Consider the following 142,147-nt stretch of genomic DNA (forward strand, 5'->3'; position numbering starts at 1 on the left):
TTTGCATGTCCCAAATTAGACCTTGCACTGGAAGAAAGGGACAATATAACTAGTCTACAGGGAAAGAACGCTTCCAGTAAGTGTCGTTTAGCCTATTTCTAGCAATGAAGTGTGTCTTGGGAAATTTCCATTGCATTATAATGGGCTTAATCAGAATTGTTATAATCAAATAACTACGTTTTGCAGAGGAGTGGGAAAGGAGAATGCTACCATTGCAAGGCTAACTGTGTTGCCTGTCATTTGCTCATTTTATCGAATGGTACCTGCTCAGATGCTAGGCTTCAGTTTTCCTCAGGTACAATTGCAGTGGTTTCCCAGGCTCAGAATCAATTGGGGATGCTCAGTTCTAAGCATTAGTCCCGAATGGCCAACAATTCCAGGTAGACCTGGGGCACACAGGTGTTATATAGACTCATTAGAAAAGAAATATTAAATACAGAAATACATTCTGGTTAAATTATTAGGTTGTGGAAGCCTGTTATGTACAGTCTAAATATTTTTGCTGTCCCTAAATGCTAGATTGACTTCCACTAGTTTGGACCTTTAAGACTTCAGTGGGATTAAATTTAAACTTCATGCAGCAATTTCAAGTCTTGCAGTACTCATGGGAGTCTCATAACTGCTCAAAATTGCTAGATTAGATTCTGGTGAGATCCTGTCTGGCATCCTCACTCTTGGTTTCTCTCTTGCTTCAGAGATATTTGGGGAATGTTGGAGATCAGAGGGAAGATGTAATGGGAGCTGCAGGAGGATGCCATAAAAGGGTTTAGTATTTTTGAAAAGAAACCTTCATGCAACTATTATATAGTACTATTTTGTCCTTCAATGTTATGTGAGGTTTGACAGGAGAACTAAGGCTTCTTTTGACTCTTAGTCAAGTCTTCACTTTGAAAATTATTTTAGAGCCACAGATCCTATCTATATTACTGGCATGTCTTACCTGGAAAAATGTAGTGAAATATTAACTCTGCTTTCACAAAACATTTTTTTGGTAACATCTAAGAAATTATTCAGAAATTATTCAGAATAATTTTCTGCTTCAAAGTGACTAAAGAATTGCACTCTGTGGGACATGAAAAGACCCCAAGGGCAAGAACCAAGGGCCAACTTTAGAAAATATAAAAATAATAATGTATCAAAACAATCAGCTCTAAAAACCTCCCTAAAAATTATATTTTGATATTTCTTGTAACTTGGCACAGAAAAGTTCCAAAACTTAAGATAATTTTAGAGCAAAATTGGGCTAAAAAAAGACAGTTAGGAACACAATATACCCCAGGGACTAAGGAAGTTCCAGTTTACTTTCTATACAGTATTTCCATACTTGCACTCATACCAATGCCTTCAGAACTTCAGTAAACCATTAGCAGTAAACCATTAGCAGTAAACCATTTAAATACAGAAATTGCTTAAAAAAGGCTGTAACACAACATGAAAGCAAATTCATTCTTCTCTACAGTCAGGAGATTAGAAGATAGCTAGCCAAGGAAACATAGATATATATCACATTTGGCTTCTAGGCTGAGAACTAATACTTTTTTTGCCAAATTTTAAACAATTTTATTCTAGTTACTAAAACAATACACCAGTAAGCCACCAAAATGATATTTTTGGAATGAAATGAACATTCAGTAGAAATTTGATACTTCCAAAGTACTGTTTGTAATCACTTGAGAGAGGAAATTTTGCCTTTTTTTTTTTTTTTAAATCTTCCTGTGAAGTGAAAGGAATGTGCAAACCAGTATGGGCTAGTAAAGCATATGACACGAAGCTTGGCTGTACTGAAGTCATAATTGGATGAGACTATGATCCACCCACAGAAATAATACAAATCCTTTAACAAGAGACTTAAGAACTGTTAACTAAATCCAACATAGCAACAAGCTTCCCCTGAAAACATACCTTGTCTCAGGAAGTGAAATCTATTCACTGCCTAAATGTCAATTAATTTTGTCACGCTTTTCAGAACCACAGCAGTTCAAGCTTGATTCACGTTATGATGACTGCTAATTGCTTTTACAGGTCTGATTTGGTGGAACTGTGGAAAATGTCTGCCAAGCTGTATTACATGGGTGAAAAGCATTAAATAGACAGCTAACATGTCTCATATCTTCCTCTACTCTTCTCTCTTTTTCTTCCCTATATTTTGTAACCTCCCATAGAGGTTTATATGTGTGCATCTGTGTGTGTCTTTGTGCCCGTGTCAGTAAAAGCCCAAACATTAGATCACAAGTTCTTGTTTATATAAGCTTCAATTTACCCTTCAGGCAGAAATTTAGAGATTTCCAAACACACAGATGCTTGCCACTATCCAAATTCAATTTGAAATGCTCTGCACAACATCTCCTTTAACTTAACTAACCTTGTATTGTTCAAATACTTCATAATGGGTTTTGATTGCCAAACATCATTACTAACTTTGCCATTGTTAACAAAGTTAATTGAAACACAAATAAATAGAATTCCATAAAATGTCAAATCATCTGAAAAAAATTGTATTCATTTTATTAAACACACAAATCCGATTTTACAAGTAATTTGTGTCCTAAGTTATTATGGAAAAAAAAACTATCAAAAAAACCTCAAAAGAAAATGTTTCTACCTAGTATGATCTAGACCCTAGAAAAGACCCTAGAGGACTTGAAGGAATGGGCCATTATCTGTCAAGAGTCTCAGGAATATAACTCATACATATAAAGCAAAACCTAAGAAAGGGAGGCTGAAACACCAGGAAACAAAACAAGATTTGTAGAGAATAGCTGAAGAATGCTCCCCTTAGGGGAAGATTTGGAAGTCTCTGGAAGACAGAGGGAGAAGGGCCAAACCTAGCATGCTCTGGTAAAGTTTTCAGACCACAACATACTGCAGTTTCTTTTGATGAGCATGCTGTGGAGGAAGCAGTTCTGCACTCTAGAAATTATAGAAATAGGAGAGATTCAGGAAGAGAGAATCAGTGTCACTAACCTCCAAAAAAGCTCATGCTGCAAGTAACACACAGAAGTCTTCAAGTTCTCACTCTTTATGGATTAATTTCAAGAGAATACACAAAATAATACACAAAGAAAATGTATCTTAGTTACAGATATCATTAATCTCCTCTTTGCCCATGTTGCCGGGAAGCAATGCTACTTTACACTGCACAGTTTTTTTTCCCAGACAAAACATGAATTAGAAAGTGGATGCATATAACTCCTAAATATAATGAAAATCCAGGTCTGTAGCAATGTCACTGTCTGCTAGATTCATCCTATGTTGAATCAGCAAGTGGTACCCTCTGCTTGAGGGTCCTTCTTCAGGAGGTTCTCCAGCTCCTGCTTCTCCCTAGTTGTCCTGTGTCTCCCAGAAAAGCAGTGAGGGATCCAAGTCTGCCATTTCCATCCTATGAAACAGACATAGATGAACTCTTAATGACAATTAACTGACCCAGTTTTACTGTTTGTACTTTTTCTCTAACGAGTGGGTTACTGCAGAGTAAATCTGAGGCAGAAGTGAGAGTGGCCTGTGACTCTGCAGTGTCTCCTCCCAGAGATATGATGCTGATTACATCTCAATGAAAGGGCAGACAGGATGCACTGGGCACAGGGCAAGGTACAGCAGGTAATAGTGTGTGCACGGGATGATGTCTCAAACGGCTGAAATGCTGAAAGTTTACTTCCAAATTTAGCCAATAGTTACTTGCTCATCTACCTATATGCATTTGATGTGCATTGAAAACATGTTGCTCTTGCCCACAGGATATCCAAATACTGTCCTTTTCTGGCACAGAATGAACTTATTGCTGAAACTGTTGGATAGTTTGAAAAATGTAAGCACAGCATGTTCTCCAAGATTCATAGCAGCATATGTCTGTGTATCTTGTTCAGAGTTATGCCTGAAAAATGTTAATGTTCATGTATAAGTAACGGCATGTAAAAGGGTTTTTGTTTTAGGCATGTTTTACCCCTGGATTTATATGGGCATGAGGTAACACCTCCTTTTTTTTTTCCTTCAAAGAGCTAATCCACATGCATAATTGAAACATGTCCTTATTTTGCTCACTATAAATATGTACCATATGTATCTCCTATAAATGTTATATTTTGTAGCATGGTGGGATTTGCTAGTACCTGTGAGTTATGTCAACCTTCATCCAAAGGGAAATAAAAAATTAAGAACATTGCATTGTGTGATATTATGTGTCCTAGACATAGTCACAGGCAAGTCTATAAGCACAGTAAACAGCTACATTATCACCCTATTGATTTACTTTGTGTAATATGATGGTTTGATTGCTGTAAACAGGAATCATGCCACTAAAACAACAAACAAAATTGATTGTGCTGAAGTGCATACACATTGTAATTTCCACTGACTTTTAGGCTTGCTCTGCTATGCACTCACTGATCACGAGGTTATGATTAGCTGTTCTTCATAATCTAAGAAAAGAGTAAAGGTGTGAAAATGCTGGGAATCCACTGCATTGCACCCTTAAGAATTACCTTTATGTATTGGGCTATTCACAGTTTGAAGGCTGTGTGTTTCAAAGAACTAATCACATGACAGAGCCTTGGCTTTAGCTGAATAAACACTCTGGATCTTCCTTCAGAACCTTTCTGATACAGTACAAGTTAACACTTTTAAAAACAGAGGTGAACCACAGAAGAAGGTGCTACTACTTTGGGTGCGTTCTTATATCTTTGAAAAATTGCAATTACAGGATGCCATATATGTACCCCCTACTCACTGGGTCCAAGAGACCAAATAAAAAGCCTTTCACCCATGTTCACTAGCAGAAAACCCTGTGTGTAGCCCTAGAGATATAAAACAAACTAGAAAAAAAAAAACCAAAAAAACACAGCTTCAAAGCATTCTGAGATGTTTATCCTCTCATTTGTACATCTGCTTAAAGTCTCTGTTTTCACTTAATATATTAAAAAATACAACAAAAAATAGAAATGCAGCTTGTGAACCAATTACTAACGAGTAAAAGTGTAACAGATGCAAACAAAGAACGGCAGTATTTTTCACCATATGTTTCAAATCAATCTTACTCCTTCATCAGTTGAAAACAAAGCATAATGTTGTGGTTCTAACAGTAACTAACCTTGATCTATCAAACCATAGAAAAACTAGCAGTACTTTGACAAACCACTTGTTCTGTTTATTGCAAATAGTTAATAGGATTAACTAAGATTCACTATTCATTTAGAATTATGTTATCGAATTATTCCCATTTCAACTCCTTTTCTAATTGCCCTCTTTTCGTTCAGATTCCTTTATTGCTCATTTACTAGTTTCTGCTCTATTCAGTTGGCATTTTGTTTAACAACCTCAAGTCTGGAATTTCAGGTACAGAGGTCTGGAGGCAAATGGGGTGGTGATGGAGAGGAGGACCTGGGGAAAGGGCTCTGCAGGACTGCAGCTGCTTCCCCCTCACACACCACAGACGGTACAGAGCACTGGGGAGCACCAATGCTGTGGCTACAGTCCCTGACATCCTCCTGAGAAATCCACCCACACATAGAGGCACCTGCACAACATGGTGTTTTTACTGTCTTTAAAACAAGCCATTCGTCTTGAGGTTAATGGCAAAAAAGCTCCACACATTCCAGTTGCAGCGGGACTACCCATGGACTTTGACATGTGTTGTAAAACTAGAGGCTCTTTCCTGACTTCTCTTCTCTCCTTTCCCCCCCCCACCCCCCGCCTTTTTTTTTTTCATTTAGGCTTTTATTTGATTTTTGTACTATAGAGCCCGAAATGCACTCCACATCTTTGAATCTGTCAGCACGCAAGGGGCCTGAGAAGACAGTCAGGCACTGAAAAGAACCCCACAGTTTCAAGCTTCAGGTGGGAGGCATGACTGAATAATCTCTAGAGATCCCTTCCCACTGCTGTTTCTGTCATTCTCACTTGCAACTTCCCTGTAAATGCATGGAGATATGTTAGTAAGGACTGCAGATGCATTTTTGTCACCTGTCTCCAATGTGTGCTGCAGTGGCCAATATTGTGCAAAGGTGCTTTCAGCGTGGATGTCAGGTTCTCTTTTACCACCTGTAAGCAATCAGCCACAGTGCCAGGATATTACATGCTGTGCTCACAAACAACTTGCAGGCTTGTTAAGTGCAGCTCCCTGCACTCCCTGTGCTTTAAGCAGTGCTAGCAGGGGGATCTCCACAATGTTACAGCACTTACAGGCACAATGGCACCAGATCAGACTCTCTGCTCTCTCCCAGCCTGCTGAACTGAGCTCTAGTGAGGCTGGTGCTTGGGAGGGTAAATTTAATCCCTCTTGCTTTGAGGATGCATGAACTGTAGAATATGCTGTAGGTCTGCCAGATTCCCAGCTCTCTGAACCACCTTTTCTTGTGTTTGCCAAACTTTCAAGATCACTGGCTTATATTCATGAACTCAGTGAACTTTGCACCTGAAAGCAAGGTGAGAAAGCAGTGGTTTTTAATGTAAATGCTGTATTCAGATCCAAACAGGGCTTTGGGCCAGGTTCAAAAGAGGACTTAAGCACTTTATTTGGGATCTAGAAGTCCAAAATATTATCCTGAAAATGCCTGCCTATCCCTGAAGACGCCTGGGTTTAATAGGCAGTTGGCCTTTTTCAGCTTAAATTTTCCTCCAGAGTTGTTTAATTTGTGTACCTAAATTTATCCACCTTGGCATAGTCAACCAAATTTAGTTCCCTGTTGTTTATGAGATGATTTGGAGTTATATGTCCTCCCTTTGAGAGACATGCCCTGCCACCAGACTAAACCAATTTGGGTAAATGTACAGTCCACTCACAAGGCTTCAAAGTTCATGGAGTGAAACACAGTTCAGTAGTTTAAGTGGGTAAGTAGCTTAGCTTGGTAGGAGTTCTGGTTTTTGCTCCCATGACAGTATCTGTATTTTAGGTGATATAGTTAAAATACAGGAATGACCATGGAAACTGGCTCCCAAACTGTGGCTCTCAGCTCTAAGCCACCACTAGACCAGGGATCCATGCTCTGCCTCCATCACTCAGTCTTTCAAATTTTGTGTGTAACAGCCCCATTTTCCCAAAGGGGTGAAAAGAATCCTCTTCTACTTCCCAAAAAAGTCTAGGAGGAATAGGCACCTCCTGGTGACCTCCATCTTCTGAAAAGCAGGAAAAGGGGGATTAATACATTCTGAGATGAGGAAAGAGTTGAGCCTGTTTCCTCTTGAATGTTCTCACTACTTTTGAAGGGGATGGAACAAGTGCTAACAATACTTTTAAAGAAACAAGTGAGCTCTGCCAGCTCTTTAGAAATGTATACCTACCAGAAAGAGTCCTGGCTGTACATACCATGGGTGCAATTTTCTGCAGCCTGTAGCAAAGGCTAAGGTCTAAGACACATGATGGCCTTAGAATGTTTTTTTTTTCTAGCTCCTGGCAGCTGTGTGCTCACTGACATAGGGTAGCTCCTGGCTTAGCTTGCTCTTAGGTTTTAGATTTGAGCATTCTATTGTACATAACTATTCACTTCCCATTTATAGACAAGTAATTTTGGGGTCTAATTTTCATGTGGAGGTACCAGATTTCTGAACAGGTTTGAAAACTAGACTAGGTATGTAAAATGAATTAAATCTATAGGATGGGAGTAGTGAAATTTCATGTGTTTTCAGCCTTTCCTGTCCCTCCCCTGCCACGAGGCAATGAGAGAGATACATAGGCAAGGCCATGGCTCCAGAACAAGTCCCTTGATCTCTGTCCCATTACTTTAGCCTTCATTTTCATGTTCATGCCCATGTAGGGCAGCTGGGATCACATCACCTGAGGAAAACCCCCTTTCTCTTCTCCTCATTTACCCTTCCCACTGATTAAAATACAGTGGTGCTGCAGTGATGTCACCCAGACGAGGTCTGACCCAGCCTCACTGGGTGCATGCATGGGCTGGTGCAGAGCCAGAGCCTTTGTTACATTAAAGATTCACAGACAGATGGATTTGCTGTGCCTGCCCTTGCAGGCAGCAGCAGCACCCATGCCTTGATTCTTGAGGCCAAGACTCACTAGAAAAGTCATTTGCTCCTGTTCAGCTGAGTAGTGAAGGGGCAGAATCACAGATAGAGGGCACAACGTCCTGAACTGAAATGAAACTGGTCAATACATGTGTGGAGAGACTGAAAAAAACCCCTTTCTTTTCTGTTTGGTGTCAAGACAGTATTAGCTAAGCAAAGGTCCAGCAAGAGTGCCATAACTATCTAATTACTGATTATGAAATGGGGTAACAGAGCTTTTCTGACTCTATCTATTGGTATACTCCCTGAACTGAGGGCCAACATAATGTTTTACATAAAACAAATCCAGTAGCAGTAGTGTCTATGTCTGAGTTTCTTTTCTTATGAAAACATAAAGGAGAGGACATTACAATAATCCCACTGGTGACTGTAAATTACTGCTTGCTTAAGTTGAAAATGGGCACATGTTTATAATTTTTGCTCCTGCTAAATGCATGGACATTTTCTCCAAGAAGAGAATGCTGGAGCTTAACCCCATATGCTTACAGCCATGCTGCTCTTATCCAGTAGACTTATTACTTCAAATTTTCTTCTGATTCAGCAAGATGTAACCAGGTCTCCAATACTTTGTTTCCTTCATGGCTTTGGTTTTCCTGAAATAAAAATCCCAAATGTAATAATATGACTGGAGTTATTATCTCTTACACTAATTTTGACAGACAGTGTTATGGATAGCTGTCATGGTTTAACCCCATGACAGCTAAGCCCCACTCAGCCACTCACTCACTCCCCCCACGGTGGACCAAAACTAGGCTTTGATACAAGGAATTCATTCACTGCTTCCCATGGGCAGCCAGGTGTTCAGTCACCCACAGGAAAGCAGAGCTCCACCATGTGTAACAGTGGCTTGGGAAGACAAATGCCATTATCCACAAACATTCTCCCCATTCCTCTTTCTTCCCCCAGCTTTACATGCTGGGCTTGATGCCATGTGGGATGGAATATCACTGTGGTCAGCTGAGGCCAGCTGTCCTGGCTGTGTCCCCTCACAACTCCTTGTGCCCTCACAGCTTCCTTGCTGTTGGGGTTCAGTGAGGAGCACAAGAGATGCCTTGATGCTGTGTGAGTGTTGCTCAGTGATAGCTAAAACATCCCCATGTTATCAGTATTGTTTCCAGCAAAAATTCAAAACCCATCCCCATATCATTTGCTATGAAGAAAACTTACTCTACCCCAGCTAAAACCAGTGCAACAGTTCACAGGGTAGTGTCACTACCTTTGAATGTCTGGTCTGCCTTGATTCTCCCACTGATTACTAATTACAGGCTGTGACACTGTTTTTATGAAACAGAGATCTCCACAGTCAAAAGAAAGACAGTGCCAGGTCGAAAAGGTTCACTTTTTTCCCACATGAAATGATCTTACACACACAGAGGTTGTCCATCCTCAAAGCACTTCACTCGATTTTCTCTCTGATTTGATATTCCCATGTTTAGCAAAATTCCTGTGGTACAAAAAAGAGCATATGTACTACAGTGTATTCAGACAAAAAGCATCCCAAGTGACCTGCACCCCACCTCTGAGTGGCCAAATCCCGCAGAGAACGCTGGGAGCTGACCCTGGCTAGATGCCAGACATCCACAAAAGCATGTTTATCAGTCCTCTCCACAGCTAGGCAGGGGAGAAAGAAGGATTCATGGGTTGAAAGAAGGCCCAGGAGAAATCACTACCCAAGTACCAACTTGAATTGGTATATATTAATAGAATTAATTATCAACAAATTCAGACCAGGATAATGACAAATAAAATAACACCATAAAAACCCCTTCCCCACCATCCTCCACCTTCCCAGCTCTACCTCATCCCCCACAGCAGTGCAGGGAGACAGGGAATGGGGATTACAGTCAGTTCATCACACGTTGCTCCTACCACTGCTCAGGGAGAGTAGTTGCTCTCCCTGCTCCAGCACAGGCTCTCTCACACAGGAGAAAATTCTCTATGAACTTCTGCAATGTGAGTCTATCCCATGGACAACAGTTCTGCACAAACTGCTGCAAGGTAGAACACTTTTCCATGGGGTGCACTCCTTCAGGCACAGTACGGTCCAGCGTGGGTCCCTCCAGGAAACCTGCTCCAGGCATGGGCTCCTGTTTGCACAGGTCTGCAGGTCCCTGCCTGGAGCCTGCTCCAGGTCAGACCTCCCATGGGTTTACAATCTTCTTTCAGGTAACCCCCTACTCCAGTGTGGGCTCCTCCCTGGGCTGCAGGTGGATCTCTGCATCCCTGTGGTCCTCCATGGGCCGCAGGGGCATAGCTGCCTCACCATGGACTCACCACAGGTTGTAGGAGAACCTGAGCTCCAGCCCCTGAAGCACCTCCTGCCCCTCACTCTCCATCGACCTTCATGTCTGCAGAGCTGTTCCTGTCTCATATTCCCACCCCACTCTTCTGTGGTCACAACTGTGCAATAATTTTCTTCTTGAATATATTATCACAGAGGGGTTACCACTAATTCTGACTGGCCCTGCCTGGACCAGCAGCACATCCATCTTGGAGCCATCTGGAATTGGCTCTGTTCGACATGGGGGAGCTTCTGGCAGCCTCTCAAAGAAACCATCCCTGTAGCCCCATGGCTACCAAAGCTTGGTCATAGAAACTGCAAATATACAAAGATCAGGGTGATGGCTCCAGGCAAAAATTTTATATAGATGAAGTAGTCATTTTCAAAAATGGGTTTGGAGTAAAATTAGTATAATCTATCACCTTGCTATAGCATAGTAAAAGCCAGGCTATTGCTTTAATGGAAAAAGGAATAATTTTTGAACATAAATGGCAGTGAAGGTACAAAATCATACAGTGTCCCAGAGTAATAGATAGGCAATTTCTCACTTAATTTAGAAGATATGCATTTGTATTGCTCTTTCTTTGTAGCCATACAGGGTATATTGTACTCATTAAATATGCTGTTCTCCTGACACCATACTGCCAGGAAGCTGTAGCTGTTGAGTACTGGTAAAGCCCACAAAAAGTGATCATAACACATCTTCCATGAAGCAACATAGCCACATATTAAAGCAACATGATACAGATGGTTTAAAGCAGAAATGGCTGTAGCCAATGCATGGTTTCACTTCTAGAACTTCACTTCTAGTGGTGGGAATTGATATTTACAGTGCCATTTTCAAATATTACCTACAAACAGCATGGCTCACAATGTCTGAAATCTTGCTTGTTGAATCTCATTTTCTTCTATAAAGAGGTAACCCACCCAGTTGATCAAGAGAAGCCAGTTGGTGTGATCTTTTTGGATTTCAGTAAAGCTTCTATTGCTCTCTCTCACTGTATTCTTCTGGACAAAATCAGCTCACAGCTGGACAAAAACAACAAGGGATGCGTGAGACCAGGCTCATGGGCAGGTTTCTGTGAAGGGGGTGACATCAGACTGGTGACCTGTCACTAGCGGGGTTCCATAGAGCTCCATCCTTGGTCCGGTGCCCTTCAACACCTTCATTAACCACTTCAGTGCAAACTCTAAGGAATGCTAAGTTCATTTGCCAACGACACTGAACTGGAAAGAGCTGTTGACTCCCCTGAAGACAGGAAGGCTCTGCAGAAAAACCTTAATAAATTAGAGGGCCGCAATCAACAACAGTATAAAGTTTAACATGGGACAGTCCTGGATCCTGCACCTGGCATGGGGCAGCCCTGGGTGTACAGACAGGCTGGGGAATGAGAGGCTGGGCAGCAGTGCCATGGAAAGGGCCCTGGGGCTCTGGTCCATGGCCAGCTGAACATGAGCCAGCAGTGCCCTGGCAGCCAGGAGGGCCAAGCGTGTCCTGGGGGCATCAGGGACAGCATCAGCAGCCAGGCAAGGGAGGGGATTGTCCTGCTCTGCTCTGCCCTGGGGCAGCCTTACCTCCAGTGCTGGGGGCACTCCTGGGTGCCACAGTATAAAAAAGGCCTTTAACTCTAAGAGTCTGTCCAAAGGAAGGCCATGAGTGTGGTGGAATTTTTGAAGGAAAGGCCTTATAAGGAGTAGCTGAGGTCACTTGGTCTGTCCAGCCTGGAGAAGAGGAGCCTGAGGGGAGACCTCCTTCTGGTTTTCAACATCCTCATGAGGGGAAGACCAGCAACAGGACCCAAGAGAATGACCTAAACCTGTGTCAGGGAGGGCGTAGATCAGATATCAGAGGTTTTCACCCAGAGGTTGGTTGGGCAAAGTGGTCACAGCAGCAAACCTGACAGAGCTTGGTCTGAGCTTGGACAATATTCCCAGACACATGGTGTGATTATTAGGGATGTCCTGTGCAGGGCCAGGACTTGGACTTGATGATCCTGACTGGTTCCTCCCACCTCAGCATATTTTATAATTCTATGATAGTAATCTCAAAATTACAAGGAAAAGTAAAGTACAAGCACAAGCCCAGATTTTCCCACTGCAGATGAGAAGACATGAATTTCCTGAAAACATAAAAATATTTTTCTTACTGGGTTTCCTTCTAGGTAAGGGTCTGTAGCTTTTGTATGCTTTGGACAAGAATCATGCTCCTTGGAGATACTTGTGCCCCAACTCAGCAAACAGTAGATGCACACTGGAATTACTATTCTCATTAGTAAACTCATTAATTTGAAAAACTGTGGAGGTTTAGGCATTAAAAAAAATTGCCCTAAGTTAATTTTCTCCATTTCAGCAGTCTAGGAAAAGTCTACCACTGCAAAGGTACGAAACAGTTATATGGTGCTTCTCTATTATGAAAATTGATTTGTTAACTGTTAACACTACCACAATACAAAAATTTTAGTGAAGAAAAGGCAGATTATAGTTTTCACACATTTTGGGAGGCCTGGCAGATAGGAGGAAAATGTGAAGCCATAAGTAAGCTACCTCACACTAGGAACAGAAGCAAAACTGTCTTCAGCAGGATTTTACCCCATGTTTTTTCCACTTCTTGCCAGACGAGCAAGTCACTGCAGGCATGGCATAGACATAGGACTGCTTGTGATAACTACCCTGGTGTCTTTTTTTCATGGAATTGACTCCTTCGTGGCAGCAGGAGTAGGATAGTTAGTACTTGCTACAGAATATGATATGCAAGGAACAAATACAGAGCAACCAAGTTAATGCATGGCCATGTGGTAAAAAATTAATACAGCAAAGTTCTAGCATAGCTGAACTCAGTGAACTTGGATCCTTCCTAATGAAGACAAAATAACTGCCTAAGTGTGCAGCAGGTCTATCCATTTTCCAGGATGACTTTCCTGCCACAAATCACTCCTGCGACTAAAGGACACGCCCACTAAGAAATCAGACACCACCTTTTACAAACAGTGTCTCATTATGTCAATGCCTGCCATATGGCTTATCTTCCTTTTAACTGTTGAAACTGTAAACTTAAACTGTCCTTAGCCAGTGAAGTCTTCTTATTTTAGGAGATGTAGGAGAGCTCCTTTACAGCTGCTGAGGGTGAGGAGAAGGTGGCAGCTCCACCTCTTCTGCTATTGAGGTGTTCACTGAAATCCCACAAGCCTTACCTGATTTAGAGAAACTTGGATATTTCCCAGTGGCAGGAATAAGTACTTGCAGGTAACACTCAAACACTGTGACTACTGCTAATAATGTTTTTCCAAAATCTCTTCAGAAAATATCAGTCAATTTTCAAGTATACTTCCTGCTCCGTAGTTCAAATTGTGTTGTTACTTGGAAAAGCTATGCTTTAAATTAATGTATAAATTCTAAATTTAATCCAATGGTGTTCTCAGTGTAATGTATTAATTGAATGCCAAAGCAAGAAGGATATTAACAATATGACTCAGAAACTACTAAGCCCTCTACCCCAAAGGAATGCTGCTTCTATATTTCTGACCAGGGTATGACATTGCAATATTTTAAATAGTTTGGTTCTTTCATTTCCAGAACCCAAAACTCAGGTGTTGACACTTGTCTCCTGCAGACAGATGTTTTGAGGTTTTATAAATGTCCCATACTGAAAAAATATAAAGACTATAAAATGTTGGAAGATGAATTGTCAAACAGAGAAGATCAAATCAAACTGCTTGTTCTCTATTCGAGAATTAGGGATGCCAACAGCTACTGCAAACTAGAGTGCACCTGTAGCTCTTGTTGAAAATTAAGGGACTTCCAAAGTTAAGGCTGTTAACTCAGATTACAGTTTTCAAATTCATAGAGACTTGAAAATGCAGAGGTTATATTATCATTTTTTATATAGATACACATTGTTATGCATAAATATTTAGATATAATTGTGATCCATAATTTGTGCATTTTGCACCTCCCTGTCCATATTTCAAAAATTCTTTTTCATCCAGGAATGCTTTGCAGGTGGATGCAGCCTGCTTGAGAGCACACAGTAACATTAATGCAAGCTCACTGCATGGTGGTTAGCTTGAAGCTGGACTGCTGTCCAGCCCTGAAGCTCAGTGTCCTTCTGCCCTTCCATCCTGTCATTACTTTTACAGGTCCCCTCCCTGGGCCCTTTCTAGGATCCTTTCCTGGTTTCAGCTTGCGCTAATGAGCTTTTTTATACACAAGTTTACTTTACCGCAGATGTTATTTGTCCACAGCCAGAAACACGTCCCAAGAAGTATCCCAGCTCAATAAATAAGTTCAAAAAACATAGTGAAAATAAACAGTCCAATGAAATGTTGCTCATATCAAAACAGAGATTAGCAAGTATCAACCCCTATGAGCAACACAGATGATTTCTTTTCACGTCCCTCGTCTTAGTTTTAATAGTCCAATCTAGTACACTAGTATTGGAAATAGAAATTATATATATATATGTATTTATGATTTAATGAGACTTTGTATTTTTATCTGCCAGCACCTGCACTGCATTAAAAACAAGATATTGTGTGCTTCTCTGAACCGTACCAGACAGAACTGTTCATTCAGAGTGTAGCATACTTTGCACTGCAGGAGTGTGGTAACACATGCCTTTTACCACAGAAAGTCCTGGACATGTTTTTTATCATATAGCTGGAATTTATTCTTTCTGTGCAGGCCATTAATTTCGTTTATTCTGTCTTCATTTTAATTTCCATGTAAAGAAAAAAGCAATCCTGACATACTGTTTATATTTCATTGTAAGCATAATTTCTGAGTGAAATGTCACACTTAAAAGGAACAATGGTAGGAAGAAAAAGGAACAGTTTTGTCATAGGTGAAAACTTACTATGAAACGTTAATGAACACTACTTTCTTCATATCAATACCTGTTACTCTTAGTGAGATTTAGGATCGGGCATTTACCCCTTAGCATTGCAGGCTTTATATAAAGATTTGGCTTCTGCACTTGACACATTTGAGAGGAACAAATTTGAGATACAACCATAATGAATAACACATTATCATCCAAAAAGTGAGGCTAACGTGTACTGCCACCAAATGGTCAACTAAATGAAAAGCACATTGCATTTATACACCAGGCGAAATTACTTTATAAATATACTCCAGAAATTACTTATGTTGTCTATTGAAAAAACATGGTTTTATTTATAAAATAATAAAATTGATACAGTACTTAGTATTTCAAGAACAGAAAATAGAAAGATAGATGTTTCAGATCTAAAGGGAAATTATTATTGAATCAAATAAAAGTACCTTACTTTTTGAAATCCCTTTAGTCTTCTTCATTCTCTCAGTTCCAGCCTTCATTACACCATTTCCTCACTGAGATCTGACCATCACCCATCTGTACTGAGATTTGTCCCTTCACTGCTGCGCGAGGGAGGCTTTTTTCCCCTTCAGCACTTTTCTACAGCTTTTGTTCCACAAGCCTACCCAGCATTATCTTGTCAGGGATTTGCTGTCCCCTCATCGGGACAATAAAGAAAAAAAACCTAACCAAGACATATGCTCCCCCATCAGACTGCATGGTTTTGTCTACTAAATTCGTCTTATCGGCTTCACGTTCTGTTTCAGAACTTGCTCCTGACACCATCTGATGGGTGATGACAGAGCCACAGTGGGTCAGTGACCAGTGCTGTCCAGCACTGTAGAAGTCCCAGGGCATGTAAGTAAGACTGTTCTTTGGTGACCAGTACCAGCCTACAGCAACTAGTCACCCTGATGCCTATCTCACCTTGTTTACAATACTACATTTGTTTCCTAAATTAAATTTTATGTTTTCCAGAGAAAAGCCTGTTTCTTCTTATATGTTTCTATGGTGTTGAACACAGCAGGACCCTGATTGGGACATCTGGCTACTATTATAAAACAAAAAATGAATCATGCCAATAGTAGCTAGGATTTGAAGAAAAGGCAGCAAAACTTACGGTCAGATTTTGGTGTTTGCAGCACAGGAATGTAAAACAGGCATCTCCTTTCTCATGGTCTCATGCACAGACTGTCCTAATATTGGCACTTGGGCTAAAAAAAATTAAAATCAACAAAAAACCGAAGACTGACATATTTGGGGTGAGGACTACTCCAGTGCAGTACTCAGTGCATGGGAACTCAGGGGGACTTTCAGATATTGTCCTGGTATGCAAGTGCTACCCCAGCTTTAACTCCATGATGAGATGGAAAGGTCAATCCTCATCCAAGACACCATTTTGCAACAGATGTTGAGGTGGGTGCTGAGCAGTGTGGAAGAGCAGCATGACCCAGCTAGAAAAACAGCCAAAGCCTTTAGTCGGTGTAGTCCTTGGGGCAGCACTGCCTAAGAGGTTTTATTTATTTACCAGCACCCACATTTGTGTTCGAGATAGAGCTGAGGGAGAAAGCTGCCTCTGCCATGAACCTCTCCCTCTGGCATGAACCTCTCCCTCTCTGAGTTTGGATGGGATGAGACAAAAAAGGGGAAGTAGAAGCTGTGAATTAATAAAATATGAAGGACAAGATAAAGTGCTGAGACTGGCAGTAGTTAGAGAAGGCACATGAGCAGCTTGGTATAAAATATTTTTTTATTTCCCAGCCCAAGTCTTTACAGAAATAAAGTTGTTTCTCTGGTCCAAGTTTCTTGGAGCCTGAGGGACCCAATGGTGAGGACAAACCAAGGCATAGCGGAGGAAAAGGTGCAGATGAGATCTGAGACAGTGTGGAAAAGTGCATTTGTGAGATGAATGGGGCATTGAAGCTGTCACTGCAAGAATGATAGAGAGAGATAGAAATGCCAAAAGAGTAAATTTAAGTGCTCAACAGATTATTAAAATTGCAAGAATAGAAGAAAGTATCTATAAATCCCATTAGTCATTATGCACAAAATAATTTGTAAATATTAAGTTAATTTTTTAATGAAAAAGGTGCTGGAATATAAGCACCTGCAGCCAGGGGACATGCTCCAGTACACCAAAGCAAGCTCTGGTATGCTTTTCTAGACAGTACAATCACAAAACTAGTCTGGGTTAACACAATGCTAATGCTTGCATTTAGGCATCTCAGCACACCTTATATTTTGTAGACTTATAAAAGAAAGTTAATTCAATTCAATTAAAGATAGTTAGGAAAAATTATATCCTGGAAGGCAAGACATAACAAATACTGAGATCTTATCCTATGCTTGTCTGTGGCAACAGCTTGGGTTCAAAAAAGAAATCAAGTAAAGGGAAGACATTAAAAAACCATGGAAAAATCAGTCTCAGTTCGCATATCCTCTGGAAAATGTGTCACTGTGATGGTTCAGGATTAATTAGAGCTCTGACTCTGTTTTAAGGATAGAAAGCCAAGTATCAGCCACAATAAAACAATACACATTGTATATAATGTGATTACCTCAAATACTCACAACTACTGTAATGTTCTGAGAGGACTCTTCCAAACTTTTGGTAACTATCCTACTACACATATAATCCTTCTGCAACTATAGCTAGAAACAGAGGCTTGAGCACCAGGACCTCCTCCATACTGATTTATGGGACAAAGAAGTGTTGCCTAAAAAGCTCGGGAAATAAAGCCTCCCAGAGAGGACAATAGGTTTTCTTTACAAAACATATGTGCTGAATTTCCATGTTTTTACTCTTCTCTGTGGGTCTACTCAAGATGTATTGAAAGTTAATCACTTTATCATTTTTCAGATATGAATATCAACTATCATGGAAAATAATATCTTCTAGATTTCTTGGAATACCAATGTGCTTTTGCCCTAATTGAAAGGGAGGAGACAGGGGGTGGGGAAGAGGAGAATAAAAAAAGAAGCCTGAAAATGAAAGACTTGTGCCAGACATGCTGGATCCGTATTTGCAATACCCTTGCTTCAGGGTATTTGGATGTATCCTGAATTTTGATTCAGACCATTAGAGAGACAGAATCCAACTGTAAAAGTCTGAGATCTGAGCTTAGGGTGTATTTGGATGTAGAGTTTTGGCTGACCTATTTAAAGGATGATGTTGTGCAACACACAGATTACTCCATAATCTAGGCAAGTGCCAAGACATATTTAATAGTAAAAAAGTAGCCAAGACCTAAGAGTTTATTCCTTTTTATTTTTTAGAATGAAAAATGAAAAAAAGGAACTATATATCATATTGTAGAGTTTCATAGATATTTTCCTGTAGAAGAAGTCAACATTCCTCCTAGAAGAAAACAGCATTTAAATTAAAAAGGGGCAATTTAGCCTTATTTCTGTAAAATAAGACAGATTTGCTGGGATTATGAAACAAATGTGAAGCTTTTTTTCCAGTAAGCTGGAAGAGGTTAGTTAACCACCACCCAGTACCATCTGTTTGGGCAGCCTCACCTAAGAAAGGTACAAAACCAAGCCCCATTCCCAGAGCTCTACTTTATTTCAGTTCTTCTCCTGGACTCTGCAAAAAACCCAAGAGGGTTCAGGCACTATTACTGTCATTTCTATGTTCTTCTGAAACACTGGATCAAAATGTGAGTGTTCTAAGAAGCACTGTGTTGAGTTAGTGTGCTGAACAGCAGGGTAATTTAGCAAGGAAAAGGCATCATCTAAATAATGGACAAGGAGTCAGGATTATAATCTGTTTTCTGCTAATGATTTCTTTGTGGCCTGGAGGAATATTGTGTATTCCATCTGCCTTTGCTTCCACATGTGAGCAGCCCAGTAAAGGGATAATGATCTAAAAGCTTGCTTTAAGAATTAGTTAATAAGGGTGTTGACAATGTCAACTAGCAGTTTTGTGTAACAAGAACGTGATCTTGAGCCTGAATGAGTCTTTTCCTGATGAAAAGCTGGTGTACAAAACCCAGATTTAATCAAGAAAAAAAAAAAAGTCATTTTGTTCAACCTGGGTGTTGAAAACATAGAAAGTCTACCATTGAAAAAACTATCTCCAGGTTAGAAATGCAGCCAGAGTATTTACGGCTAAAAGGCAAGGCCTTGTTTGTAACTATTTGTAAATATTTACACCATACTCCAAATTTACTCAAATACAGATGCTGTATGGTCATAGAAAATAGGTCAAGTTTATAGATGTAGAAGCTAACATACAGATAACCACCACCACACACAGAGTATTACTGATAAAACACATTAAGTGGGCCGGCTGATGCTGAGATTCTTCTTGTTGGGTGATGACATATTCACTAAATTCCATCCATACTTCCGACAGCTTGATGGTAAAGGGCTCACTTTGGTTTCTCTTCTGAGAAAAACATCCCATCACTTCTGTTGGGGTATTCAACTCTCTGGTGAGCCTCAGAGCATACCTCAAAGCATCAAAAAATTAAAAAAACAAAAAAAAAGTGGGGGGGGGGGTAAAACAATCAACTGAACAACATCTATTAAAACCCACTAACTGTGGAAGTCAGAGTTGCACATATGGCAGAGACTTGGGAGGCTGGTCCTGGGGGAGGATATGTGCTACTCGCCCTGCTGCAGTGCCACAATGCCCGCCGTCTATTAAACTCTCGTCCTGTTGGAGTGGGAATTCTTATGTTCCTAAACCACTAATGGACAATTCATTGGAATATTGGAAATTTAATTAATGGAATAAAATATGTGATGTAAGTTAGGCAATTGTGTCTAGCACGTTCTCTGAAAGCTTTTTGCACTCAATTTCAAATTATTTCAAAGTCAGATACAAGGATATAATTTTTGATTTCCTCTGGCTTTCAGGATTTTAATGTCCAAGTACTTTACCATCTCTGGCATATTTACTCTCACAAGACTCCTATGATATATAGAGGGACTATTAAATCCATTTTAAGAATGAGAAATGAGAGCCAGAACAACTCTGGGATCAAATTGGTGACTCAGGCCTCAGTAGGGTGTGAATTGAAGCCTTCCTTATCATCAACTAAAGCCTTAATTACTGCATACTTCACCCTCCTTATCTTTGCTGTGAGGTTTTTCAAGCTGGGGAATTCTGTAGAGTTGGCAAACATTGGACGAAGATAATTTATTTCCCTTTTTTAAAATCTGGAATGATTTTCCTAGAATGGAGGATATTGGCATGAGAATGAAATCTGAGATAAGGGATATAGATTTACAATTATAACTTGAAGGTAAGTTTTGTGATACCAGTGAGATAGATATTCAAGTGAGGCCTGGAGGAGGGAGGGAATGGAAGAATTTCCTTGTAGAAGTGAGGAAAAAAAAAATACATAAAAGCAGTACCTTACAATTTCTAGAAGGGTACAAATCTTAAGAGCCCTACATGGCACTTACCTAGCAGTGTTGGTCCACTTGTCAGAGCTGCAGATAGGTTTAGTTTTCCAAGCTGACTTCTAACTCCACCCCTGCTGCCCCTTACTGCCTTCTCCTATGTGTGTCGAGCCCTGAAACATACATTTTATGCACTAGATGATGTTACAGATGTCTAAACCACTGTCCATCGTTATTACCTTTCATTTTTGCTGATATCCATAAATTCTTGATTCTTTAGTTACATTAGGTTGCTTTTTTTCATACTGAATCACAGTATAATACTTCCAATTCATATTCCTTACCTTTAAGTGTGGACTTTTTTATTACTTCTGGCCTTCTTCATGTTTATTTCAGTTTCCAAACCTCATTACTGTAGTTTTGATATCCTTTTCCATTGAATCAATAATTACATGCAATGAGACTAATCCTTATGATACTGTATGGATAATTCATCACCAGCTTAACCTACTGTCATGAACTGTTATTTTCATTTTAACCCTTCAGCTCATTCTGTTCCAGTGAATTTATAATAATTTTTAAGCTTTTGAGAAGCACCAAACAAATTCCTCTCTCATATTTGGCTAGATTTCCTATATATACAATGTGATAAATGTCACTGATGCTGATTTACAGGCTGCAATGAGTATCAAGAAAAAGAGGATGCTATATGATCCTTCTATCTCTCCCTATCTTGATATGATAATTTCCATTTTTCAGTAACTGTTTGTTGCAAAACCAATGATCAGGCTGCAAAATGCGCATGCAGCACATTAACTGAGCCCATTGATGGGGAGTGCTGTTAGCCTACAGCAAATAGACTTAATCTTCAAAGGAAAGTGTTTGTTCTTTTCCATGACTTTTTAAATAGTAAAGGCTAAAAACCCCACGCAACTGCCACACATTGAATAACTTATGACACTTTTATTGCATTTTTAAATGAAGAGTCATAAATCTGCATTGTAAGTGCTTATGGTTTACAGTTACATTTCCTCTGATATTCCCAGTATCAATATACTCATGTTGTATCATGAACCATTGAGAGCAAACACAGCACCAGTATTGCCACTGCCAGTATTGTATTGCAGTGAATGGCACTGGAACTCAGAGTCACACCCTCTGGTGTGACAGGATTCTAGCTGGACATACCTGTGAGAGAGTGAATGGTTAAACGGTAACATCTCAAAGTATTTCCCAATTTGTGGAGATGCCAGGTGCTTTGCTGAGGTGGAGGAGGTGAGCTTTTGGATGGGCAGTGGCTAAACCTCTGATCTGAAAAGACAGAGGGTGAAGGATACTGGAGTCAGGCAGGTGCCTGCTGCCATGCTCAGTTGTCCTGCCTTCAACAAACCACTGCCATGGGGCTCCCTCCCCACCCCAGGGAAGTACTGGGACATTGACTCTGGCCTGAGGGTGTTCATCTCTGTTAGCATGGTTATGCTCATGGTTATGTTCATCTCTGTTAGCAGCCCTAATGGGCCATAATTGACTCAACTGTGCCAGTGTGATGGGCAGCTCTGCTGTCTTAGAAGGTGTCAGGGACTCCCAAAGTGTCCCCACCTCTGGGGAGGTACCTGGGCATTCCCACCTGAACCAGAGTGGATATACACCCAGTAGGTTTTGTGTTTCATGGATTTTCCTGTGGTTTTCTGCCCACCACTTCTTCGGGACTTCACCCACGATCAGATTCAGTTTGTGACCACACTTTGACCAAGACTGTGAAGCACCCAAGTCTCATTGTGGAGCCTACAAGTGGTGAGATCTTCATTCTCTTGTCCTTTCTTTCTCTATCTGGGGAGATGTTGTACTTTCATATTGCGATGCTTTCAGATTGTTGTATTACCGATCGGAAAGATGGATGTCTAATGTCTTTACAAACAACTCAGCGGGTGAGGAGCTTTAGGAGAAGTGGGTATTAATGTCTTTGAAATGGGTCTTAATGTCTCTATCAACCTCAAGCCACACAAGGTTTTACAGAAACCAGGCAGTTTGACTACAGTTTGAACCACTGAACTTTAGGGCAATAGACAACCTGGTGTGCACTAAGTCTATTGCAGGACCCAGATAGCCTGGATTTCTGAATTTTGGAGGAAAATTATGTGTTCAAGGGGGAAATATGTGGTAGGTGGTTTGAGAAGGTTGTACCTTTTTGAACCTCAGCCAATGGGGAAAGGAAGAGGGCAATGGGTGGCCAGGAGTTTAGGATTAAAGGAGGCTGTGTCCTCCAAAACATTGAGAAACTGCATGAGTGTATGTCCCAGTGGATGCTCCTTTTATTCAAATAAAGTTGCAGGACTCCTCTGTCTCCTTCATGGACACTGGCTTTTCATAGCGTGATTTTGTGCACATAACTATATGCAATAATAAACAAAATGCCGACATACCTGTTTTTCTTTGCAACCAAATTTTTCCATAATAAACTCTACATGTGTATATTTACAAACAACAATTGTTCAGTGTTGCTCACTTTAATCTGCCCCAAGAGATCTATTAAAAAACCTGGGTTACCCTTATGGTCTGCAGCAGCTCACAACAATATCCAAAATGGGTCTCTGTTGAATTACATCTCATGGAAGAGATTAGAACTGTCCAGTATTTGGTCCAAAAATATGAACATTTTAGAGCCAACTTTTCATGACTAACTGCCATTTCCTTCTAGAGTAAATTTTGAAACAATTCTTAAATATATGTGGCTTTTTCTTCTTTTTCTGCTGCTTAAGGTGTTGTTTCTAAGAAAAGACAAAATAAAGTCACAAGAATGTGTGGCAAATAAAATATTTATGGATACCCCTATTCCTATTACTGATTCATGTATTTACAAGAAGTCCTTTAAACACGTTGACCAAATGCAAATGCTAGTAATTAGATCCAGCGTCCCTAAGCATTCCCATTATTGTTTCATATGAAGACATTTTTCTTAATTTCCCTTACTCAAAAAAGCTGTTATTCCTGGCATGGTATGGTTACCCTATTCTTCTGTAACAGTAACTGCATTTCAGTGGTGGGTGAAGAATGATTTTTATATGTACAGTCTAAGTAAAACTCTTTGCGATCTGTCATGATGAAAGGTGCTCTGTGTACAGCACTATTATTAACTTATTGTATTTCATCAGGTTATTCTATTTCACATCATGCCACTCTACTGAAAAAGCCTTGACAAAAATAAATGCTGTGCAATGTCATCAACTGAGAAAACAGACTCCTTCAAGAGGCAATGTAGCATGGAGATAGCAGGCACCCCCACCAGCTGAGACTGCCAGTGCTGGAACATGCAGGGATGCCTGTGGTTTCAGTGTGTTTTAGATGTAAGACGTGGTGTTTTTAATGTGAAATGAGATGTAAAATAGGAACAGAATTAGATTTTGAAGAATGATTACTACATCAGCTTTTGAAGTAATACCTTTTCAGAGCTACTGAAAACAAATATTTTATTAGTTAATGCAGTTGGATGTAATTTGACAAATTATGCAACGGTTTTTTAAGCATTTTAGCAGTCCTAATAAAAAACATCTGAGTTCTAAAATAGAAGACTTCCATTAAATTATTAATTACTTCAAGAGATAAAGTAAAACTTGCAATACTTCCATTTATTTCATTTATTTTACTGGAAAGTCAGTGCCTATTTCCTTGAATAATCCTCCTTTTTTTTTTTTCCTATGTAGCTCTTTGTAATAATACAAATTTTATCATGGACTTTTTATAAAATTTATAGATTACTATTGTAGCTAAAGAAGAAATATAACAAAGATTAAACTTAGGATCTGATAATTTTCAACTTGTGACTTTAACTCCTGAAATCCTAATCATATTCAACCAGCTCATGACTCCTATATGTATTCTAGAACAGCTCATTTTAATGAAAACTAGACTCAGAACAATATCTAATGGATTTTGAAGTAAAAAAAAAAAAATCACATAAACACTTTATTACTTGTTTTGCAAACCTTTATAAAAACAAACAAGTACTACTGTGATTAATTCATTGTATTCCCAAGGCCTCATAAATCTACAGGCATTCTGTGACAATATAATAACAAGTTTTGTTTTGAAGGTTGTAGCGAATACTCTAGTTAACAAACTTGCCTTTCCTTAAGGTTGAATAGCAGATTTGTTCCAGGCCTGGAGCAAGAGGCAGAGCATTGTGCTCTGCCACCAGCAAAGACCAGGGCTGTGCTCCAGTTTTGGGAGCTGCTCTCTGCTTTGGCCACCTCAGTGAGGTGAGGAGGCAGTGATTACACCAGGTCTCTGCCCTTTAAAGGCTGTGTTTCAAGGGAGACCAGCCAGCGCAGCATGCTTTGCACTTCTACACTTCCAAGATATCAGATAACCCTAAATTATTTTTTCTTATTTTTTTGAAAAGAAAAACTGTCAAAGACGGATCAGGTTCTCTAGTAAACAACACTGTTCTTAAAACAGGAGAGTTAAAAATGAACAAAGATTATTTTTCTCTTCACCTTTCTAATTCTGCCCTATGCCTGAAAGTCTTTCCTTAGCACAAATTAAAACAGCTTGAACATTGCTCAGAATTAGACTAGACTGAAATAGATCTTCATAGGCTGCATTCTGGTAAAAGAACTAACTGGTAAATGAACCATAGCCATGACTTCTGCAGCCAGGGACTCCATGGCCCTTCATCATCTGCACTGGAATAAGTGGTATCCAGGTTACAACTAACTTTGCAGTATGCTAAGGAATAGCCTGCACTACATTCACAGCCCTTCTTTGAATGAACAATGATGCAGTGTCAACACAGAAATAAAAACCTATGTCCAAGTAGGTAGTATAAGTTAAAGTAAAAACTAAGGTTTCCGATTTCAGAAAGACAGGCAGCTATACCAGAATATTTTTACCATACTTCTGGTAAAATCTCATAGGGTACTATTCTCAGCCCCCTGTGGCTGTAAGCACAATGGGTGGACTAAGCATTCGCCCTGCATATGCTGCTTGGCATTAAGTCAGACTTCTTAACAGTATCTCAGTGGCATTTTCCCCAGGCCAGTTTCCTTTGTTGGGGTTTCTTTTCTTTTTTTTTTTTCTTTTTAATAGGAAAAAATATATGTCAATGAAGAACCACATGAGAAACAGTCTTAAAATTCTGACATATCCTTCATCTCAATGGAAATGCCCCCAATGTTTCATCTTAATGAAATTATTGTAGGGTTGCATAAAAATGTAACTTCTTAATAGTAAATGCAAGCAAAACATAAAAAAATATATACTTGCTACCCTAGAGTGGAGTATATTAAACTCCATTGCATCACTTTGTTAGAAATGACGGATGAAAGAGAAGACTATCAGCCATGTAAAACATCAAGGATGAAGATGAGGAGGTTTCAGCAGTAGGGAGAAGGAAGTGCTGGCAGAGGTTGCTGAACATCTGCCTGCCCAAAGGCCTTGGAATTAAAGGCTTTGGAATTAAATAAAGGTGGATTTAAGGTGTCTGTCTATTCAAGTCCAGTGAAAGAAAAATCATGTATGATACAATTCAGCAGCCTTATCTCTAACCCAAAAACGTGTGTTAAGCAAACACGCCACAAGCTTTTGCAAATTGCCTTGACTGGGATTGTTTTGGCAAAAATTTGGGTTCCACAACCTTGCAGAACTGCCATAAAAGTTAACAAACATTTTATCTTCAAATCAAATGAATCTGCAAGTAACTGTTACTTAGTAAATATAACTGGTTGGCAAAGAGAATGTGTATTGCAATAAATACCAAATAAATTCCATACATTTCATATATATTCCAACTAAAGAGCCTTTCTCAGGCCTTGAATATACTCTTGGCTTAAGACTTTCATACTCCACCTACTTCCTACAACACTCTAATCTTCCATTAATGGTCAAAAGTTTATTTGTTGTTTATTACAATTACATGGTTTTTATGGGTCAAGCACGAGGCCTTAGGAAAAATGCTGGGATAGAAAGCAGTTTGAAGGCTGATGAAGAATTAATTTAGTTCTTCCAGGCTTTTAAGGATGTTTTCTTTCTGGAAAGACATTAGAGGTATTTAATTCATGTGACCTCTATGTCATTTAGGACAATGCTTTGATTTTTTTTTTTACTATGGTTTCTGTTTTATCTTTTATATTTTTTTTAATTTAGAGGTCTTTGTTACTTATCAGATGTGATGTTTAAACTCTGCTGTAATTACTGGCTTTTCTTCTTTCTCACATTTAGTTTATTAATGTTGTTACTTAGAGCAGATTGTTAAAATATTTTGAGAACCCTTCAGGGATTGATAAAGGGCAATTAATATCAACTGTTGATATTGTCTTTTCTTTTTCCCGTGCTCCCTAGATCTTATCTTCAATTTAGATTAAAGGGGTGAGAGAAGGAAAGGAATTCTAGTCATTTGGACCAGGATTTAGAATGCAAATGTCTTCAAAGTTGTGCTCAGCTGTTTTGGCTTAGCCTTCTGCAATGACAGGGACCATCTGAGGACTTTGGACTTGAATCCAGGTTTGGATTCCTTGGAAATGAACCTCATACACAGAGGCAAAGATAAACACACAAACATACACACAAATGTTCAGGCTGAACTGAGCCCACCTCTAATTGCATATTTATAAAATTATTCTGGTATCATAGCAAGGTTTGTGGTAGAATAATCATACATAAAGACAGATGGTCAGAGAAAAATTGGGAAACCCCTAAGACAAAAACTGAAACACTATGTGCTAGACACCCTTCCCTCTTCTGTTTGCCAGTCTGGCATATAAATCAGGATATTAATTCCTTGCATATTATGAAAGAAGTAAAATATTTTTTAGAAAACACTGAAATTTTAAATGCTAAAATACTCTATGTGTCTAATGAGATACAAAATGGCTCCAAATGTTGGCTCAGCATTGAAAAGGAGTGTACCAGATCAACTGCTTTTATTCATGCATACAAGCTTCAGTGAGAGAGAAGGGGTCCCAAACCACTGCAGGACATGCTTTGCAGCAGACAGAAGTCTTTTCCCAGAAAAAAAAATGTGGGTAACAACTGAGAAAACTGAGAGGAGGTAGAGAAAACTCTCAGATCCCAGAAGTGTGGGAGGTTAGCACCTGGTATTGACTAGTGGACAATTATTGGATATTTACAAAATGACAACCAGATATACAAACTGAAAATACTTAACCAATAGAGGAAAAAGAAATTCCTAAAGAATCTAAGCATATCAGCCATAATTCACCTTTCTGATTTTAGCCAGCTTTGCATTTCTCCCTTAAGTTCTCATATTTTACTTTTTCTGTACTTCCAACCTACTTTGTCACTTCATATTTGCAGGGCAGAATAAAATCCAAATCAGACTCTCAATCTCCTGGATGATTTTTGAGCCACAGGTGGATTCCATTCTGTAACAGGGTGGAAGGGCTGGAGTACAGGGTGATATGGAGATCACTTACTTGCAGCAAGGCAGACTTCACACAGCTCTGGACTTTGCCTGGAATAAGGGGCTCTACATCATTTCTCACAAAAACCCAGATGTATATTCTCGAAACTGAAGACTTTCTATCAGCCCTCATCTTCCTCTCTTCTTGCTGTCTTTCACCTCCTCAGTTCAGCATCTCTTTTTTTCTCTTCTCTGCCTGTTTGTTGTTCTGCCTCCAAAAACTGTTCCAAGCATGTGCTCTTCTGTGGTCTGTGGTTCCTGCCTGTGGGCAGGTTTGGACCTTGAGACATGCCAGGTAGCTTGCTATTGGTAACTTCTCCACAAAAGAAAAATTAATTAGTATGGAGGAGGAACCCACACATTGCTAGTGAGGACAATGTCATTGACATATGAAAACTGAAGGACAGCACAGAAAAAAGGTTAAACAGGCTGGGTCTGTGTGACTCCTAGGAAAATTACATTGTGGATTCAGACTATTTGGATTAGGGCTGGCCTTGTTAGCATTTGTGCTCTGTCTGATTTCATCTCACTTAACTCTGGGTAGCTAGCCAGGTACCTTAATCAGGAATGTATTTATTGTTAGCTCCCTCTTGAAAGAGAAGGGGATGCCTCTTATTCAGCTCAACCCTAACACTTGCTAAAAAAGCCTGTTTCTTAACAGACTACTAAGAGAGCCTAGTGCAAATACGATCTTAATTTCAGTCCCTCAAACCAAGAGAATTAGATGTTTGCATTCAGTTGTGCCCCACAAACTTTAACTCTGAATGCATCAAATTGAGGAAGAATGAAAATGTAGACCTGCAGACAAGAAAGTGGTGCAGCTGAATCCTGTGTGACACTTCTATTCAGCCAGTAGCATGGTGCATGTCATTGCATCATCTGGCACCCCACATTTGCTTTTTGGGACATACGGTAACCAGAGAAGCCACAGTGCTGTTCAGCACTAAAGGCATAAAAACGTGCCGGTCCTTGTTTCTTACATCCCCAGAGACTCAGCCAGCAAGAAACAAATGTTGAGAGGTCTGAGAGAAACCCACAAAAATGAGTCAAATAATGGAACCAGGTCTCCTACTCTCCAAGGAATACACACAAACAATGACATTTTCTGCAATTTAGCAGTTTACAACCTTATGGGTTGAGAAAAAATCTAGATGGGAAGAGTCCCACAGGTTGGGCTAGTTCTATCTGTGGATCAGCATTTTGTGGTCCAAACCACCACCTGGACAAAAATAAAAATCCAGACCATGCTTCAACTAAAGAAAAAACATGAACTTGTTTGGGTGTTTTTCTGTATCAGGGCTGATTGCAAATTTCTGATACCTCTGACCATGTGAAACTAGTCAGAACAGTGAGTACACAAAAGTATTTTGGCATCCAAGCTATTAAGAGAAAATGTCCAGCTTTTGTTCTCAAGAATATATAGATCAGAGCTAATCCCTTTCAAGAAACTTGTGTTACGCTGCCATAAAAGTAGTTTTTGTAAAAATAAACTAACTTTTATTATTTATAACTAAGATTATTCAGTACTTACCTAAGGTCAAAAGAAAATTGCCGCACTTTTGAAATCACAATTATTTCATAAAAATCCTCATTTTCTCCTTCTCAGTCAGTTATTTTATTTTACTAATTAATAAAGGCCCAAGTCTGAGAAGACAATAAACATCCCTGAGCACAGGTATCTGCTGTCAACTGAAGTGCAAGAGTTGAAGAAGTTAGCACTTTCTGTGTAAGTCCTTGAAATAACAGGCTAAGAGAAGAACTGACTTTAGAATGGAGCATGGGATATCACCCAATCCAAGAACCTGCTCAGAGCAGGACTACCTGCAACATCAGCTCAGGCTACTTAATGCCTTGCTCAGATGAGCTGAATGGAGGCCACACATCCCTTTTGGCAACCTGTTCTAGTGCCTGCCTGATCCCACTTGGAAAATATTTTCCTTAGCATCTTGAAGGTGTAATTCCCAGAGTCACAGCAGGTATCCAATTATCTTGAACTGATTAAAAGGTAGAATGTTTGCATTACAGAAAACATTTCCTGGAAGGGATAAAAAAAGTACTTTCTCTCTGGAAACTTTAAAAATTCATGTTACAGATATATTGTTCATCCATTTATCCCCTAAGAAAATTGTTCTTGGAAGAATAGCCCCTGCAGAAACTGTTATAGCTGGAAACCCTGGAGATGCCATAGAAAAATGAAAATAAATGGGGCAGATAATAGAGTTACTAAGACTTTTGTTTTCTTTTCATAAATCTCTCACAGAGGAACATATACTTTTCTGTCTTATACGCAGTGGAATTAGAAAAACATTGAAAGAGATGTCATTGACATCTACAAATACACTCCTGGCAGTTCATTCTATTTCAATGCTGACAAAATTTCAGTGTCTCAAAAGCATCCAGGAAAACACCCGATTACTTTAATGGGCCCTGGCTGCAGAGCACTGTAATGAGACCACTTCATTGTCAGGGTCAGTTTAAATCAATTATGCCCTTGATCCCTGTTTTGAGAGACTGTTTACCACAATTTCTTTCTCCATGACTAAATGTAACACTGATGTAATGGCCATACTGTTGATAAACGCCAAGAGCTAAAGGCCAGTCATATGAGAATTACCTAATCACAAATTTTCCTTCAGGAAAGGTACTGAACATAGAAAAGTTGCAAAGTTTATAGTATGTATAACTGCATATTATCAATATCTAACAGTTTCCTGTCACATACTCTGTAAATTTGACTGTCCCACCAGAAGTATTCTAGCTGCCTGGGATTGCATGTGAAATAAAACTGAGAAGCTCCATAGTTGTGCCCCACTCTGGGGATGTGTACTGAATTCCCAGCACATCATTGACCCATCCTCCCTTACACAAACTGCCTCAGCTGTAAAATCCCCCACCCCAGGAAGGTCACATCCATGAGACATGCACATGAGGGGCACTGAGGAGGTGTCATAATCCATCAAAGACCCACAAAGCTCTCCCCAGCCTCATTGCTTGCAGCAGAGCACTGCATGTGATACAAAGTGATCCAACAGATTCAGAGAGATCTGCAAGAGACCGTGTCAAACTTGTCCCCCTCCCCTGGGGAGGTACCTCGGCTTTCATACCCAGCCCAAGTGTATATCAATCCACTGAACTCAATGTTTCCTTTCACCACCAAGAAGCCCTCATGGAGACCATCAACAGGACACCATTGGGATCAACAGAGTGGTGATATTTTCTACTTAATCTGTTTCTAGCACTCTCTTTCTTGCCCTCACCTCTATTCTATTTCTTTGCCTTTCTTCATTTCTCTCTCTCTCTCTGTCTCCCTCTTGCTTACTGTTAAGTAAAACCCATACTATTCACTTTGGCATATGGTGTCATTTGCACCTTAATTCAGGCAGAGGCATTTCTGAAAATTGTAATAGCTGGAATTTTAATACTTATGAGGGGGCTAGAAACCCACAGTTCCAGCAAGTTTGGCTGTGAAAAAAGGTGCTGGGTGTGGCTGTTTGTGACACAGGACACAGGTGTGTTGTGTCAGGACCCTCGGTGACACGGAACACTGTGATGCCCAGAGGTTCTTGTGCCGTGGTAGAGCCCTGCCATGCCAGGGGGGTACTTAAGGGGCGCAGAGCCAATCCCGTGCTGACTGATCCCATGAGAACCTCCATCTCAGGAGAAAGCAGCTCCCAGGATCCCCCTGCATCAAAGGACATCTGAGATGGAAGAGACCAAGGTAAATCCAGGCTCCCAGCCCCCCAGTCCCCTGACCAGGCTGGGAGCAGAGGGCAGCTCAGTCCTGCCCCAATCAGAGACTGAGAAGGAGAGAGCCTTTGTCAACGTGGATGAAGAGCAGAAAGATGATGCAGGTCAAGAATGTTCCCCAAAGGGAAGTATTGGTGGCCGAGAGCTTTGCCTGTGGCAAGAAATGAGACTCCAAGACTTTTACCAACTTTTTCAAGAAGAAATGACATTGCCATGTGAGGTAGGTGTGAGAGTCCAGTGGGGAGGTGGAACACAGCAAGAGCTGTGGCACTGTGAAGAAAACATGACAGTGCAGTACCCATGGCATGACAATGATGACAGATGCCAAAAGGGCTCCCAGTGGGAAGAAGATCCAATATACCAAGAGCTGTCGCAGTGGGAAGGGGAGGGATACCAGGATCTATCTCTTTTGCAAGATGTGGAAGGCCATCCACACATGCAGCATTTGGAAGTGGAGAAGAGAGACTCAGAGTTATCCCAAGTAGGAGACAAGAGTGACAAGGAGTTATCCCAAGGAAAAGGCAACTGTGTCAAAGAGCTGCCCCGATGGGAAAAAAACAAGAGTGACCAAAGGCAATCCCAAAAGGAAGAAAGTGTGAGCAACCAGAGGCTGTCCCAATGGGGTGAAGGAGTCAGATACAAGACTTCGGACAAACCCTTGCACACAGAGAATGATGAGGATGCCCAAACTTCTGCCCAGCAGAGGCCAAGCTCTCCTGGCAGCATAGGCACCAAAGTATCAGGAGAGGCAGCCTGTGAGCTGCCCAACACCTCTCCTGGCTTGGGAAGTCCCATAGAGGCTGAGTCAGCAGTTGTTGCTGCCGTGGCTAGAGCTGCTGAGGAGAAGCCCCCTGAGACTCTGGCTCCCAAGGAGGAAAAAGCACCAGATTCTCCTGTACTCAGTGATGAGATGACATTGTCAGGGACAAAGAGACCAGAGATAGAGACAGACAGCCCAGAGAGCCCAGACAGCCCAGGGACAGAGAGCCCTGCCTCACACAGCACCTCAGGCTGCAGCCAGGCTCTGCTGGACTTATCAGGGCACATGAGCTCTGAGGTGATGTGCAAGGCTGAGCTTGAGCTCAAGGCATCTGGCCAGCAGCCAGAAGAACAGAGGGACCGGGACCAAAGCATGGCTGCAGAACCGGAAGCAGCAGCTCCAGCAGAAAGGAAAGAGAGACCAATCTCTGCCCTGCTCAGCCCCTCACCCAGCCCCTCACCCAGATTGCTGGGAGCCCAGACACTCAGTAAGCAGGAAGAGGAGAAAGACAGGGAGTCACACCAGTCAGGACAGGGATTGAATGGTGGAGAGGAGAGAGAGAAGGGCACCTTGGCTGGTGAGCTTGAGCCTGTCCAGTATGATGATGAACAAGACCCAGAGCTCTCTCATCAAGAAGTGAACAAATACCAAGAAGTGTCCCAAGGGGAAGCCTGCACAGACCAAGAGCTGTCCCCAGGAGAAGCTGGTAGCTACCAGGAATTGTCCCCAGAGGAAGCCTGCACAGACCAAGAGCTGTCCCCAGGAGAAGCTGGTAGCTACCAGGGATTGTCCCCAGGGGAAGCTTGCATAGAGCAAGAGCTGTCCCCAGGAGAAGCTGGTAGCTACCAGGGATTGTGCCCAGGTGAAGCTTGCACAAAGCAAGAGCTGTCCCCAGGAGAAGCTGGTAGCTACCAGGAATTGTGCCCAGGGGAAGACTTCACAGAACAAGAGTTGTACCCAGAAGAATCCAGGAGCTATCTAGAATTTTCTGACTGGGAAGACTGTACGGAGAAAAGGCTTCCCCAAGAAGTCAGTAGCTCCCAAAAGCTGTCTAACTGGGAAGAATACAGCGAGCAAGAGCCGTCCCCCCAAGTCAGTAGCTACCAAGAACTCTCTGATGGGGAAGAGTCCATTGGCCAAGAACTTTCTGATAGGGAAGAGTCCATTGGCCAAGAACTTTCTGAAGAGGAAGATTCCATTGGCCAAGAACTTTCTGAAGAGGAAGATTCCATTGGCCAGAAGGTGTCTAAAGGGAATATTTACAGACCTTCCATGCAGTCTAGCTGGGAAAATGACAGTGATAAAGAGCTCATACAGGACAGATGGGAACACATGGGTGTTCACCACACTGAGGTCAAGCCCTTGCTGCAGAACAAGGATGAGTGGGACAATCTGAGCGTCCTTGAGCTGTCTGAAGAAGAAGACAGAGACAAAAGACTGGCACACTTTGCAGAGGATGAGCTCCCAGCTCCTGTCCCTCAGGAGGCTTCGGTTGAGCCTCCCCATGTGAAAGCCCAAGTACCCAGAGGACCTGCAGTTTCTCCCACCTTCAAGAAGCAGGTGCCAGAAACAGGCCCTGCCCCGTGCAGCATCCCCAGCTGCTTAGGTCCCCAGCTGGGAGCCCAAGCCTCCAGGTGGCAGCCAGCTCCCCACAAGAAACCTCCCTCCTATATCAGACCGGCGCTGCGGGCGCTGTGCAGACAGTTGTGCTGCCCCTGCCTGGGGCCGGAGCCTGAGCATTAGGGCCCGCTGCTGATGCCAGCCTGGGCCCTGAAGGTGGTGGCTGGCATGCAACCTGCCCCACATCCTGAAGGAGCCACACGGGCTGCTGCTGCATCCCAAGATATAGAAGGGAGGCAGGGATGCCCTGGGAAGAGACAGCCCTTTAAGTTGGGGTGACACAAAGAAATGCTCTCCCATAGTTCCTTATTCCTTTATGTTAATAAGCCAAGTTACCTCATCTAGTTTCCCCCCCACATTTCTAGAATGTTCCTCGCTTCTGCTTTGCCTATTGGTCCTCATTCCTTACAGCTCCTCCCCAGAATCCCTGTTGGCTGTTACCTTCTAACCCCGCCTCTGTACTGCCCCTATTCCCTCAACCCATTGGCCCTCAGACCTGATGCTCCATCTCCCTTATCCCATATATGACCCTGGACCCTCCTTTGTTCTTGGTTCGTTGACCCTGGTTCCCTTTAGTGTGCTGCTAATAAAGGCCCTTGGAATACCGTACAAAAAATCCCTCCTGTGTGCTTTTCTCTCTGTCGACCTTCTAGTAACAACGAGTAACAATGAGTAACAACGAGTAACAACATGTGGTGCGAGCACCTGGTGCAGAGAGATATCCCTTCTCGACGAGGACGCTCTTGGGAAGGTGGTAGTTTTGGCAGCTCCTGCCTCACTGCCGCAAGTGGCAGCCAGCTCCCCACGAGAAGCATCCCTCCTATCTCAGACTGGCGCTGTGGGTGCTGTGCAGACAGTTCTGCTAACCCTGCCTGGCACCGCAGCACGAGGATTAGGGCCCAGCCCAGGCCCCACAGGTGGTGGCTGGCGTGCAGCCTGCCCACGTCCTGAGGGAGCCACATGGGCTGCCTGTGCCTGGACATGGCCCTGCAGCCTCAGCACTGCCCGGCTGCTTTGGAGCATCCCAGGTGAGTGTTTTCAAGACCAAATATTACTCATACTACCCAAACCAGCATTCCTGGGGGACATTTGGTGGCAGGTGGCTCAGTGGTGAATCACAGATAATCATCAAGACGGAAGAGATCTTGAAAGTCACTCAATCCCACCATCACCCTGGCACCACCATCATCACCCTGAAACCATGTCCCCAAGTGCCACCTCTGGACAACCCTTGAACGCTTCCAGAAATAGTGACGCTACCATCTCCCTGAGCAAATTCTTCCAATGCCTGACAACTCTGTCAGGGAGAAATTGTTTCTGATATTTAATCTGAACCTTCCCTGGTGGAAAGGCCATTCCCTCTCATCTTGAAAGGATTACCAGCTGATCCTTTGGGATTTTATCCATGAAGAATGGTCACAGACAGGAGGTATTGCTCCTAGGGTCTCACTGCACACTGCAAGATTGCAATACACACAGTTCCTTCAAAACAAATGAAAGGTGGGTTTAAGAAATCATTGTAGTAAGAAAGGAAAACCCCCACAAAAAAACCCCACACAAAAAAACCCACAGAGAAATAATAGCAATAGGAATAATGATAAAATGAAGAAGATGAAGAATTACTTGTAATAAATAATAATAATAATAATAATAATATAACAAGAAGAAGAATAGGGTGATGGAAAAGAAGAAATAGTAACAGTAGTAAATAATAAGCAAAAGAAGAAAAATAATAAGAATAATAAAATGAAGAAATAGTAGAAGTAAATAATAACAATAATAATTATCATTGATGATATTATATTTATGATAACAATTATATTTATTATAATAATAATATTAAGTTACAGTACAAATACACACATATTCTAGAATTACAGAATACTTTCGATTGGGAAGGACCTTAAAGATGCTTGAGTTCCATTCTTTCTCTTTCTGAGATCTCTTTCCTATTTCTTTCTATCTCTCTACTTCACATTTCTTGTTAAATAAAATCTGCATGTTGTTATCATCATATGGTCTCATTTGTATGCCTTGGTTTGGGCACAGGCATCTCTCCCTAATTGGATTGGAACATATTCTCTGCTCTGCCTGTCACTATAGCAGCAGTCCTCCAGCTCTCTGAGGACCTCCATCACTCTCCTCTGAACTCCTATTCTATTCTATTCTATTCTATTCTATTCTATTCTATTCTATTCTATTCTATTCTATTCTATTCTATTCTATTCTATTCTATTCTATTCTATTCTATTCTATTCTATTCTATTCTATTCTATTCTATTCTAATTCTACATCCTTCTTATGCTTGGGCCCCCTGACACAGATGTTGTGTTCTGGGTAGGGTCTCACAAAAATGGACTAGAGAACCACAATTACCTCCCTGGACCTGCTGCTCTTCACTCCTTTCCACGCAGCCCAGCTGGCTTTCTGGGCTGTGAGCACAGACTGCTGAGCTTCTCCTCCATCTGCAACCCTAAGTCGTCCTCCTCAGCCTCTGCCCTGCTCAGCTGCCTGTCCCCTCCAAACCCTGTGCTAAGGGTAAGATCCATACAATCTCTGTGTCATTGGCAAAACCATGAGGGGCACTGTGAAGAACTCTTGTGCCAAGGCAGAGCCCTGAGGGACACCTCTCATTCCTGGTCTCCACCTGGACATGGAGTCACTGACTAAAATTCCCTGGCTGCATCCATCTGCCCAACTTTTCATGCCCTGTATAGTCCACCCTCCAAAGCCAGGCCTCTGCACTGTGGGGCTGGGGGTGTCATGTGGCACTGTGTCCAAAGCCTCACAGGGGCTCTGGGCATACCAGCAATGTCAGAGACTGAAATGTTATGGGTAATGGCTTAAGCATTGCTATGAAGCAAGCCTTTTCCCATTATGGCAAAATTGTATAAAGAAGCTGTGACTAGCGAGGGCTACCCATCCTTGATGTTTGTACTGGACCTTTGGACTGTGATTTAAGCTGCTCAACAGAACTTGAGATACAATAGTGACACTACTGTTTAATTACCTCAGGTTGAGGGAGGTAAACAAGACTTGAGGGAGAGGAATGCATCCACAAGAAAGCCAAATCCTGCACCTGTCCTGAAAATTAGCTCTGGCTGGGTTTGGCCAGGAGGAGGCCAGAGTCCACAAGCTCATCTGCTGAGGCCAAGTTTGCACACACTCCCTACCTGTCAGAACCCAGGCCATCCCTCTGGCTGTCCTGAGCAGCCAAGACCCCTGCCAGGGGGCTCAGAGACCCTGGCACAGAGCCCAAGATGCTGGTGGGTTTGATTATGACCCATGGAGCAAATTACCATCCTTAGATGAAGATCTGCAGGCCACAACAGTTAAGTAGAATAATAGTGAATTTATCATTGGGAGAAAAAGTAGATTTTGGGGTTTTCTAGAATGGGGGTTCAGGGGGCAAGATGGAGGGATCTGGGCGCATCCAGCCTTTCTTCTTCTTCTTCTTGGCCTCCATCATCTGCTGTGATGTTGGCACTTTTAGATTGGTTTAGAGTAGAAGCTCACTGTCTAATATAGGTGATAGGTATTGGAAACATTGTATATATAATTTTTAGTATAAAGACATAACACCACCCCGGGGGCAGGCAGAATGCCTCGGACTGTCTTGCTAAGCAGACCTTGGCAGGACAGTAGAAAGAATTTTATAGATGAGATACAATAAACAATCTTGAGACCAAGAAATGAAGAGCCCTGACTCCTTCTTCAACCACTGGGCTGGGAAAAGAGACTTTCTAACATTTCTCAGGGTCACAGTGACTACCGAGAGACCCCCACACCTGCCAACTAAAAAGGAAGGATAAAAGTTTTGAGGGTGTGGCATAACCTCGGGTCTGAGGGAGTAACCAAGATGCACCAGTTCTTGGAAACATACATGACAAGCATACATCAGTGAATATACATTCATATTTCTCATCTAGACAGAAAGCGGTGTTATGTTTCTCCCCTAAATATAATATGTATGCACGCATATATAGTATCCCTTAGTATCACACCCTCCATGAATGTTAACAGGTTCTGTTCGGATCTTTGTGCTGTTGTGCTCACTTTCCATCTTGACATGTGTTTAAGATTATGGTGATCTAGGCTGCTCTAATCTGCATGACAGTGAAATAAAATAAACTGGTCTTAAAGAGGATACTGAGTTGCATCATTTTACTGGATGATATTTAAATTTTCCTCTTGGGGTAGCACCACTGTGAAAACCCTTATAGCTTGAGAAATATCACAGTTTTAAAGGCTGTTACTGTACTTTAGTTCCTAAAGAATTATATACGTGTACTTCATAATTTACAGTATTTTATCCCTATATATGCTTATAACTAAAGCAGTGACATTTTCCTCTGCATTTACTAAACTTTAGCAAAATCTCTGAAGCACCAGTAGTCTGATTTTAACAATAGCATGTCTTAGACAGTGGTCAAGCTAGAACTGAAGAACCTCCAAGATCAAAATGTAGAAACAGTCGTAATGTAAAGTAATGTAAAGTCTTTGAAAGAAAGATATTTTACTTTTCCTTTCCAGCACTTCTTGACAGTGTTGCTCTGTCTCATTCATGTGATGGAAATATATGGCTCATCTATATACAGTCCTTTCAAATATTGGCCTCTGAATGTGGGGACATTAATTTTCCTTCATAGCTGCCAAAACCAACGTGCTATAATTTGCCTTATCCACATGAAAGAGCTGAAAAAAAAGGAAAAAAAGAAAGAAAAGAAAGATAAGAGGGGGAAAAAGTTAAAAAGAAAAAAAAAAGGAAAAGAAAGAAAATAAAAATAAGGAAAAAAAGTTTTAAAAAAAGAAAGAAAAGAAAATGAAGGAAAAAAGTTAAAAAGAAAAAAAAAGAAAATACATCCTTTGTTGGAAGAGACAGAAGACAAATCTCAATCTGAAACATACAAATACAACACCAAGGTGAATATTTTTCACAGTTTTCATGTGTATCTGAAGTGGTGCTGTGCTCTGCATAAAGTATTACATTTTCTTTATCTGTGCTGTTATTTCTTTTAAAGGGAATTGTGACAGGCTGAAACAGGTACAGAAGGTATAAATAATATTGAGACTGATCAAAAATAACTTGAATTTAATTAATGCCCTGTTACTTTAGGTTTCTCAGTTTCTGACATGGCAAGAGAGTTTACAAGTCAGGATTATCACATATGAACAGAGTGAAAAATAGACAACACAGTAGAAGTGATTCACAAACCACTGCTGCCCATGTACACTATATGACTTGTCACATGTATGCTGGATTATAAACTCAAGTCTTTTAACTAACTACTCCTGCTCATCTTACTGCAAAGAAAAAGCATCACTAAACTGCGTAACAACTTTTTGAAAAAGAAAAACCAAACATCTCCATTCTATATGTATTTGAATGCAAAAGAAAGATCTACAGTAAAAAACATAGGCTTGAAAGATACAGGTTTCCACTAAACATTTTCATTTATGTGTGCATAACTGTGTGCATTATTCAGTGTTAGTAATAAAGAGGCTACAACTGCTCATCACCAGTTTTAAATTGGTCTAATACCAGTGCTGTGTGCAAATAAGATGGGAGCTAAGAATGTGCTGTCTAAAAAGAGACATTTTACTCTCAGTCCTGAGAAGCATTCTCAAGATGTAGCAACAGAAGCACTGAGGAAAAGAATAATTACTTTGGGGTCTCTGGAGGAGGCTGTGTAGTATTTGAGCTCCTATTAGGTTTGTTACAGACCACATTTATTTCCCAGGTCTGACATCTGAGTACTTAGCCCAAAGGAAATTCCATATCATTTTCTACTTTGGAGAGTTTAATTTTACAGAGAAAGCTTTATTCCAGATTAGTTGAGTAATCCATAGGCCCTGGTGTAATGCTAGGAGCTTACTTAATACTCTAGCAATTTCTCATTGTAACTTCAAACAAAATATTTTTTAGTTTAGATAACCACTTGTGAGTCTTTAATTTGACAAACCAATCACAGAGTCTAGATTTATTCTCAAAATATAGGGGCATTTTACTTTTTAGGAACCACTCCTAGGTCTGCACAAAACCATGTGTGTCTTGGAGCTACCAGCAGCCTGATTCCCGCTCATAGGGCAGCTGATGATGTGCATGGACAGCAAAATGAAAGGCAGTCAACTTCATTAATTTAAACCTTCATTTCTTTGACAACAGCATGTCCATCTTCATGCACAAGTTTCTGACTGGTTTCTTCTTTGAATTTAATTTTGAAAGAATGATTACATTCTGGTATCAGACATCTAGTGTTCTTTTTAAATTTGGGTTCAGTTTTCTATTCATAAATTTATGGATGACTAACATAAGACTTTATCAGTAGTGAGTTTCTACTTAACATATCATTGTTATTTGGCAACCCTTAGTTAGCAGACCCATCAGCAGTTTATTTTGGCATATGCTGATGAAATAAATTATTCCACTTTCCAACTGCTAGTTCCTACCCATACCTTCTGTCCGGAGCTGGCGTCAATGTTCATGTAGCTGCATGGTGAACTGATACACTTTCTCTGCAGTTTCTTTTGGCTAAACCTAGACATCTTTCAACAGTTACCACATTTGATCATGACGCTGGCCACTAACCAGATGTACTCCCAAAATTAAAAATGCTACATGTGTATCTACTCTGTGTTAGAGAGCATTTACTCAGGAAACAAATGCATTTGTTAGTCTTTTAATACAAGGCCAGCAACCATTAGCATCACGTTGAATGAATAGTATCAGTACATTATCAAAAAAGGGGGGTAATTACTAGCAGGTTATCTACAATACTTTCAGGGTATTATGAATTTTGAAAAGACTTGTAAGTGAAAATTCTTCAAAAGAGACATTAAATGTCCTCATTGCAGAAAGCATACAAAGGTGTGTGAAACTCAAGCCCACAGATACCATTCTGCATACAACAAGCTGTATGTATGTTCTTGCTGTTTAGATGTGTAAGCTTAAGAGGAAGTGACAAAATTATTCTTAAGATTAGCTGTAAATTGTGGCCAGCCAGGAAAAAAAATGAAACTCAGTAGTAGTTTTGCCCTTGGACAGGCAGAGAGATATTCTTTTGATTTAATCAATATTTACTTGCCATTGCTGCTAGTCCTGCAGAATTTGACTGAGGGTCACCAGGTCTCTATAAAAGAGCAGGTTTTGCAGTTCCCAGAGCCCTGTAAAGCTGCTGTACATGAGTACAAAGTAAGCTTCTCTCAAGCTGCTACAGGTACCATTTTTGGCACATTCTGGAAACATTCTGTAGCAGACCTACACTCACTGCAAAAGTGGGGGAAAAAGGGCTACTGCCAGCTGTCCTTCAACGAAAACACCAGCCAAAGCAAGTATGTTCAGCTCCCACTGCTGCCTGGAAAAAGTGGTTGTAGGTCCCTGTCAGTGTATATGTAAAAAATTTGAGGTGTCCAGGAGAAGTCTAGACTGAGGAAGTGGAGGAGTGGAGGCCAAAAGTCTGCCTTGAGGCTGTGCTAGGGAAAAAATGTGGGACATTCCCCTAACTGGGAAAAAAAAAAAAAAAAAAAGGGAAAAAAAAAGAAAAAAAAAAAAGAAAAAGAAAGAAGTTCACTGCAGTAGCTTTACCAATCATATCAGTACCTGATTTCCATGGTAGAGCTATCTGCATGGTAGAGCTATCTGGTAAATCAATCAGAGTTAACCCATGGAAAACATGTTAGTGCTTTTGCTCATGGAAAGATAACTCTTCTAATAAATGTATTTTGAGTTTGGGGGTTTTCCTATTAATTTTAATACTAATAATTATTTCAAATATGACACTGGAAAATCAGGAGCCTTTTAGGAAACTTTAGGTCCTGTATCACAGAATCTTCATGTTGTTAGCACAGTTGGATTTAGTTTGGGAAATGGTTCATTTGAACCCATTTACTGTTATTTGGGTATCAATATGCCAAGGAAGAGGCGGTCTTAAGTACACAGAAAGATCCATGCTCTCATTGAATACTTATTAGCAAAAGAGAAGAGTCGAGGAAAACACCACACATACTTCTAATTTTTTTCCAGAGTTGCCACTTCCCAGTACAAGGATGCTTGTGTCTTCAAAGCCTGCATGCATCTGAACTCCTGTCTACATCACTGCTTTCTCCTGTGCCACACTGGTGTCATTATTTGTGTGTTACTTTTAGCACCTGGGTCTTCACGTACCAAATATGAGACAGGTCAACTATTGTAAGTTTCTCATCTAGAATTACAAGCCATGTAGCAGGCGGGTTCTGCTTGACTGACCTCTACAGCCTTCCCCTCATCCACAAGTGGGTCACCTTGTCAGAGAAGGAGATCAGGTTAACCATCCAATGTCTAGATATGGCACCTGGGGACATGGTTCAGTGCTGAAAATGTCACTATTATGTTGACAGTTGGACTCAATGTTTTGAGAGGTATCTTCCAATCTTAATGATTCAATGGTTCTGTGCAGAAGACACCATCACTCAGATGCTAGTTATAAATGCACACCACCACTTAGAAATCAATGAGACTATTTCACTTTGGCTGTCTAAAAGTTTTGTGTCTAATCTCGTCTCAGATGATCCTTCTACAGTCAGTGAAACTGTACAGCTGCCTCTAGACAGCAGATATCTTACTCAGGATAAGTAAGTATTAGATTGGTATAAAAACCTGAACCACTATCTGAAGATGTCTCTATCTCTTCATCAACTATAAGAAAAACCTAGGCAACAAATTAAGGTTCATTATACTGGACAGCTAAAAGTATATCACACTACTCCTATCCTTTCTGACAGATCCCCGCTCAGAAGCTTCCTACAGAAATCACTGCTACTCTAGCTAGAGTTGCTACAGTTTCAGTTTACTGTCTTTTGTTTTTCATCTTTTTCTTAGTTCTTCTTGTTCCTGCAATGACTTTGAAAGTTTCTCTAAGTTGTTTGTACTACTTAGATGCAAGAGGCTGTGACTCACATGTGCCAAAAATCCTGGCACACGGAGTGTTATCAGCTTTACAATTCCCCTCAGGTATGAGCACTCCCACAGTGCTACTGACCCTCTCAGTGTTTTACTCAGCAACAAAGCTACATTTTCTGCCTTATTCCTGTTGGCTCGGTGTGCATGTTGAAATCTCAGGTCCTCTCTTATGCATCATTAGATTTGTCTTCTTCTCTAGGGACATAGAATTTTTCTCCTGTATTATCAGCTACATTGAAATAAATTCAGGTCAGACTTCTGATAAAAGTGGTCTAGAATCTTAAAAATCCTCTGGTGTTTCCAAGGCATCAGGCTTTCCAGATAGTGAATATATATTCAGCTAATCCAGACTTCTAGGTAGCGGATCAAATATTTTATGGATCAAGCAGAACCTTTTCTATTGTAACATTTGAAACTCTTACTGGCTATTTTTTCCTTTTTGTCTTTTAGGAAAAAATGGAGTATTAAGTCAACATTTTGCATCAGGACTTTCAGTAGATTCAGATTTTGTCAATTTTTTAGTACCTGTTCCCATGCTCAGGTTACTTCTCATGCTACAAAACATGCTTGTGTCTGTATCTGTGCTTCAATAAAGACTGAGAGTAATTTAACACCTTTTCTGATTTTTCCAGCTCTATGGGCTTTCTACTGAGAAGAAATTTTCCTAGGCTTTTTCCACTCCACTCAGAGAGCTCTGTTCTACCATGATAACTTTAATATATAAAAAATGGCATTTTGTTTTTCTGGGGAGTATATGTATCAGGGGAGTATATTCCCCAAGACCAAGATCAGCCCCAGAATCCCAATTTCTCCAGTTCACACCAAAAGTCAATGGAGAAACAGGTTTGGGCAGGGGAAACCAAGAGAAATCAAAATCATTCTTTGGAAAAACTATAGGTTTCCACTTCTTAGAGTCTAGAAAGATTAGCTTCATTGAGCTAAAACATTTTGTGAATGTACTCTGAAGCATTTTTGAAGTTCCTGACTTCAAAAGAAAAAGGAAATTTTTGTTAAAAAAGCTATCAAATTGTTTCCAAAGAAGCATAACCTTTACATCTCTTCATGTTGTGTGCACTTGTCTCTGTCAAATAACAGTGCAGTCTGCTTGGGTACCCTTCCCTAAGTGAGTAACAGACTGATACCTCCTCCTTACAGCATGCAGTCTGCTGGTCCCTAAAGAAAGCATCAGGCCTTTGCGGTTTGGATTGCATGAAACTTTAGGAGACGGAAGGGGAAATGAGATTGTTCCTGTAGTGTACATTGGTCAATGTTCTTAATATTCAGTAGGGAAAGGAAATGGACAAGCTTGGTCTTGAATCCTCAGCCTAACCCAGAGTACAGTCATTAGTACTCTGTACATGTACAGAGTACATCAATTACCCTTTGCATTTTTTAAAGATTGTATAACTTTTATTATATATAAAAGTAAAATAGTAAAAATAACCTGATTGTATGCTTGTCTACAAATGGAATGGGTGTTGACTGTATATTGTTGTGGGTTTAATAAGAATGAAACTAAAACCTCAGTATATTTGTTCTGTTTCCAAAGCTAAGAAATACTAAAGTTTACCAATTTAAATGAATGTCCCCTCAGATTCTATTATATAGCCAAATTAAAAAATAATTTTGATTTTATTTATTTTAAAAACTTAACATCCCCACATCTCTATGTGATTGAAGTATTTTTCAAGATTTCTATTGCATGTAGAATTTAGAGAAAGTGAAAATATTGCTGCCCTAAGAATTGAGAAAAATACCCCAAAATAGGAGAGCTCTAACATTTAACAGTTTCATCTTTACTCCAGCTCTGTAAAGATGGAAGAGCCATTGATAAACATGATCATTTCAGACACAGGTTTCACACCGGTCTGAGAATAAGATGTCAGCTGGTGCCCTCATGTGGATAAGTGTGCCATTATATATAATAGAAAATGAAACTTTTGGTCAAAACAAAGCCATAGAAACTTTAACATCTCAGATTTGCACACAGAATTTGGACAGATGGTTTAAGAGTCTTTCATTATCCTCTTGCACTACAGGCAATGCCATTTACTTAGTTGTAAGCAGAATTTGCTACCTGGATGCCAGTATATAGCATAGCTCTTAATGTAAATTTTAAATATGAAAATGAATTCATTATCTGCAGAACCACAATATCTCTCCCTCAAAAAACCCCCTATGGATTCATACTAAAATGTAAAAGTATCAAGTGACTGGCTTTCAGAACTAATCACACAATTTTTTCCAGGGTTTGGAAAAAATTCAACAGACTATAACCTTTTTAAAGAAACACCTTTCCTATTTACAAAGGAAGCATTCCAGTTGTCAGCCATCACAGAGAGGAGCTGAATATGACCAGGGCATATGGGCTGGTGGAAATAATGCCTTTATGATCAGCCTCATTGGAAGACACCATCAAGATCTAGGCGTGATTTTCTGGAAGTGTGCAAAACAGGTGAGTGAAAAGCATAGACTCCTTTCAATAAGAATATTCCTTTTCAATACTAATTCAGTTTAATACATACACCATGTGGTGATGAACATCTGCAGGGATCAGCAGGGATCCTGTGGATAGCAAGCAGGCAGGTATGAGGTAGGCAGGATGAGTAGGCAGGATGCAAGCTGCAGCCCACCCCCTGCAGCTGAGCAGAGCAGGTACACTTCTACTGTACAACTGTTCCTGTGGAGTGCTTATTAAAGTGTATGCATTTTTAACTCTATTACTTTAAAATATTAAACTCGAAGTGTAGAATTAATCAAGTTGTGCAACATTTTATAGAACCAGCTATATAATATTTACATCTTAAATGTAAGGAAAAGATTGAAGGCAAACCTTCTACAATACGTTAACAGATATCAAAAGGATCACCATGTCGTATAGCCAGAATCTAAACCTAAGACAGAATGCCATTTGCAGAACATTCTATTACAATTGTGCTGTATGTGCCCCCAGTGGCAGCTGTTATTAAGACACTAAACCAAAATACTGATCTCAAATAATAGTAATTAAAAACTTCAGCAAAATTTCCCCATTCAAGCCGAGTAAAGCAGCTATAATAACTAGAAATAATGGAAAGACAAAGTAACTGCAATCTGTAATTTGACATTACATATTATGAACTTGCAGAAGTTTTGTTCATTTTCATTTGTCACCTACAGATCTGACTAGTTCCTGGGAATTTCCACTGGCTCCAGAAAAACTGATATTCTGAAATGCTTCTCACTTTGTACAGTATTTCAAATTCTTACATGTTATGATAATTAGAGTGCCAACAATCTGGGAATGCAAAGCAACAACTACTATTTATCTGCCAGCCTTTCATGTCTCCCTATTCTAGGTGCTTTACAAAAGGACAGAATGGCATACAAGCCTACTGAACTACAAGACCAATTTTATCTTTCTAAACATCATTTCAGATACCTAATTTGATAGTATTCCAAATTCCTTGCCCTATAACAACTTTTTTACAGAAATTCAAGACCTTTGCAGGAAGCAGTGCATTTTTGACAACACTTTTTTTTTCCAAGACAAATGACACATTTAGTATTTTAAATATTTAGACAATCCAGATCAAATATTAGCCAGGCAGTTCAGTACAAGACAGTTTCAAATATGCAGTTCTATGGGTTAAAACCTGCACTTTCCTTTGGCATTGAAGTTTGCAGAAATAGTTTTTTATGCTAGCATCAATCCTGAATGCCCTAATACCCTTTTCCATCATTCTTCAGAGCATGTGTTGTATGACTTAATAATCATCAAAAACTCCATAACTGGCTTTACTCGAATGATGATGGTGTGCATTCTAGTTTAATACAACCTTGAGCTACCTTTTTGGGCAAGGACAGTATAAAAAGGAAAGAAGTAATCTCTCTAAGAATACTGCAGTTGCCAACAAAAAAGAAAAATACTTTATACAAACCCTGAAAATTTGTGGATTTTTAAAATCTCATTGAAGAAGTTACACATTTCACTTACTGCTGTTGCTCAATAAAAATAAATTCTTGTAGAAAAACTTGCCCATAAATGAGACAGTTGAACAGAAAGACTTATGTCCCTATGAATTATAGTTCCGGACTGCTTATACTCTGCCTTAAAGCTGTGTATTCTTTCTCTGTACTTGTGCAATGCAATTATATTAGAAGGCCCTCTTAAAACTGGGTGATCTATTGGTTTAGGGAGCTAAAGATTGATTCCAGATGTAGTCCTGCTCTTCTAGCCCTTCAAAAAGTAACTACTGCGCCATCTGTTTTGTAATAGACAATTTCAAAGAGTGCCAAGGGAAATGTTAAATACATTGGTCAAACAGCCACATATACCTCACACACAGGAATCCTAGAGGTCACAGTGTCTCAGACAGATTCATATTTTCAAGTTTTTCCCTCAAATGTTCCACTATGGAAACTCAAGAAACAGCTCTCCTTCCTTCCAAAACAGGAAGATATTTTCCAGATTATTACCAGTGTTGACACGTATGATGCCAAATTCAGACCTGAATTCAGTGGAATTACTGGAATTCACAGTGACATCTCTCCTGTACCTGCTTGACTTCTGGATCCTTGTAGATTATTCCAAATTACTTTCAGGGTTGTTCAGGTTTGGGGTTTTTTTGGAGGGGTTGGGGTGTTTGTTTTTCCCTTCTTTTCCTTTGGTTTTGTTTTGGGGGGTTTGTTTTTTTGTTTTTCTCAAATGAACTTAGTAGCAAAAATGTAATACTAAAATGACTTCAGATTTGGCTGGTTGTCCAAGGAATATGAAGGGTGTGTGAAGTAATGAAGGGTTATTCCATGTCATGAGCGATAATTTTTCTTTTCCCTAGTTATTTCAGGAAGCTTGAAGTAAAGGAATTTTCTTTGTTCTTCTAAATAACGTCTTATGCATCAACATCTCAAAAAAAAAGCACTCAAGTCTGACATCAACATGGCCTAAATTCTTCGCAACAACAAAACTGGAGTAAAAAATATTCTCTGAAGATTTCCCAAGTATAAATCTGAACTTCAGAGCAGCAACTCATGATTTATACCAAACAGTCCTGAGAAAATGTTTAAAATGAAAACAAAAGGAAACAGAAAATCTGCTAGAAATTAGAGAATCACAGTCTTATGCAGTCCTAGAGAGACTTTTTTTCCTGCAGCAACATTAGGTAAATCATTAGTGAAAAGAATTAAAGATTAACAACATGTCTCCAGTTCAATCCTCTTTGCTTTTCCCAGTGCATCCAGTCATATTTTATACCAATTCTTGTACTAAGTTGTTACAAAATTAACTTAGGACTAGCAGACAGAGTAGTGCACTTATTTAAGTATTGCTGACTTTGCTGTGGCTCTCTCTATTCAACATCACATGCAGAATTAGTGCTTTAGACTGTAAGCAGAGTGTCTGGGCGTACCCTAGCCACATCTAAAAGTTCAAAGTTTCCTGATGGTAAGTAAAAAAGAAATTAGTAGGTGAAACATCCCTATCTAGAATATTCCTTAGAACTGAACTTCTTTAAGCTGCTATTTGGGAAGTGTAAGGATATCCCACATATACAAGAAAATTTGGATTTTCAGTATTAAACATTATTAAAACAAAGAAAGGTTATGAAGTGGAATAAGAAACACCTGTTTTGGAGGACATCATAACATAACTTTTTTGAAATTGAAGACATCTGAAAGAAATAAATTCTGAAAATGTACATACACTACATTCTGGCTAATGTACATATTGGCATGAGAGAATACATGCACACCTTTCTGCTACAGCAAAGGCCCCTTTACTTAGGACAAGATTTAATTGAAAATAATAGAATCAAGAAGTAACAGAACAAGATATTATAAATTGCAGATACTCATATTCCAACCCAAAAGGTCCAAGAAGAAAATGGTGCCTGAAAAAAGGACACAGAACAGGAAATATTTTAAGGGAATATGATATAGACCTAGTCTATATAATAATGGATAGTTTTGAATCCTGGTCTCTACAGAGCTAGCATATCTCCTGCAGAGCTATAAAATTATCTCTTATTTAATTTTAGGTACATATCTATACTCTCCCCCCCAAAACACCAAACAAGCCAAAGAACCAAACAATCAAACAAGATCAATCTGGATAAAACTCATTCTTGCAAACCAAGCAGTGTAGTTGTCCCACCTCTTTCTGAGGCTGATGTTCCTGGAAGATAAGACTTCCAGAATAAAGAGGTATTTAGGGAGAAATTTGTTTTAGCCACTAATACTACAACTCATCTTAATTCCTGGTTTTGATTAAGAATTTTTAACTGCTTTTTAGCTGTTCAAGAACATAGATAAGGGACCATAAGAGTGACAAATCATACACTATTCCTCTGCTTCCTAGACACATAATCTGGCTTTAACTAAATCATTACAATGCAGAGATGAAGACTGATCCATCCTTTGAAAAATACTCAAGAATTGGTTTAGGTGAGTTATTTCTTCAGCATCAAAGAAAGAAAATCCAGAAATTCACTGTCAGTAACCCATCTCTCCTTATTCCATAGTTGTCTTAACCCTAAATGTACAGATAAATCCTTCAAAGCTCACTGTTTTCTGGGCTGAGAGGCAAATTTTCTCCAGCTGAGGCCAGTACTCCTCCACTTCACTCTAAGAACACCTATTATGGTACACCTTTTGCTTGGGAAAAATGTGCCAGCCACTTGCTAGCTACTGGCTGGGTCACACACACCATGTCAAAGTGATCTATTCCATCTAAGACGTATAGATCCAAAATTACTCAGCCCAGAGAAAAAAAGAAAGCAATTATTTTGTTCACTTGACACATGCTGTGTTTAGGAGAGTTCAATTTGTAACACTAGTTAATCATTCACAAAAGAACAGAGTTTTAAAAAGTAACTTATTTGTTCCTGGCAGCAGAGAATTAAGACACAATGTACTGAATAACTGGTGCAATACAATTGCTCTGCAGAAATTATTGTATTTCTATCACACACTTTTTGGAAAACGTAATCACTTTAACTTTCATTGTTTTTGTAACTCAGAGGCAAGAATTATTACGCAGAAAAGTCTGCTTCCTTTCTTAGCCATCTTTTTAGTTCTTTGAGTTTCTTAGTTTTTTTTGTTGGTGGTGGTTTCTTGGGGGTTTTTTGTTTGTTTGTTAGGTTGAGGGGTTTTTGTTTTTTTTTTTTTTTTTTTGTTTTTTTTGCCTTTTTTTACTAACAGTGTTGCATCCAGGAAGGACTGATGTTCTTGTCCAGAGAAGGGCAACAGAGCTGGTGATGAGTCTGGAGCACAAGTGCTGTGAGGAGCAGCTGAGGGAGCCGGGGGTGTTTGTCCTGGAGTAAAGAAGTCTCAGGGGGGACCTCATTACTCTCTACAACTGCCTGGAAGGAAGCTGTGGTCAGGTGGGGTCAGTCTATTCTCCCAAGTAACAAGCAACAGAACAAGAGCAGACGGCCTCAAGTTGCACCAGGGGAGATTTAGTTTTCATATGAAGAGCAATTCATGAAAGGGTGATCAGGCATTGGAACAGGCTGCTTAGGAAAGTGGTAGAATCACTGGCCCCAGAAGGGTTAAAAAAACCTGTGGATATGGCACTCAGGGATATGGACTAGCGGTGAACACAGTGGTGCTGGGGTAACAACTGGACTCAATTAGAGGTCTTTTCCAGCCTTAACAATTTAATGACCACCAGTGCAAATCACAATTACTGCCCATAAACTCTATGGCACTGATGGTAGGAGAAATGGGTGTCCATGCCTTTACAAACAACTAGATAACGTGAAAGAACCAATCAGGTTCTGGAAGAATGGGTGTGGGGGTACATGCTGGAGGGGAGATATGTAGAGTATGCGGATCTCTTAAAGGTTGTATCTTCCTAGTACCTCACCCTCCAAAAGCAGGAGTGTGCTTAGAATAAATGGAGGCTGTGTCTGCTAAAAACTGGAGAGATCCTAGATGGTTATGCCCCAGTGGGATCTCCCTAGTTTTCAGCAGAGTTTGTTACTGCAGGACTTCTCTGTCTCATTGTGGACCCTGGGCGTTGGCAGAATGATTTCCTCCACACTGCTAATGGCTGTGGACTTACCCCTCGTTTGTCTGCCTGGAGGAGGTCCTCCATTACTGCTGTGAGGTTACGAGTGTCACCAGACAAACACTACAGAAATAACCCTGGCCACCCACAAGGAGAACTTTTGGCACACAGTTATGCCGTGTGGAACAACTGCTGTGGGTCTCTCGGCAGCACTTTCTACACACCCCGTGTCACTCTCCCCTCCCTGGTGAGAGCCAGCGCTCTCCCACCCTGCTCATTACTGCAGGCAGAGGTGAAACAGGCCCTAACCCTGAAATCCTGGGTCAGCTCTGAAACGGATCCGTGGCTTTTACACGCCAACTCTACCTGTCCTGCGCATTTAGTACATGTTTAACACGTCAGGCTGCGGACGCGTAATGTTTGCGAACATCTGCAATCCCGGTGCGCGCGGGGCTGCGAGTCCCCTTGAAAATCCGGCTTGTAAAGTGCCGTCCTCAACACTGTACTCTCAGGTTTTGGGCAAAGCCCCGGCATCTCCCGCCTTCGCCACCACCCGTGAGGTGAAGGAACCTGCGGTGCCCGGCCCGACAGGGGGAGCGGGCCCGCGGCGCTCCCGGCCAGGCCGCAGGGGGCGGTCCGGGCCCGGCGCCTCTCGCCCCGGCGCAGGCGCCGCCGTGGGCCCGCGGCGGAGGGCAGCTCGCCCCGGGACGGCGGCTCCATGCGCTGCCAGGTAGGTGCCACCAGCCGGCGACCCCGGGGCCGGTCCGGCCGGAGGCTCGGCCGGTGCCTGGCAGGGCGGCAGGGCTCCTGCTGCCCCTGGCCCCGATGGGCAGCGGGAGCGGCCTGGGCGGCGGACGCGGATCCGCGGTCACTCACCGCCCGCCGCCCTCTCCTCCTTCCCCACCCTGTCCTGACAGCCGGGGCAGGAGGGACGCGGCTGAGCCGATCGGCATCGAGATCTTGGCGCTCTGGTTCCGGTCGTGTGCTGGTATTTTGGGAGCGGTGTTCTCGGTAGGCCCCGCGGCGGCCCTGAGCGCTGTCTGTTCCCCGGGCAGGTCTCGGTGCTGTATTTCGCCAGGAGCGCGGAGCTGGCGGGGCTGCGCTGCGAGACCCTCTCGGTGCCACGGGAGATCACCTCTCTGCAGCTCTGGGAGGAGATCGTCAAGGTACACCCCAGGTATGCAGCAAGGGTAACCTTGCGGTACACTTGAGGCACAAAGAAACGTGGATTTGTAAAATTTTTTTTTGTAATGCAAATTAGGTATTTAGCATTAGACTGGAATACATAGCAGTACTTCAACAGCACAAACCCAATGGTCTTACCTTCTTTTGGTAACCCTAAACACTAAATGTTTTGTACAGCTGGAAGTGTTGTAGCTTTTTGTATACACAAGGAAGGCCCAGGTGCAGGAGATGTACCCAAATCTGGGCCTGAGAGTACACATGGTCCATTGTCCGGGAGGGCTGTGGTACGGTAACCTGAAAACTACCATGTTATTGGTCTGTGGAGAAGGTGAGATGTTGCAAGGAGAGATCATGCAGAGCCAGGACAATAAATAAGAAATAAATTATAATATGTGGGTATTTCCAATTGCTTAGGTTAGACATTAGGAAGAAATTCTTCATTGAAAGGATGCAAAGATATTGGAATGAACTACCCAGGGACATGGTGGAGTCACTATCCTTGAAGTTTTTTAAGGGAAGATTGGACTTTGTGCCATGGTCACAGAGTGCTTTTCAAGCTTAATTGATTCTGTGATTAACTGCTGTGAGCCATTGGTCTGAGCCTATGGCACACTCTGCAAGGCAGGTCAGGAAGGGAACTGAAGCCCCAGAAGCTTCCAGCCACTCAGCCTGACACAGCAATTATGGTCAGCCACTTCAGTGCTCTGAAACACTGCTGTTTGCATTTCATAAGGAGTCTGGTCCTGAGAAAGTACTATGTATGCTGTAAGGGTCTCAGCAGCATTGGTGCTCTTGGGGGTGTTAATAGAAATGTCCCCTGTGTTTAAAGCTGAGGGAAGGTGCTCAGTCCTGTCAAGAATGAGTCTGATGAACAAAGGTGGGACACCATTTTGGAGAGATAGAAGGGGATAAAAAAAAGAGTAAATTATAAAAGAGGTTGTGGTCCTCAGGATTTAGTGCTTAGTGCTCTGGACTTACCATAACTTTGGACTTAGATGTCCAAGTCTTTCTTTAGTAAAATGCTCTCAAACACTGTGAAAAAAAATGAACTGTTTAACATTGGTATCTGTTTCCAAGTGAGAAACTCTTCACAAAACACTGGACCAGGGACCTTTTCCTCACAGAGAATTGAAATAAAGTGTGTTTGGGTGCTAGAGGCAGTAGGGAATGCATATATTTTACTTTGCAGCCTTTTCGTCTATGTCAGAAGCAGCAGCAGCACCGTTGGTCATTTTGCTGTAATTTGTCAACTTTGTCCTTTTATGAATGATGACTTAGGGCAGTAGAATTTTCTGGAAAAACTCAATGTAATTGTAGGGCATTGACCACAGACTTCTATTCACATTGCTAATGGATATTCAAATTACAGTTTGAGCATACTTGACTGTGCTTTTCTGTTCGACACATTTTCCCTAACTAATTGGCTTGCAAGGGACTTTAATTAGAGCCTGCCCTTCTAATGGGCACTTCAGTTTCATGGTAGTGCACAGTCCTTTAGTGGCTTGCTTTGCTTTCATACAATCCCTCCCTTCAGTCTGTTCTCGGTGCTACTGTGTTTTGCTCAGCCTGTGCCTTGATTATTTTTCTCTATCTAGCTGGTAGGAAACAAGATGATTTTTACTTGTACTCTTTTGGTCTGCTTACTTGTTTCTAGGCAATACAGCTGAGCTGGTTTTGCCAGATTTTGTAGTCTCGAAGAAGAACTGTTATCATGCCTGTGTCATCTGTGAAGCAAAGTGAAAATTTTCCAAGATAGAAATCCATTTTAATTTAAGTGAAATGTACATTTTTAAGTTAAGTCTGTAGTTAAAAACCATAGTTATTTAGCCAGACTGCAAAGCCTAAGCTCAGTGAAGTTACTTCAGTGAAAGACAGAATTAAAGAGAAAAAGACAAAAGATGATAGAAGGAGTCAGAGCCTGCTCTAAAGGCAAGTCAACCTGACCTCAAATTTTTTTCTGATAAAAAAGAACTAGTAGTAAAAGTCAAACGAAACCCATAAAAATGAATATGTATGAACCTATTATGAAACTGTATGCATATGTATTTAAGAAAGAGATAAAAAGAGACCTGAAGTTCTCAAAAGTACGCATGCCTTTTTTGAAAAGAGCAATCTCCACATGCGTCCAGCGCTGTAATAAACATACCAACTTTACAACTTTGACAAAGTTGTAAAGTTCTCTTCTTTTCGCCGCAAAACATCTGAAGTAAAATGCAATTCTTTTTTCTCCTGTCTTACTGCTATGGCCCTCATGTTTGCTATGTAATTTTACTTAGTCATAGAAATGATTCCCTGCCTCATGATATCCAGAGCTATGGACTCTCACAGCAATATCTCACATAAAAAATATGTAGAAGATCTGCCAGAAGACACATCACATTTGCTCTCTTAGTTCTGTGGCCATTCCTTATCAATAGCAGGTTTCAGACCTGTAAGTACAAAAAACCCAAAGTCTCACAAAGTCTGAGCATGCACAAGAGCAACTCTCTGACTACTAAATCTTCATGAGATCTTATGAACACATACCACAATGCTTCTTGATGCATAAGAAAATTGCTCCAGTCCTGCCAGACTGCATCAAGACAGTATTTCCTTCTAATCCCAAATTGGATAGTTGCTGCCTCCCGAGTTACCAACTTTTTTATTGTAAGCTTCTGAAGTAGGTCCGGTATGGATTTGTTTTGTTCTAACATAGGCCTATGACAAATCCAGTTCCTGATTTCTGAAAATTATACTGATCTAATTTCTTTTTAGCCATTACAAGAAAATCCAAGATTAGGAGGTGTGTGTTTGTTGTATTTTTGACAGTGTCTTGGAAGTGAAGTTGTGTAAGTCTCAGTGGTTTTTACCTCAGCTGCCCAATACTGGGCACTAGTTTGCTGTTTAATGAAATCTCATGGTTAGATGCAGACATTGTCTGGAAACCTATTTGTGCTCTTTCCAATCCCCCTCAGGCTTGCTCTCATCCGGGATCAAGTGGTGTTTGCTGTTCGGCAGGAGTACGTGCTTCTTGGAGATCAGCTCCTGGTCCTGCAGCCTGGAGACGAGGTTGCCATCATCCCACCAATTAGTGGAGGCTGAACCTGCCCAGGTTCTGTTAGGTAGGTATCACTTACTGCCTAGTTTTCTGTGGAGTGTAATCTTGCGCTAAAATACCTCATGAATTCTGTGTGATGTTACAGGAACCTTTTCTTGTTTAGGTCTGAAGATGTGATTGCAATTCTCTCCCTCCACCCCAGTACTCTTTTGAGAAAACCCAACTTGTGTTTCCGTCTGGTGAGTGCAGTGGTGCTGAGCAGAAACTATAAGCCAGTGTACCAGTAAATGATTAACTTGTATGCAGTAAATGGAAGACATTTGCCAGAGAGGTCAGGCATTGCTTTGAATCTGGGTTTTAGGTCTTGTTACTCTTTCCTGGTTGTTTCTTCCTACCAGTGGAAACTTAGCTTGCTTAAACAAGATAATAATGAAAAATTTCCTGCCGCTTTTAAACAGAAAAGATAATAAAGTAAAAATAATTGACTGCTGCTTAAAAATTTTGTTAGTTTGTGGCTGTTAAAAAGGTGTCCTTAGAATAGCTTCATTTCTTTGCCCACTTTGAAGTGCCAGTCCATCCATTCACTGCAGCTTGTTCCATTGCTGCTGATCAAATTACTTCTCATTCCTAGGTGATCTAATGACTGGCTTCTACTCAGATAAGTTAGAAGTGTCTTCTGTGTGGCTGTAACAGACTCATAGTATGAGGACCTGAATGTCCTGGAGAGCATACTCAACTTTAGGATTAGAACTCTAATCCATGCTTATCAGAAATCGTTGTTTTAAACTGTTTGATTTGATGAGATAAATAGGAGGGACTGACAATATCACCACAGATTTACCAGCACTACACAGTGGTCTGTGCTGGTTGAATGTACTGTTGAACCAGGGCCTTGGACTAATTATAGTTTTATCCCACTGTACTAGACTTTCCTATCAGAAAGAAATATGTATGCCATTAAACCAAGTAATTGCTTGTTATTTGCAGTTAATATACTCTCAGTGAGGCTGCTGAGAAGTGAATTTCACATGTAGACTAGTCTCTTGGGCAAACAGATAGTGCCTTGTGTTGTGCATAAATTGGGGCATGAGCACTGGATAAAAAGCAGTTGGCTGATGCTAGTATCTTCAGGAACAACAACAGAGTCTGTTTGGTTTCAGTTTTTCTATTGTGATATGGAAGAAAACGAAGATGTGCCAAAAGATTTTATCAAGCTCAAGTCTGAAAAGCTCTCTGTAGATGAAGTGTCAGAGCTGGTTGTTTCGCCATACTGCGGGGCAGTGTCTCTGTTCATTGGTGAGTTTAATATCTGTGAGCTAAGTCACTAGTTATGTTACTAGTCTAATAAATGTAACTTAGGTTGTCCACATCCCAGACTTGTAGTTCTCAAATAAATCAGTTCCGGGTCTGAGTCCATTATGTTTAGAAAACAGGTTCTGAATTAGTAGAGCAAGACCATGGCAGCTCTTAAACAGCTGCCATGGGCTAAAGTGGTGTGGAGCTTTCTGGCTGATATGGCTATCATAGGACTAAACAGAACAGTAGCTCTGGAGTACAGAACTGCCTGGGAGTTGTTCCCCTGTCCCTTGGGATACAACTTGTTCACGGTGGGAAATGGAGTACTGTGGCTCTGACAACCACATGTCCACACCTGTATGTGAGGTTCTGTAACTCAGGTCTTAGTTGAAAATGGAGTACTGTTCTACCAGCGAGCTGGTGAAGGTCAGGCTGATAGCTCTGTATAGGGCTTAATGTACGTGGCACACATATGAAACTGCTTTGTGTTTAAACCTTAGTGCTACTAGGTTCCTAAATACTGGGAATTTAAAAATTATATGGGCAAATGCCATAATAACCTTATATAACCTTACCAGTTACCACAGAAGATGTCCCAGCCTTGGGTATTGTGGGCTGCAGATCTGTGTAATGTGTAAACTAAATTCTCCCTTTTATAGTAAAGATTTATCTTGTTCAAATAATCTCATTATGCAGCCATGATTAGGGAAGTTGTTTATATTTGCACAGTGCTGACCTTGACCATAGCAAGAGATCCTGGGCTTTTACTCTCTATTAATGTAGTATATAATGTGTATTATAAAGATACAATATGTATTCATTTGCCCACTGCTTTTAGCTGATAAATCATTTTTGTTTAGGTACTACAAGAAATAATTTTGAAGGAAAAAATGTCATTCACTTAGAATATGAAGCATATACTTCAATGGCAGAGACTGAAATAGGGAAAATCTGCAGAGATGTTAGACAGAAATGGCCTTCAGTCAAACATATTGCAGTGCACCACAGACTTGGGTACGTATGTCCATACCCCATTCTTCTGCAACTGGAATATCAGTTCTTGTCTGCTGCATGGCTGTGCTTACATAGTTGCAGAACCCGCAAGAGTGTTTAGAAACCATAGTGCAGCAAAGCTGGCTGCAGGATCAAGCTCTTGCTCTCGAGCTAAGTTTCAAAAATTTTGTTTTCAAAAATGTGTTTATTGGTAGGGTTTACTGGAGTCCACACTTAGCCTGGAAGGATCTTTCATGCTGATGTGATATTTTGAAAGTGGGGAGATATTTCACTCCAGGGAAGGGGAGGCTGTTAGTTTATTTTGTTCTTTATTTTTTAAAGGTGTGAAGTTGGCAGCATTTTCTTTTTCTCTTCTCTCTCCTGTTGAGGGGCTGCAGAATGTTCTTATTGTCAGATTTTAGTCTTTTTATGCTACAAAAAGTCTGGAAGCTAAGGCTGTGGGGCATGGTAATTGCCAGCCATGCTTGTGAGAGAGCCTCCTGTTGTTCCTTGAGTCTTGGATAAGCATTTTCCTTTTGATTCAAAACGTGTAATGCTAGTGTCTGACATACTCTTAGGCCCTCCCAGTTCAGAGAAGATTTCTTGCTAAAACTAGCAGGATTTGCAGAAATCCTGAAGGAATTTGGGATGTGATTGTAAAGGGTAACTAAGATAAAAGGCCTGAGGGGTGGTTTCCCTAGATTTCCTTTATAGTCAGCAGAGGGAGTGGCTGTCATGAGGGCAGGTCAAAGCATTTAGGCTGAGATTTCTTCCTATAGACTGGGCTGAAGGAGTCTGACTGTAGAGGGAAGATTGGGGGGCAGATTTTGGGAGTGCTACAACTGCAAGGAGAAACACAGAACCTTGTGCTTCTCTTAAGTTTAACACAGCACACCAAGTAGGAAACTTGGGAATCTAAAATCAGAATTCATCAAAAAAAGAATTCATCAAAAATTTGGTTTCATTACAAAATCTCCTAGTGTGAGGCAATTAATTTCTTCTTTCACAAATTCTTATGCAAACTGAGATGATTTCTTAGGTTTTTAGGTAAGAACTGGCTGTTCTAATTTGTTATTGTTCATTATTAAGCCAGCTTCCAATGAGTTTCCTATGCATTGTTACAAGTTAGCAATTTCCCCCTCTTAATTCCATAGGCTTAATTTTAAAAAAAGAAAGAATAGAAGAAAAAAGCCTCTGTCTGGTGGGTTTATTTATTCTAGAGTGTGGAATTCTAACATCTGGTACTGATTTTGGTTATGGTTTTCTTTCTTTTAAAAAGTGTATAATCTTTTGGATGTGGTTTGACACTTGCTCAGTATGAATGAGTCAGGAGAGCATGTGGCCAGAATACTGACGTGACATGGCTACAACTTTTGGGTGCTCTTGATGTTAAGTGTTAGCTAAAGCTGCTGTTGTTCCTCTTCTCTCCCTAGTGTGGTTCCAATAACTGAAGCAAGTGTAATTATTGCAGTCTCCTCTCCGCACAGAGCAGAATCCCTTGAAGCAGTGATGTACTGCATCAATGCCTTAAAAGCATCTGTTCCTATATGGAAAAAGGTATGTTTAGGGACAAAATCAAATTTAGGCCTGTGCTAGTCTTAGACATCTGGGCTGCCTTAGCAGTGTTCCAGGCTGTAGCAGCTGCTCTTGATGGGTTGTCAGTGTCTAGCACCAGTGAGTTTCTTCTGCTGCAGCCAGGCCCATTTGTGGCAGGTAGAGCATCTGGAAGGTTCTCCTGGACCTGTACCATCTAGCTCCTCTTTATTTTGAAACCGTCCTAGGGTGAAAGCAAAGGAGGCCTGAGCTGTCCTCTTTTGAGTAGCAAAACTCAGTTCTGCACAGGCTTATGGAAGAATTTGAGTCAGCTTTGCTTTGGACAGCATTGCAGTTTGGAAGTAACAGGAGCATTTCTTGCCTGTCTGTTTGCCCCTCATTGCTGTGGCCATGAGAAAGCACAAAGCACTAAGCAACAGCACACAATGAGCAGAAGTCCCAAAGCTTTATAGGCACACAACAGTGTGTGGAGAAGCCCAGGTCTAGAAAGGGCCTCATTGTATAAAGTCAGTGTTGCATGCGAGTAATGAGCATTATCTCTGCCTCCTGTCCCTGGCAGAACTTGGTATGTGGTTAACAGTGATATTCCACACATTACTTCACTTTTTTGATACCTCCTGAGGAGATGGAAGTTCTCTCAGAATAAATAAGCAGGGACTCAGAATTTGCTGCTTAGGACTGGACTGCTGCTGGTAATCCAGTCTGTCCTTAAGATCTATTGGTAGTGTATTTAGTGTATTAATGTAATTTTTATTTTAATATTGACATTTTGTTACATCTAAATTTTTGTCTCAAAACAACGGTACAGTAGGTTAATATAGCAGCATGAATGCTGTGTACTCTACAGCTATTATATAATTTCTTCTAGATCTCTTTGTTGAATTGACTTCAGCTTAGGTGGGCCCTTTTAAATTCAGTGGGGATCAGCCTGGGGTTCAGCCAAGTCCATATGTTCTAAGGGTGCTGCCCTCTCTTCTGCTTGCCAGCCAAGTGCTGTGCAGTCCTGATGTGATCAGTAAATGATAGTGGGATGGCTATTCAGTTTGGCCTGGCTTGTAGCTGTATATAGCAGACTCACAACATTTCCCATTCTTTGTTTATATTACAGGAGATTTATGAGGATGAATATTCTTGGAAAGAAAACAAGGAATGCTTTTGGGCAAATTCAGAAAAATAATTGTACTTCTTTGAAAATAAAGTGTTACTCTTCCTAATGAGCATATTTACCTTTGAGTTTTTACAGAGATTCTCTGTTTCTAAATGGTTCTAACAGATGTTTCAATTTCAATACTTTAGTTTGGACTGAGTGAAATGAATGAGGATTAATTAGGGGTTTTACTGTCCTTTGGAATTGCCTTTGTGTGCATTTTTAACATGGAGTCAGTTTTAAAAAGAATCTTCCCTAAAATTCTTTGTGGCAAGGTTTAGACTACTCTGTGATAAATACCGTTCTAATTCTTTTACCTTGGTAGTCTGTGTTCTCTGTCTGCATGACAGGTCACCACAGGACAATTGCATTTTTTTCAATCTGAAAGTTCAGAGAGGTTTAATTTTATATGACTGCAGACAAAGTTTGCAAACTTTATGCTATTTTGACATTCTTCTAACATGAAAGCTACTTGAAGTAGATAAACTATTTTAGTGCAGACAGAGGAGAAAATACAAACTATACCCCAGAGTTATTAAATTTTTAGTAGTGCTTATTTTCCAGTAGCTCTGTCTCACAGATTTTTACTGTGCAGCTGATACTATGAGTCCATTGAATTAAACGATATGGATAGGGATTGATACAAAGTTAAAGCTAGTACTCTACCAGCAAAAACAATTGCATTAGCAATAACATGCCAATCTGTAACTACTTAATGATGTCTAGACAAAATTTTGAAGTGACTTTTTGGTTGTGTAGTTGTGTGGTGCTGCAGGAGGAAAAACCCAAGCCAGCTATTACTACAAATACACAACTATAGTGTAATTATGTTCAGTAATTTGACTTAATATGTGTGGGGATTAAAAGTCATCAAATGGAATAGTTTTTCAAAGAAAAGGGAGTTTTTTGAACTTACTGCAATTCATATATGTATTTATATTCACATTTCAGATTTAATCTTATTACAGTTTTTCTCTTGTTACTGTTTCGAAAACTAGTTAAATGAACTGACATAATATGCCTGGGTTTCTCTGGAAATATTGGGTTATGTGTCTGAGCAAGATAATTTGATTTGTTATTCTCCTGTGCCATGGTAGTATTTAGATGCTAATAGTTCAAACTCCCATTGTGTATGGCAGTTCTGCTAATGCTGGGAGGCACTGTTATCTAGTTGTCATTATCAGTGTAGACAAGGTAGATACAAGTGAAGGAAAATAAGGTAATGCAAAATTATTTGCTCAGTTGCTCATATATATGTTCCTATATCATATATAGTTATTTATAATTCAGGTGCAAGGTCGTACTCCTGAGTCAGGGCAATCCCAATCACAAGTACAAGCTGGAGGGAGAATGGATCAAGACTAGCACTGGGGAGAAACACTTGAGGGTATTTGTGAACAAAAAGCTCAGTATGAGCTGGCAACGTGCACTTGCAGCCGAGATATCTGGCTCTGTCCTGGGCTGCACCGAAAGCAGCAGGGCCAGCAGGTCAAAGGGTTTGATTCTGCTCCTCTGCTGTGCCCTCAAGGGACCCTGCTGGAACACTGCATCTGGTTCTGGAGCCCCCAGTGCAAGAAGTTTTGTTGGAATGAGTCCAGAGGAGGACCACTAAGTTTATCAGAGGACTAGAACACCACTCCTATGAAGACAGGCTGAGAGCTGGGGTTTTTCAGCTTGCAGAAAGCTCCAGAGAAACCTTACATCACCTTTCAGTACCTAAACAGGGCTTACAATAAGTTTGGAGGGGGAATTTTCACAAGGACAAGGGGGAATGGCTTTAAGCTGAACTGAGGGTAGGCTTGGATCAGATAATAGGAATAAATTCTTTACTCTGAGGGTGGTAAGGCACTGGCACAGGTTGCCCAGATAAGCTGTGGATGCCCCATTCTTGGGAAGGTTCAAGGTCAGGCTGGACGGGGTTCTGAGTAACCTGGTCTAGTGGAAGGTGTCCCAGCCTATATCAGGATGGTTGCAACTTGATGATCTGTAAGGTCCCTTCCAACACAAACCAGTCTTTGATTCTGTAATCATTACATCACATACTAGTGAAGCTTCAGCTGTATATTGTATTTTATTGTGTCTGCAAAAATCTACTAACAACTTCTAGCTGCACAAAGTAAAATGGGGAAAGTAGGTCATGATCGGTTTTTTTCCCCCAGGGATTTTAATCACTTTTAATACTTAGTTACTGTATCTGAATTAAGCAAATTTTAAGGAAACATACAGCTTCAGGCAGAAACATTGTTAAACTGTGCTTATTAAATTGTTGATGTACTTTCCTCAGTGGAAGTCAGGCCTTCATCTGCAGGACAGCAGCTGCTCTTTGCATGTTTACAGATAACACTCTACAAACCATGTGGGCCCTATTATCTAGGCAGAGGTGGTCAAGTACAAGACTGAGTTTTCGGTTTTTTTGGAGGTTGGAGAGAAGCCCTCTGCTGTTTGAATGTCATTTTTCCTGGGAATTGTACAGAAGAATACTGAGCACAATCACTTGCCTTGTGAAAGAATTATTTTTCACTTTAGAAGAGAAAGAAATACATGAACTTTTTCATACTTGGTGTTCATTTTTCCATGTTTATGTTTGCTGTTACTATGCAACTAATTAGTGTATTAATTTCACAAAAATAAATGTTAGCTTGTTTTTCAGTGGATATTTTATGAATTAAGTGAAACTTATGCAGTGGTTCCATACTAGTGTTGTGCTCTGATACAGAAAATCGATAGTATATCTTTGTTACCATTGTTAAATTCTATTTGGGACCCCATGATCAGGGGCAATTCCTGAGTTGCAGTAGTGTCTCTTTAGTGCCTTTCTAGCACTGCAGTCTCCTGGAAGATTTTTCCAGGGTGACCTTAAGTGCACCTTCCCCATCAGCAATGCAGCTGGGAAGGAGGGTGCAGAAGAGAGAATAATTGTGTACTTCCCCACAGTGACCAGGAACAATGAATGGAAGAGATGTTGTACTGAGTCACAGCTGAGTGTTACAATGTGTGTATGCTGCCATGGTAAAGACAATGAAATGTCATTTTTTGTCCCTAGCTGTGCATGAGGCAAGTACTGCTTTGTTCTGGAACAATGATATATCAGTCTTGTGTAACTTTGGGTTCTTCAGCTGGCATGTAAAAGCGAAATGGAAATGTTTCTGGGAGGGATGATGTGCTAATTAGAGGTAAAATGTATCTCACTGAAATTTAAGTTCATGCTCTGAACTCAGAGTTCTGCCTCCCTCTGTAGGGCTACCCTCTCTGCTAGGGCAGTATTATCATAAGAGGGCAGATTACTGTATTCTAAGATAAATGCTTAAGCTGTGTCTGAAGTGTCCCAGAAGCATTTACAAATTGCCAGGCCAAGGGATGAATCCCAGCAGTGTCTCAATGTGTGTTAAGAAAAGATGTTGTTGCAATTCTTGCTGTCCACACATGCAGAACTACAGTGCTGGATGAGGGCTACTCTGTGTTATGGTGAGGTCCATTGAGTGGGAGGATAGACAGCTGCAGATCTGTCTACAAGGAAGACCCAGCTTTCTGGGATGAGTCCAGCTGTTTCTCTTCCTTGTCCAGAGTAAAGGCTAATCCCACCTCTTCATGAGGCCAGCTGTGTTGAGTTGGTGGCTCTGGTGCATAGAGCAATGTTCCCAGACACAAATGCTACAGACCCAGAGGGTCACCATGTGATTCCTGTAGATATCTGCCAGATGAGGGCTGTCTGTGGAAGTGCATGTCTTCAGAGCGATAATTTGTCCTTCTGAAAAGATGCTTTAGTCTTGGCTGGCAAAATTTGAATACATTGATCCACCCCTTTGTCTGGCTGAACATCCATGTACCAGCACTGATTGATTTTAAGAGTTTCCTTTCCTGATTTTGAGCATTGTGCTCTGTTCTCAAGAGAAGCTCAGCCTGATGCATACGATGAAAACAGCAGCTGATGGATTGTCATGGAATAGTGGGGCGGGGGAGGAAGGGGTTGTTTTATAAGGGGCCTCCCCAGGAGATGGCAGCCAAGAGATGGCTGAGCTCAGGTGCTGCCCATGCTGGCAAATACAGACCCTCACTTTGGCTGTTGCTCATGAGAGTGGCACTGCTGCACTCAGGAATGAAGCCTTTAGATGCTCAACTTTGAACTAGATTTTTGGCCTTTCTCTCTGCTCACTTTATGCACAGCTGTTCCAACTAAGTTGTAGTTTTATAGAGTAGCACATTCATTTGTTGCTTCAGAAGCATTAAAAGGAAGAACTGGTAAATCTAATTATTAACAAATTAGATGTTAAAGCAGACAGTGCTTCCCTTTCCCTTTTAAAATGCTATGAAAAACAGCCTTGAGCATTAAATGCCATTAAATACAATTAACTGTCCTGTGGAGGTGATTGAAAAGAGTTCAGAATAGACTGATGACTATAAATTACCAGTTTCTTTGAGCACCTTAGGCCAGTTTTTTGAAAAACAAACACACCATAAAGTTTGATTGTATCAACTTACTGTAAATTAGCACCCTGATCTATCTTTGTAGCAGTTCTTTCTATAAAAGTTCCATTTTGACTATTTTAAGGGGCAAGTACATTTTAAAAACTGCTAGCATACTAAAACCTGTGATTGCATACAAATAATTGATTAACTGAGAACAAAAAGGTTCACTTAAAATGTAGGACACTTTTTTAAAGCTATGAAAATGTACACTTCATTTACTTTCACAGGCAATAAAAAATTGAGGTAATTAGCTATAGATTTTGAGATGCATTTTCATACCTTAATTCTTTTAGTCTTTACTTTGCAATCTTTTGTTGTAGTTCCGTTTTGGATGGGCTTTAACCCCAGTCAGCAACTCAGCCCCACCCAGTCATTCACTCACACTGCCACTAGTGGAATGGGGGAGAGAATAGGAAGAGTAAAAGTGTGAAGTCTCATGGGTTGAGATGGAAGTTTAATAGGGAAAGTAAAAACTGCTCGTGCAAGCAAAGCAAAACAAAAGAATGCATTCACCACTTCCCATTGGCAGGCAGGTTGAGTCAAACTCAGAAAAGCAGAGTTCCATTGCATGTGACAGTGGCTTGGGAAGACAAACACCAAACACTCCGACTGCCTGTGGTCAGTTGTGGGCAGTTGTCACATCTCTGTCCTTTTCCCACTTTCCTATGCACCCCCAGCCTCCTCGCTGGTGAGGTGGGGTGAAGAGCAGCAAAGGCCTTGAACCTGTCAGCACTGCTTACTGACAGATAAAACATCCCTGAGTTATCAACAGTTTCCAGCAGAAATCCAAAACCCAGCCCCATACTAGCTACTGCACCTCTGCCCCAGTCAAAACCAGCACATACATAAGTCAGTATATAAGGAATCTAGCTTGTAATTCTGCAAACAGTTAAGACTTGCTGAAAGACGGAACTTTGTGCCTTAAGATTTGGTTCATCTGATATTCTGTGATGGAAGTGTAAAAATTGGTAGCCTGAAACCTAAGTGTTTATGTACCACTGGTAAAAGTATGGAGTAATTGGAAGTGGAAATTAAAAGCTATGTAAAAATGTGTAGTTTTCAGGTGGTACTTTCTGACAATATTGTCTTCCTGTCATCTTTCTATTCATAGCCAAGTTCCTCCCTCTCTTCTTTTGCCACATTGTTCCTGCTGAAAAGTTGAATTCAGCTTTTCCAACATATGGTGGGGTATAGCCAGAGCCAGAGTTGTGAAAAGCTACTGCTGACCAATTCTGTAAATAGATAAAGTGCAGAGACTGGCAGAATGGGATGTGATTTTAGATAGCAGTGATAATAAGCCCATGTTTATAGGAAGGCCTGGCCATGGTAATGTTTTAACACCATCTACTCAGCTAGAGCTTTACAAATATTTTGCGCTTATGTGAGCTGGGTTACAGTACAGTACAGCTTACTGGTTATGTTTCACTCTGGACTGTGATCTGCAAGACTTCAGGTGCAGTGTCTTTGTCTACCTAGCAGAGTCAAACCCTCAGGTTCTCACTGTGTGCTACTGGGACAAAGCCATATCTGGCCCCATTTTATGCAGTGCTTTTTCAGTAGCATTGGTTCTCTTTAGGGTGCTGTCTAAAAATAAATGAGTCTGTGTTCAGCAGTAGTCTTGGGTTTTATTGCAGTAATGCTGTTAGGCCCTCAGACAGGCCACCACAGTGATACAGTCCCTGCTCCCACAGAGCTTACATGCTAGCTTTTAGAAGTCAACTTTATTATAAACTCTCTCGTATATTCCAATTTTATACATAGGCTCACATGAAAGCTACTCAGATTTTGGACTTGATTCTAGTACTTCAGGAAATCAGCAGCTAGATTTCAAGACCAGAATCAGATATAACTTGAGTTTGCTGAAGGTATTGCTGCAAGCACAAAGAGAAGTACATGCTGAAGCTGAAAATTTCAGGGTATTTAAAACATGCTGCTTTAAAAAAGTAAACTTAAAAGGAAAAAACAAACCAAACCCTTGCACACAATACAAAATATACATAATATTTCCAGTATTATTTGCGGTTGTGCCAACTTAAAAGTGCAATAGACTTAGTCATTACAAAAACTGAATATCCATTTAAGTATTAATTGTAAAAGAAAAATAAACTAGTAACTTGGAGTGGTTAGGTTAGAATACAAAAACCTTACCCATTGCTATGTCTCCCCTTTATTTTGGAAAAGCAGTATTGTGTCCAGGCTGGGAAGGAGAATTATATTGTCCATGTCAAAATATAACCCAGTGAAGGCTAGTGAATTGAATCATTGCTACCTGATTGATAAACTGTTAAATCCCCAAAGAAGATGCATATTTGATATTGACCTATACTTCCCACTGAATGCAGAAGAAGGAAATCTGGGTCAAGGCCTGAATTGCCTGGTAGGCAGCACCAGAAATTGAAAATTCTACCATCTGGTGTATTGTGAAATTCCTTCTCTGCTCTGGAGTGCATGACCCTGATTATGTAGGAACTTCCCACATACATGGCTGTAGGGGTTATTTTTTTCTGCACAAGTTTATATAAGAATTGAGGCAGACAAATTTTTTCTTTCTACTCTCAGAGCATTTGCCCTCAAAGTTTATAATTACAAATCAGGAGCTTATTCTTTAGATTTATGCAATTGATATTTTTTCCCCACTTTTTAAATATTTGTGTTGGTCACAGACTCAGCTGATGGCAATAATCTTGTTTCATAATTGATATAAGAATCTGAATTGTTTTTCAAAATGTTAGAAAAACCGCAACAAAATGTCCCAAAATGTAACATTTCATAGGTACAAAATAAATTCAAAACACATATAAAACTACACTGAGCATAATCCAGCTGTTGCTGCAAATGAAGCTGTTATTTGCCAAAGGGATGGTTGGCTTTTGACTGATTAGCTATTAAAAAAGACTGAGTAAAACTTTCAAACGTGCTTAAGCCTAGTCCCTCAAAAAATAATGGAAAAGTGCCTAAGCATAATTACAAGCCAGCTTTGGGGGGAAGAAACCATAACTTCGTGTTCTCAATCAGGCACATTTGCATGTTTTACTCTTCAAGTAAATCACCTCAAGTTGCAGACAATCTCACTTGCATGGCAGCATGCATACAAAAAACACACACATCTTCTCTCACAATCAATTTTAAGTGTAACTGACAGGCATGAGAGAGAAAGGCAAGCAAAAGGCCAATTCCCCTGACTGTTACCAGTCTTACAGCATGGGCCTTGTATAAGACTGAGCTTTCATTATAACCAGGCAGCGTAACAGCATGTGATAAACTTGAGGTGTGTAACCAACACAAAGTCACTCAAGTGTTGTGCTCAGAGCTCATTCCAGAGCACTACAGTACTTCACTGTATAAAACATAAGTTAACTTCATCAAGACATGAACAGGTAGGACCAAAAAAAATGTGGTAGGTAAGGAGGTTGTACTGAACTTTGGTCTCCTGGAGGGCACTGAGATGCTAAAGAAGTAAGTGCAGTAAACATTTTACAGAGCTTAGATCTTCACTATCCCCTTTTGTAACGTGCGTAAGTCCTCAGTCAGCTATCCCCTTTAGTTCACTCTATGCTCTTGGTCTTGCAAAATCTTTCAGTACAGAATTAAAGGCAAGATCTTGACTGTCTTTTCTATTTATGTCAAAGACCAAACTGATATCAGAGGGACCGAGAGTATAAAGGCCAGCATAACAGTAGTAGTGCTTCTCAAGATGAAAATGAGTAATAACATTGCAGAGAACATGCTGTAAGTGATTATGAAATTCATATTTTCTTGTCAGGAAGAAAGTATGCAGAAGACAGTTATACATACTATTTGACAATACTTCCCCAAAACAATATCCTTCAGTAATTTAGTTGTGACCTTAGTGCAAGAAATAAGAACTTTTGGAAGACTTTGCCCAACCAGTTGTCCTGTAGCATCCAGACAGACATCTTCATACACAGTTCCCAGTTTATAGATTAGTTAAAGCAAAGGTTTGCTGGTGGAAATTATTTTTCTAAAACAATAAGGATGGAGCTAGTCAATGAAAAAATGACTTTTCTTCTCCCAGTCTGGAAGCTGTATTCACCACACATTCATCATCAGCTTAATAGAAAATGTCCTTTAACACATGTGGTACTTGTCAACTGAATTACCAAGTGATGCTGTTCCACAATAATCTGAAATAAATTCTTCTGTTTCACTCTGCAGTGGATCAAGAGAAGGGCTGCTGGAACAGTATGTTACTGTATACTCCGGACCTGCCAGTTCTAAGGGTTAAGTTTGTTTGAAAGGCAAAAATTTACAAGAAAAGGCATTATAAATCATTTTTGAAAAAACCAAACTGTCCTGCAGTTACTCTTACAATAGAGTAGAATCTGTAAAATATTTCATCTATAAAGACACTTTCATTAAAAATGTTTAAATGTTACTAAGCTTTAAGGCACTCCAGCTGAAGAACTGACTGATCACAACTACTGTTGGTGGCTCAGATCTCCTCTTTATCCATGTAACTCATCTTCAGTCTTTGTCCTTTGTGAGTTCTGCAATTTCATCGACATCTTCTATATCCTGTGTCATTTTCTCGTACTGTCTCTTGAAGAAGCCAAGCTGTGAGAAGTATTAAAATAACACCACATTGCAGTCAGTCATTGATAATTGCAGTCAGTCATTGATAATTCATTGCTCAGCAAAACTAAATACTGTGATGGTAAAAATGCAGCTGTGTGCAAGCATACACTATAGAGTTTGATTTGTAGACAATTCCTGCCTCTAAAATGAAAGGAGGTGGGCCCTAAACTCCTACCTGGTGCAACTGAATGCTAGAGCAGCAGTGCTGATTAGCCAGTTTTCTCCCTGCTGAGATAGGGACATTTCCATGATGCCTTGGTGTGCCAAGAAGCACTTCAAACACCAATGCCCTGGCACGCAGAAAAACTTTCCCCTTTTTCTATGTAACCTTTGTAATTTACTTTTTGCCCCTGCCCTTTCTTTCCCTTTCTTTTGTCTGTTCTTTTGTCCAAAATATGTCCTCTCTCACCTTGTTCATAATCTCCACCCTTGTCCACTGGGAATATCATGGGTGTTCAGAGCCCAGATAGGATATTATGGAAGGAGGCAGACAGTGTTGAAAGGAAAAAAAGTAAATGTCACAGCCCCTGTTTTGAATGATTGGCAGGTGATTTAACATCATCTTACCGTTTCCTATAAGGACTCATTTCATAAACCCTTCTAAAGTATGTCAAGGGTGTAATGTCAACGCAGTATTATTCATACCACCAAACTGCAGATGTGGTTTTGTTTCACACTAGAGAAGAGAGATTCCAAAGAAAATAGCCCAAATATATTTATCCCTTTCCGGTTTTAAGATATAAGTACCAACTTACTTTCCACAAAACAGCAACCAGTACCAACAGCAAGAGGAGTCCAGCCAATATGCTGCCAATCACAACACCTACTGGTACCTCAGCTTTCTCATCCGGCTTCATTATTGTAACTGGGATCTGAAACAGAGAGATTGTGTCTTAGGGGCTCATGTGAACTGCAAATAAGGTAGGATTTGGAAACCAATGATCAAGAATGCCTGGACTGCACCTATTCCAGGATCAGTGACTGGAATGCACCAAGCAATTGCAGCCCTTTCACTGGTGCCCATGGGTGTCTGGTTGCACTGTGGCACACGGCAATGCCAGCTAGGGACTAGAGGCCCTCATCACTCTTGGCTATGCTTAACAGGCCAATCTCTCTTGCCAGCTGCCTCTCCATTAACAGCAGGCCTTTCAAAGGCTCCACACACCATTGCTGTGTAAACCAGCCATGTTTACACAGCCCTAAAATCAGACTGCTGGAGGAGCACTCCTTTTCACCAAGCGTTGTCAGAGCCCGTTATCTGTGCTCAGCAGCTGTAGGAGGCAGCACTAATCACTGAGGCCAGACACCATCACATCTGCTGAAATTCCAATCCTCCTGCTGGGCAGGTGCCTCAGTCTCCTTTGCCTGCTCTTCCTACCTTCTATGAAACCACTAATGACTTGACAGATCTCATGGTGATCTGTGTTCTCCTGGGTCAACTGCAGGGATTTGCTGCAAGATGTATAGGTCAAACAGGAGCACCTCTGGAACACCTACATCTCCTGAACCACAAGCAATACCAGAGAGCTCCCAGAGGAGTATAGAGTGTCTGGAAGCTAGTTTTCAGGTGATACCCTATCTAGCTGGATTAGGTATAGCCAAATATATAATTACATATAACAGAGTTTCTTGGAGAGATATTGCTGTAATATTTATGAACTGTCAAATTTTTGGATTTAATGTTGGAACAACATGCAGTTAGCTGAAAGGTTTTTTTCCTTTCTGAAACATGATAAAACAAGTCACATTGCTTTATTTTCTCAGGGTAGTTGTTCAGTGCATTTGTCTGGAGTAATTTAATCTTAAGCTTTCTGGGAAACTTGCACTGGACTGACATTTCAGTGATTTAAGTAATTTCTGTTGGAAGGCTCCAGTGTTGTGCTAGGTGTGGTTATGTGTATTCATTTCACCAAGGCAGGATGGCTTTGTGTATTTTCTAACTGAATGGCCATAGCAATGATTCTAGCAGGTTAACATTCTGGCCTCCAGCTGGCAGTCCTTTCCAAACTGGAAAAAATGTGAAAGCTTTTACGTAAAAATACCTAAGCAGCTTCCCCATGTAGCATCAAAAGGCAATATTCATTTATTTGGCTAAACAACAACCCAGTTCATCCAATGTAATAAGCCAATTTCATATATGCAGTTTGCCTAGTAATGCTTTCTGCATTAGATTAACAGTGAAGTGGCACTATTGGAAAGGAAAATTGATGCCTAACAACAAATTATCTTTCCTGAAGTTAAACTGTGGTCAGTAAGACACCAGGCAACTGGGATTCAACTCATCTGGTGTTTATCTACAGCATGGTTCCTTGACTCCCAAAGGAGGACAGACTTTTTTAAGAGCCTAATTCACCCTAGTTATTTTCAGGATCAAATTTAGGATGAGATGAACTGCATTTCAGAAATACCTGTTCTTTCCAGGGACTAGGTATATAGAATATGGATGAGTAAGGCAGATATTAAATTGGATGTATCCTACTACATCCATTTAAATTAACAGGGTAAGAAGGGAAATAAGCTCTGTTTGCTTCTGTACTGCCTGTTCCCAAGGAAGTGTGAAGGGCAGACTGGGTATCCCTGTTGGCCTGACAAGAAGTACCGTGCTGGGTACTGACTACAAGTGTCAAAGTGTCTGCTCTAGGGAGAATGTACCTTCACAACCTGGCACATTTACCAAGACTTCTCACAGGGCACTAGATTGTTGAGTAAAGGTCAGGCTGGAAGTCCCCAAAAGCCACTTGGTTTCCAAGGAACCCTGTGGAAAACTTTCAGGGTCTGTTCAGCTATTGCCTCAAAGGTGTAGAAGTCCCAGTTGCACATGTTTCAATGGCTGGGGGAGGAATTGACTTTCATTTTTCAACTGTCATTTGAATAATTAAATTCTAGTTCTCCTGAAACTGCCAACAGAACTTCTGGTAATGTAGATTTGGCAGTACCATGCTTCAAATGTGGAAAAATACTTATTCATGAGTTACCTAAAAAACCTGTGCAATTACCTGGAATATTTGCATTGTATAGTAATGAGCTTCATCGCATAATAGAAATAATACCATGCCAAACTGAAGCACTCAGAACACTTCAAATACTGGCATGTAATTTTTCTGTGAAAACATACTTCCTTTGCTCTTCAGGCACTGGAGGTTTTAGTGATTACAAAATGGCTTATTTAGAGGTTCTTCACAAAAAATAGAGTGACCCATGAGGAACCAGTGATTAAAAATGGTATTGGATGACGATCATACCACACAGTGAGAGAGACCAATCTGTAACTGCTTTGTACACATTTAGTTGAATTCTCTATTGCCTGTGAATGAGCTATGCTGCACATTCTTACATATATTTGACTCATTTACTAATTTGCATTTTGCTTTTTAATAGCCTTGGTTATTTTATGGGTAAAATAGGCTATTAAGTCCTGTAAAAATAAATCTGAAATTAGTACTGCAAATGGAAGAGTGTTCCTCTCAAGACAGACTAAGAGAATAAGGCGTCCTCTTTTATTACAACAGTAATTACCACAGTACTACTATATTCTTCCAGAGTTTTTTATGTTTGTGTATAGAAAGCTTGGAAGAAGAATTCAGTACTAATAAAGCAGTGGTATGGAGACTTCTCTTGAGATTAACTGTGTCCACATAGTCCATATGACAGCTATTCCAAACGCTAAAAATATTCCACATTCCTTTACAAATGAGATTATTTTCTGGAGAACTTTGCCAAACATTTGTGTAGAAACCTCAAACCATACTCTTATAAAAGTAAGTAAAACTATAAGTCAGATTTGTGAGCAGGTTTCCCAGAGCTCATTTATCTATAAAAATTAATTCCATTGCAGCAAGAAAGCCAAATCTTGATCTTTTCATGAACAGAAAGCTCTCTGAATTTCAGAAGTTTCTAGCTGACTTTTTCTCAGAGTTCTACAATTTAAGACCTACAGGTTTTAACTATATCTGGTTTTTATAGCAGTGGGCTGAAATGAAAACATTTTAATAGCTTAAGGGACTTGTATATAGTCAAATGATACATTATTTCAACATAATCAAGTTGCTGTGTACTCCTAAAGGATGCTGAAAATGAAATACTATCACTTTAATACAGTCAAAGATAGAGAAGTTGAAAAAATATATTTAACTATCACTTACAGTTAGGGTATTCTCTCCAATGATAAATAACTCAGGGTTATTTGTATCAATTTTTGCTTCTGCAGAGAGTTGTAATGTCTGGAAAATTAACTGAAAGGGAAGATTAAAACAGCTGTAAATTCTGTAATAGGGCAACTCAATTAAAATGTAGATATTCTGAAAGTCCTTGAAGTCTGATGTCCTTGAAATGAGGACTTCACAGCCAGAAAAGTAAATCACAGTATTAAGAAAATTATTTTAATATTTTTCCCCAGCAAACATGTCAATCAAAGTAATTATATATCAGTAATCCACTTAGCAGTGATATTGAGGAACTGGTTTTTCTTTTTCTTTAATGTACAGTTCAAGCAAAACAGAAGGAAATATTTACGTAACCCTTTTTATAGTTATTTCAAAGCTGTCAGGCAAGAGATGGGGGGAAATAGCAGTGAGAAAAGGAGACACAGCAACAAAAGACAGATGGGAATATATCTCTGGCCTTTGAAAGAAATGGAAACTGGATGTTCTTTTACTTCTCCCCACCCTCACTTCTATTCAGTGCTTCTGTTTTTCCCCATTTATTTTTTCCTTTCGCTATGTGTTCCTCTCCACGTCTCAAATTCTGACATAGCGCTCTCAGCTAAAACAGAGATGATGTCAAAAATCCTAAGCCAATTCCTATTTGAAAAGGGACCTTGTGCCAGATCCCACTTCTCTCTGTGGATGTACTGGAGGAGAAGTGCATGGCTGTGCAGACACTGTGAGTTCACTGCTGCAGTTCCACAGCACCACAAGGAATGGCCTCAGCTCCGTGGGAGCACAGGACCACTCTCTCCAGCTGACCCAAAGGCAATGCCTGCTCTGCCATTTTGCCTCCTCAGCCATTCCTCTGTGGCAGGGCCAGGTACTGTGGGCAGCTGTGGGTCTGCAGTGGCCAACAGACCAAACTGACTGGCTCTGCAGTGAGTTATTGCATCCCTGCACTGAGGCCATCTGCCCAAGTAGTGTGTCCTGCACACCTAAAAGTTTAGAAAAACACCTGAGCACTTTTCAAAGCACCTCAATTCCTAAACACATCTTTTCTTTGCTTAGCAGGTACTGGCAAGCCTGGAATGTCCTTCTTGGACAATGGCTGATTGCCACTAAATAAAAAGGTTGATAATGTGCATGATTGAGAGAGTGCTTGCAAGACTATTTGTGCTGAATTTTTTACAACCAAATAGAAAATTACAAAATGGGAGATGTGAGGAGAACTGTCACATATGAACTTTCCTTCCCATCAGCCAGTGATGGTAAACAAACCATTCCCACTCACTTGTTAGTGAGGGTAATAACCTTTTGTTCAAGTCTCCACCTTCTGCATACCTAACAGCACTAACAAATGGTCTTGACTCAGCTGATTAGGAAAATACAAACACTAAAGACAGACAGATGCTTTTTGTCGCACACTGCCATAACACATTTAACAATATCAACCTGACCTTTTCCTTTTAACAGTTGAATGCTGGAGCTGACAACAGCCCTGCTGTTAAATGTCAATACCTGCCACAACAATCACCAGACACACTAAGGAGACTGTGTCATGCTCCTGACGCATTAGGCAAACCCAGGGCTCCAAGATCATTTGGTTGGTTGCCCAGCTAAGAAGCAAACATGGTCTAACTTCAAAAGTCTGGTAACTCATGATGAGTTATATCCTGGAGGACACATGATGATTGAAAACAGGCTGAGATATTGATTGTTTTTTGAAGCATCCTGTAGGTCTCTAAGCAAGTACTGTTTCTTTAACACCTACTCTAATAAACACAAAAAATCAATTAAAGATGGTTTCCACACTTTCTCTATCAAATAGAGCAAATAGAACTGGCAGCACTAACAGGGCTTTGGTATTTTGATGTGATCTAAAATGACCACGATCTGTGCTGTGATGTTCAAAAGCTAAAAAGCATGATTATTTTACAGACTATGAAGGTACTGTGCTCTGCTGTCCTATGATGAGTTTTGTGGAAACTGTAGTTCCCCAAGAATGATTCTAACAGATGTAGGAAACTTTTTTTTCAGCAGTGAAGGTTGCACTATCATAGCATTTTCTTAGATTCTGTGCTGGACTGAAGTTTTATCGCCTCCGTTATGCAGCCTCACTACTTTCACGTTCAAGTTTTCAATCGGGAAAAATAACACCAATACAAAGTAAAGGAAGGTCTTTCTAGACTGAGGTCTCTGTACTCCGTAAGTACTCTGAGAGTACTCTGTACTCTCTTAGTAAGGTCTCTGTACTGGACTTTGAAAAATATCAGGAGTTTGAAAATACTTGAATATTGTATTCTCTATAAAGATGCAGCTGATACTCACGGCAGCAAAGGTTCCATTCCAGATTTGGGTGGACACATTCACAAAGTACTCTCCCTTCAGTGCAATGTGTTCCAGTTTGCATGAGATGGTACTGCACTTCACGTTCTTACAGTTCTTCCAGGGGAAACAGCAAGAAGAAGCAACAGCATGCATTAAAAATACACTTTAAAAAATATTCTTGCAACATCTAGAATTTTTGCCCTTGCCCTTGCAGTTCTGTGCATACAAATTAAGTGCTTACAGGATGTGCTAAAGCAGATGCAGTATCTGAAAGAATATCCATAGGCTGAGCTCCTGCTCTGTAAATGAGGAATGCCACCCCATCACAGCCTTCATCACAAGCACAGCAGTGGGCTCAGAAGGTCAGCTCTGCTTCCCTCAGCTCAGAAGGTCCTGCTTACTGCAGCCCTGGGTTTTACTCACCAGTTCTTTGGAAGCTCTGAAGTTCTCTTTCATGAAAGATGGAGAATAAGGTCTTTTCCCTATTTGCAGTGGATTTATCTGAGCATCACAAGTAACACCTCTGACCTAGAAAAGATGGCAGGAATGAGAGTGGATGACATGCTACTTGGGAGTTTATACTTATTGTAGTAATATATATTTCCAGGCTTAGATGGTGGCTGTTAAAAGCTGAAGTGTGAAAACGGAATTCTTTAGAAAACTAAAAGTATGTGGTTTTGGTCAGGAGTAAGTAATTCTTATGACACTTTTTTTTTGTCCCTAGATTGACCTGAAGGGCTTTTCCTCATCTAATAATTTCATTTTTACAATAAATTTCTCAGGAACTTGGAGAAGGACCTAATTGAAGAGATCCAGATACTCCACATCTGCAAAGTAATAACCTAGTGTACTGCTGGCATTGTGGTTCCCTCTTTATGAGGAAGGGACAAGGAGAAAGAGTATGGATATGGATTCCCTTAAATTAAGCCATAATATTGGGGAGATAATTAATGTTTGTAGTACTGATAAACTCCCAAAACAGAATTCAGTTCTATACCTCATCTGTGGTGACTGCAGTTAGGTACATCAGTGGGTTGCCTTTGCTGGTCATTTCGGGAAGATTGATTGTTACAGATGCCATCTTTACTGGAATACTTCCTGTTGTTACCTGCAAAGCAAGAAACGCAAGAGTTAATTCAGGAAGCTACATGTAAATTATTTGATACACCAAGAAAATTAGAAATAATGGATGAGTATGGAAGAACTGGACTCCTTTTATATCAATTTTTTTTTACTAAGACACTGGAGTAGTAATTTTGTGAATAGTAAAGCAGAAAGTATATTGTATAGCTCCAGTTTCCTGTCTGTTTTCTTAGCAGAGTTCATATTAACTGCATGAAATATGTTTTGAAAAGCAAATGTTCTGCCATGGCCAATAGGCCTGTTTAGTCCTTTGGAGTAGCAGTTACAGGAATGGAAATGGAACATAATTTAACTTTCTTCCACGTTGCATATTTGGATCTACGGTTTTTTTCCGTGTTATGTAATAAGCACTGTGATTTGGCAAGTTCTTGCATCAGGTTTGAGCCCTTAACCCTTGCCAAACTTCAAGTTTCAAAGTCCAAGCCTGCAAACACTTGTTTTTCTTTATCAAGTTGTCAAGAGACTCTGTGAAAAAACAGTCGAAGCTGGCCTGAAGTTAAGCATTAACCATCTTCTAAATATGTACACAGTGCAGGACCAATCCCTCCCCCATTCTACTGGTGCAAATGTCATCCTTAACCTTATGAAGACTCCAAGAACTTATGCTATTTGCAATTTTTTTTTCCTTATTTGACTTATTCAAAAGCTTCAAAATCAGACAATGAAAGCAGGAGTGTTTTTTTAAACAAGGTTTTGGGAGCAGGCTACAGAGGGAGCTAAGGCAACTTCTTGAACCAGAACAAAACAGACTTACTAACCTTAACTGAGAAGTTGAACATGGGGCCAATATCTTCAAAGTTATTCACAGTGGAAGGAATGTTATGACCAGAGTATACTTCATAAAAGTTGATATTGGCAAGCCTGGTTAACAACCATAAAACAATACATTTCAATTTGGCAGCTGCTTTGAAAACATATGTTACTGGATATGCCTTTGTGAAACAGGTCAGAAGTACAGAGAGAGAAGTCAGTCACTTAGAATGTTGTTTGAATTTTACGAAGTTGGTTAAGAAAATGGTGTGCTGAAGCCCAGAGCTGGAACAAACATGTGAAATTAAGACAAGAGAATTGTACAGGATACAGGCTCTCTCAGGCTTCTAGACCCTGCATTGTTTCAGGGCCATAGTGCAAACAACTTCTCTGCACACAAACTGCAACATTCACCCTTGCAGTCACCTTTTCACTCAGGAAGGGCCTTCCTGACTGTCTCCCTTGGTATATCTGTAACTGGCTGGGGGTGGAAACACAGGCATCACCCTGTTTATGTAGATGGCACATATCACATAGCCCTCATAGTCCTCTTTGGGTCACATTGTTCAGTAATTATGAGGTTTAAAATCCAGAATTTCCGAAGTAACACAAGGGTGGTTTCAGCTCACTGCAGCATGGAATGGCAGGTGTGTGATGGAAGGGAACGGTGCAAGGAACTGTGGGTGCTTGAGGAGCTCAGTTAGTCGGAACCATGCTCAAAGGCAAGGAAAACACCCCTGTGCAGTGCATCACACCCACTGCTTGCTACCTGTGAGCAGCTCCTCTGCTAAATCATGCCAGAACTGTATCTGCTCTTCATCATTACCTTTCATTAGAAGGCTAATTTGAACAGTCAAAAAGCAATCTGGTGAGTTAACAATAAATAGAGGCTATTACAACTCCTACATCAGCTCTTCCTGTTCCACAAGGAATCTATCATCTTTATTGTTCTCTCCCTGTTTAATCTGGGTAACATCCATGAGTACCATCCTAATTTAATGTGTGTACAGTCTCACAGATGTGCTTCCTGATCAATGGTGGTCCTCCATACTGCACTGTGGATCCTTTCTGAACCTCCTCTTTCTCCCATGGGCCCTTTCCTTGAAGGACTTGCTTACAAGGACTCCAGTGAAAACACACATGACATATTTTCTGCTTTCTCACTGCTGAAGACTCCAGTCCTTCCAAGATGTGGAGTATCAGCTTCCTAGTCCTTTCAGAAGTCTCTGGAAAGACATATTGCTACATCTTCTCCTAGAAACTCAGGAAATTATCCCTAGAAAGACTTAACTTCAGCAAAACAATACTTTTTTCTCAACTCTTGTATTTCAAGGGATTACTTCTTGGCTGCATCTCCTGCCTCAGAAAGAACTAATTCCAGGTAAATACTTTCTAAGCCAAGTTATGCCATGGCTTAATATGCATTTTATTTAATTCTTTAAAATTTATTATCTGCAAAAATAACTAACTATTTTCTGGCAGTAGGTATTCCTTCATTCTTTGATGTGCATATGAAATTGAATTTTTTCATATTCAGGAGATGTAGCTGAATTCAAACTCTTGTTTTCCCTTGAATAACTTTTATAGATTCCATTATTCCTCACTTCTGAAGCATTTCATTTCAATCCATATTTCTCAGCTAATTAAACCCACTGATTCAAGTTTGCACCATCTGAATTTCCTAAGAAGCTAGCCCTCTGCACAGATGCTCCTGCAGTCTCTGCTGCTGCTGGTGAGGTCTCATGCAACTTTCTCAAGAAGCTGAAAGAACTTGAACCACTGACTTAAATGCTTTTCTGCATTTAAAATAATCTCAAAAATTCTGCATGACTCCAAGACTGGTGCACCTATTCATGATGCATGTCTCAAATATTTTGAAACTGCTTCTGCAAAGAAGGTTGTAACATAATCTTCTGTACTGTGGTCCCTATTCCAGCTCATCCTACACAGCAGCCAACAGTACTTGTAGCTATGGTAATCTCTGAATATTAATTTCCTGGATCCATAGTTGCTGTGCATCTTGAAGCAGCTCCCTCTTTTAAAAATTTTTGTTATTCTCTAAATAAAAGAGAATATCTACTGGGATTTTTAGATCTATTTATATTTACTAATTTTTTAACACTTTGGGATGAAAAAGCATTTTTGATCAAGAATTGGTGACCAAGTGCATTAAGTGTAATTACATGTTGATCCTAGAAATGCAGTATTTGGGAGAGATAAATAAATCCATTATTTGATGAAAATTCAAACATCCTACCTTGATCCAAGAGTGATACCCATGTATTTTTGTTTCAGTTGCAATCTATGTTAAACTGTAACTGAAATAATTCTTGTTTGGAACAGCAACAGACTCATTACTGTTTGAGTGCATCCCAAATCACCAAGTGTTTCCAGGGCTCAAGATAAGGACTTTGAAGAGCACTACATGAAGATAAAAGGGCTTAAAAGGCTTCTGTTGGTCTCTCTCCCCCCTGCCTTCTTAGCTGCCTCTCCTTACCTTTCCAGGGTAAAGGATCTCTCTTGCAACAGCCCTGACCTGCCTTCTACATGGGCTGGCACCAGGCAGAGGGGTAGGTTTGGGCCAGAATCTGGATAGGTGCATGGGAAAGCAGGATGTCTGCTTCCAGTGACAGTGCAGCTGCAGCAAGGGAGAATCTGCCAGGTGTACCTCAGGTTTTAGTTCAAACCATTATCTCAAACTGCTAAAAAATTTATATTCTTGCTCTAGGTTCAGCAGATACATCCATAATTTTTTTCTTTTTTTTCTTTCCCTCCTTTACTGAGGGGAGCATATTTTTCCTTTTGATATTCCTTTGTTTAGTTTTGATCACTCTAACTCCAGTTTTGATCCAATGTCATTACATTTGAGCCAAGAAGCCCAGTGTTATTATACAGTATATACTATTTATGTTATCAAAACCACGTGCACTGTTTGACCTTTTTATCAATTCTGCTCACAGGAGCATCTGTAACAAGTGTTTGGAGGTAAACACGGGTCCACAACTTTCCTAATTTTTCACATCTAAATTTGGTTGGAAGGATGGACAAATCTGCAACTACTGGTGAAGAGGGAATTTCTTATGACTTCCAAAACAAAAGCAAAGCTTCATTATATTTTAGTGGCCTTTCAAGGCTGTTACTTCAAGTAGCTTGTCAAAATGCCCTTGTCTGTTACATACATAAATCTACATCTGTTACATTACATAAATCAGCATACCTTGTGAAGTGAATTTCTGCATCATATCGCAAAGGAATTGATAAGGCGACCTGGTTGTCCGAGTCTTGCTGTTCCTTACTTTCACTGTTCATCAAAACACATTTGAGTCAGGTGTAAAAATATTGTTTTATACAAATAAACTTTTAATACCTAACTTGCTTTCAGATCATTATGTACTTTACCTCCATGCACGAAAACTTAGAACTGCCACATTCTGAAGATTTTTAAGGTTGAAATCAAAGCTAATATCAAATGATACCTACAGAAGAGACAAGTGACACATAGTAAACAAGTTGGTACAACATCCCAAAAGACATTATTCATGTGTGTAACAATCTAGAACTGCCCTCTATACATGAATTCTCTACAGATTTCCATGTAATATTTCGGTAATGTCTTAATAGTCAGAATTAATTTGTTCTTACATTCCCCTACAAGTTGGCATTCTTACATAAACATGAGTCATTTGCATTTTAAAATTGTGTACAACTAGCTGTAAGCTGCAACAAAAGGTGTTCACAATTTCTTCATTTTAAACTCCAGCATTGACACAAGCTTTGTATTCACTCTTTTCTTCCATTTGTTTCAGCAGGTCCACTTTGAGCAATTCCATTAACATTCAGAACAGGCTGAACTTTCTATATATGACTTTTTTTTTCATTATTCCACATGTCCTACCACAGGACATCATGCTTCTGTTCTTTCAAGCAAGTTTCCTATTGCTATAGCTGATTATGTTAGAGGCTAGAACCCAGTTTCTGCTCTGCCCTTGAGGAATAAGAGATTTCATGAAACTGTGGATATCCTGAGGTTTATGGTATATATGAAAAAAAAGATATGCACTTCATCTTAGGGCTGTTTGGGCCTCCCATCTCCTCCCAAAACAATACTGCTTTCTTGAAGAGATGAGTTTCACTGAGCAGGTGAGGGAATTACCCCAGATTCACACTGCAGGGGGGAATTGATGGGAATTGTGCTCAGTTCTCAGGAGCCTGCACATGATGCTCTGTGCTTCTCTGTCCCCAGCTTTCACTCTCCAAAAGTTACATAACTGCAGCAGCATTGGGAAGCTGTGGGTTTTGACAAATGAGTTTTGAGAATCCTTTGTCCTTTAATCTGACAGGGAGTCACATATTTTAAGCCCTAGTCTGCTTATTATAATACCTCTGTTGTAAAATCTAAGAAACATTTATCAGCAATAAATGCAAACTTAGGAAAAAACAACAGCAGAGAAGGTTTTGGGTATCATTCAAGGTTATTTAAACATGCTAGCTGTACCTGTTGTCCTGTTCTGAAAACAGGATAGCTTATTTGGCAAATGACTGTACTTTGTGCTGTTCCTGTTTGACACGAGACTTCAGTCCCATCACTCTGCAGAGAAAACAGACAGAAACACCATCTTATGTCAGGTTTTGATAAGGCAGAGAGAGGTGTGTACCTTCAACAGCATATGTATTATGGTAAGGAGGAGTGAAAATAGGTGTTATGGCAGTAAATCCTAGAGATGCAGCAGATAGGTGGGGCATAGGCAGGGTCAGGAGGAAGTCACAAGGAAGGTGACAAGGACCATTCCCACTCAATTTCTTGTAGGTTGCAATCATCTTACTACAACTTTGTGCTGAGCTTGGAAGGAGGAATACAGGCCAGAGAGAACAGGTCACCTCTACCACTAACTTCTGTAAGTCTTTTTTTTACAGAATTTTTACAGAACTTTTGCAGATATATTAACACAGTCTTAGAGCTGGAAGAAATGAAACTTTCTGTAAGAAAATCTGCCACACATAATAGTTTGTTTACTACTTTCCAGAATATTGGCTTGTCATCATCCTTGATTCAAAGACAAATTCACAGACCAGAGCCAATTATCAATCCTTAGAGAAGAATTTATTAAAAAGTACTGTCTTTTGTAAAAAAACATTCCTACTAGACATTTACCATTCATGAACTGTGCTACCAGAAAAAAAAAAAACCACAACAAACCCTCAAAACAAGACCTCCAAAAAGACCCATATATACTCAGTTTATGTTTTTCTTCCTGCCTTGAAGCAGGCACATTTTTGGTCCAAACTTCACTTGCAGGCTGAAGTGCTTCTAAGCAAAAGAGCTTCTAACGCAAAAGAAAATTCTAGCTCGAGTGTGGTCTTTTGGCAGGACTGAAATGAACAATCTTGCTGCACAACAGGATGGGGAGGTAGAGGGGCACCCCCAGTGCTGTGTGCAGTACTTTTGCCAATTCATTGTTCAGAATAATGCTGTTGTTGGGCAGGAATGAATGCTATCCCTCCTCTCCCTTCAGTACAGGGATTGCTCTGGATTTCACCCCCAGGATTATCACGTACCTCTCCAGTAGGAGCCTGACCATATAAGCCAAGCACTGAAATCTGCATTTCATCCTTTGGGAATTGGGAGCAACAATTTGAATTATAGGTATACTGCATTCCCCAAAATAGTATGCATATTTCCTCTCTTTTGCTTTCTCTAAGATAAAATTTGTTGGAAGAAGAGCTTTTGGTATAGCCATCATGTCAATCTGATTAACTGTGTAGCTGGAACACATGGCCTTGGCAGTAACACTATTTCTAGATCCAAAGTCTGTGTTTTAAGGATTCATCATCAATACCGCACATCTGATTTATCAAATACAAATTCCCTGTGGCACAGCAACTGCTTCAGGCATGCTGCTGGGAGTTAAGCAGATGTAGGTGCCAAGGCCTAAAGTGAGGAAAAGATGTCTGAGGTGAGGTCAAACTCGAAAAGTAGCCAGTTTTTATGCTGAGTTGGAAATATCTCTCCTTGACCTAAATAAACTGATCTGCTGGGGGAATAATTCTGGTATCCAAGAAAACAAATTGTGAGAGAGTTTTTTATGCACATTCTTTTCTGGAATAGGCACTGCTAGAAAGGAAAAAAGAAAATTCCTCTGAGAAGTTCAAAAATCAGGGGCAATTACAGAAACAGTGAAGCTGGGTATCACGCACCGGTAAAGAAGATGAAGCAAAAAACAAGTTGTCTGAAAATGTAGCCTGGATTCTGGTGTTATATGCATTTTCCTTTTTATTTCTCAATTTCACGTTGAATGTTAGTCTTCTGTTTTTGCTGCTGACAATAAACTGTTGTTTGCTGTTGGAAAATAAAGTCCATTGTTGTAAATAGAGGTACTAGAACAGCTGTGGATCAGGAAAATGTGTTGCCTGAAGCCAACAACAAATAACAAGCCCAGCAAGACATTTCCTACATTGCACACACTTAAACACTGTGCTTTCTAAACCCTTTGGCATAAGAAATTCTGTGATGGTGTTTCCTGAAACCAGATAGATTTACTGTATTCTGTGCAGGACTTTGATTATGTGTTGTCAAAGTGACTGCTGAATTTTCAAGGGGTCTTCCCTGGTGGGAAGGTGGACAGAGTGGGCAGCCCACATGGGCATATATATGCATATACATCTGACATGGACTTAGAATATGTGCTGCCCAGATAGCTGATCACAACTCCCCACTGGCACAGCTACTGCAGGATCCTCACTGCTCCCTGTAGGAGGGATGAAAGCAGCTGCTGCAGCTGCTGCTGCTCTCCCATTGTGCTCCCTTTCCCAACAGCGGCCAGTCACATACAATTTGTCCAAATACTCACTATGTCCTCATCTCTAAGGTACCAAAACTTGGATTGGTCTAAGCTGACAAGAGTCCTAGAGTCCTACTTCTGTGTTTGTATCCCTATCCTACCTCTTTTTCCTTGATTAAATTTAGATTAAAATGCCATTGCTTTTTTTATCCGTGCTGTTTCTAACTAGATGTTGAACTGGAAAGGCATTCCCCTCTAGAAATTAATCTAAAGCCTACAGACAAACCAACTGTTGAAAACACTGGACACTGGACCTTAACAGTTCCACTGATTCAGCTCTTACCCATCATCTGCCTTCTGCTGAACATTCAGAACAAGATCACAGACACAAAGTTCATCTTCACCACAGTCTTTAATAAAAGGAATCTAGGAAAAACAAAAACATTTCCTGAATGACAGGGCTCAACTTTTAACATGATATGAAGACACTAGAGTGCAAACACCTTCAAGTTGAAACACATTCTTGGTTTGCAGATAAGAAAATCCCTCTGAAGGACATTAAAAATCTTGACAAGTGAACGAGTGAACTGAATAATGTGTTGCAACATGTCAACTGATCCAAGAACGGTACAGACAGGTTACTCTTCAATGACAACAAAGGTGATGTAGTCAAATTAGTTCCATCCCTCTTCTCTCTACCCCTTTACTGAAGAATAAACTGAAAGCATTCATCTTTGTCATCAACTAGAAGTTCACATCAACGGTGACATGGCTGAACTGACACGCTTGTTATGTGCTACGGTGGCTGACGTGTGTGTGTGTGTTTGTGTGTGTGTGCGTGTGTGTGTGTGTGTGCATGTGAGCAAGCTCACGTAACACAGGCAAAGGTATGAAAGGAACCAGGGGACACTCCTCCATGTGACTTACACAGAGCACCAGTTTTCACTTGCATGTGTTTCACTTTGGTGTTTGTGGGAGCCACACATTATGGATGTGTATGGCCATGCAATTCTGAACAGTAAATCTGCATACTTACACTATAGGCCACAGATGCTGGAGAAGATATGTCCAGGACAGGGCTGGAGCCAGGATTTGCAAGGCCAATGTCAATGCGCAAACTAAGTGAATTCACAGCATCTGAAGGCTCCTGTAAAACACAAAAGGTTCAGATGATGGCAGCCAGCACAGAAAACTGCATAAAATTGGTAATTTCTCTTGTGAATTGAGAGTGCACAGTAAAATAATACTTGCTCTAAACAAGGAGAAGCAACAGTTCAAAGCTTCATTTCTTAAAGAAAATAATTTTGTGCGATTGACCAGTGTGGGCTCCTCTAGATTGACAGTTTTCAGTGCGATTTCCATGATAAAACTGATTCCTGGAGACTGTGCACATCACAGTAACTACTAGGGCTAAGGAACATGCAGATTGTCTGCAGCTGTGGGAGCTGGTCGTCAAAGCCATCACCAGATAGCTTTCATTCTCATCTAACTGCAGAAGTTAAATTCCTATTCCACTCTGTCTTACCATCACAAAGAGCATCTGGGCCTGAGTGACACTAAAACACAGTAAATGCCATGTTTCCTCTTTTTTTCAGTCCTGGATGAATCACCATCTAGCCCTGTGGCTCACTGCTCCACATGGCACTAAATGTGATCAATAGGTCACTGCAAACCACAGCAGGGACAGAAGTCCTCTACCTGACCTAGCATCATGCAACAGAGCTTAAGGCAAGCCTCAGGGCTCTGTTCAGTCTTTGGTTCTGGAGAAAAATGGAGACCTGCTTATTTCTATTTAATTCCTTGTTGTGTACCATGGGTTAGGATGCATGCAAGTTCTGCCTAAATGTTAGTCTGAAGAAAACATCTGCATGTATGTTTTAGTAGTTCTTACAAAACAGTCAACTCAGAGGGAAATTAAAATCTATTGAAACTATAGACCATGGGCTCTGTTTTACACCAAAGCTGAATAACACAATTAAGAACCCTCTTTCCTATCCTAAAAATCTGTACTGAATGTGACAGTTATTAGTTTCTATGAAATCATAATCTTATTAAGTATTTTTCAGCTCGGGGGATTTGGGAAATATAAATAATTCAGTATACCATCCATGAAATTCACATTACAGACAAAAATTCATCCACGCCTTCCTCTGATCTTTTGTTATGCAAGAGTACTTGCAATTGCACTTACTTGTACACTGAAGACATCATGAACACAATTCTCTTCATTATGCACCACAAGATCCCTCTGCATGTACCTTTCATTATTTTCTTTGAAAAATCCTCTAGAAGTCACTCTGGAGGACTGAAGATCTGCATCCAATGTTGCATTGTACTTTATAGCTACAAGAAGAATAACAGTACATTTTTGACTGAGCATGGTTGCTGTGATCTCATTACTATGCTCAGTATTACAGGGACCAGGCTTTCCTGACCACAGTAAGTATTTAATGTTTTTCATAGCTAAACACAGAGCAGTTTCAAAATGAAAATACTTTCTCTGGTGTTTTCCAAGGGAGTCAAACAGGTTTAGGTCCCGATTTGCAAGGGGCACATCAAATGGCAATCAATCCAGCCTCCACTGCAGATGTCTGAGCCTGCAGGTCAGGCAGGAAGCCAGTCAGCAGGGCCAGGGTTACCCTAGGTAAAGGGGCCTTGCAACAATGTCACTGAACTCAGAGGTGACTTTAAACAATCTGCATCTTCTCTTCAATCACATAATAATTTCTGCCACCTCCTCTTTGTTTTATGACTATTCTATTGTGAAAGTTCATTGTTATTTTATAGCTTAAAACCATGAGCTCCTAAAGGCACTTTATGTAGCACTGAAGCAGTCCAACTGGTGTTGTCTGTGAGACTGAACTTAAAAACTTCATGGGAGCCCACTGCTGGTCACAGAAATACTCACTGTGCTCTGAAAAGAAGAGCTTCCTCCCACTGAAAACTGCTGTGACCCTCTGAAAAGTATTTAATTTGCTTTTTATGAAGAGGAAAAGTATGCAGTCTGTTGTTGAAAAAGGGAAGGTTGGATGAACCTATCTCCTCATTAATTACATTTTTGGGGATTATTGAACAACAAGGACACAGCTGGCCTCTATTCTGTTAATTCCCCACTTTTCAAAGAGTATGGAGCCAGTGATGAACTAGGTCTTAAAAACACTTTCTCAAGCACTTAAGTTTTACATTGATTTTGTGATTCTTGATATTCAATCTAATACATATTTAGACTTTCCCTTACTCATTTAAATAATGGACTTTTGCAGAAATTAATATAAGACAAATCATTGAAATACTCTTACCCACTTGATTATTTTTCTTAGCAGGTCTAAATGAAGCCTGAAAGCATATTTTGACAGTTATATCTGTATTCTTGTTCAGCAGACTGATTTTTTCAGGCTTAAATGAAGCAGTTATGGACACATTTGCAATGCCTCTTGACCTGAAAAATATATTTCAAAGGTTACACGATGTTTTGAAGAACACTAGGTAATACAGAGGCTGTTATCCAATACTATCTGTAAATGTTAGTATTGATTTTTTTAGGTTCCCAATGTAAACTTCCTTTAATGGCACTGGTAAAATTATTTTTCCTTAGGTATACATGAATTTGTTGATATCATTGCTCACAGCAATAACAATACATATTTTCATGTCAAATTAATGGCTGCTTGATGGCTTGAGCCTGTGCCCCGATCAATCCCTCAAGGTATCAGAGAATAAAGCTCTTGGCCTATTTTCCAAACAAGTAACCTTCTGCTCCTTTAGAGCTCTTCTGGGAAGGTGAGGATGGGTAATTCTTCATTTTATTTAATAATTTAACTTTTCTGAAAAACAACTTTAATGTAATTGAACAAGATTTTGAAGAAGAGTTTCAAAGGAACCCTGCATGTAAAAACAAACACTTTAATCAAAATGAAATGCATTAATCAGCCCAAACGTCAGAGTGAAAGAAGAACAAGCATCTTCATTAATCAAATCTACATAAAGGCTGGTACTTCAAGGAGCATAATTTTCTTTAATGAAATTCCCAGCAGCAGCAGCAGTCAAAGGTCCAAACTGACCATTCATTTTTAATTATCTTGTTTCATTATGAAAGAAGTAACAATTCACTGATATTTTTCTTACAATGGGGAGCCTCAGGCATGAAGACAGGCAAAGGAAAGGAAACAGCATTTGAATTTAGCTCCTCAAGCAAGGAGTGGAAATCACAGCCTACTTAGGCAGGCAGATGATTTGGGTTCTGTGAAACCTTTTTATATATTGTGAAAGTACTCTGACTTCTGTGGCAAAGGCAATTTGCCATTACAAATGTGTTTCTTGCCAAAACTACTGGTCAGCTCTCTATTACTGCTCTCTGTCCTTACCCTGCAGGACAAGGCTGCCCCCATACCAGCCTATCAGCCAGTAAAGGTCACACAGGTTGTGTGAGATGTGGTTTCACCTGTCTCAGGCTCAGCTATCAAAATTATACTCTGGCTACTGAGGTACACAGCCTGCTGTTACAAACACCCTCCATCAAGCCCCATTCCCTGCTGCTGCCCCTTCCCTCTGGACCATGTGACTGCACAGCAGGAGCAGGAAGATGTCTCCCGGCCCTCTTATTCCTGGTCAGGTCCTGCCCAGCAGGCTCTGCCACCTGGCTTCCTCCCACATACCCTGGCTCTGCTCTGTGTACTGCCTTACCTTTCAGCAGTTTAATGATAAATGCCTGAAAGAGAGTCAGTCTAATGCTCTTTTTTTAGCTAGTTTTGATAGAAGTGATGAGGCAGTAAGTGTGCTAGCACTGAACACGTGGAACAAAAGAGCTTTTAAATTTGCTTATTTTTCCTGTGTAATTAACTTCATGTTCAACTGCTGCATCTGAAGCACTAACTGCTTCCTTTCTAAGAAAGAGTACACTAACCATAGCACGACCACATTTCCATCAGCACCAACTGATACGTCAGTAATGCCATCGTCATCTAAGTCTCTATGGCCATCTACTGATCTTCCAAAGAACTGGAGCTTTTGTCCAAAAGCAGGATCCGATCCTAAAATTTTCTGGGAAAGAGAGTTTGGTTACTGAGTATGCCAAAGCATGCTTAAGTCCGTAGATAGTAGCCTGGTTAATAGATTTTCACTGATACTCCCTGTACATGCAATGTACAGTTTAGACAAAATGCATTTGTGGGTGTTTTCTCAGATGCTTTTGTAGCACCTCTTTCTCCTCTGCTGGAGTGGACAAAGGACTAGATTTTTCTGTCTTGGGAGCAGATCAACTCACTGACTGCTGTATGCCAGATACAGCTGGAAACTTTTTCCATCTCACATTGAGCAACCCAAAGAATACGAAGCTTAATAGGAGTTCTAACAAATACTTGCTGCAACCAGAAAATCTGCATAGAAAACGACAATAAGATTACCACTATAGTATATATGAAGACCAGAGAAAGACCTTTAATATTAATGTATTTTTAATTTGCAGTGCTGGGATTTATCTAATCTTCATTGCTGTACATAAACACTAAAAACCTGAAAATAATAGGTGTCAGTTTTAGGATAGTAGTTGACTTCACACTCAGGCATCAAAAATGGCTCACAATGAGCATCTTGCACATGCTTTTCCTCTATATGGTTCATTTATAAACACCACAACATCAGTCTGGATATACTGACAGCTGAAAGGAGGAGAGGCACAAAATGTGAAATAAACCACGAGAATAACAGCATTCCTATAAGAGGTTGAAACAATAGCCAATTAAATCACAGAAAGCCTTCTGTTTTCCTCTAGCAGATTTAAAGGCACCGAGTACAGCATTACACAACACAGTTATTTACCTGAGAATATTTGGTACGAATAGTCTTTTGAAATCCATTATAAATGTAAATTGCTCCCGAGTTTTGGTTTTCCAGTGGTGCACCTATTACAACATCATTAGAACCATCCAAATCAATGTCTGCAAGTGCTGCAATTGCTGATCCAAAGCGTGCATTTTCTGACCCCTGTGGACCTTCTAAGAGTTCTTGTTGATCCAAGATTCTCTTAAAAAAATGACAAATAAGAAAAAGCAGAAATTCAGCTATCATTGCACCAGATTAGACCTAGGAGCAAGTATCTATGTGCATTGTTTTTTGTTTCTGTTTTCCAGTACATTCCCCTCAGATAGCTCAACATTGAATTCCTTCCCCATTGTATTGCCCATTCAGTTTGCATTATGTCTCAAAGTCTTGGCAAGAATTACACAGCAAAATCAAAGCATGCTACGCAAAGTACTAACAGCAAATATAACCATATGTATGAAGCTTAAATGCCCCCTCTGTCCTCATCTGACTGTTCTGAAGTTTCACAATACATTGAAAAATACAGTTTCCAGTTTTGGATTACTGGTTTTTATGCAGAGGGAATGGAAATTATGTAACTGGACATAATTCTTTGAAACAGAAATGGAATTTCCTTACTAAACTAATGCAAAAAACATGTGTCCAAATGGTAAACTCCTGACCTCTCCAATTCCAATGAAGAAAGAAAGTTTGGAGATCTTCATAGTTAAATAATCCCATTTACACTAGATAAAATGCAGCTCTGGCAAATAGCATTCTCACCTTTAACTTCAGTTACCATACTGTGCTTAAAATTTTAGAAATAACAGCCAAGTTATTTATTAAAAATGACTAGAAAAGTATTACTTGCACAACAGGACAACTTGCACAAATCCAGATTATTTTTAAAAAACACTAAAAGTACCTTTTGTTATTCTTTCTTATTTAAAATTTAAACCCAACATTTGACAACTAAAAATTGTAAGATAGTCTTCCAATTTATTTGGTTTTCAAAAGCAAAGAAAAAAATTTTTTTCATTTTTTTTCTTTCATATCTTATGTCTGATAGCATAGGCAAAAAGACCAATGTCATCTGCCAACTTTCAGCTCCTCCATCTATGTTGAAATTGTTTTAGGTTAGTTTCCTGTTGCATCGGGATACTCTGACTGAGGTCCTGCTGAAGAGGACCTCTCTATTTATTTCATTGCCAATTCACCTAGTAAAGAGACCATTTTCTGTTTTCTCTGATGGATGTCATAAATTAATTTGCTTTGCAGACATCCAGTGAATGAAAGACTGTTCAAAAATGCCAGAGGGCTCAGTATGGTTAATATATACATTCTGAAAACAACTACTATGGATCTGAATAAAAAGCACTGTCAGTCAAGCATCAGACAAATGATACTAAGCTTTACTGAACAGAGGGGACAACAAGAGTTATGGTAACAATCCAGTGTTAGAGTCTATGTAACAATGCAGAAAGCTCATAGAAGAGCATTTCTCAGAACTGCTTTGGGAATACTGTCAGGCATTGAATACATTCACCAAAAACAAATGGCAAATTACTTAGCAAAAGCCTTGAGCTAGGTTTTTCAGAGATACAGCCAACCCATGCTATATTAGCATGAATTACATTGCCTGACACCAGGACCAGGGAGACACAGAGAGCACCTGACCACTAACAGTGCTTATCTACTGCCTTGCTCATTGGCTCCATTTTGGTCTGTTCCAGCTGCCTAATTCCCAGATTACATGCACAAGCAGTTCTGGGGCAAGTTTGCAGCTGCTACTGAAAAGCAGAACATGTAAGGCAGCATTGGAAAGGCCTCCATAGGAAGGCCCTCTAACCAGGAAGGCTTGGCACCATTCATCCCTGCCCTTATGCCACATCCTAGGATAAGCACATGCTCTGTTTCTTGTAAAAAAGTCACTTTAAATATTAGTAACACTTTGAAAAGATTCACTTAATAGTGACATTGAGGATCTGGAGAAGCCAAAGGCCTTTCAGCATGCATGTGGCCAATCTGATTTGTAAGAAGTTAGCCCTAAGCAGCGCTGGCTTGAGCCATTTTTACCTTTGTGATGGAAAACATGTACACTCTCCCTTCTTCCTTCTTCAGGTCATTCATAAACATTGGTGCACCCACAAGCAGCACATCTGTCACAGAATCCCTGTCGACATCCACTGAACACACCACACTGCCGAAGTAGGAGCCAATCTGAAATCATAAGCAAATGGGTTGTTGCTGTATGTGGCTTTTGTAAATCATGTTTTAGCACCTGATTCAGAAAACTTATATCCACCAATACTCTAATGCTACTGAATGCTGACGAATTAAATTACTCTGTAGCATGCTCCATTGTTGGAAGAATCATATCCTTACACATATTTCACTATTTCTGTCCCGTAGTCGCTGCTATGGCTTTACCACTCAGCAATACAAATGCCAACAGAAAGTAAGATACGGGAAGTATGTATTTTTTATAACTGCACAGGAAACTACCCAGCCTCTGATCTACTCTCAGATTTGTCTTACAGATGATACCAAAAACAGCTAAAACCATTCCTCTTTTCCAAAAGAGAAAATGAAATTGAGCTTCCATATCTGTCTTCTGATGTCATCTACTTCATAACTTCTCAGACAGAGCAGAATTTACTGAGTGTCTCCTGATTTGAATTGTTGACAGAAGGATACATTAGATTTGTATATTATCTTTTGCCACTAAGTGGATGACTTCCTAAAATAAAATTTAAGAGCAACAGCTAACCTCATTGAAATAGTCTAGCGACAGAGAAAAGTTCAAGTGGATTCCAAGTGCTTTGAGACAAAGAGGAATTTTCAAAACAAATTGCAATTTACTGCTGGGTCAATAAAAAAAGATTCCTGAAAGTCTGTATTCATGACCAAAATATACTTGCCTGCTCGCCTCTCCGTGACTGCACAATTGCAACATTACCATCACTGTCAACATTATAAACCACCACTCTGCCAGTGTAGTTGGATCTTGGTGCGCCAGCAACAAAATAGACAGAGCTCACAGTTGAAAGAACAGCAACAGAGTAACCTGGGTATAGAAGTCAACATTTAACATATGTGAGAGATCTTTAATTACAATTTATTGGTTTGTTATCCATAAAAGCACAGAGGATGAGTCAATCCAGTATGTTAATTGAACAGAGTGACGATTCCAGATGGGAAGTTATGCTGTGACATATGCATAAAATTTGCAATATTCTCCTGGAGAGAACAATGACACACAGATCAAGCTGAAGCAGGTTTACAGACTAACACAATAGCTTCGCCTATTCAGTAAAATGTAGACCACAAAAATGTAATGTTTGTGAAGGGGACGCTTGTGAAGGGAAAAAAACATGCAAAGAGTATCCTTGGAAAGAAAAATAAAGAGAAATATGAGATGAGCGTTTAAACCAGTTTTCAAACTAGGGAGGAACACCTAGCTTCTGCAAAGTTTGCAGTGCATTTTCCCACAGCTCACTAAACAACAGACCAGTGGTTAGTCTGAATAAAAGAGGCTACATGAACAGCTTGTCAGCTGGAAGGCTGATTGAACTTCTCTGAACATTTTAATCGTCATTACCATTATTCTAGCATTTATTTGCTTTCAGGAAATGTCATTTAATACCTGTAAAAATGTAAACATGTATTAGCAGTATAAATCTAGCATTAGTACATACTTTAGATTTCTGTGGTTTAGTTCCAGCAAATTTATTTTAAGCAAAGAAAATAAAGTAATCCTTTATAAAGTCTATAGTTAAACTCAATAACAAAATGCCAGTGATGGGACAGAATATGCAGACCTTTAGCAAGTTGCAGAACAATATGAGGAGCACAGTCTAAAAGGATTATGCGTTGATCTTTGCATCACACCAGCCTAATTTTTGTTCAGACACAGGGTGAGAACAACTTTTTTGACTGCAACTTCAATGAGCAACAAAACGAGATTTTATTCTACACGTACACACCTTCCTAATCAATACAGAATACAATCACTTGAAGTGAGTGGGTGCCATGCAGAGCAGGGTTGCAGAGCAATTGAGCAGCCTGTGATGTTCTAGCAGCTCTTTAACTTATGCTCTCCCAAGCTGGTGAGAGAGAGCTGGTACGGAGAGCTCCTACTGGAGGACAGAAAGTGGAAGGGAAATAAAGGGACAGAAAAGGCAACATTGTTTGCTCCAGAAAGTTAAAAGTACATACACTGAAACTGCCTCGTACAGAAAGGGAACTATCTGAGCTTTTAAAAATTATTAAGAAAATTAAGTAAGAGAAAGTCTGAAGAGATCATACACGCAAAAGAGCTACTGCTCATTTGCTTGGGTTTAGATTTATTAATTTTGTTGGATGCAAGTACTGCTGAGCCATAAGGGAAAAAAGAGTATCTTAGTTGCAAAGAGAGCATATTGTTAAATACCTTTAAGAATGAGAAAGTCATAGATGCTTAATGTAGTAGCATTTTTCAAGGATGAAACAGCAGAGCAGGCATGTTGAAGATTTACAGAAAGCAGTTCAATGAATGGAGAATACAGACTGGCTTTTTTGGGTCACAAAAGCATGTCAAAAATACATATGGAGATTATAAGTAGCATCTCTATTAAGTGGTAGTAATATTCAAAATCTATAAACTGAACTGGAAAAGGCTAAGAAAACAGTGAGCACATATGAAACAACAGAAAGTCAATCAGCTTCTTATCCACATCGAAGTGGGGAAGGACACTCAAATGCTGTAACAGAAGCAACTCATAATGATCAGTATGATTCACTAAGCAGCCTTTTCAAATCACATGATTTATTATGTCTCTGTGACTGTGCTGGTTTTGGCTGGAATACAGTTAATTTTCTTCACAGCAGCTGGTGTGGAGCTGTGATTTGGATTTATGCTGGAAACAGTGTTGATAACACAGGGATGTTTTAGTTACTACTGAGCAGCGCTCACCCAGTGTCAAGGCCTTGTCTGCTCCTCAGTGTGTCCCACCAGCGAGGAGCCTGGGAGGGGTCACAGCTGGCAGGGAACACAGCCAGGGCAGCTGCCCACCAGTGACACAAATGACTATCCCATTCCATATGCTCAGTGTATAGGGGTGCAGGGGGAAGGAGGAAGGAGGAAGGAGAAAGGAGGGGACATTAGGAATGATGGCATTTGTCTACCTATGTCACAGCTGTGTCTGTTAGAGCCCTGCTGTCCTGGGGATGCTTGAACACACCTGTTTGCCCATGGAAAGGGATGAATAAATCCCTTGATTTGCTTTTCTTCCATGCTTGACTTTCATTTTGTCTGTATCTCAGCCCAGGAGTTCACTCCCTTGAACTCTCCTGCATTCTCACTCCCCTTCAGGGACTGACTGAGTGGCTGCTTTGCTGCTAGGTCGGGTTAAACCACAGCAGTGACAAAGACTGATTTTTTTTTCAGCTTACCACTTTGATATTAGTAGGATTTTAAAAAAATTCAAGTTTTTATTCAATGAACTATTGACTAGTACAAAATAATCTTTTTGACCAAAAATTTTTTTCACATTCTCAAATAATTTCTTAACACCATTTTGGGTAGGGGGGAACTTTCTAACTTCCTTAATATCTTAATCAAGGTTTCATAGATTTCCAGATTTGCATTTCAGCCCCTTACCTAGATATGAGCTATGATTTCTGTCCTGTAGAATCTTCTCAAACACATGGCTTGGAAAGGTGGTGGCTCTGTCTGAAGACTCCTGAACTACTGTTCCACTCCAGTCATACGCCCCAACTGCACCCAGCAGCAGAACATCCTTTAAAAAATAAAAGTCTACATTTTAGAGCTACCTGATTTAGGAGAAGTGCGAGCAAAGCTGACGGTCCCATGCATAATTTCACATCACTGGGTTTAGAGCCCTGACAAGGCTTAAGATCACAAAAATGCAGCTGTACAAGAAAACTAAAGCCCCTTTTCTCAACAACAAAAGTGTCAATGAGAGCACAAAAAAGCTAATGTGAATAAATACAGTTTAATTCTTTACATAAGGAGATGCTCTTGAGAGAAGAGTTAAAACTAAAATCCAAATCAGCATGGCTCATTATACAGAATACTTCATACAGAAACACTTAATCTTATACTTGCAAACAGAAAACAAACACAGTTTAGTTTATTCAAGTTATTAAAATTCTTCACTAAACTGACATACTGTTACAGAAAATTGCAATAAAATTAAATGTGTAGTTTTCCTCAAAAAATGCCCATATGTTTCTCATTTTTTTTGCCATTTCTTAGCATCAACTGCTTCATAATTTAAAACTTCAAATTGTGAAAATAAATGAGATTTATAAAATATTATTTCATTCATCTTTAGGGTTATGAGAAAGAAAAACCTTCTTGTACTTTCAGTTGAAAGCTGATTGAACCACATTTGGATTTTGCAAGGAGAACTTACTTGATAATCTTAAAGTTGATTAGCACTGAAATATATCTGATTTTTGGTTCTAATTTTTAAGTGAAATATGTCTTAAACAAATATAATTAATTTTACAATTTATAGAGAAATTATTTTCAGATTTGATTTATTTATATTTTGGTAGCTGTCTACCAGCTTTACAATATAGCTAGTCACAAACAAGGAGGAATTAATTTTTTCCAGCTACATGAACTCAGAAATCACTGAAAGCATTGTATTAACACATCTCAAAATTAGTAAATGAAAAAAACTATAATACAATTATACTTATTAATACATATTTAAGTAAAAAAATTTAAAGGATAATTTGATATTCTGCTTGTAAAAAGTTCTTAAAATTGGACATTGTGTTTTTATTTCTCTTTTCTTACATTCATGTGTACATATGTATATCTATTTGTATCATTAAATAATTAGAGTGACATACCTTTTTTTGTGAGTAATATGCACTGAAGCCCACCTGTGACATTTCCATTTGGAAGGTATCACCTTGATCAGTACCTGGTAAAACAGATATGAATATATGGTTATCTCTATGTAACCACACAAAATCCAGTCTTGTTGCCTCTGAGTTTAGCTATAGAGGGACTGTGTATATCCACCAATTTGGCCAAAGCATTTACAAGAAATGAAAATCAGAGCTGGTAAAATGTAGAAAATTTGGAGGATTCAATTGAGGCAAATTATAAGACGGAGCCAAGAGCCATGCTATAAGTCTCTTCCAAAAAAAGGGTAGAAGATGATGGTCAAGATGGCTTGAATCAGTTTGCACAGTCTTGCTATTGTGGCTGGTCTCTTTTTGTGTTTCCTAGTAAGCATTAATACCCTGAAATTAACAACTTTAATGACTGCATATTCGTAACTTCCAAACAGAAATTTTTATTTTCATATAGGACTCCTAAAAACTGTTGCAATTGTCTTGAAAAATACTGTGAGATCCATTTCCTAAGCTAGATGGATAGGAATTCAGTGGGATTACTCAGTAAAAAGACCTATTCCCTTGCTTTGAGTAGCCATATGGGCCTAGCAAAGATTAAATGAAGGAGAAAGAAACGGGAAGATTTCTTCCTGAGCACAGGAAAGTGGCAGACAGGCTTCTGAGGGAGCTGAGTGCAGGCTACACATCTCCAAGGCCAAGGTCTCAATTTAACTTAAATTTGAAAGCTGGCTTTTGGGACAGCCAAAGTATCTCTGCGCCACCTCTGCAACACCTTCCTCTGAGCAATGCACAGGAGCGTCGGTGGTGCTGGGGAGGAGGCCCGGTAGGCACCACACAAATTGCATTCAGTTCTGTCATCAGTAACCCAGTCTTCTGGTTTGTCTTGTGGGTCTGTTTTTTTTTGTTGGGTTTTTTGGTTGGTTTTGGGGGTTTTTTGGTGGTGTGTTTTGTTTTAGTTTGTTTTTGTTTTAATTTAAAAATAGCTTAGGTTTCACACAAGTGAAGCTCACAAGCATAAAGTTACCCTTATTCTTCTGGTGTTAACAAATACATTTGGTTGCAAATGGAAAAGCCCCCGTATCTGAGGCCTGTGACATGATAGACATTTTCATTAGCTGCAGAATGTTTTCCCCAAACTGCACAAATTAACTTAAACCTCAGGCTAATTAGGGGTGGCGTAGCTGGGGGTACACCTGTGAAAACCAGAGCCCACCTGAGCAGAGTGAAGCAGGGAGAAGCCTGCAGCTCCAGCTACCCCTCATTATCACAATACTGCACCAAACTGAAGCTAAACAAAATCCTAAGCTCATCAGCTGGGGGAATCTGATGTATTTTTTTTAAATGCATTGAGTATTTTACCTTCTATACTAAAAATGCGTTCTCCAAGTGTTCCTGCTTCTTCCAGTAGCGCAGCCTCAGATGACACATTGAAGAAATACTTCTCTGTTGGGTGACTTGCAATTCCCTTGATTTCTTTAATTAAGTTTTTAGTATCCAGTTCATGCCTTATTAAGTATCCCAAAACCTTGTGTAAAGAAACAAACAAATAGCAAAATAAGAAGAGAGAGAGATCATGCTGCTACTCCATTTCTTCCTGTATTATTTTAGCAAATATTCTACACAGTTTAAAAAAAGTTACCTTTGTTCATACTATTGAATTGCTTATTAGAGTTCATTCCTATGCAAGGGACCATTCATACAGGAAAAAAACATAAGGCCTGGCAAGGGAGAAAACCACTGAAGTTGCTCAGGCAATTCTAGTCCTGCTTTTTCAGCCAGTGAAAAGACCAGTATTTCCCTCAGCTCAGAGGATTAATTTAGCTTTGCTTCAGTCTCAGCAGTTAACGATGTGTGCATTACACACCCCTTTTGTATAGAACACGTACTTTGATACACACATAACAAAACAATCTTTCAAACATGCAGTAATGTACAATTTCAGTATTACTTACAGCAATGCCAAATCTGGTTATATTGTCTTCATTGCATTTACCTATCACTGTTTTCAGGTTGGAGCCATCATGTGATTCGCCGTCTGTCACAACAACCATGACTTTTGTGGCTGTCGGGCGTCCTCCCGACTCAGCTGAGAAGGCATACTGTCTGTGATAAAACATTGGGTTTATCACTCATCAATCCATCATGGATGGAAGCAGCACACACACTGTGATGGATATGCCCATCACTGAATTACAGCAAGTTGCTTCTGTAGTGCATAAGGAATGTAACTAAAGAAGCAGGAAAAAAAATATGTAGGGCTGGAAGGACTGGATGGTGTTTCTGATAAAAATGTAAACTCCAGGAAAAACAGTATTTTTTTTGTACAAATATTTCTAAATGAAAAGGGGGTTGTATCAGAACTGTTAAAGTTTTATGACACCAGGAATTGGCATCATCAAGCTCATACAAAAATGGAACAGAATTAATAACAGACTTCTCAATACTTCTGCAAATATTGATTCCATTGATAGCTGAGCCTGTTCCTAAACCAAATTGTCCAGTTCATTTGATTCAGCATGTATTTTGGTCTAGAGTTCTGTACTTGATAAAACTTCAAAACAGCATCTTCTTGCTGAGATGGACCTGGTTTATACATGTGTTCAGAGTCATAAAGCATTGGTTTAAATTTTCCCTATTTTTTCACACTCATGCTGCTGCAGTGGTAAATTGACAACAGACAAGAGGTTTTTATTTTCCCTGCAACCAACCAAAGCCTGATCTGCAAACACAAATGTTACTGAGCCCACTGAATCCCTGGATAAACTTTGCTTCTTTCAGTGGTTTTGCATATTTCCTAAAACCTCGTCCACTCTGTTTGATGCACTGTCATGTTTAGAGATCTGTGACATAACAACTCTGCTGGGTGCCAGAATTCCTTTAGAGTAGACTTCAACCCAATAGTTAACAACATGCTTTTCAGCAATTCTAGTCTACATATTCCTGTGCCAGTCTGCATGAGACACTGTAAATGTACCTGATGGATTCTGCCTAGTGCTGGGAACCTACTCCAGAGGCCCTGGGCACATGGACTTCCCAGTAGGAATGAAGCTCAAGATGTTCTCATTGCCATGTGAGAACTGTAAGTTACAACAGTTGCACGGTAGATCATCAATGCATCTCACCTTGCATTGTCAATGGCTTTGAAAGTATTAGTGAGATCTCCTCCCTTCTGAGATGTTTTCTCCATTGCTTTAACAACCTCATCCTTGGTTTGATATGTATTCAAGTTGAAGACTACTCGGGGATCATTAGCATACTGAATTAAACCCACCTATGCAATAAAGAAAAATGGTGTTAGATTATGATGCTTTACAATTAGTTACATAGAGTCATGAATCTTACTTATGCGTCAGGTTGGTGTAAAAGGTCTGTAAATGCACAGCTCTCTTTCAACACATATAAAACCAATTAATATTAACACATTTGAAAAGCAAAGAAAGCTAAAATGCTCTTGCACTTTGTCTCATTTGTTATGGACTACAGTATGTTACTGCAAATGATCTGAAACAGACATTAAATGTTTGCTTGGTTACTTCTGGAAGGGCTGATGGATAGCAATAATACTAGGAGCTCTGGGAAAAAAGAGAAAATAGCAATAGTTCTACAAGCTGACAGCACCTCAGTCTGATCTCTTCTAAGGAAGTCCTAAAGGTTAGTTCCTTCAGAGCACTTCAAACCCGCACTTCAAACCCTATTTGTTTTTAATACAGGTGAAGCTAAAGATGTAAGATAAGATGTGCATTAAAAACAAAGGCAAAAAAAAAAAAAAAAGATGCTAAAGGTGAGGTTCAGAAAGAACTGAGCAGGAAGCCTAGCTTTTAAGCACCTCACTTCCAAAGTAGCCCAAGGAAGAAGGCAGCCTTTGGGAGAGATTTGCAGTACCCCAGTCTTTGTTCTCAGAACTGTTTAGGGAAAATGGACAACTGTAAAGACAGAAGATATTTAAAACAAAAAAAAGGCAATAAAATTTTCCTTACCATCATCAAATCAAAAGGAAAAAAAAAAACCCTCAAAGATCAGTGAGTAAAATAGCAGGAAAAGTTCCTGTTTTAAAGATGCAGCAGTTGCAAAGAGGTGTATGAAAAGTCCATTAAAATCTGTTCTACTTTTATCACATCCCCAAATTTTCAACTACTTTTACGTCTAATGTGTGAAAGAGATCTGATTCCCCTAGATACAACATTGACTTCTATTTCAGTTAATTTATATTTTGGATCAAATTACTAATCCCTTTTGAAATATGATAACCATGAGATAAAATTCTCAACACTGAGTAGCATAACTGTGTAACCTGTGGCTTTGAGGTACTGTAGTTACACAGAATCAGACTTGGTTTTCTTAAAATTGGTTGGTTTAGGTTTTGTTTGGGTTTTTTTGGTCTTTCTCAAATATGTCTTTGACTTACCTGGGTCTTGTTAAGGCCTATGTCTAAGCCTTGTACAAATTTTTTCAAAAATGCCCGCACTGCATCCCAGGGATAAATGCTGTTTGACTCATCACAAACCACCACAACATCTATAACAGAGGAACACTCTAAAACGAAAATAAGAAGTGGACATTAAATGCATTTGCAGTCTCAATACACATCTCAGGTAAATACAGAGGTGTATATTTAGGTCTCACACAGGCAACACTTCAGCTCAGGAGGCTTTGCCAGTATGAGAATTCAATAAAAGCATATGCAGGTTTTAAATCTGCACTGGTGCAATGCCTCTGAATACAGAGGATTAAGGCCATATTTACATCAGCATTAGATCACAATTTGACAGCCTTTATATATAAGTCCCAGGACTTTCGTTTTGGCACATACTATTTTTTTTTAAGAAATCAAAATTAACAGTCCCCCACCCAGTATCTCTTATTTTTTTGTATATTTGCTTTTGTCGTTTTGGTTTTTTTTGTAATTGAATGTGTTTTGTACACGTTGCCTTACTTTGGACAGCTGGAGAAAAGCTTCTTAAGATCTCAAAACTTGGACTGATTTCAGAACAAACTCCTGTTGCATAGTATTGTCTTCCACACTGCTGCGCCCACAAGGGACCACAAGTCTTTAAAAAATAACAACAAAAAGAAACGATAAAAATAACCAACACTTGTCTCACCACATCTACACAGAAAACCACCACAAGCAGCACGACAGCAAAGCTCTCGTGGGTCATGGGGCCAGCCAGCGCCGCCCCTCTCACAGAGTTCCTCAGGGAGCGGAAGGAATTCCCGCCGCGGCGCCCCCGCCCATCCCGCGCTGCAGCGCCAGCGCCGGCCGCCAGGTGGCGGCAGCGCCCCGCGCAGGCGGGCCCGGGGGACGCGCGGCATCGCCGTGAGGGGCGGGCGGGGAACCGCGACCCGAGCCGGGAACCGGGACCTGAGCAGGGAACCGGGACCCAAGACCCAAGCCGGGAACCGGGAGCCGAGCGGGGGACCGACAGCTGGGAGGCCTCCGAAAGGCTCGTCCCAACGGGAATTCACCTGGCATCTACAGGGTGCACTGCAGCAGCTCGCGGTGAGCGCTGTCTCACTGGGCTGCACCAGCCCCTAGCCGCGCATTCCCCCCGGGGTTTCATTGACTTTGGGAGAAAATGACCTTGCTTCGCTGCTGGAAACAACCTCTGTAAACAGCAGTGTTTTCATCATCCTGCTATCATTTACATCTTCCAACATCTTTATATGTACCGATATCAACCATATATTAAGGCAGTATCTTGCCGTGAGAGTATAGGGGGAGTTGTGTGTGTGGGTTGAGGTGGCGAGTCGGTGGATGTATTTCCTTCTTAAAAGAAAACATTATAAACTCGAGGAAATAAATGTAACCTCTACATAACCCCTCTCCAACTATTCTGTGAGAAATTGTAGTTTCCTTATATATACACTCTGGTTGCACCCACATTTATTTAGGAAAAGAGGGACTTTTCTCAAGAATAGTAAAGGGTAGAAAAAAGTAATTAAATTCAAAAGTTGAAAATGAGCTAAATCGCCCACTTGGTTTCCCACTGAGAGACAACATCAAACTATCCTAAGATATTTGACCAGATGGCAGATTTTGCAGATGAGAAAGGAAGTATATCCACATTATCTGATCTTGAGATAAGTGCTTTTTTTAGCTGCTGCACGAAGCATGGTTAGTTCTTACTGAAAAGACAGATTTTTAGCAAGGTGAAAAGTACAAAATAAATCATCTATATGGAGCTGGAGGAGGGTTACTGGCCTTTAAAATTAAAATTCTTTTTAGATTGTTCTTATTTGCCCATTTTCTAACTTTTTTTTCTGTATTGTTGGTAGTTGAAAACTGTGATGTTAACCTTGGAGCAAAAAGCAAAAATGTTCTAATAATCTTTGTTGATCTTCAGAGGAATAAAAACAGGGGGAAATTAATGTTCTAGCACTGCTTAAGTCAGAAATTTAAGATGCATCATTACTGAAGGGGAGATCACATATCAAGGACAGGGGGGGACACACATAATCAAGGATGAACTTGAAAGGCAGAAAGTTATAAAGGGGCAGAGACTTTTCCTTCAGGGCTAACATTAAGAGAGGTGGGCATAAACTGGAAGGGAGAGAAGCAGATGGATTGGGCACTGGATGACTGCAGAGTGTCTGGAAGCATGCAGCCAGCATACAAAGCAAATATGGCTTAAAGATGCATGATGAGAACCTGTTGAGTTGGGGAAATACCAAATACACTGTATAGTGCTTGGGAAAGACTCACATGGAATACAGCAGAGACCTGGTCAATAATGTTTGAGAGAGACTTATTTTAAAAGAACATTTAGCCAAAAAACTGTATTTGTTTAGCAAGGCAAAGGAGAAGGGTGGTTTGGGCTGTCAAATAGAGAAGGGAGATTTTACCTGCAGGGAGATGAGAGCTGCTTCTTTCAACTAAAGGCACAGCACTGCCCAGTAAACAAACTGATAAAAATTTACATGGGAAATCCAGAAAAACCTTGTTAACCATCAGTGAAATTCTTCAGCACCTCTTCTAAGCATGCCTCAGAAAAGTGTAATGAGCGTGTGGGAAATTACTGCCGTGCACTTGGAATACCTGTGGGAAGCAATCCCCTAGCATCAAACAGCATCCCAGCAGGACTGGGAGCTGCAGCACAGATGTCCCAGCCTGGGTCACACTCCCAAGCCAAAGAGCCCAGGGACGGGGCATGCAGCACAGACTGGGACAGGCAGAGAGAGGCTGGGAGAGGCCTCAGGAGGAAGGGAAACAGTGAGCTGGGAGGAGGAAGGCCTGAAATAACCCACAGAGCCCATCACAGAGGCCAGCTGCCACAGACAGTCTTGGAGCAAAGTCCCAGCTGGAAGCAGCTTGCAAATAGGAGCAGGCTGTCCACGCACTGGATTCAGTACCTGCCACAATTAAACCACGGGGCTTTTGGTATTTGTTGAGGCTGAGTCACAGACAAGCACCTGTCTCCAGAACCTCACTCTCCTTATGTTAAAAAAGAACTTCTGTTGGATGAAAACGTGACTGTTTATGTCTTAGAATTCAACCTGGCTTTTTGTGGGGGTTTTTTTGTTGTTTGTTTGGGTTGTTTTTTTTTTTTTTTTTTTTTTTTGGTTTTTTTTTTTTTTTTTAATTTAAGGAGACTCAATCAATAACATGTGGATCAGGAAATACTTTTTTTTTTTAACTGAGAGTTCAAATATTATTAGAAAATTCAAATTTCCCTGCATTAGATATTTTAAAACACTCTAGTTACTCATACTGACTAAAAGTGGGTATGCATAGGACATTAAAAGTAATTGAAAGTATTATTCAAGAGAGAGAATAAGATATTTTAATCAAGTCCTTCTTCAAGTCAAGAAAATACTGTTCCTGTATTTTGAAGTTATGAATAACTTTACTAATTCTATGAGGACTGCTGGAAAGGTTGGAATTAGACATACTTCTAAGTACTTCATGTATTACATGTAACTACATGTTAGTGAATATAATAAATACTTGAATACTTTTGTGATTACTAGGAAGATGCAACAAAAAAATACAAAGCTTAAGGACAGCCTAGAGCTCTTCTCTCTGTATTTTATTGTTTTACTAATGCACTGCACAAGGCTACATCAAACTGAAATACACCTACACACCAAGAGTTTTCGTGCTTATGATTAGGATCATAAAAAAGCTTGTTAAACAGGCATGCACTTCCTTTCAAGTAAGAATTCTATTTTGCAGGCTCCAAGGACAGTGGTTTGTGAAATATACACAGAGAAAATGCCTCCTCTTCCAAGCTCACTGACCAAATAAAAGGGGCTAGAAATACTGATATCTCAGGAGAACAGTGCCTGTGCAAGTGTGAATGATAGAGGAGAGGTTATATAAAGCCCATTGACAGCACAATCAGAACTATACAAGACCACCTTAAATAATTTAATGGTGGAAATATTCTTGCCTATATTGTCTGACTTGAATCACTGAGACATTAAGTAGGATGTTTAGATAAACAACAAAGGAGAGACTTCACAATTTTTCCTGCATTAATGATACCTTTTACAATTGATTTTGGACCCTAGGTAAGTGCAGTGGGATGTACTAATCCATGCTGCATAATAAAATACATTTAGCCTGCACTTATGAAAATATGTGGTTAATTCTGGTTTCTTGATTCTCTTTTGAAGATTCTGTGTGTACTGCATACGATCTTGATACATACCAGAAATCCTCCAGTTTTTGAGTTCTGTATCAGAGTCAAGCCAAGGTTCATGTCCTTTTTAATTTCAGTCACATTTGGAATATTTATTAAAGCTGAAATAAAATTAAATTAAGTAATGACAGAATAATAGAAAAGGTGTAGAATCAACTTACTAAGTTAGAAGTAATTTCAAAAACTTGATTTTTCATAATCTAAGGTGCCTTTTCCAAATTTCTACATGCAATTCTGAGATAAACTGCATGTAGAAATTTGCAATTTGTAAAAGAATAAAAGAAACAAAAGCCAATCTTTGGGGAAAAAAAATTGCTAACCATCAAATATAGACATCAATTAAGTATGGCCATTTAGAGTATCTGCCCTGAAGACAGCTGAAGGCAAAAGAGAGGAAGAAAAAAATCTACATTTTGCATGTTTTTGGCTGGCTGAATAGATGCAGCTGAGTAGCTACAGTTACATTCCCGAGGACACCAGACTCCTCTGATCCAGTATCAGGCTTTAGACAAAAAACTGGAAGGGCCAGTGGAGGGCAGAAATTATCTGCACCACAAATAAACACAAAGGAGCAATCTCAACACACCCAGCTGCCTCATATTTTCACTGTATCCCAGCCTGAACTCCATTTTATAGCTAGTTTGCAAGCACAAACACACACCCCTACCTGGCTTAGGGAGGACAGGGGCAAGCACCTGCCAGCATGGAGCCGTGTGCCCACTAGCCACTGGCTCTGGGACCCACAGTGTTCCTGCCCCTTGGCTGGAGGGTAAGGACCCCAGGTGCTCCAGGGGGTGACACTGAGACCCCAGTGTCTCCAGCAGCTGGCACCACCTGGCCTGGGTCCAGTGGCAGGCACCAATTTTTGCTCAGACAGACACATGTCTCATCAGCACTGAGGCCTTGCAGCACACACACACCTTCACAGAATCTGAGATTATGCAGATTGCTAGTTAAGAAAAGTTTTAATAAGGTAGACTGGCCTCATAAGGGGAAAACTTAACAAGTGTAGCAAGACACCATTAGTTAGAACATACCTTGTAAATTCAATTTTTTGCATGTCATTTTGGAGACACCAACAGGACATGCATATATATCTCCAGTTCTGTTCGCAGGATAGCCACTCCAGGGTGAACCAACCAACAACCTAAAGGAAAAAGAACTTGATTATGTCCTAAATGATACTGAAAAAGTTCAGCAGCATTGCATAGCACACTATAGGTAACAGGTAGAGAGGCTCTCATGAGCACCCAAGGCATTCAGGTGTGGGAGTCCTCTCCAGAACTGTTCAGAAGCTTTACTTGCATGTCAATACACTGCACTGGATTCACCAGGGGCAGCTTTGGTGGAGAAGAAGAATGGGAGAGCCTTTGGGGATTCATCTGCCTCCAACACGCGTAGCATTTTTAATGTGACATTATGTCATAGGTCAGAAGAAATACAGTGAAGGTTCTAATATATATAGACACCTAAAAATGCAGAAATATATGTGTTGGGGATCGAGATACATATTACTTATTGTTCTATCAGTTAATGGTTAACTGATTCCTTTTGGGTTATTCTTTTAACTGATAAGAAGCATTTTCTACAGGATCTGCTTAGCAACAATAAAACACTTATGTCTGATCTTGAGCACTACCACACCTTGATAACACTGAGTCAGAAAGAAAGTACTGCAGGTGGTAACAATCTGCTGCATAAAGTCTGTAATCCTGTACAAGAAAGTTAATACTTATGATAATTCTGCCTGCAACACAAAGTGATTCACGTTCTCTGACTCATTTGTTCATATGCCTTAAGATTTCCCCCCAACATCTGCCCCTCAAGACTCTTAATTTTTATCTGCAAGCCTTCACAAAACTATTTAGTTCACCTTCTTGGAATACTGCTTAAGAACACCTCTCTTTTATCAAAAGTCTCTAAATTATGAACTCAAGAGTTATTAAAAATAAAGCAGATTATTGAAAAGCAGGGACTATGGGTATTTGCTCCAGCAGCAACATGATTTTATTTTCAAACAGAACAATCCATGGTAGTAAGTAATGCATTTTGGAGACTGTAGGAAGACAAGCAATGGAGCCCCAATACAGAATATTGAATTCAATTAGAAATCATCTTTTTTTAGTCCATCAGTAGGTTGTTCAGAGCAAAATTGCTATTCTCTAAAATTTTATAGGTATCTAACATATACCTTTACACCTGGTGCTATTTAAAAAAAAGTGACATTTTTATATTTTAAATTTTTATATTTTAAAAATTTCTATATATATTGTTAACTTCCTAGGGATCATCTGATTTTACTGCTGTGATGTTAGTTAGAATAAAATGGTTATGACAAAAAAGAGTTTTAGATACACATGAAAGAGTTTTTCTCTAGTTTGCTCAGATAAAATCCTGCTAAACTGCAGTTTCTTTTTAAGTTTATTTCACTTTCATCAAACACAAATAACATTATTTTATCAGTTCAGCTGAGGGTTTGGTTTCAGATTCTCTTTCTTGTGTGTCTGGATATTTTAACAATGCCTAACTCTTTCTCAATTACCTTGTTGGAAAAGGGTGATCATGCAGGCAGCAAGAACAGGACTTTGTGTACTTCTAGCATCTCTAAATATGCAACTTAGCTTCATACAAACACCTCTCTAAAACGAAAATATTGCAATAGCTGTGAGGAGGCCTCTGATTTTCTTGTTTTTTTAATGAGTGTTTCTGAGCCTTTTCAGCACAGTGGAAACCAGAACTGCCACAGCTCAGGACCAAACAAATAGAGCTCATAAGCAGCTACTGCACTGGTCATGTGCCAACAGATAACATAATCTGCAAATACTTGCAGTGACACAGAGGGCTGGAGCTGGTCAATAGTGGGAGGAAGAAGGAGGAGGAAGACATGGTGTTAGCTTGCTAGGTACTACTGAGTTGGGTACAGCAATATAAAATGCTAACTGGGCTGATGGGAGAGAAGTGTTAGGACTTTTTGTGGAAAGAGGAAACATCTTTAAAATGGATGGCAACACTGTGTGTGCAATATCTGAAACGGGAACAGCTTTCCAGTATTAACTGTCAGGCTGAACATTGCACTGTGTACATTTATAAACACTTGCACTTTTTTTTTCCTAAGTTTCCCAGAAGATAAACATATTTCAGAGTCCTTGCAGGATGACAGCTACTGTTCAGAGAATGGCCTTGTATCTTGGAAATACCCACTGAAACTACTCCCATCTAGTATGAAACTCACTGTGAATCTCTGTGTTGTGCTGGCACAGCTCTGCAGCCACAGGTTTTCCTGAGAGCCCAGAGCACACAGTTTCACTCACAAGAGAAGTGAGTGAGAGGGAGAAGAGGAACAGAAGCTTGAGCACTAGCTGACTCCAAATCCAAGCCTAAATCCAAGCTCACTCCAAGTTCCACCCCTGCTACTGGCATCGAGACAAACATCATCCCTGCTCTGGTGTTTACTAAAAGCTGTTCTCTGCTTTTCAAAGGCATGCATACTTTTGCTCATTCCATGGGCATTATTTGCCTCCCATTTTCTCTGCCCTCAACATTAACTGCAATCCAGACATGCACTTATACCAAGGAACTATCGCTTCTAAAACTTGATATTCACAAGATAATTTTGCTATTGGTACCCCTGAAACCAACCTTGGCGTTGCTGCATGGTACAAACAGGAAAATGTAAGACAAAACAAGAAGAACTTTTCTCATTTTAAATCCAGATTTAAATCTATGCCAAATAAAGAAATTTAATTTTGTCTTTTATTTGCCTTGCACTCCTCACAGTTTAGTGGGACTTATTTTATTACTTAATTTTTCTGTATTCCTTGTAGATTTGCATAGTCTGTGAATCTCAATGTCATACCTATATTGCAGGCCAAAAAATGCCACTCCATATACAGAATTCACACTTAGAACTGACTGTTACTGATGGTGATTTTCAGAAGTGAACAGAGCTATTAAACCCATTGCATTATTTGACTTAACTAGTCTAACCTGTTGTCAATGCATGCCTGAGAAGAAATTATTAACTGACTTATGCCAAGCTTAGCCCCCTACTTTTGCCAGCCCTAAAGGCTCTAGGAAATAACAAAATTTCTATTTCTTTTGTATTCTTTGCCTTACTTAATATTTAATACCAGCCCTAATCTACGTAAGAAATCAGAAGTCCTACTTGCCTTTCAAAATTAACATAAACCATTGCAGTAGGGAGTTACACAACACTGCTCTGGGAAAATGCATGTGTATCTTTCTGAAACATAAGAAGTGAAGACAGCAAGGGAGTATCTGGCTAGCATCCTGCTAAGTACATTTTTTTACTGTAATTAGACAGGATACATGAGACAAAGCGAAACAGAATATATCAAGAAAGAATGCAAGAAAGCAGTACTAAAATACTTGAAAATGCTTGTTTCCAAATAAACTGTATCACGTATAATGTATTAATTAAGGCTCTTTTTCAGCCATGAGTCAAATATTTATTTTTACAAAACCTCTTTATATGTCCTTGCAGACCATCTTTACAAAATACTATAGTGAGTATAATGTAATATTGCTACTGATGTTATTATTCATCTCCCTAATCATTCTCCAACATTGTATACAAAGCAATGGCACTAGGAAGTGATATGAAGTTCAGCAGCAAGGCCTTACCACACAAGCTGCAGGAGTGGCAGATCAAAGTGCAACAGGAATTATTTCTGGGAAATTACACCATGACAAAGTTAGTAATCAGCAAACTGTGATGTAGCAGAAAGCAAAAACCGAATTCATAGTGAAGGGCTGAATTCCCAGCTGTTGTCAGAGCATGTTTTGTATTTTCTGTTTTTTTTATTTTTTTTTCTCTCTTCTCATATATTTGCTTTTTATTGTGTTGCATTGTGTTTTGTTTTCTAAACATGAAGATGGTTAATAGGAAAATAAGAATAGAAAGAACCTCTTAGATCATCTGGCCTTTTTCCTACAATTACAGGAAATGGTGAGTAGATATGGAGACCAGAAAACTCTTCATGCTCATAGACGCTTCTCTGTGCACACTAAAGCACTTTCACCATCTAAAACTTTTGATCCTTTCAACAAGAATCAGAAGTTCAAAAACTACAGTGAGCTATGGCAAGAGAATTTGAGTGACAAACTCAGAAGTCCTAGAAAAAAAGAAGGCAGAGCTTTTCCAAGCAGGAAAAGGGCAAACTGTGGTGCATGCAGTCAGGGAAAACAAAACTGGGTAAAGAACTCAGCATTAGCAGTGGTTCTGGCACTGAAAAGACAGAGCTGCAACAATGGCAGCTTCTGTTAGGAGGAAAAAAAAAAATCAAAAAATTACCATCCTCAAAAGAAATGGCCTTCCTCATTAAAATCAGAAAGCTTTGAAAATGTACTGATTTCAATAGAAGTTCATACAGAAATGTGTCTTTCTGGCAAAATATCTTATTGGTTTGAAAAGGCCGCACAGATCATCAGGAGAAAGGCCACTATATTTGGTGACCAGTGAGAATTAGGCCATGATTTTTAAAACTATATTTGGTAGTGCAATAATTATGACATACATCAGTAAGTGCACTGTATACTCTGTCATTACTGACATGTGAGATGAAACAAAATATTTTAATACAAAAATACCACAATATAAAGTCAAAACCAAAATAATTTTTAAAATTGCAAATTCTAAGCACACAGACGCAGCTGAGCATGTGTCTGAAGACACATGTGTGTAAGAAAAAGCATTTCACAGCTATCTACAACTGCTTCAATCTTCCTCACCTGAGACAGCTATAAAACCAACTCTCAACATGGAGTAAATATGTTTATCTCTGAAGACTGTACTGTAAGCTGCTGTTAAGGGAATGCACATTCAAGATGAACTTTATAGGGTACAATCTGGCTTTCTAAAAGATTATAAAATAACAGAAATTTTAGTTTAAATTTAAGATTCAGATGCAGATGATCTCTTGACAGGGAGAACCACAGTGTAAACTAAATTATGTTTCTGCGGTGGCTAATTACTTGTGTGGCCAACTGCTTTTCTAATTGATGAATTTCATTGGTATTCACAATTTTCCTCGAATTCATTAAAGAGTTCCTGTTTTAAAATTCCCATCAGAAACTGTGAAAAGCCTGAGCTGTGCTTGACTTGCAAGTTTGTGCTTATTTATGAGCATCACACACCATCAAGGCTCATCAATGCACAGTGGATTAGTGCCCAATTATCCTGGATCGTCTGCTCTAACACAAACAGTCTTCCTTGGTAGTTTGTGCCACAGTGTCCCAACATGTGCCAGACTCCAATAGTCCTGCATTGCCTTTGGGACCGTCTTCCCTTTTCTCTCTGAACTCATCTCCAAGAAAAAGTGAAAGCCAGTAACAATTTGCAAAGATTCTCTCTTTATCATTTCTTTAGTTCTTACTGCCTCAGGAGATGCACCTCCCAGAAATACTGCTGAATAACATAACTGGCATGTGCTATATTTCTGTAGCTCTCCTTTCTACTCTTTGAATACAGGAGGTTTTTTAAAGCTGTATTTCATATAGCACCCTGTGAACTTATTAAGCAAAATCTAGGAAGTGACAGAATTTCTGGTGGAGCTCAGATTCTGGATAATCTCTTCTGGGGAGAGATGGCACCCCAGTAAGCACATGGTGTGGTGAGCAGCCCCATTCTCTGTGCCTGGACAGAGTTTTCTGATACATCACATTCTTGCTGCACAGTGACGATCTCTCCACAAAAGCATATGATGATAAATGCTCCCCTCAGACAGAAAAATCACCCTGATCTTATCTCAGACTGTTTATCTTGTTCCCAGTTCAGCCATGTCAACAAGAACTCTGCGCATGGATCGCAGCCTCCGCATGGCTCATAGGAGAAAACAACTCTACTGAACAACTTGAAAGAGACTGAATGTTCTGTTTGGGTTGGGGTTTATTTTTTGTCTGCTTGGTTGGGTTTTTTGTTTTGGGTTTTAATTTTTTTGTTTGTTTGTTTTTTAATAATGCATACAAGATAAAGCTCTATTGTCCCCAGAAAAATAAAATAGCCTAGAAATTAAGAGAACAAGACAGTCGAACATGACTCACTCACTCTTTTTTTTAAGCTTGCCTAATGATTTTTTGAGTGGAAGACTGAAAAGGGCTTTTCTTCACTGAAGAGTGTCTAACAAGTCCTCGTTACTTCAACACAAACTGATAAAATTTCCCTGATTTTTGGAGATACATCAGACACCATGCCGGGAAAGAACTAATGGTGAAATGCCTACATACAGAAAAATTTACCAGATTCAATATATTCGTATACTTAGGAGAAGATTTGTTGAACTCCATGGTCATAAGAGTGTTTTCCAACCTAACTGATTCCATGATTCTGTAAGGTAGGAAAAGTTAAAGCAAAGTTACTTTTTTTTTTCCTTCTATCCAGCACGCATTATCCGAGAAAGTGGTAGTGGAGGAGTTTTTATATTAGAAGCAAAACTAAAAGAGGGAAATATAAAACATAAATAGCTTGAATGGATCAGGCAGCTATTGCTTCTTCTGCAGGCTTTCAGAAAAACTCTCTAGAAGTATAAAACACAACAATTTCTCCATGTATGAAACCATGTATGTTCAGTTCAGTACAGGCACACGTTCTCCTGTAAATGGCTTTACACAGAACTTGGGTGGGAAGGGGGGTTTGGTTGCCCTTTTTTTTTTTTTAAGAGATCTCTGATCTATGGGTGACTAAACACATAATTAAAGCAGGCAGAAATGCAGTGAGAAGCCACCACAGCATCAGATGAAGAGTGGGGGTAGGTTGGAAAATGCCAAGGTATTAATTCAGAGGCTACAGCTCCGCTCTGCTCTGGCTGTGTCTCCTGGTCCCTGGAAGCCAACACCTCTGGGAAGTCGGGGTTGTATGTGTGTGCGTGCAGCCGATGGCAGCGGCGCGGTCACAAACCTCTCAGCTGCCTCCGTCACTCTGTGCCACTTTTCCAAATTTTAATGGCAAAATACACTTTCTTGTGTGACATCTTTCTTTCTCTTTACTGAAAAAAAGTGCAGTTCCTGAGGGTGTTGTCACAAAAGCAGAACTTCCAGTTTGTGGCTATTTGGGTTCTGACACAGTTCCTGTCCATGGAGGCTGACCGGTCCAAAGTGTATCAGCATACCATAATATGTACAATCTGGTGGGCCTTTCTGCTCCAGACTTAAACCCATGTATACACAAACAGCCACTGAAGAGTTCAGTAGTTCTCAACAGCTTTCTAAGACTTACAGTCCTTACACATAAAGACACCTGAAGATTTGTGCCTGCTGAGGCTGCAGAAGAGGAAACACTGCGTTTTCTACTAAATGCACTTACTCCCAATAATACGTTAAAGTTCTTCTTGAAACCAACATTACTAGAAAAAATATTTTACTAATTGCTCATCAAGTCCAATGTTGTGGCAACAGAGGACTTCAGGTCAAATTTTGTAGCTGAAGAGATGTTGCAAACAATACTTTGCTACGATTGTGTTATAAACATCTAAATACACCATCCCTTGTGAGGCAAACAGTTAATACTGTATCAGACACAAAATTATATTAATTTAGTTTAATTTTAATACTAATAATTAGAACTCACTAGGCCTAATAATTTGTTTTGATCTTAAAAATGTTAAAATGGGGAAATACCCACATAGTAAAATAAAGAGTATAAAAGAGCAGATAGAGCAACAGAGATGCTCTGGGTACACAAATGAATGAAATGCAAGTTAAAATTGTAGAGAAACTGTAAGCCTAAGGAAATTAGAGTATTGGAGATGAAGAAAAAAATTACCATAAGAATGACCTCAGGTTAAGGAAAGACATGGTGTTAAGTAAAAAAGCATGAACCATCACATGCACGTACTTTTAGAATATCTCAACTTTTGATTTAGTAACATTAATTATTTCTTTGTAAAAAGATAGCTGAAATATAAAGACAAATTAGCCAGAATCCCTTCAAATGAGATGTGGAATTATAAAAGAAATATTAAGAGTTGCAACATTTTTTTACTTAACCTTTTAGTTGGACCTAAACCAACCCATTCAAAATGCTTACCATTTGCCTTGTTCATTTATAAACTGTTGAACTGCATATCCAAACTGCTCTCTTGGTGGACCAGAAAATATTTTTGCTTCCAGGAGCCCAACATTGTAGCCTTCACAGCAGTTATGAAGAATGCCTGCTAACAGAAAGATTATGATTATAACCGAAGCAATTAAAGAAGAATTTTGATCCCGGTGAAAAAGGCTCTTCATCTGCGACAGCTCCCCCAACAGAAGAAAATAAACACAGCCTTTGACACATGCTTGAAAAAACGGTGATTTTGCCACAGTACCCTGGCCATGCCAAATGCCTCTTCTAGCACTCTTTATGTGTGTTGTATTACTGTGGGCAGAGATCAGTGATTCATTCACTGTTTGTCTTAACAAAAGTTGCAGCATTACTAATGGGAATGTTTTAGCTGAATAGAAGCAAAAAAAAAAAAAAAAAAGAGTGATTCACAGGTCTGTTATCCTCCTTTACCTTCAGGCATAAGTTAGGCTTATGGCACAGCAAACACATCAACAGCCTGCTGAGGTACACTAGAATTACAGGGCTGAAAGAACCTTACTCAACCACCAAATAAACCATGTCCCAAATCCACCAATAAACCATGTCCCTAAGGGCTACAACTACACGTGTTTTGGAAAGTTCTAGGGATGGTGATTCCACCACTTCCGTGGGAAGAATGGTTCAATACTTGACAACCTTTTCCAGGACAAAATTTTTCCTAATGTTCAGTTTAAAACTTCCTGGTGCAACTTGATCTCATTTCTGCTTGCACTATTGGTTGTTACCTGGGAAAAGACGCTGACCCCCACCTGGCCACAGCCTCCTTTCAGGCAGCTGTAGAGAGTGATAAGGTCCCCCCGAGCCTCCTTTTCTCCAGGATAAACACCCCCAGCTCCCTCAGCTGCTCCTCACAGCACTTGTGCCCCAGACCCTGCCCCAGCTCCATTGCCCTTCTCTGGACTCTCTCCAGCCCCTCAGGGCCTTTCCTGCAGTGAGGGCCCAGCCCTGGACACAGCACTGGAGGTGTGGCCTCAGCAGGGCCCAGCACAGGGGGACAATCCCTGCCCTGGCCCTGCTGGCCACAGCATTGCTGATCCAGGCCAGGATGCCATTGGCCTTCTTGGCCCCCTGGGCACAGCCTGCCTCATGTCCAGCTGCTGTCACCAGCACCCCCTGCTCCTTTCCAGCCACTCTGCCCCAGCCTGTGGAGCTGCCTGGGGCTGTTGTGACCCAAGAACAGGGCCTGACACTGGGCTTGTTAAACCTAACACCATTGGCCTCAGCCATGATCCAGCCTGCCCAGATCCCTCTGCAGAGCCTTCCTGCCCTCCAGCAGATGAACACTCTCACCATCCAACTTGGTGTCACCCAAAATCTGACTGAGTGTGCACTGGATCCCCTCATCCAGGCAATGGAGATACCAAAGCAAAACTGAACCTTGGTACAGCACTTGTGACCATCTACCAGCTGGATGCAACTCCATTCACCTCAATTTTCTTGCTCAAACAAAATGGCCTCACTGTACCTGCTAACACTGTTTATAATTGAGTTTGTGGCACGGGAATAAAAATGAGATTATCTGCTGCATCAGAAAACCTAAATTTTTGAGTCATTTCATTATCATGCCAGAAGCCTTTGTTTTCAGTCCAAACAGTCTGAACAGTTGTCCAAACAGGAAAGCTTAGAGCTACAAACATGCAAGGTAGAACAGCATTAATAAATCGTGACATTTAACATTGCAATTCTACTTAGCTATGGTTTTGTTCTTAATTGCTTTTTCTTGGGCACTTACATGCCTGGGAATAATGGCATGCCATTCCATGCCATTTTGGAAGGAACCAGCTATGTGGACTAGGGATGAAGTCGATTTTGTAGGACAGGGGGGCCCACTCTTCATCCATAAAGGGCCTGTTTGTTTTTCTGATCAAGAACTGTAGGAGGATACCTAGGAGAATATGCACTGGGAGAGCTGCAGGAAAAAGACCAGACTCCCCTGAGGGACTCTGCTGTGAGTAGGTAACTGCTTCCCCAGAGTGGAGGTAGAAGGACTGAGACAGCAGTGGGATTCCAGAAACAAGCTACAGCCCAGCTGAGAAACACCTTAGAGCTCCTGAAAAGCCTCCAAAAATGGCAATGATGGAAGAAATCATGACCTCAGCTACTCCCTGAGGTTTCCAGATGAGGCAGGTTCACAGAGCTGCTCCTGGGTTAAACAATGTCCCTCATGTTTCCCCTCCCTTCCTGTGTGCCCAGACAGAATGAGTTTTATCTGCTTTACACACAAATATGCCTCACCACAGTCATTTAGTATGAGTCACTGTGTAGTAAAGAAGAAGCTTTTTCAATAATCCCTTACAACAAGGATACTTTTAAGGAGAGATGGCATCTTAAAAATATAACCTCAAATTCTAACCATTTCTCTAGTTTTGATGGGCAGAGAGCTTACTGTTGGTATCACTTTCTCCTAGGTCCCAGGAGCAGCTTTGGAAGAGAGGTTAACAGGGTTTATATCAGCATGAAACAGCCCATCACAGTAGCTGAATTATAATAGTAATAATGATAATAAAATCATAGTGAAAATATTAAAATCACACAGGTTTGCAGAAAAAGTTCATGACCTGTAGAAAGTCTCAATGTATTTTGTATCCTTGCCCACAGAATTCAAAACAGGAATATCACTAGCAGAAGACTAAATACAACAGTAAAAGAGTTACTACTTTTTTTACCACAAATTCAAACAGGAAGTCATACATTAGTTATCTCAAACAACCACATCTACAGTCAGCCTCTGGAAAGCCAGAAGTCACCCACTGCTAGAAGTATAGTTTCTTGAGAAACATCCTTAGAGACAAATGTATTTCTTGAGTCAAGCTGTTTAAGACTGGAGAAGAGAATGTGTACAGACTCATTGCCCTGTATTTTGCAAGCCTTTTGACACTAAACACAACCTCATATAATCACAGTTTATGTCTGGGTTTTGAGGACAAGGAACAGTGTATTGAGATAGTAATCGACAATTGCCAGTAATTCCTTTGTGATCTAATATACTTATATTTTATATAAACATTTTTGCATGTCATATCCTGAGGGTTTTTTTTTTTGTGTCTGTTGCTAAATTGTATTATTCTCAGTCAGAAATCAAGGATGATTTAGCAGTTTCCCTTTCTCAAGAGGCCAAAGGAGACTATAACACAGCAACATCCTACATGAAAATACTGAAGAAGAACTCCCCACATTATATGTTGCACATGAAAATAAACGCTGGCTTTCAAAGAGATGAAAGCAATATAGAATGATGAACAGTTACAGTCTGACCCAAAATCCGGTGACATTTAGAGAAAAACTCTTGACTCTCTGGACTGTTACTTATTAGCAAATCATAGTGCAAGCCAAATGATTACATTGCTGAGTGCATTGGACAACTTTGATGCAAATACATGGAAGATGTTTCTAATTTATGTCCAAGGTGAGTGTTTTGTTAAATGCTACAGGCAGGGCAAAAGTTTCCTCCAGAACTGGGTGAAAATACAGGGAGCAGGTATGACAGGCAACAGCCTGAAGGAAAGTCCCCATGGTTCAAATTCCCCTGGGGTGCTGTGACAAGACAGGTGGGGTCAGCAAAATGTGTGGTAGGTTATGTGTTGCCTGTCCATCTCCTCCCTTGTCCTCAGAAACTCCCACCAGTGTGTAACATCCATCCCTGAACCTTCCAGGGCCACCCTCTGTGGTCCTATTTTCTCCAAGATGGGGGCTTATTCCAAGGAGCAAGGAATAATGCACCTGTCCATGGACTGGGAAGCTTCAACTCCTTGTAGCTTCCCTGGGCTTCACCACAGCTTACAGAAGCAATGTCCTTTTTCTCTTCCCATGGCCTTCTTCTAACTAAACCATTTCACCCATCCCTCCCATTTACCACTGGGGCTTGATTTTATTCTTTTAAATAATTTGCACTAGTGCAGCATCAGAGCGCTGCTCTTTGGAAGCAAAAATGCACGGCTGGAACAATGGAGAGGTGTCTGCCAGATCACAGGTCTCTTCAAATCTGACTCTATCATGTTCACTTTCTGGACAGGCAGCCAGTCAAGGACAGTGAAAAGAGAAGAACCAAAAAAAGCAATCATAAAACCCAGCCTCTGAAGATACACTGTTGTCTGCAGTGTTCTTACAGATCAGCCTAGTTTTAGCATATTTCAGTCACATTTTAAATTCCACATTTTTGTAATCGTCAGCAGATTTTTTTAGATCTACTGCACACAAATCTTAGTTGGCTGGGCCTAGCAAGTATATACTGGCAATAATATAGTAGGCATTTTTCCTGCCATTTTCCTCCATCTGATATAGTGCTTACACTATAAGGACAGCTTTTATACATTTTGTACATCTATCTTTATATAGTATCCATAAAAAGAAACTCAAGCATTTGCAGCCAAAAAAAAGGGAAAATTCTAAGTTTCCTTTAGACCTATTTTAAGCCTGTACAAAATAAGAGGGTCTCTTATGGATTAAAAGGGTGCCAATCATTGAAGCATCTAGGTTCAAAGTACTGTATATTCCAGGCTGGAACGATTCTGTATCTGTTGCTGCCTTCAGGCAATGAACTTTGATAATTTAAGAATCTTGAAATAAAGAAAACTAATTCACTATCTGGATTTTAATAGCTTTTGGTGACAGACTTCTACTTTGTGACCTAATGATCATGATGAGAGATTGGTCAGGCAAGTAAAAATCCACTTCCTAACTTCTGTCTGTAAATGGCACTTTATTTACAGTCAAGTAAACAGACTCTGTGGAACAAAGGAAGCTAGATATGAGGCTAAAGCTTCTAAAGGCCCCTCTGCAGACTTCAAAAGCAGCAGTTCCTCTCCACTGGGAAAGTTGCTTGGGCAGTTCAGTTTAAAGGGAACACCTTCACTAAGTACAGTAGTCCCAACATCTAGCTTGAGAAAGGAAGTGCAAGAAAAGAAATCCTAAAGGGATAAAAGAAACCCTAAGCTTTCTAATAAGCTCGAGTATCTCTCTGCATGGTATTTTTTTCCCCTAGGAATTCCCATATTTAAGCAACTGCATTATTACAGTTTGAGCCATGGGAGCTGCAGTGTAGTTATATAGCTGGTTTTATAATTTAACACCAGGATTTATTTTTTTCTCCTAGCAGGATGAAAAATAATGCATGTTATGACTGGGCACCTTTAAGCCTCAACGTGTGGAAATTCCTTTGTAACTATAAATGACATATCTAATGATAGCTCTAATGCCTTGTTTGCTTCATTCTGTTTGCACTACAAGCTGAAGCAAGTTTTAATGAAGTAAAAGCTCGTATTAGGTACACCCAGTTCATAATTGTTTTGATTTTGTAAGTGAAGTTCACAGCTTAACGTGATCAAGCAAAAAATGACTGTTTGATGCTGAGATTATAATAGCTGTTTTATTGAAGCCCCTTATTCAGATTAACATCAAGCATAAAAAATCAACAGGATAAAAAAATGAAACCTGATTTTTATATTTGATTATTTCATTTGGTGGAACAACTTTGTAAACCTCTAATAGAATGTATCATAGGTATCATAATAAATGTGTCATTTTGTTTTCACTCTAAATAGTAAGGATTGACTTTTCAATCGCATTTTACTACATTGCAAAGGTGATGTGCCAAATTTAGATGGCAATAAATTACAAAATACCATAAGGAGAGTCTGTTATGCCAAGTCTCACCTCTTATTAAAATATCCAGTCAGAGGCATTCTCTGCTGTTGTTATTTATCTCTCTCCATCAAACAGATCTAGCAAAGACAGCATCAAGAAAAAAAAAAGAGACAACAGACTTTGACCACTGAGTCTGTAAGGATCCACCACACACTAAGTTTTAAATTTATCTAATATTAACCTTGCCAGTAGGAAAGTTTGTCTTTTTAACTTAATGTCATAGTGTTCCGTTCCTTGAACAACTGCTAGCTATAAACCAGAAAAAGTTTGTTATATAACCCAGCTAAGTGACCCTTTGTCTTTGTGAGGGAGCATTTGTGTCAGTCACAGTGCCAGGAGAGCATCCCTGGCAGCTCCCCTCTGCTAGGGAGCCCAGCCACAGCTATAACCACTGCCCCCTCTGCCAGCTCCAGCAGGGCAGCTGACCCCGCGAAACCCAAACTCAAGGTCAGCAGCATGCTGAGGGATTTGGGACTGGAAGGGGTAAGCATGTAGTCACCAAGGAAAAGCAAGGCCATGGCCTGGCATTATGCTAAAACCATGCACTACGGTTTTTCATCTATAAATTATTTTGTGTGGAAAAACGAATCAAGAATACCCCACTGGATTATTGGTTGCTTCCTGAATTAGTTTCTTAGATTGGCAGCCACTAAGATGTGTGCTGCTGACATTGCCTTAATTGCTCAGTCTGGCCTTTTAAAAAATATCTATTCATTACAGAAGAGGCCTTTGCTTTGCCCTGTTATGTTATACTGCTCGAAGAGAGCTGCTACAAATTCCACAAAGAAAATTTTTCTGTTGGTCTCAAAGATTTCTACCTCCAAAGAGCATGCATCAGCAGGGCCCTGAAGCCTGTCAGACCCTGCTGAGGACAGAGAAAAGAAAGGGGTGGGAGGGATGAGAGAACTTGTAGCTGTTGTTTTCCACTGACTTCATCTCACAGTGGATGCACACTCTGGTTCAAGCTTTCTCCATGACTGAAATATTTCTAAGGGCTCTCTTTGGGGTAGATTTTCAGCTATTTTCTATTGTGCAAAGTCACACCGGATCTCCTTAGTTGTCAGGGAACTTTAAAAAGAGCTTTTGTTTCTGTCTGATACCCAGCTGGTTGATTTTTTCATCCCTTTGCAAATGTTTGCTGAAGTTGGCTCACAGATTCCAGAGTCAGAGAGGGAGTACAGGCACCTACAGACCACCTTCACACTATAATCACCTACTGTCCTTGCAATGTTAGCCAGAAGGTGGAATGAATGCAGGAAGGGGAAGCAATAAAGTTATGAAAGAGGGTAGTCAAGTAGTATTTGCTTTATGTAAAATATATTTAGTCTTACTTCACTGTTTGAACAACATTTTGGTTTCAGAGTAATGTTACTCCCTTGTTATTCAGAACATATATTACCAGAGCAATAATCCAACTGGAATTAGTCAAGTACTCTTACAGAAAGAACTTACCCAGCTTTCATAATATGTTGTGCTTTGAATACTTTATTGATAAGACTGTGGAAACATTAAGGAAACAACAACAAGCATGCAGTTACTTTAGTCTATTGAATTGCAATATGGATGTTCTTCATTGTGGCTTTCAGAAGCCACTAAGCAATTCTCACTGCAATGAGCAAAATCCTCACAAAAAAAAGTAAATTTTTTCTTTTTGTAATGTACTATTCCAGCTATACTGGTTTCACTGTTTGGGACTTTCCTACAAATGAACATAAATATTAAATAACTTTTTTATCTGTCTTTAGAATACTCACAAATGGCTACACAGAATCCAATCCAACATGCCAACATGCAAGAAAAATAAAGGACTACTTATAATTCAATCTGGAAAGGTGTAGCCTTTACCCAGTATGGTCAACATAACTGAAAAAAAAATCTCATTAGTTTTCTCTTTTATATTTACTTTTCTACTTTCTGTAATAATTTTTTCTTCAATATGCACACTCTCAGCAGTAGAGTGTCATATACTCATATACTAAAAGAGCAGTTTTATAATCACATTAATCTGGTTTTATTTAAAACTGAACACACTTCTTATAGAGAACAACCTCCTAAATAGAGACAATGTGAACCTCTACAGGAATCAAAAAGAATAAAGAAAGTGATTGGCAAGACACTGTTTATACTGGCAGTTGAAATATTGTATAATCCTCACTTCAGTTTCTTTGTCACTATGTCATGCGTTTACAGAAGCTTGAAAAAGGCAAGTCTTCATTTTACTACTTCATCTAACTGTTTTACTTTCTGTTGTCTTGAGACCAACTTTTTTGTCACAACAGCCACAATATTTCAGGCTTCTTAATAATTAACCAAAGTCAGAACATTTAGAGTAGAAATAAATTATAGGCAAAAAAGCCTCCCCCAAATCCACCACTCGGAACAAAAGAGAAACAATGCCTCATTTAGTAACAATCCTCCCACCCTTCTTCCTTCCCTTCTTTTCAGCAAGTTTTCTTGGCTTAGTTGGCTGACTGCTTCTTCCTGGAAATAGGTCAGCTTCCAGCCTGAGAGTCTGTGTGTGTGTGAAAGCCTGAGACACTGCCTTTCCCTTGCAATGGTTCACAATGCAAAAGTTGCACTGAGGAGTTATCAATAGCCTCCTATAAAAGTAGCCCAAACCTCATAGGACACAAATTGTGGCTGTAAAGTTGCAGAGAGTGTGCTAACACGACTAGGAGCTATCTATTTTGCTGTTCTGACACTGCTGCAGAGTAAGAGATCTAATTAAATTTATCCACAATTTCATTAGTTAGTCCACCTGACTTGTCTTTCTCCTGGTAACTCCCTACTTGTGGCCCAGATATTGCCCTCCTGGTTTCCAGAGCAGACAAATCAACTACTCTTCATCTGTAGTTAAGAAATCCAGACAACCGACTATACACACAAGGACTGGTTCCAAATAAGTGTTTAGGAGCAGCTCCTGCAGGACTGACAACTTCCTATGAGTTTTTAATAAAGACAGCAAGTATTCAAGCCTACTCAAATTTATTATCTTGGCATGTTTCCGTCCATTTTTTCAGTGGGGAAAAGCTTTATTTTGCAGAAAATTCACTTAAATTCTATCATTTTGTTATGACATGCAGTTTTTCTTTTATCTTGGTACTAACAGGATTTTTCAACTTTGTTCTTAGAATACCAAATTTTTTTTCAACACCACAATGAGATTAAAAGTAAGTGAGGGTAACAAGCTGTACACATACATATGTTATTTATGCAGTTGTCACTGGCCTTCACAAGTAATGATGATAAACACAAAAAACATTGCATGCTTCCCTATGATAAAAACTGACTTTCCAAGTGGCATTTCACTCCAGCAGTTTCTCTTCCCTTGTGTCCACATTATCAGTGGTCGTGTTTTCTCTTTTTTAAACCAGGAATATTTCCAAATATAGTCAGAGAACCATGAGCCACACTACAACTGTAAGAGAGGAAATGCATGTCACCACACTGAAAGCAATGTGACTGCCATCTATACACCCTGTATGCCACATTTGCTCATCTCAGCTGCTATGAAAACATGACTGTACAAAGCAAAAATGCAGGTTTTCACACAAGTATCAAGAAGGGAAAGCAAGCACAGGTATCTGTACTTCCCTACCCATATCACACTCTAGCCTATATGAAAATTACAGTGTATTGTAACATATTATAGTGTGTTATATCATATTATATCACTGTTAAATGTGACCTGAAAGGCTAGACTAGAAAAAAGCTGAGGGACTTGCCATCACCATCCATCCCTCTGCCACTCCAGTGTCACAGCCTAAAGCATGAGGACTGCAGTGGGTCCAGTGACCATTCCATCATATCATTTTTAGGGCAGCATGTTTAAGACCCCATTCCTCCCTCACAGCTTCTGAAGCTAACTGGAAGCTTTGCTTTGTACCCTGTACACAGACAGCCACAGAAATAGGAGCAGCTTCAGCTGTAAAAAGTTTGCTACATCAGCTTCCTGCAAGAAGAAAAACTCCAAAGCAGGATATATAACACAATACTTGGAAGAGCTATAATTATCAGAACATTTGTTCTCCTATGCCAGAAGTAATGACTACTTCTCACTTTTGATTTTAATTGGAGCTCATGGCTGGGTATCCTGAAGGGTAGGCAGGTGGTCCCAATCACTCACCTGAAATTGCACCTTAATGCACCTTGAAGTGATCAATTCTGGCACCAGATAGTGTCTAGGCAGAATTTAGGCACATTAAAATCAGGAAAACAATCCAGGAAGCCCAGACTTCAGCAGCTGGCTAGCCCACAATGAACCTAAAATTACCTGTCCCTTAGGTGTCATTACACAAAGTTACACAAAAGTTTAGAATATGAATCAGGTTTAGAAGCAGCTCTGTCTAAGAGCAAAGTATTCTACCCTACTGTTAACCCACTCTGATACAACAGTAAGAGGCAATGAAGGATTTTCAACTTAATTATTTTGACTTGTAATAATTAAATTATTTAACTGAATAGCTATGTAACTTTCTATGCACAAATAAATTACCAATTGTGAATTATATGAGTAGTTGGTCCCAAAAAGCCAACTCAGAACTCCTTCCAGCTAAGTGCCCAGACATTAGGCCACAGGCAAGATGTATCTTTGCCTGTCTGGAAATATGAATATACATCCTGGGAGGAGCTGAGGCCTCGTTTCAATATATGGGGTAGAGACTGCTTGTCTGACTGCTTTGTTGCCAGGTAGCAAGGATGCTTCTGGAAAACACTGAGGGGTGAATCTACACCATGAGGCTCAAGGGGGAACTAGGTAACTATTTCCCATATTTCCTGGATGACTATTACCATTACTTCTGAAGCAGCTACCTCTTGAAAGAAAGCTGAATCGGATACTTGTTTCCCAGAATTCTTCCCCATCCTTGACCTCAGTAGCAGGAAGCACCTATGATGGTGCCTGAGAAGGATAGAGTTCAAACACTCTTGATCCACCTGTTAGCTGCACGAGTCTTCCTGCTTTGCAAGAAGCTGGTTTTTTGTGCATTTTAAAGTGCTGAGTCCAAGGCACTGAACCCTGCACTCTGGGGCAGGGGGACCACGTTTTAGGTGAACTGGGGCTGCAGAAGGCACTCCTCCAGCCCTCAGCCCACACACCACACAGGGTTTACCCAGATGCCAGGGCTCAGGTTGGTGACAGGTACTGTGGTTAGAGTTCAGAAGGAAGTTATCTTTTTTTCTTTTTTTTTTTTTTTTAGTAAAATGAAGCCATTGTACATTTTGGGGTCAGAGAGAAGGGCCCATGTACATTTAAGAAGAGTTTTCTGGAGATAATTCTTGCTTCCACAAAAGCAGAACAGTTGCTTTTTTGTCTTCACAGAACCAAAGACTATTGTAGCTCTCAGCTTCTCAGAAGGACAACTCCAGAGACTCAAGTACTTTTTTGCTGTTCAATATGATCAACTGGCTTTTGGCAGCTTGGAAGGGAAAACAAAAAAGAAAAAAAAATGTGTACCAACCCTGACTCCCACCACCCAAAAAAAAAAGCGAAAAAATAAAGAATGAGAGTAGATATAGTGAAACAAAAGGATATTTGGCTAGAGTTAAATGGATAACTATTATTAGCAGAAGAACTATGTGAATAGCACTGCTGGATTTTTTTCTCAGTTTTATTTGCCCATCTTACTAAGTGTTCCTTCTTCATAATTTCTGCTGTTTTATATTTGACCTAAATATATGTTTAAATGGGAACTTTCTTTGGTGAACATGATTAAAGAAAGTGTTATGTCACTTAAATTTTTTCTATGCAAAAAAGGTTAGCTAAATTATCATTTGAGGAATTTCAGCAAAATCTGAATTTAATATTTTAAATTAAATCTGTTCTATGTGCATCTAAAATATTGCATATAAAGACAACTGAATTTCATACTACACAGTAGGAATACTGGATAAAATAGTTTTAAAATTCATTATTATAGACTGCTGTCATTGTCTTATTAGAATTTACTGGTAAGAAAATTGAATCACTGAAAAATTATTTCATAAAATGTTTTGCTATTGTTTAGGTAGCAATTAATATTCTCTTCAAACAGAAAATTCAAATAAGAATACAGGCACAGAGACATTTGAGTCACACACTCTCCTCTGCAGTGATATTTGGTAACTATCTAGGATGTACCAGTTGCCTTAGGACATAATAGTTCACTTGCTGCTGCTTTGAACAGGTCCCTCAAGGAGATTCTTTTGTGTCTTACTCTCCTTATTTAGCATATTGCTATAAAGAAACCAGGACACAAATTCATTACTTGAGTTGCTCCAATTTCACACGTACGCGGACATCTACTCAGCTAAGAGAATAGGACCAGCCAAGAATAAATTTAGGCCTGAACTGCAGCAGTTTACTGTTTTGTTCTTTAAGCTGAATATATAATGAAGTAGAATTTCTCAGTCAGTGTGCTCTCCTGACTGAAGGGAAATTTGAACACAACAGTCACAGAAACTGAGGAATTATGAGAAGTGACTGCTGTGCATGTGGAAATTTAGACACACTGATAGCTAATGGTTTACCTCACTGCAGGCAGCACAGAGCATGGCACAGGCACATCCCCCAGGAAGTGCTGGTAACACTGACAGCTTCTAGTAACAGCATCCTTAGCTGCACTAGCACACAGACCTAGCGCAAGGCAGCTACTCCTCAGTCAGGTAAGAACACCAATCTTGCAGCTGGCGGAGGTAGTTGTTCACCAGGTAATCCAGTGGGTGAAGCAGCCTGGTCATCTGCACTCTTATCACACACAGCTTTGTATTGCAGTCCTAACAGAGCATCAACCACTGCCAGCTTTTCCTGCTTAAGGTCCCTTATGTTTGAGACAGATAGCTAGACAGGCAGATAGATTAGCTGTCATATAGATAAAAGGTAAAAATTTAGTTCAATCCTTCACACCTATCCACGGCCCCCCCTCCATCCTCAAACTCCACTACTTCCTTAGGTATTTCTACTGTGCACTAAGCTTCCTCCCTGAAGCCTGATGTTGACAGTAATTTCCCCCAAGATTTCTTTATTGCCTGTCCTTTAGAAATAACCAACCTGTTATGCAAGAAGATTTGTGTGATTAAGAAAAAAAAAAAAGGGCATGCAAGTGTATGATATAAGGGAAGAATGATAAACTTGGAAGAAGGTTGCAAAGGGCAAAATAAATCAGGAATAAGGCAAGAGTTCCATCAGGGCTGTGCATAACTTCCAATCCCTTCACCCTGTCTAACAGCAACTTAAAAGGGACAAAAGAATCCGTGACATTCATCATGTGTGACATTCAACCATGCACATGCCATTCAGTTGCACACAAAATGTCTTTGCTCATCCTCCATTCAAAGAGTCAGTGTTGATCCTTCTTCTTTGCCTGCTCTTTTAAGTCCTGAATAATATGCAAGTCTTAATATATATTTTTATAGCATGTGCATCTCCAGGAGAAAATAAAATTTTCTCCCCTGAGGACCCTGAAATGCTACTCAGGGAATAATTCAAAATAATGATTACTAACACTCAGAATATTTGGTTTATTTGGCAATTCAGAAATCACAGCCTTATTTGGAAGTGATGGAAATGCTTATGTTGACACCACTTAATGCCTTTAGTATTCACCACCTCAGAAAACGATTACAATATGAGCAGGAAGAAGATTATTGCATATTGCTTAAAAAGACACATACTCACACTTGACCAATACAGACAGAAGACATAATTTATCCTGTGTAATTCACACTCACTTGCTTTTATTATCCTTTTATCAGTGCCTTAAGAAGGTGTATGTTCCCATAACTATTTAGCACACGTATATGTCAGTCTTCCACCTAAGGGTTTATAAATAAACATCCTTCTGTGTTATCACTTTTAAGAGAAAAGAAAACTAAGGCTCAGACAGTTCTCTGATGTCCTTGAGTAATTTAAATTGGAACAGTAGAGTCAAAATATTTACACAAAAAAATAAGCTTATCAACTTGTTCTGTCTTGCTGCACAGGGTCTGAAATCCCAACACTGTGTAGTATCCAGACCACTATGTGGTCTAAAAGCTCCAGAGAAAAGAAGCTCTAAACATTAGAACTGCTAATGGAAGTGTCCTAAGCCAAGCAGATAACATGTGTTGGTATGCAAGTGCATGGCTATGCCGATGAGAAACCAGTCTGTGTCCTGTCTGCATTTCAGCACGGTCACCATGGAAATGGGAACCAGCCTGCACAGAGCCTAACAAAGGAAACCTTTAAATGAAAATAACAACACTGGATAGAGGCCGCACAAGATTTCTGCTGGGGAAAATGACTTGCTTTACTCATCTGGAGATGCAGAAATTCCCTTTTACCTGCATTAATCCTAAAGGAAAGTACTTTATTCACATTCAGCTGTTTTGACGTTAAGACATTACACTGGTAGTTCCAGTTATTAGCCCTCATGAAAATACAAGAAGGACATACAAACCCCACTTTCATTCATTCAAAATTACAATAGTGAAGAAAGACCACAATGAATAATATTTATATAGTGGCAAGGAAGCACAATGAAAAAAAGGAGTAGCTGTACTTTTACTTCTTTAACTTCTTAAATTAAAGTGCTGTGATACTGAATCAAAAAAGCAAAGAACAATTCACATGTTGTTCCAGAGAGAGGCAGCACACAGTTAAAACTTTTTGGTAGGATCTCATGTTGACTTTGACCAAATTATGCACAAATAAATATTAACTGTTAATGTGTTTAGGTGTCTGATGGTAATAGCCTGTATGCTTTCTAAAATAAACATAATACAAAATACAAGTCCTGTAATGCAGTATGAATGAAGCCTTACTTCAATCTGCAATGCTGTGAGAGGCAAAACTCCAAAAATAATACAAAATAGTGCTGCTACTTGCTATCTCAGAAAGAAGGAAAAACTAGAAACAGGTTTACTTTAAGAAGAGTTCATGTTTAGATCCTTCTTTCAAGCCATCTCCAGATTACAGAATAATTTTAAACATTAACATTACTCACTAATATGATAATAAAACATCAAGGTATCAACAGATGATCACAAAGAGGGAGAAAGGCAGAAATCAAAATAGGCTGTACAGATTTAACATGGTGTTCATGACTGCACGTTGAAAGTATTTTCACCCCAATTTTTAGCTTCATTTATAGCACTAAATTTTTTGTTTACATTTGTTATTCAGTTATCAGTTTAGTTCATTCTGCTTTGTACATTGCCATGTCCTTTAATGTATATGATATTAGTCTTAGCAGCTTCCTTGTTGATTATTGCCTACATACATTGAAAATAAACATTTAAGTATTTGCATGTGACAGATGATTTATTTTTCAACACTCAAGTGAAATGAGAGAGCATCCTTACCTCCATTAAAAAAAAAGGACTTAGCACTTTTGGATATCTAGTGATACAGCTAAACCCTTATATTTTTTCTCATTTAAAATACAATTTCCATTTACTTCAGTCACAGCAGTGAATACAGAGCAGTTTTGCACATCAAGATGCACTTGCACAACCAGCTCAAGCCAGTGGAAGTGACAGCTACAAGTGAAAGAGACTTTTCCAGCTTTTGTCCCTCCTCTAGCCACGAGTTCTGACTGTACCCTATGCCAGCACTAACAAATAAATTGCTCAAGTGAGCAGGATCAGTTTAGCTCATCTCCAAAACTAACCTGGCTCAAAAGGGGGAAAAAATTATTTAAGCAAATGGGTCCCTGACCTGTTCCCAAGACTAAGCCATAGTGATAGCACAGAGAAACCGGTGGAAACATGCAAACAGGAGTGGATGAAATGTCCTTGCAGCGTCAGCTCCACATTCAGGTCAGCTTAACCAGATCGTGAAAACGCAGCTTCAGTTTTGAGAACCCCTGGCTGAGCAAAGAGAAAGAGAAGAACACAAAAGCTCCAACCACATGTCAAAGATTTGATTTAAATGACTCATCTGAAATTGTACTCAGCTTTTAAGGGGGAAAAAAAAAAGAGAGAGAGTGAGAAAGAATACACTTCTGTAAGAAAAAAAGCGAAATTTATTTCTCTTAATCCTACATGTAATTCTCATTCATTAGACCACTTTCTAATTTCAAAACTAAGCAAGGCAGGAGTTCCAGCTCATTATCTGATCACACCATCTTTCTCTGTTCATAGGTGGTGACAGCATGGTGTACTGATGTGCAAAAGAGACAAATCCAGGTGGCCAACTTACTCGGGGCACTTTCCAGCTCTTGCATGTTAAATGCCATTATCAGAACTTCCATCCCCATTTAAACAAAAGCATACTGAAGAAAAAGAGTCTGTAAGTAGGGTCTCCTATTCCTCTATAGGGCTTTACAGCCTATTACAAGAATTTCCATCACTGGAAGCTCTCTGTTCTACACAGACAGCCCAATTTCAAGTAGACATGTTTCCTCCTTTGGTCTGCCTGGGTCCCACAGAGAGACTTAAGAATCCATGGCACTCATGTGGTAGACCCGTAGCCCAAAAGACATAACCCTTGTGTTGCTGCAAGTTTTCATTTCAGAATTAAAGAGTTCAAGAGATGTGTACTTCACAGAGTGGAGATTTTATGAATGCGCTAAGAGTTGTATCGTTCACATCCTGGGTTGCTGGAGGAAGGTGCATGTTAGGCTTCAATATGATGGCTTGCTGACAAAGTATAGGCGAGGTCACCTCAAATTTTACTTCCTCCCCTATGTATGGTCCTCCAACACTATCACATGATAACTCACTCTGAAGCTAATTATTCTTATAAAAAGGAAAACAAGTTCATTCATCTGAAGCCCAGGAAGCAGTTAAGAGTATGCAGTACAGACAGTCAGGAGACCACCATAGAAAAGCAAACTGGAAAGCAGAGTGATTTAAACAACAATGGATATTGCTTTAAAAATAACAAGTAACATACGATATCAAGAGAGAAATTTTTTGTATTTGCAGGTGTACATCTAAGACCTCACACAGAAACATCTGACCAAGGTACACAACAATGTGGACATAAATTAACTTCGAATGTAGCCGATAAAAATGCATGTCTTTCCAGAGGAATACAGTTTTGCAGACTTGTTACTTGGCCAAATTTAGGTAGACAATGCAAATAGTGCCTTCCTGCCAAATTTCAAATATCTCCTCTGAAGCATGAGGGCACTAGAGCTTTCCAAAGAAAATGTTACCAGAATTGAGCCCAGGAAAGCTACTGTATTTTCCACTGGCTTCACTCTCAGAGAGAGCTGGGCTGTTTTGGCTCTGACTTTTAAGAACAGGACAAGGAAAAAAATGCATACTTAAAATGTAAATTTAAAGAACTGGATGTGGCAAATATATCAGCAGCATGTAGCAACATAAAAGCTTCCGACTTTGTTGCATAGGTTGCCCTGTTAATGCCTCATTTATTATACATCATTATGTCCTCTTGACATACTCTACTTCTCTATGCTATACACTTTTTGGTCAAAAATTAACAAGGTTGGTAGCAAATGCTATCAAAATGATAGTTCTGTTTCAGATCTCTTCTTCTTGTAGCATCTACAAAGTCTTAATTACTTTCCAGACACAAAAGTACACATCAGCAAAGAGTAACCCACTACTTCACTGTTGCAGTGTTGCACTGTTACTTGAATTTAGAGACACAGCAAAGCACCTCATGTGACCCATTTAATAGAGCTGATAATTCAGAAGTTAATATACTGACATAAAATCAAGTTTTATGGAATAACTTGGAATATTTTCCGGAAGCAAAGACTAATTCAGCCAAGCTATCCCAATTAAACTTAAGAATATCACCTTTGAAAGTAAACCAGTTCACTAGGATTCAAACGACTTGAAAATTATTGTGGGAGGTGGTACAAGAGTACCACCACAGCAGAACTCTAAAAACACTTGAAAATTCTCCTGTCCTGAAACTTTTGTTGTTACTCCAACAAGATCAAAAAGGCCTTAGCAAGTATTAACCCAGTAATTGTATGCACTAACATCAAATGTCATGACACATCTGAAATCAAAATTATGACAGCTTTCAGATGTATAAATTGAGATAAATCATGGTTAGTGCCTGCACGAAGCAGACCTATCCCACTTCTGTCACTCAAAATGCCAGGGGAATTCTCCTCTCACAATCAGCCTTATCTGCTTTCAGCACTGCTCTACAACCTTTGCAAGTCTTAAGGCCCCATGAATTACAGTGAATGCTAATGGTCCTAGTTTTCAGTAGCTGTAACTAGGAGAATAAATGATAGATTAGGCAAAAGTACACGGTAAAATGTTTTGTCCACTAGTACTTTTCAGAATTGTTTCTTTAAAAAAAAACTGTCAGATTGGTTTTATTCTATATATCACATAACAGGTTAATATTTTTGTATTTTATTTCATACCCTGCAGCCACACATTCCACTGCAGTGTTCGCTATAGTTACTGAAAGAACAAGTTAGAACAGCTCATCAGTGAAAACTCATTTTCATGCTGCGTCTTTGGTGACTTGCTAATTAAGGGTTTTTGAGAGTATACAGTAATATTAAAACTCTGAAACTGCCTGGGAATTTGCTCATGGCAAGTGAATATGACTGCTTATAGTTCCCAGGAAAATAGATGTAATGGTAATTAAGTTAGCCAAGAGAAGGAGGAGATGGTTCAAGTTTCCCTATCCTTGTCCAAGGAGCGACATCTGCCCAACAGTGTAGTTAACAGACCTAGAGGACTCCTGCAAATAGGAGCAGCATTCACAAAGAGAACATCATCTTCGCGCCCAAAAAGGTAGAATCATCATATAATCCTAAATTCACACATTAGCCTGTCCCCGTTGCCTCCGCTCCAGCGCGCACACACACAGTCCATTCACGGCAAAGTGAAATCCTGCCACTTCAGGAGTTTAGCTGCTTTAAAATCGCCGCCGATGCACAGCGCCCGCCCGCGCCCGCAGCCGCGCACCCTCCGCGCGTCTCCGCCCGGCCCGGCGCCGCGGGAGGGGCCGCTCCCGCTCCGCACCTCGCGCCCGCCGCTGGATCTCCCCTCCCTCCTTCCCTCCTTCCTCTCTTGCTTCCCGGAGCGGCGGGACGGACAGACAGACGTACCCAGCATCAGGAGCAGGGGCGGCAGCGCCGCGCCCGCAGAGCCCATGGCCGGCGCGCTGCGGGGTCGGGCCGGGGCCGCTCCGAGCTGGCCGCTTCCCAGGGCGACACTGAGCGCCACCTGCTCCGAGCCGCCCCCAAATACTCTTCCTCCTCCTCCTTCTTTTCCTCCTCCTCCTCCACGCCCCCTGCGATCCACGGCCGCAGAGGGGCCGGAGGCAGCTCCTCCCGTCCCCCGCCCCTCGCTCCGCGCCCGCGGCGCAGCCGGCCGTGCCGTCCCCTGCAGGCTCTGCCGCCGGGTTGCCCCACTCTGCTCCCTCCTGGTTTGACTCCCTGGAGGAGAGACCCCCGCGCTCGGCCCGCCCGGCGCTGCCCAAGGCTGCGTGCCCAAGGGGGGCTCCGGGATCGGGACACCCACCACCCCCGCCCTGGGTACCCCGGGCAACAGCGGTTTGGAGGGCTGGGGATGCCTCTTTTTCTTATTAAAATGCTCGTTTGATGACACTGAGTCTATATCTTCTTTAAATGAAATTTTTGCAGAATATGCCCCCAGCTATGCAGGAGTGAAACAGGATCCAGAAGCCTTGCACACAACTGTCTCGGACTTGGCAATGATGGTGAGGATGTATTGTCTAGGCAAAATAGCTGCCTCTGTTTCCTTAGATGCCAGGCCAATATCCAGGTAGACAAAGAGAATCAAAGCCAGCAAAAATAGGGAGATGAGGATTTTGACTTCCTAAGCAATCAGAAAGAGTTCTTATGAAAGGTGCTGTTAAGCTTTCAGTCTACCTAGCCTTGTCAGCACTGTTTGAATACTGTATGTGCAGAGTATTTGAGAAAAATGCATTTTCTCCATCCCACAGTTCCAGTAAATACCAAAATTTATGGCACTACCTTTTCATATGGAACGTATTTCATTTTGTACAATGAATTCTGCTGAATAATTTGAACTTCTTGGCATTAACATTGTGTAATGAAAAAGACAGTTGGCCTGGAAAATTGAAATAAAAAGGCTTCCTTCCTTCCTTCACCCTCCTTGCCATCTAGGTCATGGCCATGTAGGTGTGACACACTGTAGCTATTATTTAAGGAGAGCATGTATTCTCTCAGCTTATTTGTTTTTAACCTTTGGAAAATGAACTGTAAATTAAAATGAAGAAGTTTCTCAGCATTTGTCAGCAGGTAGTTTTCAACAGGATTTTTTGGACATGGGTTTTATGTGGACATCATGCGGTTAAAGAAATCTCCACCAGGATGTTAAAATCCACTTGATGGAAGTGCAGCAGGGACCTGTCTTTGTACAATTTACATTGGATTCTTTCATTGTATTAACTTTATAGGACACACAGGAGTATTACCCAACCTAATGAAAGAGCTTGTACATGGACTCGCTGTGAGCAATTCCCAAGACATCGAACTCCAACGCCCTTTTGAAGGCCCTTGGTCAGTCATCACCAGGGACACCTTTGCAGGTCTCTGGGAGCACTCTGTTTCCCTTGCACAGTGTCACAGGAGACCTGCAGACATCTCAGGCAGCAAAAGTGCAGATAATTGAAGCAGTAACATCAGCTTCAACACCCAGACTGGTCCAGGGACAAGTGAGAAAATTGTGATGGGAAGAGCAGCCATGGGAGCTGTTTTTTCCATCTGCGGAGTGTATACATGTATGTGCCACTCCAGGACAAGGGAAAGGAAAATCTATATTTCCACAAGGAATAAGAAGAACATAATTAGTAAATACTGATGAAAGGACAATAAAAAACAACAACAACAAAAATCCACATCATAGAGAAAAATGGTTTCTTAATAATGGAATAAACCTAGACTTGCCCTCTGCCCCACCCTAAAATAACCTCTGCAGACTAATGTCTCAGTTTCCTAAGAAACAATGTCTTTGATTCAGTTACATTATTCTAATTATAAATATATCCTTAGGATATGAAACTTTCTTTCTCATCCAGATGCAATGTTGAAGAATAATTTCTCACACACAAAGGCTGTCTCCCTGGGTGCTGCTTCCATGACCAGTATTCTTCAGTGTTTACAAAGAATAGACTGTAGATGAATAAATACTGTGACAATTACTGTATTCTTCAACAATACTCCCTTAAATTAATGCTTTTGTTTTAAATTATTATAAACCATTTGATAATAACCTTCTCATATAATCCTGAACTGTACTTTGCATATTATAGGAAACAACAGTTTTTCTATTGTGCAATATTTCACCTTTTTTGACTCACTTCAGAAATTTTATACATATATTACATATATTCAGGGAAATTATGATTTACTATTGTTTGCCTACACTGATAATCAAATTACTCAGAGAACAGTTTGGTTAGTGCTCCTTATCTCTGCACTATAAAATGGGGTCTGATACACACCCTTTGCTGTACACATGTTTGTTGTTTAATGATGTTTTATAGAGCCTTGTCATGTCTGCTAGTCACTGATCATAGGGACACTTGCCAAAACTACCATATCTGCCTGACCTTATTTGCAAAGTTTCAGGCTTGGTTCTATGCAAACACAGTGTGCACATTAGAATAAACGATTTTGCTATCAAGGGCCAAACAAACTTTCTTTTTCATGGTAAGGACTGTGTGAAGCAGGTTGCTTGATCACTACGAAAAGATCACTACAGGTTTTACATTTTCAAGAAAAAAATAGAAGTTGCAGAGTGAAGATAATGAAGAAATCTTGCTTTTAAAAGTTATTCTGGTGAACACATATTTAATGATCAATTTGACAATTTATGCATGTTATTCTAGCTTTTTAATGTGATTAAAAATGTTCAAATTAATGCCAGCCTTCTCAGAGAAATATGCAGGTATCTCCAATTTTTGTCATTTGCAAGGGCTGACCAGAGAATAAGAGTTTCTGTGGTATTCAAAACTTAGCAGTTATCTGTTAATGTGTTTCGCGGAGGAAATCTTGGAAAAGTGATCAATTTACACACAGAAAGCCAAGATGAATTGCTCCAGGTCACTCTTTGATTTGTCTGGAGATGCTAGAGGAAAGGGTCACAAATATTAGTTATTGTTTTTAGCAAAAAAAACGTGTCTATAACAGAAATGTTACATTAAGGGCGCCACTGAAGGAAAAAGAACAAACTTCTTAAAAAAAGAAAACCCAAATCTATAAAGGAAATGTTAAAATTATACATGGGAGGATGTAGTTTAGACATTAGTAATAGTTCAGTTTTGAAATAAAACTGGAAAAGGTCAAAAATACACTAATGGCATTTTAGGTATCATGTAGTGAATAAGCAGAGGACAAACCAGCACTTTGCTATGCTAATGTGCAAACCACACATTTTTAATGCTTTTCGCACCTTTGGTTCAATCATTTCAAAGTGCTACACAGGAACTTTTCAGTCTTGGTCTTGCTGTACAGCACCACTCTGGAATTCCTGCTCTGGAACACCAGCATACACTTACCTGTCTCTTGCTGTATTGACTGAACTGTGTTCTACCCAGCACAGAATATATATGTATATAAAAAAATACATAGTTTTACCAATTCTTTTTTCAGGTAAGAAAAGCTTAAATCTGTCATGGGGAAATAATATGAATGGGATGTAGTGAAGCCAGTGGAGAAGTGTTCCATTCACCTGTGATCTCAAAAGTGAAATCCTGCAGCACAGCCCACTAACACAAGCTATGTTAATTTCAGGGTCTCTGGAGCAGTTGTTGTGCTACTCCAATTACCAAAGCATTTAAGCATTTAATCTTGATACAGCTTCAATAACCACATAAACTCTTACAAATAGTGTTTATCTTTAAAATATTGATCAGTCATATTTAGAAGTACCGGGTGAAAAGACAGGAGCCTCTCTTTCCTTAGAATATGCCTTTGTTTGTTTCTGACCATTTTTGTTTTGAAAAGTTCATAATTGTTTGGATTTTTTCCAAATTAAGATCTATAAATTATTCCATTTTATTTGCCTGCCATCAAAGTTGCTCAAGAATTTGATAGATATTTTTTAGCAAACTTGACTCCCTTAATTTCCACTGAATCCCTCTGAAATTTAACTAATTATGTGGGAAATATTTTAGTCTTACTGCATTATTTTGTGATGGATTTGTTTTCCCTCTTTTTTCCTTCTAAGATTGTTTGCAATTTGGGTGTGTGAAGCTAATGAAAAGTAATATTGAATATAAAAGAAACTGTTTAGTATATCTGTAACTGCTGAACTGGACCTCTTCTTTCCTAGTTATTTGCTACATTTTGTAGGATTAGATACAAACCTTGAGTTAAAGATGAAACATCACAAAAGGGGGGGAAAAATGTGGTAATGTGATCACGTGTTGTCTAGTAGACTCTAAAAAAGCATTCACATTATCACAGAATTAATTAAATTGGAAAAGAATTCTGAGATCACCAAGCCTATTCCAATGTCTAATCACCCCTCCTGTGACAAAATACCTCCTGATGTCCAATTTCAACCTCTCCTGATGCAGGTTGAGCTTATGTCCTCTCATCCTCTCACTGCTTGAATGGCAGAAGAGGTCGACGCCCTTCCAGCCACAGCCTCATTTCAGGGAGTGATAAGGTCCCCCCTGAGCCTCCTTTTCTCCAGGACAAACACCCCCAGCTCCCTCAGCTGCTCCTCACAGCACTTGTGCCCCACACCCTGCCCCAGCTCCATTGCCCTTCTCTGGGCTCTCTCCAGCCCCTCAGGGCCTTTCCTGCAGTGAGGGCCCAGCCCTGGACACAGCACTGGAGGTGTGGCCTCAGCAGGGCCCAGCACAGGGGGACAATCCCTGCCCTGGCCCTGCTGGCCACAGCATTGCTGATCCAGGCCAGGATGCCATTGGCCTTCTTGGCCCCCTGGGCACAGCCTGCCTCATGTCCAGCTGCTGTCACCAGCACCCCCTGCTCCTTTCCAGCCACTCTGCCCCAGCCTGTGGAGCTGCCTGGGGCTGTTGTGACCCAAGGGCAGGACCTGGCACTTGACTTTGTTGAACCTCACACCATTGGCCTCAACCATGATCCAGCCTGCCCAGATCCCTCTGCAGAGCCTTCCTGCCCTCCAGCAGATCAACAATCCCACCCAAACTGGTGTCACCTGCAAACTGAGTGAGTGCCCCTGGCCACTTATCAAGGTCATTGATCAAGCAGAACTTGCCCCAGTACTGAGAGCTGGGGAATAGCACTAGTGACCAAATAAAATCTACAGAACATGCACACCTTTGCACATGGCCTAATGGCACCATTTCAGTCATGTGCCACCAAACCTCAGAAGGGGCATGTCCTCTCTTAGCACATGGCATCTCTTCCATTACCATCCCACCAGCCCTTCATGCAAAGAACTTTCAGATTTTATTCCAGTTTTTGAGGGCTGGCCTGTTGGTTCCTCCCAGGACAAATTTTCTTTGAAAATTAATAAGATTTTTGCAAGCTGGTAAGGAATACATTATAAAAACATTGATAACAAAAGGAAGACGAAGGAAAAACTTCATTCTTTATTGAACTCAATGGGGGAAATGTTGTTTCAAAGATGAGGAAAAGGTTGATGTCCTTAATGCTTTCTTTGCTTCAGTCTTTAACTGTAAGACCAGTAATCATCAGGGCAAGTGGCCCCCTGAGCTGCTTGACAGGGATGGGGAGCAGAACAGACCCCTGCAATCCAGGAGGAAGTAGTCAGTGACCTGCTGTGCCACTCAGACAACGGCACCAGAAGGGACCCACCCAAGGGTACTGAGGGAACTGTCAGAAGAGTTAGCCAAGACATTCTTCACCACTTACTGTCAGTCCTAGCTACCTGGGGAGGTCCACAGGTGATTGGAGGTTGGCCATTGTGATTCCCATGCACAGGAAGGGCTGGAAGGAAGATATGTGAAACTACAGGTTTGTCAGCCTGCCTTTGGTCCCCGGGAAGGCTATGGAACAGATCTTCCTGAGTGCAATCACACAGCATTTACAGGACAGCCTGTAGGGATCAGAGGGATAACACCCAGCCATCACAGGTTTAGGAAAGGCAAACCCTGCCTGATCTTCTTTGATGGCCTGGTGACACACCTGATGGATGAGGGAAAGGCTGTTGATGTTGTCTACCTGGAGTTCAGTAGAGCCTTTGACAGTGTCTCCCACAGCATTGCCCCGGAAAAGGGGCTTGGACAGGAGCATCTTTGCTGGGTTACGAACTGGTTGGATGGGCCCAGAGAGTGGTGGTGAATGGTGCTGCATCCAGCTGGTGGCCAGTTATTTTTGGGCTTCCACAAGTCTCACTGTTAGGCAAGTGCTGTTCAATATGTTTATTATCCTGATCAATATCTTAAAGATTTGAACGAGGAGATTGACTATACCCTTACTAAATCCAGAGTCTATGCCAAGTTGGGCAGAAGTGCTGATCTGCTGGAGGGCAGGAAGGCTCTGCAGAGGGATCTGGGCAGGCTGGATCATGGTTGAGGCCAATGGTGTGAGGTTCAACAAAGTCAAGTGCCAGGTCCTGCCCTTGGGTCACAACAGCCCCAGGCAGCTCCACAGGCTGGGGCAGAGTGGCTGGAAAGGAGCTGGGGGTGCTGGTGACAGCAGCTGGACATGAGGCAGGCTGTGCCCAGGGGGCCAAGAAGGCCAATGGCATCCTGGCCTGGATCAGCAATGCTGTGGCCAGCAGGGCCAGGGCAGGGATTGTCCCCCTGTGCTGGGCCCTGCTGAGGCCACACCTCCAGTGCTGTGTCCAGGGCTGGGCCCTCACTGCAGGAAAGGCCCTGAGGGGCTGGAGAGAGCCCAGAGAAGGGCAATGGAGCTGGGGCAGGGTGTGGGGCACAAGTGCTGTGAGGAGCAGCTGAGGGAGCTGGGGGTGTTTGTCCTGGAGAAAAGGAGGCTCAGGGGGGACCTTATCACTCTCTACAGCTGCCTGAAAGGAGGCTGTGGCCAGCTGGGGTCAGTCTCTTTTCCCAGGAAACCAGTGAGAGGATTAGAGGATGTAAGTTCAAGCTTCTCCAGAGGAGACTTAGATTAGAATTCAGGGACAATTTTTTCACAAAATGGGTGGTTAAGCATTGCAGCCCACCTGGGTGGGCTACCCAGGTGATAGCAGAATCACTGTCCCTGGTGGTGCTCAAGAAATGACTGGACATGGCAATTTGTGCCGTCGCTTGCTTGATACTGTATTGTCAAAGGGTGAACTTGATGATTTTGAGGGCTTTTCCAAACTTAACAATTCTATGATTGTTAACTATGTTGTAGCAGAATGTTATGAAGCATATGTTATTCTCTAATATTTGTTGGCTGGTTTCTATAGGCAATTTTCCAAATACTGGGAATTCATGACACATGGGAGCCAGGACACTGAGTTAACTTTGGTACTTGCTCCAAATTAACAGCAAAAACCAAAATTCAGTAGTTTCTGAGATTCCAAAGATTTTCAAAACCTTCCTCACCAGAGCTCTTTTTTTTTTTTTTTTTTTTTTTTTTTCTGGCTAACAGGGTCATTGGAAGTTTTACCTGAACCCTAAAGGTTTTGAGATGCAACAGCATCTATTCTGGCACAGTGAAAAATGGCTGAGGTTGGAGTAATAGGCTTCTGTCACTGGGATTTTATGAGCTGACATCTAAGAAAGTGAGCTATTAGTGGCTATTAGTTTGGACCATGAGAAAAGAAAAATGACAAAGATTTCTTGGTCTGTTCTCCAAAATGATAGAAAGTAATTTACATTTCTCAGACTATGTCTACTGTCACAGAATTGCTGTACTTTGAACACTCTTCAGGGAAAACTGAGGATATCCTCTGTTTTTCATCTTAATGATTCTGATTGAGTGAAAATATGTTGTAATGGAAAATAATGTGAAGAAACTTTCACTAGAGAAAGAGATTCTATTCCTTTATCCCAGGAAGAATAACAATACCCGGAACATGAATAAATCTTAAGGACCATAGGTAATACTGAACTAGATAGGCGAAGCTTTGCAATAAGTATTAACTTCCAATATCAAATCAAACTGAACCATAACCAAGAAGTGTGATTTCACTACCACTGAAAAGTGAAAGAGTGGATGAAGGGGATGGACAGTGTGCCGAGACAGCTGGCTTGCTGGATCTGTAAGTCAATCTACTTTGAATACTTCTGCTCTCTATCTCATGTCTTTGAAAATCCCCAGGAGATGCAACATTCAGTGAGCCCTTGAGGAATGTCTGTCCTTTCTGAGAATGCTCAGAAACTGAGAAAAGAAGAAGGGCAGAAGGGTAAGAGCAAGCAGGGAAAAGCAGTAAGTAGGTCTATTACACCATTGTGCTAGAGTCAGAATCAAAATCTGCCTTTTAAGGTCTTTCACTCAATTTTTTTTTAAACTGAATGAACAAAATCAAATATCTCTGAAGTGTCAGCCCTCAGTCTTTCTAATTAAAGCATGATTTCACAGATGATAACTCATTTTATCTCCCACTTTTTAAAGCAGAATCCAATTGTGCTGTCTAAATTGTGGTATCAGCCATTTGTTACTAAAACTTCATCAGCACTTTATTCTGTACGACTCTCTATTGTTACAGGGCTCAAACCACACCCACTGCATGAAATTATATTATCTCTGAACTGTGAAGTGCTAAGTCCTGCTTCTGATAAACACAATGAATTATATCCAATTCTGTGAAAATCACACATCACATTATAGTTCTTGCTGTGAGGAAGTGATTCTGGTGAATTCCACTGAAAAGTAATTTAGACCAACCAACCAACCAAAACTAGAAATGGATTCCC

At 40.2% G+C, this 142,147-nt stretch overlaps 3 protein-coding genes across 4 annotated transcripts; 2 read left to right on the forward strand and 1 right to left on the reverse strand.

The window, feature by feature from the left end:
- Nucleotides 1-51,554: 51,554 nt before the first annotated feature.
- LOC132086283 (molybdopterin synthase sulfur carrier subunit-like) lies at nt 51,555-56,450 on the forward strand. 2 transcript variants are annotated; one of them, XR_009420400.1, is made up of 5 exons: nt 51,555-51,679; nt 52,005-52,126; nt 55,089-55,235; nt 55,317-55,410; nt 56,332-56,450. XR_009420400.1 is itself a non-coding variant. In XM_059491829.1 (4 exons), exons 1-3 carry the CDS (start codon nt 51,668-51,670, stop codon nt 55,213-55,215), a joined length of 261 nt encoding a protein of 86 aa, XP_059347812.1. In that variant the 5' UTR covers nt 51,557-51,667; the 3' UTR covers nt 55,216-55,235; nt 55,335-55,410. The 2 variants fall into 2 exon arrangements, 1 of the variants encoding a protein (XP_059347812.1); XM_059491829.1 differs by lacking the exon at nt 56,332-56,450 and having other exon boundaries at nt 51,557-51,679; nt 55,335-55,410.
- On the forward strand, nt 55,341-60,228 carry LOC132086282 (molybdopterin synthase catalytic subunit). Its single transcript, XM_059491828.1, has 5 exons — nt 55,341-55,410; nt 56,332-56,467; nt 57,328-57,481; nt 58,894-59,017; nt 60,123-60,228. The coding sequence occupies exons 2-5, from the start codon at nt 56,347-56,349 to the stop codon at nt 60,189-60,191; spliced, it is 468 nt and encodes a 155-aa protein (XP_059347811.1). The 5' UTR covers nt 55,341-55,410; nt 56,332-56,346; the 3' UTR covers nt 60,192-60,228.
- A 6,022-nt stretch (nt 60,229-66,250) lies between these two features.
- Nucleotides 66,251-114,932, reverse strand: ITGA2 (integrin subunit alpha 2). Its single transcript, XM_059491827.1, has 29 exons — nt 114,733-114,932; nt 106,727-106,836; nt 105,699-105,790; nt 101,981-102,095; nt 101,453-101,580; nt 100,170-100,318; nt 99,000-99,150; nt 98,407-98,572; nt 97,036-97,109; nt 95,810-95,948; nt 93,090-93,235; nt 92,245-92,388; nt 90,187-90,390; nt 89,273-89,409; nt 87,669-87,808; nt 86,561-86,712; nt 85,406-85,516; nt 84,713-84,795; nt 83,786-83,927; nt 82,086-82,178; nt 80,990-81,066; nt 80,808-80,891; nt 77,599-77,701; nt 76,695-76,805; nt 76,121-76,225; nt 75,698-75,811; nt 73,367-73,456; nt 69,980-70,096; nt 66,251-69,203 (listed from the first exon to the last, which is right to left on the reverse strand). The coding sequence occupies exons 1-29, from the start codon at nt 114,930-114,932 to the stop codon at nt 69,114-69,116; spliced, it is 3,567 nt and encodes a 1,188-aa protein (XP_059347810.1). The 3' UTR covers nt 66,251-69,113.
- Between the last annotated feature and the right edge of the window lie 27,215 nt (nt 114,933-142,147).

Source organism: Ammospiza nelsoni, chromosome Z, assembly GCF_027579445.1.
Source record: "Ammospiza nelsoni isolate bAmmNel1 chromosome Z, bAmmNel1.pri, whole genome shotgun sequence".
In the NCBI taxonomy this organism is placed as follows: Eukaryota; Metazoa; Chordata; class Aves; order Passeriformes; family Passerellidae; genus Ammospiza; species Ammospiza nelsoni.

What these genes read in the sequence shown, in the direction of transcription:
- ITGA2 (XM_059491827.1), bottom strand. Translation starts at nt 114,932, where the DNA reads ATGAAGAGCCTTTTTCACCGGGATCAAAATTCTTCTTTAATTGCTTCG. An exon ending in CAAAAACTGGAGGATTTCTG is followed by an intron (nt 102,096 to 105,698) that starts GTATGTATCAAG and finishes TATTTTTTAAAG; the next exon opens with ACTTGTGGTCCCTTGTGGGC. An exon ending in TAAGAAAAATAATCAAGTGG is followed by an intron (nt 86,713 to 87,668) that starts GTAAGAGTATTT and finishes TTCTTCTTGTAG; the next exon opens with CTATAAAGTACAATGCAACA.
- LOC132086283 (XM_059491829.1), top strand. An exon ending in ATCGTCAAGGTACACCCCAG is followed by an intron (nt 52,127 to 55,088) that starts GTATGCAGCAAG and finishes AATCCCCCTCAG; the next exon opens with GCTTGCTCTCATCCGGGATC.
- LOC132086282 (XM_059491828.1), top strand. Translation starts at nt 56,347, where the DNA reads ATGGAAGAAAACGAAGATGTGCCAAAAGATTTTATCAAGCTCAAGTCT. An exon ending in GGCAGTGTCTCTGTTCATTG is followed by an intron (nt 56,468 to 57,327) that starts GTGAGTTTAATA and finishes ATTTTTGTTTAG; the next exon opens with GTACTACAAGAAATAATTTT. An exon ending in GCAGTGCACCACAGACTTGG is followed by an intron (nt 57,482 to 58,893) that starts GTACGTATGTCC and finishes TTCTCTCCCTAG; the next exon opens with TGTGGTTCCAATAACTGAAG.